This window comes from Trachinotus anak, unplaced genomic scaffold (genome assembly GCF_046630095.1).
Source record: "Trachinotus anak isolate AG129_WGS33_773 ecotype Australia unplaced genomic scaffold, CSIRO_AGI_Tana_v1 ptg000016l, whole genome shotgun sequence".
Lineage (NCBI taxonomy): Eukaryota > Metazoa > Chordata > Actinopteri > Carangiformes > Carangidae > Trachinotus > Trachinotus anak.
The window spans coordinates 18,683,912-18,799,462 of NW_027273867.1; the positions used below are offsets into that span (position 1 = coordinate 18,683,912).

At 43.4% G+C, this 115,551-nt stretch overlaps 1 protein-coding gene across 1 annotated transcript; it reads right to left on the reverse strand.

Annotated features, from left to right (window-relative positions):
• Positions 1-575: 575 nt before the first annotated feature.
• Positions 576-115,266, reverse strand: ext1b (exostosin glycosyltransferase 1b). Its single transcript, XM_071501242.1, has 11 exons — positions 113,351-115,266; positions 35,647-35,740; positions 31,590-31,697; positions 29,608-29,727; positions 23,717-23,849; positions 20,716-20,834; positions 17,265-17,360; positions 9,789-9,878; positions 7,578-7,738; positions 6,099-6,270; positions 576-4,846 (listed from the first exon to the last, which is right to left on the reverse strand). Exons 1-11 carry the CDS (start codon positions 114,292-114,294, stop codon positions 4,661-4,663), a joined length of 2,223 nt encoding a protein of 740 aa, XP_071357343.1. The 5' UTR covers positions 114,295-115,266; the 3' UTR covers positions 576-4,660.
• Between the last annotated feature and the right edge of the window lie 285 nt (positions 115,267-115,551).

The window sequence follows — 115,551 nt, forward strand, 5'->3', positions numbered from 1 at the left end:
AACCAGAGCCACAAATAATAATGACTGCTAGTCACAGATATATTGGTCTGTTTATGTTTTCAGTTATTTAGATCCCCATTAGCTGTCCTCAGTGCACCAGCTATTCTTTCTGAGCCCCATATGGTGCAGGATATATGTCAGCCAATAAGAAATTGCTGTGTGTTTGCGCACCAGAGAGCCTTAACAAGTTTATTTTTCAAGTGTAAAATGTTCCCTTTGGTCCATTTCTTGGTAACGGTGCTTTCATTATCTTGAATATCTGTTGACGCATTGTAAGACTATTTGAACTCTCAAATAATGATTTGTATGTGTCTTAAAAATCCAGGATTGGTTGGACTCTAAATAAAGCGTAATAAACCAAGATTGTGAATCTAACCAGACATTCGATGCCAGTTTTTGATTGCGGTTGATACAAAAAAAATGTGTTGAGGACTGATATCCAGCTCCAGCTTGTAAACTAATTCAGCATGATTTTATACCAGAAAACAAACCAAAAACTGTCGTACTCGATTCAAATTGTGAAGGATTTTTCAGAGTAAACACAGCCTGTTTAAAAAAGGAGACAGAGAGATGCATTTATCATCAAATATGAGTTTATTTTTTTTATAAATCATTCTTACAAAATTGGCAATTATCTATTTCATTTGTGACCTCTATAAAAGTCTTCTGTTAATTACAAGGTAGGAGGGAGGAGAAGGCATCAGGACAGCTGGGCTTGACCGAGTCCTTACAGATCAACAGATATTAATGCCGATTGGTAATGTGATACAGCCAATCGCTTATAAATAATCCCAAACAGGAAGTGGTCATGCGTGGTCGCTTTAGCAACAGTGTCCAAACACAGAGATGAAAACGGGGTGTTTATAAGAAGAGAATGGAATGCTGTGTCTCATCCAGTGTATGAAGGCAGGGCGGTTCGGGGCCCTGCACATGGTGCTATTGCTGCCCGTCTACTGGAAATAGTCTGGGACAGACTGTGCTGGGCATGTCAAGAACTCAAATGTTGATAAAAGGCACAAATCAAGAACAGACTAGTTTCCAGAACACATGCCACCGTTGCTATAAACACTAACTGCCTGGCATGTTTTGGGTAAACCTTCTTCCATCTGCGTTGAAGCGCACAATGATAACTTGCATAATGTTCCTCCTGATCAAATGACAGGCGTTTTAGCAGGATGCAGAGGTTTTTCCTTGGGCCCTAACCCACATCCATCACACCCTGATGATATACTGTACGGCACGCCAACTGAAAGATGGGACAGCTTCTGTTGCCAAGTTTATCTGACCTGAAACGCAAGCTGTGAAAGAGGCAATTTAAACACAACTGTGTCAGAGCCCCAGACCCATTATTGTAATGCATTGGGGGAAGATGTTACAGCAGAATCTGAAAATGTTTCCATCTGGTACAGGGGACCCAGCTGTTTATTATTTTCCATGTTTCAGTTGGCGTAGTCTTTATTGGGACTTTGCAATTTGACTCCCGTGGAGAGCCAAGATGGTGCGGCCCAATCCAATTCTAGATCACTGGTGTATGCAATCTTTTCAGGAGTTGAAACTCTGCTACGACAACTCTGCAAATGTCCCCCCCCCCCCCTCTCTCTCTCTCTCTCTCTCTCTTGGGGAATTTTGTATGAGAAAGTGAAGCGAGTGTGATGGATGTTTCCCTGGAAAACCAATGCATGAAACATAATATGAGCTGTATATCGGCATCTGTGGATAAATGTGCACAGTGTGTCGAAAATAAAATGAATAAATACCATTAACTCCCCTCAGCGATGCAGGATCAGTCTCATGTGCTCGCCACGTCATCTCAAATCGTACACAGTCTTTTTTTTTTTTCCCAAAAAAATAAATATATGTCTATGTACAATGCTGACAGTTGCAGGGATTTGAAATGGGTGGTGTTTTTTTTTTTTTGCAAAGCTGGGGGACGTGGTTCTCTTGAGATAATCAACAACAGTGATTCAAACAATCAGACAAAAAAGACTTGATATGGATTCAAACAATATGGTTGTGTGAAGATGAAATGGGGCCCAGATGAAGACCATTTGAGGAGTATGTTTTTCCCACGATCACGTTCTGTAGATGATTGAACACATTTTGTTCTGACTCACATTAAACGGATCATAAATCTCTCCTGGCAAAAAAAAAAAAAAAAAAAAAAATCACAATCCAGAATGTAAATGTAAATACGAACATTATATTTAAAACAATGTGAGAAAAAAAAAAAACAGATAGTCCTGCTGGGTTTGATATGATCTGCTTGAACAGAGTAGCTTCGCTGTAGCGGTATTTGGATATGACACCTGAAAGCATGAGCATCCCCCTTTTGTTGACACTGTAAAGGCTTTACAATACATCTTACATAAACTCTTTGTAGAACAAAACATAAATGAATGAAAAAGTAAAAACAGCTGTTGAATGTGTGACACTGATACTGATGGACGTCGATGACAGCTACCGATTAACACGCACACACACTGAAAAGCTTTGGCTGAGACATTAAGCTGAATGCCTGCCTGACAGAAAGGCCACTAAAAGCACGCTGCTTTCATTCAAGTGTCTGCAAACTAAATGCGTGTGAGTGGACCGTCTGTGCTCTCGGCCCCGCAGGCTGCGCGCAGACCTAATGACAGCGTGCAGCAGCTCCGCTACGAGCCAGAGCCATTTTCTCCGACAGCCTCTCTCTTTGAAGTGATCAATTAAAAAGGTTGAGAGAGCTTATTTAAGCATTTTTGATCTGGTTGTCTGATACAAATAAGGTAATTTAAGGTGCAAAATGTCAGGCGGTTTGATGTGGATACAACGATATGAGCAGCTATTTATGAGGAAAGGACAAGCACGACCACGGGGGAGGGGTGTGTCGGGGAGGGGGTGGGAAAGCTGTCCTCCCAAGGCTAGCATTAGCCGGCAGGTCATGTTTGTGGGTCGCCACTTTCACAATACAATGGTCCATAATGTTAGAGTGTTTCATCAACAGCTTGTCCCCCGGGAATAAAACAGCACTCCAAATGAAATAGGTTTACCTAATTGAAGCCCAAACGTATCTCTGCCTGACAAATGGAGGATAAAACCTTCTGTCAACATAATGGCTCTGAGGTTCTCTGATATGTCACGGGGGAGGAGGGGGAAAAAAAAGTAATGTTGGCAGGAGAGCCACATCGGACTGATGACTAGAATATTTCAACAGGAGAGCATCCAGGCATCTCAGACTGATGTAGGCAATGTGATGTGCAATAAACAATATGAAAGGCAGACCCTGATGTCAGAATGGCACTGATGCACTCAGCATTAAAAAAAAAAAATCTCTCTACTAGCACTCCTGTGAAATGACGCTGGTCACTAAAGACCTGCTATAGTCTGAAATTTTCCTCCCTGTAAGGATAGTGCTCTGAGTCCGTGCAGGAAGTTTAAAAAAAAAAAAAAAAAAAAAAAAAAAAAAAAAAATGGGCGAAACGAGTTTGGGTTAGAATGCAGCGTTCTGCTCCATTTCATCCAGAAATGTTCATTTCGCTCATTCCAACGGAGGGAAAATGTACTCCGCCTGAGCTTATGGTTGGATGAGCCAACTTTTCAAGGCTCTGTACACACAACACGCACACACACATACACACACAGAGAAGAGTGGAAGTACAGAGTTTGAAGGGGTAAAGAAAAGATGATGAAAGCGAGTGAAAAAAAAAAAAAAGATAAGAAAAAGTACAAATACCATGGTAAGTGTGAGAGGAAAATGGGATATGAAACGAGATGTTTTTCTAACTTATCGTGGTGATAACAGGGAAGCAAATAGACCATTATAAAAGCCATATCAGCACATCAAGGAATGAGCCAAGGATAGAACAGATGAAATGCTTTCAGACTTGAGGCTCAAGGATGTGTGTCGATAGAGAATATCAGAAGATAATGGCTTCGTTTCTATGAAAACCTTGTAATAACAGGGTGGACACTGCTTTTAACCTTTTCTGTCTTAAAAAACGAAAATATAGAAACTGATGACGCTTCGATTCAAGTCCTCTCAGGGAGGAAAAAGGGTCGACAGTGTTACTGAGAGCTTAATTGTACAATGAAATCAAACCAACTAAAGAACAGGGTTTCCCGGGCTATAAAGCAGGTGTTTGGTAGTGAGTCCAGTATTATGTCCTGATGCAGACCGGGTTTCCTAGGGTTGACCAGTAGGATTTGTGGTGAGTGGGGTTGCCAGGTTTGCGATCACGGACACCTCCCCTCTTCTACCGTCCTGTACATGTGCCGAATGAGCAGGAAAGTCAATGTCATCCTTGTTCATGTTGTACAAAAAATATTCTATTCAAGAGTTCTCGTCGTCAGTAGTGTGTTCTGTGTGTTTGCACATTTGCGAAACATACAGTACTGTTTGGCTTGTCCATCAGTTTGTGTACTCCTCTTTGTCTGTCTGTGTTTGCGTTTTTTGTTTGTGTTTTTCAAATCCGAACGCCATCTGCTTGTTTCCTATTCATCCCTTCCCGCGTCAAGTCCTGGCAGCAGCGGCGCTGTGGTCATTGGCAATGTGCTGAGTGGAAGACAGAGCTGTGTCGCTCCCTGTCCATCCTGCTGTAGTCCTACTACTCCTTCTACTCTCCACTGAGTCAGTCTCTCGCACCTCCCCCTGCGTGGGGTCTCCCCCGAGGGGGCGCCGGTCCTGTCAGAGCCTCTCGATGTCCCTGTATTTCTTGCGGAGGATGGAAACCTGGTCCTTGAACAGGACGGGGTCCAGTCTCATCTGGGAGTGGACCAGTGGCATGGCGCCAAACCAGCTGGCGAATTTGTTCATGCAGGTCTGTCTCTGGGCGAAGTGGTCCGGATCGGCCCAGCGAGAAGCCCTCGAAGACTGGTGGACAGGAAGAACACAAGGAAGAAAGACGAAAGGACAGGTTTAGAGTCATTCTGTGAATGGGCAATTGTATATAGGACATTACTTCTGCAGTTGCCGGGGGGAACGTGATGAGTATCTCAACTGGTCCGAAAAATGAAAAATCTTATTTTATTTATGTTTAGGATGGAAATGAACATCTACATAGGAGTACAAATTGGTGTTGTCCTGATCTTTAAAAGCATTGTAACAATAACCTGCATGCTTCAAGTTGCAACCCCTTAAAACCACGTGTTGCAGTTGAGACTGCATGAAACTAGTTAGCAAGTGAGCAGAGAAGTCTAAATAGTTAGCTAAAAGTGATGGACAAACAGTTGAAATAATAAACTAAAACATAATAGATGAACTGCCGAAAATAGCTAAAAGTAAACAGTTGCAATAGTTCACTAAAAGTAATTGTTAAATGGTTAAAAGATCCAGCTTTCTGCCAATCCAGGGGGTAGTAGTAGAAAATACAAACTTGACAAAACCAACCATTGACATTGACAATTTATCTACTTAAAATGCGTGACACGTGACTGTCGCTGAGCTCATCTCATACTGTAGGAATGTGGGGGTTCGCTAGAAAAAAACAAACACTGTTTTATGTCAGTGGCGGGAAGTGGACGTTAACATTACGTGAAAAAGACTGACAATGACAATGATCAGCATTATTTCATTCAGTCATAATGTAACATCATCCACAATGACAAGAGAAAACCATTAGTGACTGACGACTGACATTAACGTCTCTCAATAAATCATCAGCTGGATCATCTTCTATATTTGGGAGGCTGGAACCCGACTTGGAACTATGATGTAATGCTTCAGAACTGACACGACTCCTTTCAGTGTTTTTGGCTCCGCACTGTTAGTGACTTGTCCTATTTACCCATGGGTCGCACAAAAGACTTTTAAACGAATAATTCATGCTGTTCATAAAGCAGCAAGGGTTCACTCCAGCTGAAAGGCCATGACACACACGATGGGAAGAAAACAACTCCGGCTTCAGCATGAATCACGACTTACACAAGGCAGAACAAAATCAAAAAGGATTATATAATGTGCCTGTTTTGTATCCAAGGTTGTAAAATGGTTATTTGTTCTATCGTATCCTGTGATGAGGTTTGGTTCTTCAATGCACACCAATTCACTCAACTGATAGCTGTCCTGTATTGGATGAGTCATCCACATAAAAATACACATGAGAAGGGTTTCAATACACTCTTACCTGTCCCATCATGGTCTCCTTATACTGTTTCTTCTGTGTGACCTTGATGGGCGGCAGCTTGGTGACAGCCGAGACCAGAAAGTTCATCAGGATGTCCTCACAGTTTGCCAGCTGGTCCACCATGCTCTTCAGACTAGTGGGCAAGTAGTTGGTGTACAGAAAATGGTAATACCTGTAAGAGAAGCCAGAGAGGAGTCAGAATAAGAAGAGGTAAGTCCTTATGAGAGCTGAAACATGCAAAATTGATGACAGAGAAGACGACATGCATACATCCGAAATTTCAGATACATTCTGTTCTGTGTGTATATGTGGCACAGAACAAAAGCTAAAACCCAAGAGGTTAAAGTACGAAAAAAAAAAAAGATGCACCAATTATTTTTGCAAGGCTGTAATAAAGATTAAATTTGTTGGGGTCCAATTTTGGGTTTCATCTCAAAATTGCCTTTTCCCTTTTCACTCTTCCAAAGTGGTGACATTAAAGGGCATGTTCATTTACCAAAATGAAATCCATTTTACTCCCGACAGATAGCATGTTCAAGAGTAGAGCTGAAACTTTGCAATTTCTAAGCAAAAACATCAAATGTCTCTTATTTCCAGTTTCTAAAATGTGATGATTTGCTGTATTTTTTTTGGTGAATATTGATGGATTTTGGAATGTGGGTCAGACAGGACAAGAGACTGAAAGCATTTCCTGCCATTTTATAGACTACACGATTAAAAGATCAATCAAAAAAAAAAAAAAAAAAATCTGCTGATTAACTGACGAATAAAAAATAGTCACTTGCAGCTATATTCAAGATTAATACCTGAACGCATGACTGTGAAGGTGAATAATCCCACCGTTTCAGACGGTTAAACATGTCTGAAAAGCAGAATATGCCACAAAAAAATGTACTTTCCACGCTTCGCAAATTTTAGACACCTTTATGTTCCAGGTTGAAGCCCTCGGGTTAAACTCTGGATTCAGCAAGCGACTAATTCACCATGTCCCTGGATGGATTGAATGATGGACTTATTGAAAGTGATTAAGTGTTGCGCTGCGGTGATTGGTTGACTTCAGATTAATGGACTGCTCCCATCACAGCTGAGTGAACCCATATTAAAGCTGACAGGGCTGTAGTTTAACTAAACGCGGGAACGCTGTGTAGCAGACAAATTGACATTTTTTTGGATAAAACATACGCGCTGTTTCCTGAGGCTGTGCTACGCTGAACATCACACCTACTTTCATAATCTACAGATCACTGCTTCAAAGTGTTGTATCAAAAGAAAGACGACTGAACACTGGAGAGCAGAGTAGAGCGCAGCTGTGATCCCCGTATAACAGAGGGGGAACAGAGCAGAAGCAGGGTGCATGAAAGAAAAGAGCAGAGCATAGCAAAACAGTCAAAGTTGTTTCACATGGAGGTAAAAAAAAAAACAAAAACGGGTGTACGGTGCTGAAACTGAAGGTTTTACGTGCGTATAGCCTACATATACCTGTGGTAGATGGCGGCCCCAGTCAGCACCATCGAATAATCGTTGGTCCATTTGGATGTGTAGCCCCAGCGCTCTTTGTTACTGTCCCAGAAATGGCTGCGGGCAGGGTAACCAACGATGCGCTCTGGGAAACTCTGCCAGACAGTGAAGGCAAAGTCCACCTGGGCAGAGAAAGATACAAAGTTTACATGTTATGATGCAGGACATGGTATTTAAAACATTTATTGTATGCATAATGGGCTACACTTTCTAACCCTCCTCCAGCAGGATATTAAATTGATCTTTTTATGCAGTTGTTAGCAACGTGTATTGTCAGATGAGCTCAAGCACTGTGAGCTTTCTTTTTCAACCACCTTATCCTTTACTTTTATCCATTTCAACTGAACTTTACCATTAGCTGACTATTGTAAGCATTCATTTGAGACTTTACATGAAGTATCTGAACCACATATCACTTATGTTAAAGCTATTTTATCTAAACCCACAATCATTTATTCATGGATTGCCAACATCTACAACTAACAAATACAAAGGATGTACACCAGTCAGAGGGATTTTTCCCAACCTGGCAACCGCTGTTATAACTGAGCTACAAAGTATTCATAAATAAATGAATTAACTGTGAATCAAGCTCTTTAGAAAGTGATACTACATAATATTTGTTGCCTATACTCAAAAAAAAAAAAAAAATCTTAAAAAATGAAAAACAAAACATGGCAAGAGATTATTCCTGAAGATATTCTGGAAGAGAAATGTTTAGAAATTAAGTTAAGATGAATTTTGTTGAAATATGTAATTTTTGAGTTAACTGTGTCTATTTATAGTGTCTGTTGTCTAAGAAAAAACAAGAGAGAAATACAGAGCGACTATGGGGAGAACTAACAAAGGAACTATGCACTCAAACACACTTAAGTGAAAATACAACAGAGGCAAAACCTCATCAAACACAAAGCAGTCTTTCCTAAGCAGCTGCCTGCAGCAAACTTCTGTGGCGGCGATCAAAGCATTCAATCAAATAATTAGATGAAAACATCACAGAGGCCTCAGTGGCTCCACAAACAGCCCACTCTGCATTATGCCACAATTTACAGCATTATACTGCACGGAGAGGCTGCTTATATTAATGAATGCTGAAGTCAAAAACCACCATAAAACATAATAAACATGATTTTTAAATCCCAAAGGAAAAGAAGACAGTTCCATGATATTACAGTCACAAGAAAAGATTTTTTTTGCTGTTATGATTCTACCTACTTTCCCATTGAACCAGCATCTAGATGTTGTATTCAGTTGTACTCAAAGAAAGAACTGCTCAAAATGTGCTCAAACATCTTTCAGGAGAACTTTTACCGTGAAGGACTATTCTCTTCCTCACCATCTTCACTTTAAGATGAACAAAGCTGAGGGAAAAGAAGGACTAAACAAAGATTTAGCTCTTGGTGAGAGGCCAACATTGTCACTAAAGTCCCTTTTCAAACACTTTATGTGACGGGAAGTTTGTTCAAAGTTCTGTCATGGTATTTTATTCAAATGTTTTTCTTAACTTGCACTGGCACTGATGTTGCCTGGCTTCTAAAACTTCTAAAACCAAATGTCTTCATGGGAGAAGTACGGGTTGATTCAGTTTTTTTGGGGCTTGCTCTTCCCTTCACTGCCAGCTCTGCCTTGCCATCTTGATCCTCCGCACAAACAGCCTTTATGAGATCTAATTCTACACTGTTCAAAGCAGCATCTGGCTTCCCATGGTGCCGCGCCAAAAACGTGTCCCCAGAAAAAAAACCAAACAAAAAAAACTAAACAAAACAGCAACAGTCCCGACAGCATGTGGAACAAAAATGCCCATAACAGTTCGAGCAGAGGACTCGGGAGGTACAGTGTGATTACATGCGCCAAAAGTGTGAATTAGAAAATGGAAAGAACGGGGGAGAGAGAATGAAACGGAGGCAGAGAAAGGAAGGCAGATGAGGAGAGGGAAAAAATAAGGCCGTGGGAGTGAAAGTTAGAGTAGTTTTAAGAGATTTAAGAATTGAGCTGCAGAGCGATAACTTGAGAACACCAGGGAGAAAAAAAAAATTGCATTTGGTGCAAGAAGAAAGTTTGCAACTTTGTTTTGTCTCAAGAGGACCAGACTCTGGAGACAGAGAGGAGGGGGACTGACAGAGAGAAAGAATCGTTTTCTATTCAACTCTATTTTATTATGTTAAAAAATACCTCTGTGGTGGACAACACCGTGTCTTCATCCAGGCTGAGGACCGCGTCTGTCACTATGGTCTCGTAGGGCAAGAAGCGGCTGCTCATCACCTGCAGGGGGAGACGCAGAGAACAGAGGATTAAAAAAAAAGACACCAAGGGTCTCAACCACATAATTGGAAGGAAAACAGTTGGATTCTCCTCTTCAAACAGCATTGAGTCCTGATCATTTGGTTGGATGGAGCAAATTAAAATGGCTGAAGGAGCAAATGTAGAAGTGACAGGCTGTGGAAAAACAGGAGAAAAACAAAGTAAAGCCCTCTGTTATGGACTGAGGTCTTAGACATGTCCCTTTTTTCATTACACTGCATATTAGCCAAACTAACAGTGTGGAGGTGTTAATTCACACAGATGACAGCCTCTATTGGACTTGATTGAACACGATATTAACGTTTCCATGGAAACATGCCATGAGAGTTTCTTTTCAATGATTAGATATTGCATCTAACGTCAGTGGATGGTTGCATTTTTAACATTAAAATCAACTTTGTTATCCAGTTGACCCCAGTTGCTTATTTTTAAGTTTGTTTGATATATATATATATATATATTTATTTATTTATTTATTTATTTATTTATTTGCAAAATGGTCATAATACATTGACTTTCCAATGCTTCTCTTTAAACCTGTAATATGGCCACCTGCAGGGCAGCAGAAACAAGCTGCAGATACAACAATATCGCCTTCTGTGTTGATATGGTGAACTTGTTGCCTAGTAACACATGCATACTGGGAGTGACATTAGCATTCATTTGGTTTCATGTTTCTGGTCCAAAATTCACTCTCCATTTAGCACTGTTATTGGTGTCTACTAACTAGCCTTTAATAGGTTTTAATTAGCTTCTCTGCTGTTAAATGTTCCACTGTGTTCACAAGCTAGCTGCTAACTTTGGGTGTGTGTCGTTTGGAGCTCAGCAGGTAGCATACAGTTGGTTTTTTTCTGACAGTTGCTGCCCAATGTGGCTAAAAACGATGCTATGAGCGCAGTGAGAGTGAATCTTAACTGTAAAGCTGGGGGCTGGAAAACGATACGCTGAAAGACGCTAGAATGTGCAGTAAAACAGAGGTGGGCTGCACAGGGGGAGTGGCTGTGTCAGTACACGTGAACCCTGTCACATAAAGGTAGTCATATCTATCGTTAATAAAAAAAAATATTGATTATAGCTGCTTTAAGGTGGAGCCCTGCCACCCAAAGGCCATTGGAGAGTAGTTCTACTGCTAAAATCGAGAGCTTCACCTTAAGATAAATTGTGGAATAACAACTCCCTTTCCTTCCCTCCAGCATCTACTGTATGCATTTTTAATGGTTCCTCCCAAATTCATTGCGATTCAGGGGAGACAACAAGCCACGACATCAACAAACAGCAACACGCAGAGAAGAGGAGAAAAGCCAATATCCTACTCTTTACTGCATGCTGCTCCCCGTTGTTTTCAACAGTGATAGAATGCTGATGCAGGTTTCCATTACTGCTGCAGAGTTGTCTGTCTCTTTCAGATCAATACAAACACATAAAGGCAGACAGACACATACAGTGTGAGTCATGAGTCCTACATATGGCACAAATTTACTTTTTTTCTCTTTCACTGTTGAAAACAGACGAAGTATATTTAATGGTGGATGAAAACCAAACTGTAAAGCACATGACAGTCCTTGAATATTTACTGGAAGCAGAAAGAGCAATGGTGGCCAGGGCCCGGGTGGGTGGATGGAAAGATCAACGTCTTGAGGATATTTAGATGGGAAGTCTTTGGTGTGTTGCTGCGATGAAAGGCGCTCGGATGAGAAAACAGCAGCTTCTTGTTGACAAAGAATGTGTGTATTGTAAACTGAATGTGCGCTCGAACTCATACGGCCTCCCACACAAACAAGAAACATCTAATGAATACATAGCTTTAATGGATGTAGACACACAAAGCATCCAGAAACACAATACCATACATGTACACACACACACACACACAGACACACACATGCCTGGAAAGCCTGTTATTCAGCACAGCTCCGAAGGTCAGGCCTCTGTAAGAACAGTTGTTCTTTTAAAACACCACCTGCACTGAAACGCTGTTACATTTACATTTAAGAATAGTCAGTGTTGACCTCCCTTCTCTATGAACACCTGGCATTGTCTGCCTGCTGCTCTACAGCAGGGTGACCTCACTCTCAACAGGTCTTCACCACTCCTACGGCTGAGGGCAGTAACACACACACATACAGAGAAAGATGCAAGAATAGCCGACGTGGCTGCACTGACAAGCCGTGCAAAGCCTGTTATCCATTCTAGCAGCGCAACTAATGATTACTTTCATTACCAATAAACCGTTGACTGTGTAAAATGTCATAAAACGGTGAGAAACGTCTATCACACTTTCCCAAAGGCCAGGGTGATGTCTTCAAATTGGATGCTTTATATGACTGACAGCCAAAACCCGAAGATTATTAATTTACAACTGTGTTGAATTCAGTTTATTAGAAGTGCAGTATCTTCCTGCAGTGACCAAGGAAGGCAAATCACAAACATCTCAGGCAGTTACGATGTCAGTAATTGATTAAAACAAATCTTCAGATGTATTGATGTCGTAATGACCCTAGGTGTTTGTGATTTGATTCCCTTTTATCATCTGTCCATCCACTGCACATCTAACAAAAAAATTCTGCCTTTCTAATAAACTTTATTCTGACAGTGTGCAGAATTGCAATCAATGACTGATGGATGATTTATCCAAAAATGTTTATATACTTTTTTAATTTATTTGTTTGTGAATAGTTTCCACAAATGTGAAACCTTTTCATAATTTCTGCTGTTTTGAAATCCCTACGAAATTAAAATTATATTTCAGACCAGTTTAAGCAGTCATTTTAATAACTAAAACTATAGTAGCTTAATAAACAAAGCTGTTCAAAAGGCTTAAATAAAATAATATCTAATTATCTGTGATAAAAAGTCTACTAGTCTGTTATTTTTTCCACCCATGTTTTCTGCTGTAACATATGCAACATATGTCACCCTTTAAAATAAGAGATGCCAATAAGAGCCTACAGCTGCAAGTCATTCTGTGGGGAACATGAATGTCTGTAGGAAATTTCATGCAAATCTGTCCAATAGTTGCCAAGACATTTCGCTACAATCCACAAATGTGAACCTCATGGTGGCACAAGAAGGAACATCTGGGGTTATTAGGGTACATTGTCAGAAAACTGACTGTCTGTCTGTAAAATATTTTGTACCAGTCCTTCCAGTAGATGTTGAGAGGTTTCACTGGATAATAGAAAAAAAAACAAAACACTGTCTTAACAACTTAAATTGGGATATTGCTGCCACTTTATCACACACAGTGGAGCCCTGACAGTACTGTTGAGCTTGATGTCAGCTGTTGGTCCAGTCAAGTGCCGTCTACTTCTCCTCTCTCTGAAAACACTCCAGAGGCAACAACAGCGCCCAAATGTTTTGACTGTCGCTCATATTCTAACCGGGTGAAAGAGCCGATGTGCGTGAGTGACAGTTGTGTTTACGGACGAGGAAAAAGGAGTGAGAAAAAGAGAGAAGAGAGGAAAGAGGAGAGGCGGTACCCTCTCTCTCTCTCTCTCTCTCTCGTCATTACTGCTTTAATGTCCTGTGGGCATGAAAAGAGAAACAAAACAGTCCCATGTCTGCGCTCCATGTTTTCCTCTTGTTTTCTACCAGAACGCGTAAAAGAGAATACCAACAAACAACAGGAGGAGAGGGAACAAGATAGGACACAGGAGGGGTGAAAGTGACAGTGAGACAAACCGCAAAAAAGGGCGAAGGCACAGGGAGAAAGAGAGGATGAGAGGCTGGTGTTTGAAACCCTCAGATGGTTTGTAATGTTAGAAGCGCGACATATTAGCCTGGGGCTTCCTGGTGCTCTCCAGGAATGTGAGCTCTTACAGCAGGAATCTGCCTCCAGCATTTCACCTCCTCTCTAAAGGACAGCAGCAGAGGAGACATGAAGAGCAAGGAGGACAGAGGACCACCAGTGTGCATAAACCATATTAAGCGCTGCTGGGATTCTCACACGGCTTAAACCAACAGTCATAAACCAGTTTTTGGCCACTGTGCCAGAGAGACAGAGAGGATGACAGAGGGAGGGACAGAAGGGGGAAAATAGGGGTTTTGGTTTGAGGATGAGTTTGGTGTTATTCTGTTTTTTTTTTTGTATCGTCAACAAATCCCATGAAAAGACCAAAGCTAACAATGCTACCATGTCTGTGTTATGCACCCCGAAGATCATTTGTTCCTTCTGAAGATGTAAATCTTTACAAACATCTCACATATATGCAGTTTTTTTTTCCCAAATGGCTCAGTAATTTTCCTGAAACAGCTGGGCACTGTAGTTTTCAGTAAACATTGCTCAAACAGGAGTAAATCGTGTATTTGTTGGGGACTATTTTCAGTGGTGGACTAATACGCATTTGGTGCTCTACTGACTATTTACAGCAGCAGAATGGTGTGTGTATTACTGAGTGTAAATAAACTAAATTGCCCATGTTCAGGAAAATGTTGCCCAGTGCAAAACTGTGGCTCACTGATGTGCTTTGTATAGCTTTTGGAAAACAAATGGAGCTTTGTTACACAGAGGAATAATCTCTACAACCAAAGTAGCAAGTGCAAACTTTGCATGACATATGCAGTAGTTACACTGGGCACATTTATTAGAATAAAGCTATAAAATACTGAAAACTTCCTTTAAGACCAGTTTTTGTTTTTTTTTCATTTAAGTCCGTTTTGATTTTAATGATTGAAATAGATCTTTTACATTTTTTTTAAACGTCACCCAAATTTTATGTTGCCACACACTCAAAAATTACATTTCATTCTGCTAGAGCAAGGGAGACATATAAAGTCATAGAGAAATAAGTGAGGAAGTGAAGGGCAGTCAAGGCTGTAACTACAGTACCTTTGAGGACGCAGATGTTACATCTGTATTTTTAGAAACCTGTAGGGACCTTTACATTATACAGCTAAAACTTACACATGGTGGGTTTTTGGAGCCTGGGGCTGGTATTTTTAGGTCAACGATAAATAAAGAAATTCTCAAAGAGTTTTATTCCTGGCTTTGAATCAGACTTCAGGCTTTTGTGTTTGGGAATTATATTGACAGAAAATAAGATTGAACTGCTGTATGAGCAGATAAAATATGAGAAAACTAAATTATTTTAAAAATCAGGGGGAAGGGGGTTCATTGGGGGAACTTGAAGAGGATACAGTGATAAAGAGAAGGGAAAAAGATGATGAAAGAAAGATTTGATAAAGAGAGGTCCATGTGTGAGGAAGAGGATGAAAGAGAAGGAAGGCATAAGGAGTAAAGTGGCAGGAAAAAAGGCAGAGGGATGAAAATGTTCTTTCTCTCTCTCCCTCTGTGGGGTGGAGGAACACAGCTTGGCTCGCCACGGTAAACATAGAACCCGCCACAACCACAACAAACCACAGGCTGCCTGGCACACACACACACAGACACACAATGTCAGTACGCTAAGCCTTTTCTGCTCGCTTTTCACGGACACACAGTGACACACAGGGCCCCCCCGCTGTGATTGACAGCTTGGGAGAAACCACTCAGAGCCACGGGGAGAGGTAAACCATAAACCCAGCCTACCGCCGGGTGACTGACACTGATGTGAAAACCACTTCCTGTGATTGGCAGGTGAAGTTAAGTCCTCGTGAGCGAGAAGGAAGACGACAGTGGTGGTTGAGTCTGATGTCTCTGAATACAGATGAGCAACCAGATCCTGGTTTCCCTCTGCTTAAAAAAAAACAAACCCTTAAATGTGAGCTCGGAAATTGTCGGCGTTTAGAGGCAAGTATCACCCTGTGTGTTTTGACCTTTCATTTGTACAAGGAGAGGTCACAGGGAAGTCGACAAAAACACAGCAACCCCTCCACAGAGCGTAAAAGCCTAATAAAGCTGTCATAGTAAATGCCACTGAGGCGTGCTCATAGCTCAGGGCTCTGGTTTATGTCTGGCTGAAGGGTTAACTGACAAAAAGCAAAACACAAAAAAATATTTCTCCAATGACAGAGCCAGTCATAAGAGCAGAAGAACAAAAAAAATGACACGCTGAGAAAATTGATATATGCACATCAATGTTTTTCCAAAGCTCTGAGTCATGTATAGACCTTTGCTCACACAGTAGTTTCAGTTCTTTTTCCTACTTACATGAAAAATATTTTGACTAGATTTTAGAATTAAACCCAAATCTGTAAGTTTAAAGTATTTGCTGTTTTTCTGTCTCATATGACATTAAACTGAATATCTTTGGGTTTTAGACTGTTGCTCAAACAAAACAACCAATTTAAAGACATCACCTTGGATGAGCATTTCTTCTGTTTCACTACACACCAAACAGTTCATCTACACATCAAGAAACTAACCAGCACATAATACAAAATTTTAATTAGTGGCAGCCCTAGAAAACATACAATCAAATATATAGATATGGCAAATAATATGTTTTAAAATAGCTGCATGACTGATGTGCTAACATTAGCATTAACATCTATTTACTTGCCAGTCTTGCCAAGAGCCTCTGTAATTAATGTTTTCACGATACAAGAGTTTACAATACGTTGTCTGAGCCGTGCTGCTCCATCAGGGCAGCTTGGACGCTACAGTGACTCGGTATCGGAAAGTGATGAGACGGGCTGACCAGGCCAGAGCTAGCTGGTTAGCATGCTACTACTATTGCTGGTATTCAACAGAAGAAAAGTGATAAAAATAGAAGCAAAACATGGGGGTTGCTCTCCACCACTGGAAACAGCTCTTGGTGAATAAAGCACTGAAGTTTGATGCTGAATTTGCAATGTTTCTTCTAGACTGGTAAATAAACAGCTAACGTTGTAGAAACACAACTTACAAACAGCTCCTTTAAACACACCAAGAAAAATCAAACCTCAAACGTAATTAAATAAATGCTTTAAGTTGTCTGTGGGGCATATTTTTTCTGCATATTATTACTGTATATTACAACTCAAGTGTAATTTATTTCTCTAGAGAGATATTTTGTCACTTCTCTTCTCAGTTAATTAGATATTTAGTTATGACTAACATAAAGACTAAACAGCAGTAAATGTATTAAAATGAATAAATGCTACTATACATATGCACTCACCCATTATTGCATCCTTATCTTCCCTAACAATATGCATTAGCCTTTCAGCCATGATTTTTTTCCCAGTGTATATTATTCCCATTACTGAGCTTTAATTAAAACCACACAAACTATCCTTTAATGGAATCAGTGCTGCACAAATCGAAACTCATTAACTCCCAGAAACTCTCAGACTGAAGAAAATGTGCCAAGATACACTATATTTACAGTTGAAGAATATGCACAAGATGAGCTATGTAATTAGAAATGATAGTGATCGCACCTCTGAGGTAAGTGAGAGGAAGAGTGTGTGTCTGTTCCAGCTCACCTTATTCTCTCCCTCGATGACGATGACGGGTATTGAGGTGGCGGGCCAGCGGTGCTTTGCAGGGAGAGGCTTGTCACTGTTCCACAGGACTATGATCTGAAAGGAAGAACACAGACAGGTCTTCTTACTGCCACCAAATACCTGCGCTGCGTCTAATTTGATTTCCTCTAACCAAAAACAACTCACAGCACACTACCCAGCTTGTTGCTGAATCAACCCACTGAACATGTGACATTTACGCGCCCTGTGGCCAGCAAATGTCACCTTATTACAGGCTGATTGAACGTTAAAGAGCCAGAAGGGCAACTGAAATGATAGAATATTTCCAATTATGTTTTCCAGAATGGTTTGTACAGTTCAGTCCGTAACTAACCAGCTACATTGTCAGGTCATATTTCTAACTATTGTACAACACGTTGCTGAGCACATTCTCCAGCCCACATTATCTCCACGCTCCATCTCCAACCGGGTGACGTTTTACATTAAGAAGACACATTTTCTGGCCAGGGACATATCATGTTTTATATGACTCGCTCTGCTGTTCGGCGACCTGCAGGGTAGCCGACATGGAAATGTCACATGAGGTTAACCTTCCCCATTGACTGTGCTGCGACAGCAGACCTCATTAATGTTTGATGAGAAACACACACATATACACACACGACATGACTCCTGCCTGACCTTACACACATTTACACAGCCTGTTCTTCTCACGCATATTAAATTTTATGTAGTTTAGGTAGCACAATTACTGTTCGCCAATTCCTCCCTGGAACAGTCTGATCGTAGCTTAGCAGCTGTAACTCATGCGTTGAATCGATGCGCATGTTGCTGCAGACAGAGGAATATTCTGAATCTGAAGAGTGTTTTCTGAATGGATTAAACAGCAGACTGAGAGGGATGTATCAACATCCAGTCCCGCAGTGTTCAGTTGCTGTGTGTCAGCTAACCTCTGCCCTGCTGAAACGCCCTTGAATAATTCAGTAAATTAATCCATCCCAGTTCCACGGTGCTGAACTGCAGCAGACATCGTGCTCCGGACCACAAGAATTTCCCTGCTGGGATCAATAAAGTTTCAAATTATTCTAATATTAACTACGTCACACACAGCAGTTCTCCTTCGGGGACTCTGCACACTGACTGGACCTGCCAAATGATGAGCAGGGAGCCAACTGGATGTCTGTGTTAAGGTGTTCCCAGTGTGACTACAGCAGCTGTGGGTTTGTGGAGTGAACTAGACTGAGGATGGGAATATGTCACTTGTATAAGAAGAGAAAATAGACATAAATACACACAGGTGTTTGATGAATTGCAAATTTACGTCCTCACCATATGAACACAAAACAAGCATCATTCACGAGGCTGAATCTGAGTGTTTGTCACCGCAAGATAACAACAGGTATACAGCGTGGCTCTCCGCACACACCATCACAGCTGAGAAACACGTTAATCCACTATTACAGGCTTCTATTCCTGTTTGATTAGAAAGACAGATGGTGTCTCCGTCAGCTCACCAGCCCTCCTCCGGGGGCTGATGGTAGCATTGTGTGTGTGTGGACGAGAGTAGTGAGGAAACTGTGGATGTATATGCAGCACGAGTGGAAGAAACGCTTCCTTCAGAATGTGCGTGCACACATTCACAGGCGAGAGCACACAAACAGCAGGAGGTCCACCGTGTCAGAATGCGCCTCAAAAGCTTTCCTTCGTCCAATTTAGCCTCCTCCACCCTTCTGTGTTCTTTCAGTCTAACTTCCATTCATTTATTTATATCCCTTTCCTCATCCCATCCACTCTTACCCCCACCCCCCACCCCCACTTCACCTCTTTTCTGTATGCTGAGAGCAGAAGAAAACACCACGGCTGTGTACGTTCCTCTCTATTTTGCATGCACAGCCGGAAGACTGCAAACACAAAGGCACTTGTATAAGAAATAAGAAGGTGGCAGAGTTTACTCATCCAACCTGCTGCTATGAGATCATGTTTGCGACTTAAAGTGAGCTGACAGCAGGATGTGTGGTTGAGTTTAACCCCTCAGAGGCAGGGCTGGATATCGAACCTCTGTACTTTTTTTGGTTTCTACTGCAACGTGTTTGTACTGACAGCTGGAATTAACTGCTTGCTCATCTTCTTTACTTATTTTTGATCGGATGAGTGTGACCTGAAACAATGTCCGCTCAAGGTTGCTTACTTATTCTGGAGAGCTTTCGACAGTATCACATGGTCTTTATCAGGGGATGAAGTTTGCTCAGTTGTTGTGCAATCATAGGTGTTTATTTCCATGTTAGCTTCCACTCCAGGTCCACTTATCAACTTGTTCTGGAGCTTTTGACCACATCACCACATTGAGTAAGTGGGCCTTAAGTGGAAATTGTTTTGTTATGAGAAATACGACTCAACCTGTGAAAACTGTTATATAATATGATGGCTCTGGGGGAGTTTTTCCACTTCCAGTTGAAAGATGTGCACATTTATCCGACAGGAAAGGTCTAACAAAAAAATGCTACTGATTAGCATCATGGGAAGTGTTTGATCCAGTGCCTCGTTAATAATTAAGAAATGTGGCTTCTTTTGCTAAATGGAAAAAGTGTTTATATTCCTCAAAATAAGGTACTTAAAAAAACAAGGTATCTTTCATCAGAACCAGTACCATCATACTGACACTAGTAGCAAACATTTTTAAATACTACATAGCGATACACACAGGGATATACAAAGAGTCAACATGTTCACCGCTCACAAAGGCAGCATGCACACAAATACACACTTAGACAAAATACACACACATACAAGCACTCTGCCTACGTAAAAACACACACCTTCATACTGTATATTCCACTGCCAAAACAATTACACTCACACACATAACTCCTGCTCCAAATCACAATCACAGAATTGGACGTTCATACATGGCACTCACACGGAAATGCATCACTCCTACACAAAACACAAACTCACTTACTCATACACTCTGTTGGCCAAACAAACAAACAAAGACACACACATACACACCCACACACTCATGCACATGTACGCGCGCACACACACACACACACACACACACACACACACACACACACACTAAAAAAAAAAAACAACAAAAAAAACAGCCATCAGGGAGGAAATTCCATTTCATTTCCCGCACTGGTAAGGAGCAAGCAGGGGAATCAATACATGCCGTCTCCAGCTGTGCTTAAGGGGGTTTCGCTGCCATGGAGACAGATGTAGCACCGCTACAAACTGCCGCTCTAATTCAATCCACCGCAGTTAACACACCCGCACGCACACAGGATGGAGGATGAGCTCTGTTGTTGCTCTGGTTGGAAAATGTGCTTGCAAAACAACCGTATGAGCCACGTTATGTGGCGCAGTTCACAGGGAGTCACAAGGTGGAGATCATTGGAGGACTGCGGGGATGCTGCAGTGAAGACACACACACACATAAATCCTTTACCTGTGCGCAGTACTGAGACTTAGCCACAGCTGCCAGGAGCTTGAGTATGGGCTGGGACTGGGACACCAGAGGGGAGACGGCGTGGATGACCGCTGTGAACTTGGGGTATGGTTTAATGCCTGAAAGACAAGAGACAGACAACACTCATTAAAGCACTTTCACAAATCCAGAAAACAACGCCGGCTGGAGGACGGTGAGCCGACTGTCAGCCGTCAATGTAACATCAGGCTCTTTGAAGAGAATAAAGCCAGATGAGAACTGAAGGCACTCATTTCCAAACACTCCAGATCTATTTTCAGTGAAAGATGCTACTTGCAATGAGACTGTCAGCAGTTCAAAAATATAGATGATATACGTGTCAGGGACGTACGTTTGAAGCCAGTCTTAAACTATTCAACAACGTTAATGTGTTTAGAAAATGCCAGATCTCTTGATCACTGAGTTTTTCATTTTGGAAACTCTTCAGCTGTACCTCCTTCCCGATGAACAGATGACTAACTGCTGATGTGACTTTAAATTCAGTCTGACTTGATGTCGGAATAAAGTAATCGAGGCTGAAAATGAGCAGGAAATAAGATATTGAGCAAGACGGATCATAGAAGACATCCAACTTTCCCTAATTTAAATCTAATCTAACCCAAACCAACAAAGCATGGCGTGGAGGAGATAGCATTAGAGGAGTCTCCTTTCCGCCACCGAGCAACTTTTATGATGAGGAATATACGCAGTCTTAAAACTTGGTAAACTATCCTTGTGATTTGTAATGAAAAAGTAAAGAGTCTGCAGAGTTTTTAAACACCTGGGATGTAAATTTGTAACAAGCTCATAAACAGACTTTCATGAAACATTGAACAAAACCTGGAGCAGAATTACTGTCATGCAGCTCTAAATTTTGGATGTGCATGCTGTTTTCTGCCTTTTATCAAATCCCTTATCAGCACAGTACACATCTCACCAGCTGAACGGCTGTAGCAACACAACAGGCTGGTTTAGAATTGATTCAGATACTTGAGGCCATTTAATACCCACGGCCAAGGCCAACACTACAGGACTGTTTTTATGTTTAAGGCTTGTCCTTTTAGTTCCAGTTTAAAGAAATCTTAATGCTACAGCGTACAGTGATATTTTAGACCGGGTTGGGAACTGATTTAGACAACAGTGCAACTAATGTTATGGGAACAGTTCTGGGAAGTCCCTTTCTTGGTTTCTGACTCCCAGATGAAATTAACTGGCCTGCACAGATGTACCACCTCAACCCCACCCAGCGCCTTTGGGATGAGCGGGAACATCGACCGCGAGGCAGGTGTTATCACCTGACATCAGTGTCTGACCTCTCGAACGCTGAACTGTTACAGAAGCATATTAACGTTTATGGTTTTGGAATGAGATTATCCAAACATTACCTTCTGTTGTCTACATACTTTTGGCTATGTAGTATTTATGTGCATTGGCAGATACAGTATGCAGAGAGACACTGGAGCAATAAATGTTTTAATGGCATCTCTTAGAATTTTTATTTCAAGTTCAATGTAGATTTATGTTTTAATTTACAGTTATTTTTTTAAATAATTATAATCATAATGATTTTTACAGTTTAAAATGTGCTCTTATATTTACAGTCACTGTTATCTTTGATTGGTTTAGTTTATTGGGTGCACAAATACAATTTAATGAAATCCAATGCAACAGCTCTGCCACATCCTCCACCTTTATGAAGCTCATTATGTTCAGTTTTTGTTCAAACTTTTGAAGATGTATTAACTTAACTATATTGGTTATTGAGGTCGTAGTTAGAGGTGGTGTTGTGCATTGAACTGAGAGGTGTTTCTAATATTCTTCCACATTATATTGGTTCAGTTCAACCTCACTGCAAGCTACAACCTCAATAATAAACATAGTTGTAATATCAATCTGACATTGTCAGTCAAAAGTGAACATTATTATCTTTGTAGAGGTAGATCCTATTGCTAATCTAAACTGTTAGGGGATTGTTGTTATTCTCAGCACAGATATTGTTTGGCTTCTACATCAAACTTCCATTTTACTGAAGCGACAAAAACAAACCCTGCTCCTGCTGTGTGTGTGTCTGAGTGTTAATATGCATGATGACTATGTGTGTGTGTGTGTGTGTGTGTGTGTGTGTGTGTCTTGTTATTCGCTCTTAGAGAACAAGAAGAAGTGTCACTTGGAAACAAACTCTTCTTCTTTGATTTTACTCATTTACCCATCAGCGACAAGCCACCTTGTCTCCTGAAAACCCATCCGTGTTTAATTGCTTCCTCTTTGACAAACAAATAAACTCGCCGGCGTTGTAATGCATGCCTGTCACCGTGCCCATCCATTTTAATATCAGCTCTCCACCCCGGGTGCTCCATCAACTGAATTTGTGCGTTTGTACCATTGCCGTCTCTGCGTGTTTGTGTGTGTGGATGTTTGTGGTGGCCGGGCAGCGCTGGATGATGATGGAGTGAAGGAGTGAGGGATAGAGAGGCTCCCGGGTCACAGTTATGTGGCGGGGGAGAACTCGGCGCTGCTGAACCGTAGCGGGAGGAATTGGCCTCGCTGCGGCAGCAGCAGCAGCAGCAGCACTGCTGACTCAAAAACCAATGATGGACGGGCTGGTGTGTCAGCAGGACTAATACAAACATCCGTCAAAGGCCCAATCCTCCGCTGCACTTGCTGCTAGATACAGTCATTGGAAGAGGGGAGTAGATCAGAGGTGGACGCCATATTTCTGCTGCTCAGACAAGGTCCAGATCCACAGTTGCAGCTGGACGCAGATCTGCAGAGACTGTTTCTCTTCTACAAAAGCTGTGACAGAGAATTTGGCAGCAGTGTGTGATGGATGACGAGGAAACCTTTGGAGAAACTTTTCTGATCAACCTTTATGGATCAGTTCATTGCTACACAGGTGTGCAGAGGCGTGATTGCTGTTACATAACAGCACTTTGTGCAGGTTATGTTGTGGCTCTGTTTCCGTGCATTTCTGTGTGTTACTGACCCAGTGTGGCGTAGTAGAAGGGGAAGTCTCCCAGGTATCCAGAGTACTGCGGCAGGGCGAACAGTCCCCCAGGGTGGCTGTTCCACATCAGGCTGCTCCTGGAGCCGTGCTCCAGCACACGGTCCTGGATGATCTGAAACACAGGCAACAAAAGGAATAACAACAAATGAATTGCGAAAAAATCATCAGCGCTTGATTTAAATGTTAATTTAGACACAATGTCAAGGACATGTCATGTTAATGTGTTGCAGATTTTAGGCCATTTTTCAATTTTAATGGTCCCCTGTGGAGTTTCTGACCTCTGGTAAGGCTTTGTCTCGTGCATACGCATGAGCACGGGCAACACGACACGCAGCCGTGCCCATGATTTGACGTTATTCAGCTGATCTACAGAGGGCAGTAAAATGCCAAGAGAAGGAGCAATGCACCAACAAAAGCTGGAAAGAAGTGAACATGGATCTAAACAACGCAGATTTAACATGTAAAAAAAAAAAAAAAGAGGAAGACCTAGATACACACAATTTGTTTTGGTGAGTAACACTAAATGTGACAAAGGGGACCTTTGAAATACATTTTTTCACTGAAATTGACTCCTTGCTTATTAATAGGATGTTAAGAGAATATGGTACACTAATTGTGTAAAAATATGAAAGTCAACTCAGTCAAACCACTACTGTCTTAAGTACAGTGACTCTGTCTCTCTGTATTGTATTTCTACGACTGTCTATATGTTATACTTCTGTCTCAGCAGTACAGATGGGATCTATTCTTGTATGTCTGTCCTCAAAGACAGATCTGTTACTCTTCCTTAAGTTTGCCCCCTTTTTAATAATTGTCTTCTGTATTCTTTTATAAATAAATAAACCTGACTTGATCTGACTAACTCAGTCCACGAATAATACTTCCCTCATTTTAAAAGGGTATCCCAGTGATTTAGTGTTATAATTCCATAAAGTTGGAGGCCTTGACGAATAGAGAGAAGAAACAGAAACAGATAAAAAAAAATTGTCAGAATCAAAGCAGCAGAGGCAGAGACGTGCTGACTTTTTGTTCCTGGTATGGGTCAAGCTCCACTGGATTCTGCACTTCATGCAGCCAATAGCATCTCTTTGTTAGATCCTCCCTGACAGGTGAAACCCCATCTTACACTTGTATGGACAATCATTAGTCAAATCCACAGAGCTTCATTTCAAATCCATTTGGTTTAATTTAGAAGCTCTATTAAACAAAACAAAAATCTCCAAATGGTGTATATGGTGAATCTGAATCACAGAGTAATGCACAAAAGAAGATGCACAACGCGTCTTAAATAATCATTAATCATCAAATTCAGTCAGTGGTGGGAACAGATTATACTGATGCTGACAAATTATAAGGAGGGAAAGTTTGATCTAATTTATGAAGCTTTTCAAAGGGGCCCTTTAGGGAATTTACAAAGATCTGTGTTGCTTTGACAACCATGAAGTTACAGCTGGACAAACAGGACCAAACTTTTAATTACAGAACAGTCTCTGTAGTCTCTGGGCCACCCTGTCATTTGTAAGGCTTTCCCTTCCAGAGCTGTTACAACTTTAAGCAAACACAAAAACTACCTTCAGAAAACATTGAACACTTCACTCAGATCACCGAGGACTCGTAAAAATCAGAATTATTTGTGTTGATAAAAGAACAAACGTTTGCCTTTGAGATTATCCTGGCTGAAATATTAAGGATTTGATCAATGAGCCTCGTAATCACACCTATAAAACATTTCACACTGCGAAATGAGTTTTCACACGAAAACGGCAAGAAGCAGATAGTCATAAACGTGAGTGAATACCAACACCGCTAATGTTCCAACTTGCAATAACCCCATTTCAGTATAATATTCAGCGTGCTATTCAAAACTCAGCCAGTGAATTAGAGCAGGTGGAAGACTGTTATAAGAGCGAGTCTGCAGGCGCTGGATGAAAGTTGGACGCTAGCTGAGCCTTCCAAATGTTTGCTTTGTTACCACCTCAATAGCGGCTATTGATCGTGTCAGGAGTGAATCGCTGCGGCACAAAAGCAGAGCAGAAAGAAATCTAAGTTATTGTGTAATATTTCCTACGCACAACAAACCAAACTCAGGCCTTCTTTTTAAAAGAAGAAGAAGAAAAAAAAAAAGAAAAACAGATCAGCAAGTCAAACTGCATCTGCGCCCATCAGTTACACAGAAAAAAAAGAAGAGCCAAATATAGTCATCAGCTGTATCTTAATACCCTTCACTCAGACCTGCCCTGATCCTTCCTGTGCCTGAATAGAGAAGTCAGTCAAACGGTCAGCACTGAGTATTGTGGCACTATTTTTTTCCCCAGCTGCAGCTCGCCGCCGGCCTCTGCTGAACAGGCAGGGGAAGGAAAGAGATACTGTCGCCGTGCCCTTGAGCCATGCGAAATTGCTTCAGCAAAACAGACACAGGTTTGTGGTTGTGTTTTATGGCTGCGGTTTCTGTTGGCTTGGCAACTCAAAGGACGGATACATACAAAGAAGCCGAGAGAGTCAGGTGGGTGATGGGTGGGCAGCTAATAGCTGTTTGCACTGTAAAATGTTAATAATATAACCAGAGGGGGGTTACTGTAATAATACTGACAAAACATATACATTTGTCATTTGGAGGCAGGGACGTAAAGAAAGAGAGAGAGAGAGAGAGAGAGAGAGAGAGAGAGAGAGAGAAAGAAAGTACAGTGTGGGTTTTTTTTCACTTTTCCAAGCTTTGTCCCTGAGGGTAGTTGATAACCATTTGCCTCAGCCAAGCAGATTAACAGGAAATCCGTTAGCTTCTCTATAAAACCACTGCCTGCCACCTTAAAAACCCCAAGCCCTTTACACCTTATGAGGGGCAATTTTGCTCGCTTGGCTGCAGCTCCTCCCCCGTCGGCAGCCCTCAGTCGGGACATGATGGACGACTCAATCTCACTTCAGAACAGCCACAATCAACCAATTAGAGCATGATAGATAAATCCTGCTTCACTGGGAGCACACTGTGAACTTGGCTTTAATAGGTGAGTTTAATAGGTGTACTGGCACCAGCAGATCCGGCTATATTGACCTTGTGATTGGTCGAAACGCGTCCGATTCTTGACAGGAAACGCCGCATGATAGGTTGAACTCGTGTTTCCCAGCTTGCTTGCCATGTCACCACACACACACACACACACACACACACACACACACACACACACACACACACACACACACACACACACACTCACACTCACACTCACACTCACATACACACATACAGTTCAGAGTGGATGTGGGAAGTCATTAAAAGCAAGTGTGTTTGTGAATTTGTGCGAGGAGATTCAATCTGTCAAGATATCGGAGTGTGTGTGTGTATGTGTGTGTGTACGTGTGTATCATTACAGATCTGCAGTTAGGAGGGTGGGGGTGGGGGGTGGGGGGAGGTGGAGTGGGGGTGGGGGGGGGGTACAGGCTCGACAGGATGAATAAACCATGTCGCTCGTTATCTCGGGGGCTGCCACGGCAACGCCATTTACATATGTCACCCCTTCTCCTCTTCACCCTTTCTCCCACCACTCTTCCTCTCCCCTCGCTCTTTTTACAGGACAGTCAGTCAGGATTAAGCGTTTAGCCCTTGCTGTATTCAATGTGAACGCACGTGCGCACACGCACACACACACGCACACAAACACACTCACAAACACACACTGAGTCACAGGCTTTCACTGTGTCACCTTGCTCTTTAGTGCGGAGTGACAACATGTCAGCAAGGTTATGTCTGGGTGGTGCCGTGTGTATCTGGGCTGACACACCTTGACATATGGAGATGTGTCTCTGACTCTGTGTGTGTGTGTGTGTGTGTGTGTGTGTGTGTGTGTGTGAGACAGGGCTAGATAACAAACAGACCAGAGAAGTAGAGCCAGCTAAAATCAGACAGACTCTGGACACTAAAGCCATGACCCATTACGTGCGCTGTGTGTTTGAGAGTGTGTAGGGGCTTGTGTGTGTGTGTGTGTGTGTGTGTGTGTGTGAAAGGAATATTCAGATGTAAGGTTTGGGAGGTTGTACCGTAACTAAGACTGTAGCATTGAGGGGGATCTTGCTCCCAGGCTTAGCGGTGCAGTAAGAAAGGAAATTAAAAGCGTGATGGGATACTTGGATGAGAGGGGAGGCAGGAAGAAGAAGACATTTGTAACCACAGCGTGAAGCCTGCGGTTCACCCAGGTGTTATCCCTGCATCTATAAACTACTTGTTTAAACAGAATAATGAGGGATGGGGATTGGATAGGTGAATAGTTTTTTTCCCCCACAAATTCCTTAAACTGGGTTATTGTAAATAAAGTGGATTCACATGACAGTAAGAGGTCGGAGGAGGGAGGGTGATACTCCACCTAAATCTGTCTTTTGATTATGAAACGTTCAGCCCCAGTAGGACTGAATGGTGCCTGTAAAAAGTTTGTGGTTTTGTCCTTCAACAAGTGCGACTGGATGGATTCCAACAGTGACCATCCACTTCTCCAAACACTATTACTTTTGCCAAACTTTGGCTAAATTACTGTTTCCATCTCCATCCTCATGCACGGCCATGCCAAGCTTGCAGGCAGGCATGTGCATTGTTTTGCTCTAAAGCTTTATTTTTTTCCTTCTTAACAAACTACTTCTGGCAACTTTTAACTGCACAAATGAGCGTGGCAGGATAATGAGAAAATCTGCCCCTCCTATATAGGATTCCCAGACTGAGAGACACACAAAATGACTCCAGTGTAGTCTTTTTGTGTCTCTTTGTGGTTGTTTTGCATCTGTTTGCTGTTGTTCCGCGTCTCCTTCTCGTTTCACATCCCTTTCTGGCCGTTTTGCCTCTCTTTGGGATCGTTTTTCATCTCTTTGAAGCCATTTTGTGTCATTTAACTGAAGGCTCTGACTTTCAAAGAAGAACTATTAACAGTCACTTCATACAGAGGCTCTGGCCGAGGGGGCCTTTTGACCTCCTGACCTTGCAGGCTTGTCCATGCAAACAAACGCAACATGTTGCAACTGCCTGAAAGTGTTTTCTGTTCTCCTCATTTCGACTTGCTTCCCTTTGTAGGCCTTCTGCCTCGCCTTCGAACTGCAAATACTTTTTCCTTTAGACATTGTTGGACGACAAAGTGTATGAACTAGTTCGCTTCAAGCATACCTCAGCCTTCGGCCACGTTTCTAAAAGACATTGTTTTGAGTACACAAAGCAAAGAGATGGACTATGACAATGTGAAAATATGCCACTCTGGCTGTTTGACAAGGTCACTACTGGAATCCATTGTAACTGACAACAGTCTGATTGCAGTCTGTTCTCTGTGAAGGACGACAAGTTTTCACAGGCATCTTTCAAGCCTAGTGAGGGTGATTGCTTGCTCCCACTGAAAGGTCACCGGTTTGGAAGCAACAGTTTATTATCTCTTCAACTACAACCACTACTACATCTCCACGATAAATCCCACTGCTACTACTAGAACCATCACTATCACTGATGATGGTTTTTGCTTCAGAGACCGTGCGAACATATTGTGAAACGTGGAGATTCCAGGTTCACAGCCTAAGTGCGAAACCCTTTGTTGTGCACTTTGAATAAAACAAAAAGCAGCCTGTGAGAAATATTCTGCGTCCATGTGCTGAAACTTCAGTTTTGCTCTGTGTAAACAACACTCTCCACCCTTCTGTTCTGCTTTTAGCCTCATACCAAAGAGACCACAGTGACACCTGAGAGTAAAGCGAAGATTGCAGAGTCTGCTGTGACACCGCAGCCCTCAGAGAGAAAGATTGATGATGGAGGAGTAGGAGAGGGGAAGGCAGAGAGGCCAAAAGAGCAGGTGGTGTGTGTGTGTGTTTGTGTGTGTGTACGTCTCTGCATGTGTGTCTTGAATCCTCACCTCCAACGTGGTCAGCACTATCTTTTCCACTGAGGAGAAGTAGGCCTCCCAGAGGAACTGAGTCTGCTGTCGGAGGGACAGGATCTTATCCTGGTGGATGGAGCGCACCGTGGTTGGAATCTGCAAAGGACAAACAGCAGTCAGTCAGCAGTAAATACGGGAGCTGGATGCTAATGATTGATCTGGGACCTTAAACATGGTGACAGGAAGATTGAAATTGGTCCCAAGGATACACTCGGGAAACTCCCATCAACAGATAAAGCACATTACAGTGGGGAGGCCTTGTGAAGTGAAGGCTGAAGCAGATACTGCAAGTAGTAGGCACAACTGTTTTAGGTCATTTGGATCAAATCCAAATCTCAAATGCTCTCAAAGCAATTCTCAAGACAAGCTCCAAGTCCTCGAGCGAAAGTCAAGCCTTTTTGTTCATAAATAAAATGAAAAATTAGCATTTTTTTCTGATTTTTGGAGGCCGACCATCACAATGATTGCTTACAGGAGTGTTACAGTCATGTAATATTGAAGGTGAGTTTCCATGTTAGATCTGCCTATTTATTGTTTTGTTCCAGGATTTTACCAAACCAAAACCTAAGATTTTCAGCACAAACTTTCACCTTAAGTCCGCTTGTCACCACATCTGGTGGCTGTCATACGACCACCTGTTATCATGTTGTGGAAACATGTATGAGGGCCCTTTTGTTGAGAGAGTGTTTGTCAATCTGCTGTTTTTGAGGTCAAGAAATGACTCTTCAAGCAAAACTGGAGATGTTTTTTGCTTTCAAAACTCAAGTCTTGCATGTTCACTCTCACACCATTCAATCCAGGTCAATAGTCAAGTCCTCATCTGTATGACTCAAGGAATAGTTTGACATTTTTGAAAATGCACTAATTCACTCTCTTGCTGTGAGTTAGATGAGAGGATCAATGGCACTTTCATGTCTGAACGGTGGATTCGAAGCTACAGTAGGCAGCGGTTAGCCCGTATAACAGTTCCCAGCACAAAGACTGGGAACTGTTATACGGGCAGTTATGTGATGATCTGGACCAAGAAATAGTCCAGCACATAACCACCACTTTGGGTTTTTTTTTTCACTCTGTGGTGGTGGTGTAATGATGTGGGAAATGTTTTCTTGACACACTTTGGGTCTCATAATACCAATCAATCATAGTTTGAATGCCACAGCTGATCTGAGTGGAGTTGTTGCTGACCATGTGAGTCCCTTTACGGCCACAATGTACATCTAATGGTTACTTCCAGCATGATAATGCACCATGTCACAAAGCAAACAGCATCTCACGTTGCAGAAATGATGTAATGCAGTTGTGTCAACATGGAGCAGAATCTCAAAGGAAGGTTTCCAACCTCTTCGGGAATCAGTTTCATGAAGGCCTGAGGCTGTTTTGAGAGCAAAGGGAGGCCCTACCCAGTATTAGTGTGGTGTTCCTAATAAAGTGCTTGGTGTACATGCATGTTGGCCCAGCATGTTGTTGTAAACTACATAATTCCAGTGATAGATCCAGAACGCCTCAGGCACATTTGGTGCCTAAGAAATCCTGGCCTGAGATGGAGCTCCTAAGTTATAAAACTCAATGTCAAACAATATTATTACACACTTCACTCAAATTAAGATTTAATGGGCATATAATTACTTTTTCCCCCATGAAGTTCAAGCAATTTCAGCCAAATCCACTTACTCATTCTACTTATTTGCCCTCTAATATAACAATATGAGGATTTGAGTGACATTTTCAAGCAGTCAAGGACTTGGTATGCTGCTTGGATTTTGTTTGGTTAACAGCCACGCCACTGGAAAACAAAACAAAATGAAACAGGACTTTTGGACGATAGAAAAGCGAAGACAGAAGAGAGAAAAAGGCTTCATTTCAGCTGCGGGATTACTGCTGTTTCTCTGTCGGGTTTCAGTTTCCAGATGATATACAGAGCGTGTGGTTTTTGTGTGAGCGTGTCTTCAGGCTGTTACCTGCAGCAGCAGCCTCTCGTCGCCGATGACTGCGGCTGTGTTCCAGTCGATGATCTCGGAGAAAGGCAGCTCCCAGCCGTTACTCAGCATCACCGGCACACATGCAGCCTGAGACACACAGAGAAATCATGACTGCTTTGCTGCATATTGATGCTGATTAATAAAGCTTTTTTTTTTCCCATATAAAATTACAATGACTGCACTGCAATATGATCGATCAGTATTTCATTGACCCTTTGATTTCAAGCTTCTTTGGTCTAATGTGAAAAAAAAAAAAAAATCAGTCAGCAGCACAAAGTTTATTACTGCTTTTTTTTTTTTTTTTTTTAAACCTGACTCTTTATAGATGCCAACTTTAGAAGCTACAAACTAGATGACATTTCAGAGTAAACATCTTGTCAAAGGGCTGGATTTTAATAGGTCAGAGGTGAAATGATCACAGTTAGCAGTAGAGTATATAACAATGATAATAGTTAGATGTGAAACATTTGTTGCTGAACTTTCTGAATTTTATCCTGACAACTCTAAATGGCAAAATTGCACTTAAAGCTATAATAACTGAACTTTTTTGCCATTAAAGGGTACAAGTTGCAAACACAACATAGGCATATTGTCACATTATAAAGTTAATATTTTGAATGTTTTAGTGAACACTATACATCCACCAGTTACAGAGCAGCATTAGCTTTCATTTAGAGCCTTGTTTCTATCCAACCCGATGAATGCAAGTCCAATATTCACTCTCTTTTCAGATTTGTTTTTGCCAACTAACTCAAGGGCTCTTTAGCTGCGAAGTGCTGACCAGCTAGTTGCTAACTGTGTGTGTCTGTGGTGTGGTGCTGCGGAGGTAGTGTTCTGTCAGCTTTAAGAGCTTTTCAGTTGAAAACAGCTGCCCGCTGCTGCTGGGAACAAGGCTAACGAGAGCAGTGAGAGTCAGCCAAAACAGTAAAGTTTCGGGCCTTAATACCAAAACAATGAGCAAAAAGGAGGATGCTGCGTAGAGCTGAGGGGAACTCAGCCGGGTTATTAGTTCTCTGCAGGTTCTGCACTCAAGCAACTCTGTTCACTTTACAAATAGTGATTTCATGCATTGTTAATACAAAAAACATCAAATAGTGCAGCTTTAATGCAACAGATGTACAAACATACATGTGTTATGTAGGTATGTTATGCATGCAGCCTAACAACAGAATACTCAAATATGACCTAAACATGCTTGCATGACGCTTGGACCTTAGTTACAACATTTAAGATCAAACATGAGCCTCGGACACAGCAGCTCAGCCATTACATAACCAGAGATAGGTTTGAACATATAATCTAGATGAGCAGGCTGCATAGAGTCACAGATAGGGAGGAATTATAGCATACTGATGACAGACAGGGATAGGAAGAAAGAATTAGCAGCCATTTGTTGGAGAGCAGATCACAATGAGTCAAACATTCTGGATTAAAAATAACAGCAAAAGTCTGGGAGTCTGAGCCACAGACGTCTGGATTTATACAAACCAGAAAACATTTATTCACTCGGCTGCAGCACTTGTGAATGAGAACTCAAACATTCACAGAAAGAATCCCTTATTTACACGATTAATGGTTCTATTTCAGATTCTGTTTGTGTTTATTTGATTTCTAAAAATACTTGAATCATTTACAAGCCTGAAAATCTAAGAAAACAACCACATTCAGTCTACGTGGATTGTTTTGACCTGATGTTTAGTGAGCACACTCAGTGGTTGGAGCCTCTTTTTTTTTTTTTTTTTTTTTTTTTTTTTTAAAGCTGCACCTGTTGACACATCAATATTAAAATGGTAACTTCAGGTGCAGGAGAGTTAATTACTCAGAGCAGGCAGGCAGCTAGGGGGAATGATGAAGAGAGGAGAAAGTGGAATTAAAAGAGATAAAAAAAAAAAACAGAAGAAAGTGAATAAATAGATATCAAAAAAAAAAAGGAAAGAGGGGAGGTAGTGAAGCTGAATGTGACCTTTGGCAAAGAAGTGGCAGAGGGATGGAGGGATGAGAAAAGAGGTAGAGGTAACAGCTGGTGTGTGTGTGTACATAGTGGGAGTTTGATGTAATGACGGCCCTGTCACTCCCAGGTCATAAAGGTGTCAGCTAAACCAGAACTGGCCCCTGGAGCTTTGCTGCTGTCTCCTTCACACACACACACACACACACACACACACACACACACACACACACACACACCACACACACACACACGCACGCACACACACACAATCCAATGCATACAGATATATACAGACACAAAAACAACCCCAGGCGCACACACATACACACAGAGCTGACCTCTATCAGGAATTGCTTTCTCATGCGAGGACCAAAGCCTGTAAATACTCTCCCTCCGTCTTCCTCTAGATGTTGCGAGTCGATGGATGGGGTGAGTCAGACGAATGGAGAAAGGAGAGGAGAGGACATATTTCCCTCCTGAGTGAAGTGCGCCGTTATGTGTGTGTGTGTGTGTGTGGCAGCTGATAGTGAGATAAGCGCACTTATGTGGGTGCACTCTGCAGACGGCGGAGTTCGGTAAGGAGAGGTAAAGGACAGTGCAGTAGTAATGCAGAAGAGTGTGGTGCAGTGATGGAAATGGATGAACAGAGGGGGGGAAAAAGTGTGTAGATCTGAAGGGGTGTGCGTAAAGTGGCGGTAAATGCAGACCCAGTATTAGAAAATTACTCTAGATAGACGGAATTTACTTCACAGGTTATTAAGGTCGTATTGTGAGGTGTTACATTACCTGCAGCTTTCACCTTCAATATAGTTGAATACTCAACTATCCATTGTTTGAAAGCACAAAGCCTCACTTTCCTATCTGTGTAAACCCTTTTAAGATTCCTGCGTCACTGAGACAGCAAGTTCTTATTTTGTAACTGGAGTGCACATAAAAATACCAGTAAGGACAATTTTACAATCTTTAGCGCTGTAAATTTGGTCCACTATAACTTAGACTAATAGCATAGAGAGTGTCACAGCACAAATCATCTGCACATGTTTGTGATATATTTAAACTGCTAGCAAGCTGCAAACTGCTAACAAGGCTAGCCAGCCAAGAACATGCCAGGGCTAGTCAGTCACAATAGCTCCTCAAGCTGGTGTCTTTTTTTCTCTGTAGGCTACCATCCTGTTTGTGTACACTGAGACTTTGTTGTTAGAACTGTACATAATTTCATTACAACACAGCTAATAAGCTACGAGTCTTCTCTATTTTGGACTCTTCAGCTCTCAGTTGTCATGATGGTCAACAGTGGAAAGGGACAGAGCCGAGTTCAGCTTTGGTGGCACCAAAAAAAAAAATAAATAAATAAAATGTATTGCAAGGGTTGACATCACCTCCATGAACAAACCTGCTGATCATGGCATTAAAGCGAACTGATTTCAGTGTGAAATTTCACCATTTTAAATGTGCTGGTGTGAACTTATTCTCTCTCTTTGATGGTAAATTCCAAAGTGTTACCTTTCAAAAGAAACCAGGATCATGACTGCGATCAGGAGGCTCCAAGAACTGTAACCATTTTATATCTGGTGTGCCATTATTTGAGCTTGTGCCCAACAAAGGGAGCATGTTAATATCCACAGCATGTACTTTTGCTAAAGTTGTGGGGATAACTACAAAGAGATGAGGCAACAATAAGCAAAACGATTGTTAAACCACAGACAAAATTAAGAGTTTTCTAATGTATTTTTTTTCCCTGAAGCTCTCTGATCACCTCATTGTTGGAAATTTTCACAAAGTCAAGCGACAGTGTAACACCTTCTCTACAAATTTCATTCCAGTGTAGCAATATAAAAGATGCAGGAAGAAGCAGCTAATCCTCCCGATGAAGGTCTTGTTTGTTTTTTAATTACACCATTAAGGTGGCAATGATTTGGTGATCCTTAAATGCCTGAGGTAACACTATTCAAACAAATGCAAAGTGGGAGGCTGAGTGTGGGAAGTGCTTCTTTTTCTTCCCAGTAATTTAGCTGGGAAGCACAAATTTACAGCATGTGTAGTGTTCTCTCATGCTGGGAGAGTGTTTGTGTGTTTCTTGTTTACCTGCAGCGCCTCAAGGAAGCGAAAGGAGCCCAGTCGTCTGCCGCGGGGCACCAAACAGAAGGTGGAGTTGTGGAGCATCTCCTTGTAGTCGTACCTGCAGAGACACAACACACAGACACACACATCCGATGAGTTCACTGACATAAACCAGAGCAGCACGATTAGAAAAATGTGTGCAATCAGAGGGATACATACAGTACATGCACCACTGCTACTCGTTGTAATGAGCTCTAATAGCATTAATAGTTGATGGTGTTTCATAGCTGAGCAAATACTAAACTGTCACAATATTTTACACACATTTACATCAACATTCACTCACTTTTAATGACATAAACCCAAACAGGGACACGAAGCACCAAAAACAAAACCCAAAAAAAGAAAAGAAACACAAAAAAACCCCAGCAAAAAATAGAAATCATGATGAAATATTTTTCTGAAGAATTTCAAGAGGAACACCCTACAGCATTGCTTCTTGTGAAATCTCAGCTGTCTCGGTTTATGACAAGAAAATGTAGGTCTTACAACAAACACTTCATCCAGATGATCTAAACCACTTTACTCGGGAGGAAAAAAAAATATACAACCTGTCACTAATAAGCCCTCTTTGCACAGTACAACTGTTTAGTGTGCAACCACAGCTAATATGATAGGTCAAATTTAGACTTTGGTCTGCAAATAGTGACAAATGTTTACAAGGACAGTTTGGGTAACAGTTTAACCATCTGCCTTTGTTTTCTTTCCAAATATGTTTGGCTAACCTGAGGTTATAAAAGAAAAAAAAACAGATCGTGTGACTGCTCGTGTCTTTGTCTACTGTTATTCTTAGAAAATAGCATCTTTTTTTCTTTAAATGATTATTTCTAAATCTTCTGTCTCTTAGTCACATTTTTCCTTCCTCTTTCTCCCTCTTCCATGTCATTTCTTCTTTCCTCTCTCTGCTCCTCCTTCATCTCTCCTATCTCCCGTCTTTCTCTCCTCTTTCCTCCCTCTCTACTATCTCACAAACCACACGCCCCTTTGCGCACCCCCTCTCCCCTACTCGCTGCCTCTCTCGACCCCTCTATCTCCTAAAGCAGAGAGACGACGCCCCCCCCCCCCTCTCCCTGCTCCTCTTACTCCTCCTCCTGCCCCCTCATCCCTCTATCTCTCCAGTGAGGTGTGTCTTATTGCTCTCCAAACAGAGTGATCAACCCTGCCAGGGGTAATGAGCTGAGAGTGACACCTGCTTCCACCACACAGCTGGCTCTGTGTGTGTGTGTGTGTGTGTGTGTGTGTACACAGCAATAGAGGAACAGTGTGTGTCTGTGCATCAGTGTGTGTGTTCATGTTTGGATGCATGCAGCTTTTCTATGTTTTGACAGTTTGTGTGCACTAGCAGTAGCACAGCAATGGTGGCCTGTATGTGCGCGCATGTGTGTGTGTGTGTGTGTGTGTGTGCACTGTTTGATGCTCCCGTCCTCCTCCTTCTTTGTTTCTTCTTCTTCTGCTTTCTCTAAATGTGGACACAGCATCATTCCTGTGCTGATTATTTCCCTCTGTCTCTCTCATATATACACAGAGCTAATAAATATCACAAACAGAAAACACTAACATGCCACTCAACAGTGTAGAACCAGGCATGATGGGGTTTGTTGTCTAATTAAAATTTAAATGTATTTTCACTAATAGATAGTCTTTTTTTAATGTTTGATTTTTCGTGCTCAAAGTTGTTTCCTGCTACAAGAAGACACTGATCACAACATTTCAGTGACAGCAGTGTGTTTTAATACAGAAGAAAAGAGGAAAAAAGGGGAACTGGGAGAAAGCATAAATCAAATGATGATTATGCACCAGAGTCCCTTTAAGAAAATGTAAAAAAAAATAAAAACATTTGTGTGGAGGTGTCTGTGCTGCAAATGCTTTTTTTTAACAATCAGTATACATACAGGTTTTCCTATTATTAATTTCTTAAATTAGATTTTCAATAATAATAATCATAATGACACCAATGACTTTCTGTTTTTTTTTTTTTTTTTTTTGTGAAACATAAAAAATGGCAAAAATGAGCCCTGAGGGTTGTCCAGGTTGAGGGTTAAGAGACTGGTGAGGCAGAAAATCATTTCTCATTTAGCCGTAGTCTATACAAGGTGAAGGTTACAGGAGACACACACACACACAGCTCCACTGATGATGCTGTGAACATACTGTGGCTTGTACAGAAGTGTGACAGTGATTTGCTGATGCTGCCTTCTGTATGTGCCTGTGCCTGTGAATATAGACTGAGCTGACAGGGTGAAGCTGGAAGCCAAGCACTACGCCCACGCCCACACACACACACACACACACACGCACGCACACACACACACACACACACACACACACACACACACACACACACACACACACACACACACACACACATGCACGCGCAAACGATGGTGATTGCTGATGTTGCCAGCGAGATGCTGCCTTGTCTCTCCTTTAGCCAAGCTCTAATGAAGTGCAGGGACATGACAGCCTGTGATAAAAATCCCACCCTCATTCACACCTACATGCATAATGCTCTGCTGTGTGCAGCACATAACACAGTTATCATGGGCACAGACACAAAACACTCAGACACACACCGACAGACTCGCAGACACACACGCAGCGTGAACAAGCAACAGCTGCACGCCCTCACATTGACGTTCTGTCACCTGTCGATGGAGACGAAGAAGCTATCTTAGCCCATATTTCCACACCAGCTGTCTGCCTGGACGTTGTCTGTTTGTGCATATATATATATGTGTGTGTGTGTGTGTGTCTGTCTGTGTGTGTGTGTGTGTGTGTGTGTAACAGCATGCAAAACACACCAGCATCTGATGGCAGTGAATATCAATGTGTGGATTTAACATGCAGCAGGCCTGTAGCGTGTTTTATCTAACCACTACAATCTTCTCTCCTATGTTTAATACGAAGCAAATGTTTGTTTCTGTTTGACCTAACCTAAACTTCTTTACTTCCCCTCTAACTTTTTTTTTTTAATGTTTCATAACCAATATGGGAAATTTCAAACAGTTCTCCCGAGCAAATTGCAGGTTTACAGGATGCAAATTTGCTTCCTTCTCCTGAAAAAGCACCAGTTGCAGCCCTCCCATGTGATCCACCTGCTGTGCACCTTAACCTGATTATGACTGGGATTGTGCCTGGCACAGGTACTTTTCCATTTACGAGGGAGTGTAGGTGTTGAAGAGGTTTGAATGAGGTGAGGAGGTCACAGGAGGGGGCCTCGACAAGGACGCCCCCTGCTGTGAAAGCCCCTTTTCACTTCCCGTCTTCTCTCCTCTCTGTTCCTCTCCTCACTCCTCCTCCATCCTTCTAAACTCGTGCTAGTTTGAACCTTACGTGGAGTTCAGAGGCCACAGCCTGCTTTTGCTGTCTTCCTCTTCTCTTCCACCGCTCTCTTCTCATCTGTCTAACAAGAGCTCTCTCACCGTTTTGTCCTCCTGACCTTAAGCTGGCAGAAGGAAAGCCACTGTCGCGCTCTGGGCCTGCTGGGTGTGATTGTGTCTGCGTATTTATATTTTTCCGACACTTGCACTTATGTGTGACCCTCCATTGTGTATATGCAAGTGTATGTGTGTTTGTGTGCGACAGACAGCACAATGAAAGCAGCTGGAGGAAAAACAGAGTGAGTGTGTGACGAAGGTGAAGTGGTAGCCTGCTGGAAGGACATGCAAAACCGCAGAAAACGAGGTCAGCATGCAGAAAATATAAAGCAGACAGAAAACATGACATCACCCAATAAAGTAAATGACCTTTGCTGGAGCACCCCGGTGTTAAGTGTGCATACATGTAAGTGTGAGAGTGCATTAGAGTGCACGTGTCAGCATATCCAACAACTGTGAAGCAGTTAAGAAACACATCTCTGCCAGCCCCAGTGGCAACATCCTACACTGTTACCTTGATAACCTGGCATTAAGTGCCTTCATTTGCAGCAACTTAATTACATGGGATTGGCACTTCATCCACACCAACAGGGGGGAAGGGGGTGAAAGAGGAGAGGGACTGAAAGTGTGTTTTTTAATAAACACAGTCTTGCTAATGTTGCTAGTTGCTCAGAGAAACTTTCGCTGAATCAGACGCCGTCTCCATCAACCATCCTAGCTGCTCCCTTAACACCAGTGGTGAACTGTTCAGGTCCTTCATCCTTCATAACCAGTAGTAATATTATGAAAAACTATGGTAGTCAATTGACCCTTTGCTTCCCCCTTTGTTACAATTGCTATGCGAAGCTGGAAAGTGTTGGCATAGCACATTCTATATGAAGTTTATGGTGACGTTTATGGTTATGGTCATTTCATGCTAAGTTCAACAAAAAAGTGGTGTATGACTTTACAAAGAAGGAAACAGAGGCAGGCCTAGTAGCTGATGATCCATGTGGAAGAAATATGCGTGATATAATATGATTTATTTGTAGACTAAAGACATAAAAAAAGTGAAAACACATATTTCCAACATACTAGTAGGTACTGGTATGAAAGAGCTAGCAGTATGCTTAAGTACTAAAAATAAAAATGCAATTAAAATGTTATTTTGTTTTAACATGACCCTGTTTGGGTGCTTTCTTGTTGTCTGTAAAATCAAACAATATGCTTCATTTGGGTGTAACCGACGGGTTTGGGAAATGTAATGCAATCTCAGGTAACTAATTTAACGGAGCGCAAACCTTCCCATAAAAAGCAGGACAGAGATGCTAATGCTGCCTTAAATGTTGATATAGCTAACACAACAAACACAGTGAGTTAGTTGGTCCTTTGCAGTGCTTTTATTAATGTAACCTGTGTCTCTGCATAATAATGTAGTTTGCTAATAATATCATCCTTGTTTATGGATGTTAGTAAGCTAATTAGCTGGGGATGCTAACATTTGCAGTTGACAGAGCAGATAAACACACTGTTTTGACTTAAAAGTACGATTTTTCCCTGTGAAACGTAGTAAAATACAAGTATAAAAAACTTGAGTATCCTAAAATTGTATTCAGTACAGTATTTGACTAAGCCCCAGATCCCCGAAGGTGTGCACTTGGCGGACTGCCCCCTGGTCTTTTTGTTGCCACGTAGGCACCCAGCAGACGCCTTGTGCCTGCCCATCCCCTGGACATGGAGCTCCAGGGTGATGAAAACACAAAACCACAACCAGCTTGAGTGTCTTCCAGGGAGCGGAGAGAAAGAGATCCAATTTACTGCTTATTGAGACTGTTGTTATATTAGCCTCCCAGACCTCTCTCCTGTCTCCCTGTGCCACTCTCTCGCTAATTTCTTTGTCTTCCAAAGTGTGTGAATCCGTGAGAGTGTGTGAAAGAATGGGTGTCTGGAGGTCTGGTGATGGCTGGAACAAAATCCAGGGAAGTGTATTGTTGTGGGGTTTGTGTGTGTGTGTGTGTGTGTGTGTGTGTGTGTGTGTGTGTGTGTGTGTGTGTTAATGTGGTTTTAAACCAGAAAAAAACCCATTAAATGATTATTTCAGGATAAAAGGAAAGCTCTGATTTCTTTTCTCTGTGTCCTTCTCGCACATGAGAAAGAAAGTGAACCCCAAGATGAAGTGGTAGTACATCAAAGAATAAAAAAGTTATTTCCAATTACGGATGTCATGCCACAGATGTGCTCATTTGTCTAGTAAATAACTCCCAAACAGAGTAAGGACAGATTCCAGCAGTAATTAAACAGGAGCCTCGTACTCCCCATAAACACAAGTGTCTTAGTTGAAGCATATTGTTGTGTGTGTTCCCATGAGACTACGGCAGATGTGCAGGCTAAGTGAGCTTGTGGGTAAAAAGAGGCCATCTTTGGCTCCTGACTAACTGAGATAGAGCGTGTTTGGCAAGGGGGGAGTGCATGTGGGTTGGTGGGGGGGGGGGGCTTTCACATATGTTTCTGTGTGTGTGTGTCTGAGGATGATAATGTGTCTGCACATGCGTATAGCAACAAACACGAGCTCGAGCAGGGAATCAGTAGTGCGTGACTGGAATGTATGTCTGTGTGTGCCCCCGTACTTTCACCCTCTCCACTTATTTACCCCGCAGCTGAGTGGGAAAAGCACATGTCAGCATCTGTATGTGTGCGTCCAGATGTGTGCCTGTCCGTTCTGTCCCATCTTCCTCCTCCTCCTCCTCCTCCTCCTCTGCCATAACGCCTGCTGTACACTCTGCAGCTAATTCATTAGCCTAATTAGTGCTCATTAGCCAGCTTATGCTAGCTCCAATTAGCATTCTAGGATGGAACGACCCAGAGGTCTGCCCAGCCAAACAAACAGGCTCTCTGTGGTCGAACCCGTGACGACCCTGAGGTCTGTCCACACACGGGGGACAATCTGATTACAGCCATTTACAGGACTGTGAAGACTTCCCCCTGCTCAGAAGAAGGACTGGCATGGTCCCATATAGCTCGACATATATAAAAACAGCAGAGTGCATGTGAGGAAAATTATGTCATGGTGGCTGGTTTGACTGGCGGAGCTGGCAACAGTTAAGAATATGTGGCAGCAAAAAAAAACCCCAAAAAAAACAGCACAGCGGTTACAAGCCCACTGATGCCAAATATATGAAAAGAGACAGTTCTCCTGGTGCTAAAATCTGCATGGGATCCAAGTGTCCACACATGGCACAGTATATTTTAACACAACTGTACAGCTGAGTTACTGTTGCAGATGACAGCACTTCTAGTGAAAACACATAAAAAGGTGGCTTTCTTCTTCCAAAGGCTTTCAAACCGGGCCTTTGGTTACCTACTGTAAGTTATCAGACCTTCATTTGACAGAGAAAAGCTTAGGTTAGGTTAAAAATCTAGTTTTCAAGAATGTCCCTGGCTGGTTAAAACCAAGCTGTAACAATGAGTAACACAAAAACACATATATGTATAATAGCAGTCAAAAGAAAATTGCAAAATTACCAGTAAAATCACCCATTAGAATCATATACTTCATATATAAAAAGATGCCAAGTCATGATGTAAGCCTGAGAGCAGGCCAAAACCATCAAACGATAAATTAATAAAGCAAACACATCCAGGCTGTAATATACCTCGTAACATTATTAGCCAGATGAGACTGCATTACAAGTGGCCAGCTGTTAACACAGGTGTGGCAGCAGCGAGCAAAACAAACTGAGGAGAGCACATCTGAACGCTGGTCCGCGGCATCAGCACGAGGACGGGACGGAGAGGTCCCTGCTCGTGCCAGTTTCGTTGATGAGAAGTGCGAAACCATTAGCGACTCTCTGAGCGTCACAGATGACAACACTGATCCCTGTGGATGGAGCCGGATTGACAGATGGCAGGTCTGCGATGTTGAGGCTCTGATCCTGAGCTGTGGTCTACACACAAACAGAGGTGGTACTCGTGGTTATTTCCACAATGAGGGGAAATAACAAGTGAAAGCGAACTTCAAGTGTTCACCACAGACTCGTTCTGACGCCAGGCTCGGAAGTCCATCTTGACTGGATCTCAACATATATATCTGGGTATAAGATCAGAAGAAGGACTTAATATGACAGCTCTTTCTGCCCCGTCAAGAACAATTTCTTAAGGGGAATCTCTGATTGATAGGTCCATGGTAATATCTCTGTTATTTCTCTCTTTCACTCTCATTCTGTGCAAATACAGAACTCCTACAGTCAACTCTCAAAAACCTTTTTAGAAACATTAAATTCAAAACTAAGAATCAAAGCCCTGTTACGCTGAGAAAATGTTTGTACAACTTGATATAGGCCCTCTCTGTGCTGTGGAGCTGTGCCCCTCACAGCTAATGTATATCAAGCCTCTTCCCGCTGCCAATAAATGAACCGCGCTTGTCGGATTTTTGCCTGGACAGTCCAAGTAACTCAGTGTTGCAGCTTGAATTCTTAAGTAAACCGAGTGTCAGGAATTTCTAAGATGTCACGGTAGTTTCCATAGTGGTGGTGGATCTATTCCACTATTCAAATGAGAGCTGGGCAGTAAGTACAGCTGCAGGTGGTGGGTGTGAACCACATAAGACTAAAAAAAAAAAAAAAAAAACCTGTCGTAAAAGATGGGGCTCATATACATGCAGACTCACACTCGGCACACTCGCGCAAACTTCTGACTCAGTTCAAGTCAGCAGCCTGTTTCCTCCCTCTAGCTACAGGCCCTGCTACCTCCCCCCACCCCCTCACACACACACATGTAAGCCTGAATATTTTACAAATACCCCGATAACAAGAAGTCTTCCTGCCGCGATACTAATTCACTATGACGGCTTTATCCTTGCAATCTTTTCAATTTGTCCTCTCGGATTTTTTCCACTGCCAACAGATGGAGGCAATTTTTCAGTTACATTTAGTGTCTGTGCAGTAGTCAGAGTTCCCAACTGCACACAATTACACACACACACACACACACACACACTCAACTCTCCAGAGGATGGAAGGGAGGTTGATTTCAAACTAGGCGACACCTATTCCACACACGTATCCAGGAATATTTGGGGAATTTGTTTTCCATGGGCAGCTAGATGACTGCACCTCTACACTGACAATCACACTTCACACTTGCACATGCACACACACACGCGCACACACACACACACACACACAGAAGTCAGTGGTTGGCGCCTCACTGTGTGATCTTGCAGATGAGGGGTCCGGAGTCCGTGAATGTTCACTGGAGACCAGCTGTGCTTTGCTCTGCACTTCCAGATGGCCCTCGGGAAGCCTCACTGTGCATATTAGTTTGTGTGTCCGTGTGTCCGTGTGAGTGTGTGAGTGTGTGTGTGTGTTGATCCATATGTGTGAGACAGTCTCAGATTTAGACATGTCACCACATGCTCTGCGGCGGCCTCTTTTTAAACACTGACACATTTTGCCATCAGAGCCACTGAAACGAGGAGTTCAGAGGAGGCCGGAGTTACCCCTCACCGAGACGCCCTTTCGTCTGACACACACACACACACACACACACACACAAAGAGAGGAATGCTTCAATTGGTTCCGTCCACATTACGGTCGCTGCAGGCTCTCCTTTATGACAAATCATTCTCCAAAATCTCAAATCATCTAAATACAGCACACGCAAACACGCACTCAGTCACATCACTACAAACCAGCACGCTAACATTTTTGTAAACACACACACACACATTCAGACACTCTCAATCCCAAATCCACGTTAATATGCATACACTGCACACACACTAACCGCCTTGTTTTCAAAGCACCACGGACCATTATCTGGGTCCCATCTGCCGCCAAACACCGGTCCGTCTCTCCTCCAATAGGTGAGTAGCAACTAAATTGCGTCTAATTTCTCGTCTCCAAACACATTCTAATGTATTCCCTCTTAAGACTCCTATAAATCAAAATATAAACCCTCGTCCTGGAGCCACCTGAGTCCCTCAGCACAGCACCTCCAAGCAGTTGATGCTAAGAACCCACCCACAGCGGAGACACAGCCATCACAGTAAACGGATGGCTGGGCACACGGAGTCAGATGAAGAGATGCACTGTCATCAGTCAAGATTGCCGGTTTGAAATGTTGGCTTAGCAGGAATTTGAAGAAGCAGGTTTCTTTTCAAACACATGCTCATGCATTTGCAGGGTTTTGACTGAGTTTTTCAGAGAAAAAAGAAAAAAAGAAAGAAACAAAGGCTTCAGGGTCGCTGGGGTCAAGAGACTTTAGCTCTTCCCAGAGGAGATGATGTAAACTTAGACTCACTTTAAAGGGCCATGGCGGTGAGAGAGGAGTTATGAGGTTTCCCTGTGACTCTGGAGGACACAGTCAGATACAAGCGGCTCTGTGGCTCTTGATGTAACAATAACCTTTTTCGAGGCAGGCAATATTCACGCCTACGTGAACATTTCATTGTGATTTTTACGGATGGGCTGAAATTAAAAACACATATTCCTGTATCCCTGAGTCATCTCATGTTAAATGCATGTCAATGAAATCTGCTTTTCGGGAGTATTTTTAGTTCAGAATACGATATGCAAAAACAAAAAGGCATACTGCAATTATTTTGGCAGACCCTGCAATTGCAATATGAGTCACAATTGCAGCTGGAGTGGTCATTTTTGGATTTCATTGTTACTGAAAAAAATCCCATCATCATCCAACCGTTCACATCTGGAGAATCTAATTTTGGGGTGAGGCGTCTCTGTAGCACAACAATGCTTCATTTATGGTGTGTCATGACATTTTACCTGCGATTTGGATATTGCACTTGGCCATATTGCGATTTCGATAATATTTCGATCAACTGTTCAGCCCTTAATCAAAATTCTCCTCTTTTCCTGTGACATGTTAAAAATATTCCTCGATTCAGAAGCATATACACAATTTTGTCCAATCCAAAGTAATATGAAATAACCTTGGCCAACTGTGTGTGTGTAAATCCATAATATACTTCCATTAAACAAAATGAACTCAAGGTCTACTTTCTAGCTTTTTTCAGAGCTTTCAACCTCATCTCATGGTCTTCATCAGTGACCAAAGTACATACAGGTGGTTACATCTACATATTCAACAACCTGTTATCACGTGACCGGAATTTCATCACGTAATAACAACCGAACCATCTCCATGACAACTGAGCTATCTCCATTTGCTGATGAAGACAGTAAGATGCGGTTGAAAGCTCTAGTAAAAGCTATGAAGTTTTGTTGATCTTTCTGCATTTGGCTAGTATGTAAAGATTTTTTTTTTTCTTTTTTTTTTTTTTTTTTTAACCTTTTCTTGATTAATCACTTCTTTATTTTTTCTTTTGGCTTCAATGATTAACAGCTCCAGACCTGAGTATCAAAGCCATTTGACGGGGGGTAAAAGTTCAGTTATGTCTGTCTTTATTTCCAAAACATAGCCTTTACCACCCAGGTGTACGTGATCTCAGTGAGGGAGAATGCAACAGCCCAAAAAAGAAGCAAAAAAGGAGCGCACCTCTTCCCTGAATCCTCTTAGGGAACATTTACATGTTGGTGCAACCAGCTTCCAAATTTATGACTGCATGATGGTTCTCTATTGTCCTCTTTTTCCAACAGTGTAATAAAAAATCCAAACAGTACAGTTTGGTTCGCTTTTATAAAATCGATATATACTGTGTAGTTGCTGTATTTCAGTTATCATCCCCCGTTCATTCAAAAAGGTCCCTCCACTTCTTTTTCCCCCTCTCACACACAGACGAGCACATTCACAATAATGTGAGAGCGAGTTTGACATCAGCATCAAACGCAGAGCATGTCAGCACCGCACGACACTGGAGAGCAGCATGATGTCTGAGACAGTCAGTGCCCTGGGTGTGTGTGTGTGTGTGTGTGTGTGTGTGTGTGTGTGTGTGTGTGTGTGTGTGTGAGAGAGAGAGAGAGAAGGGGAGGACGAGAGGAGGTACAGCTGTCAATCACGGGCAGAGAGGCAAGCAAAGCGATACGCTACCCAGTGGGTTCATCAGTACCATGTGTCAGTCACACCCTGAGATCACATTGATTGTCTGTCGGCACCCATCTGAGTGCGTGTGCATGTGTGTAATGCGTGTGTGTGACAAAATGATAGTGAAAAGGGGGGATATTTGGTCCTGAGAGAAATATCATGGGGAGTGGGATACAAAGGACAAGAAAAATAATGAGGGAGAGAAAGAGGACGAAACATCCACAATGATGCAATTATGATTCAATTTAGATTCCTGCATCAATTATGCAAACACATTCAAGAGACATGTCAAATATTGATAGGCTTTTCAACTTCTCAAACTGTATTCATTAAGGAGCCAAAACTTCACCCCGACTCTCTTATTAATCATGGATAGATGTCAGCTGGAGGTCTACATTCAGATTCAGTCAGCACTCCCAACCAGCGAAGGCTACGCTCCGTATCTGTGTGTGTCTGTGTGTGCGTCCACATTTGTCTGCCTATCTGTGTGTGAGTTGCCCTGTAGCTGTTGTCAGTGTTGACCCCTGACCTGTCACGTAATTGTCTGCATGATGGTAGAGTCAGTGTAGGTGGAGCTGCTGTGTTGTCCTGTAGCTTTATTGAAAAAAAAAATGGTGGGAAACAAGTTACTGGATGCAATTATTGGCAATTGAGTCCTAATATTATACCCAGGGCTGGGTATTGTTTGATTTTTGTTCTTCCAATACTGAATCATCTGAATTTCTTTACCAAAAGCAAAAATCTCACATTCAGGGATATAAACCTGTTCTTATACGCATTCATCTTTTTCATATTTCACCAAATAAGATCAACTGAAAATACAACAGCCATAAAATATGGTTTGAAATTACCAAAATTATAATTTACATGAATAGTTTTTGATATCTGAACATAAATAATCTGACGAAGCATTCAGTGTCACCTTTCAATACTTGACAGTCCTCCATACCTCCGTCAGTGTTTGATGATGCTTTGTGTCTTTAGCCGTGCTTGCGGTATGGCTGCTGTGGTCCAGACTGAAATATCTCAACTACTATTACATTTTCAGCTGACGGTCACGATCATCAGAGGACGAACCCTACGTATTACGGTGATCCCCTGAGTTTTCATCTAGCAAGTTAGACATTTGTGGAATTGAGTGACGAGTCTCAAAACTACATGGATTACAATGAAATTTGGTACAAAACATTCAGGTCACCCTGAGGATGAATTGCAATAACTTAAGCGTTTCCTTCTCTTCTTCTTTAGCATCATCATCAGGTCAACATTTTCATTTATCCAGCACTTTGGTTTACGAGTAAATTCCTGCAAAACTAATAAGATCCTCTCAAAAAAAGGAAGTGTGCATTTCAACCTGGCAGTCCACCTCGAAAAACAGATCAGTTCACAAGCGGAAATGTCTGTAGTACTTCCTGTTTGCATGAAAAGTGTTAACAATAAGATACTTATATACAATGACCTGGTACAACACAGGTGTGCAGCAGACCCCTCCCAAAAGGGGTGTGCACTTTCAAATAGCCACAGGGGGGCAAGTAAAGTTTAGTGCCTCTTATACGTTAGCATGCTAACATGGTAAACCCATTTTTCATATTTCACTAAATAAGTAAAACAGAGTTGTTTTCCATATGCAGTGCTGTGAACATCGAGGTTCAGGCCTGACTAAACCCTGCATATGTTTTTATAATTTATTTATTCCCTTATTTGTCCTCTCTTGTTTGCTCGTTATTTTAAAAATGTAAAATAAATACAACATTAATTTTAAAAAAATCTACAAAATATAAATAATTAAAATAAAATTTGCACTGTCAACACAAAAACACTATATAATTATCATGACAGGTTAGGCTCTGGGTGTGAGTATTATGTTGTGTCTGTGTTGTCTGTCTAGATTCCTTTGCATGTCTGTTCTGTCACCACAACAAAAGGCCCCTTCGCTTACAACCGCTGCATCTTAGTCATATGACACACATCTGAAGGGCTAACCTGGTCTCATATGACTGAACTTAGGCTCTAAAGCTGGGTGGGGTCATCGCACACGGGTCAAAGGTCAGGCTGGTCCCCACCCTGAGGAACAAAGGGGAGGACTAAGCCTTTCAGGGAGGGTCTTGGTGGCTCAGATTTAGGCTGAGGGGGAGTCGTGCTGTCTGCGTGGGTGTGCGTCTGGAGAAGCTGTGTATGCAAAACATGGGCTATGTCAGTGCAAGTGGGCGTGCAGTGGGTGCATATTTATAACTTTACTTTACAATAAACATGTAAGACAGCTTAGGTCTCCCTGCCTCAGTGCAAAGCGGAGAGAGTTCATGTTCATGTCAGACCACATATGTCTGTGTGTGTGTTTGTGTGTTCGCAAACTGTGATGATCAACCCAAAGTGCAAACCTACTGCCCCTACTGCAGGCCTCCCCCGGAGCGTTGCACTTGGCTGGTTGGTGTGTGTCTGTGTGTTTGTGTGTGTGTGTGTGTGTGTGTGTGCACAGGCAACAGCTGTTCTCCAGTGCTACATGGGGAGGTCAGGGGGAGACACAGACGAGCTACAGCTGTGGCCCTGGGGCTTGTGGGAACTATGGCTTGAACAACGTGGGAGAGGAGAGAGGAGAGGAGACGAGGGGAAAGTACAGGGAGAGATTTAACAGGAAAGCTGAATTTACAAGCCGAGATGCGACGGCCAAATAAAGCTGCGAAGAAGAAATAAGAGGGGAAGACACGGCGAGAGCAAGTAGAAGAGAAAAGACACGGGAAAAGGAGACGTCCCTCTGTGGTCAAATCATCTGGAGCGGCGAATGTCCCAAAGACCAGCAGGCGACGTGGACCGGGGCATGTTTTGGCCACAAGGTCATTGCACAGAGACATGCAGTGAGAAGCACGTACACTCAGGGCGCTTTTCCAACACGCCGATCCAGAGCACATCAACCACAGCCACTTAGCATTCTGAGCAAAGCCCTATATTTAAGAAAATTAATCACGGCTATAAGCTCATAAACAACTTGACTTTCTTGGTGGAGAAGCGGCACTGCAAGCCAAGATTGCAGAGTAACTCGAATAAAGACCCACTGTTGGAGATAATGCTTATTTCAGGACAGCACATAATGTGATAAGTCTGAGAAAGCACTTTATAGTTTTGCAGAGACAATCATGAGCTGCGGTTGAGAGCAGAGGCCCTGCTCCAACAGAGAGAAACTAGCAGCAGAGAAAAAGGGGCCTGACAGTGAAAACTAATAAGCCTTGTGCATCAGGAGAGAAATGGGCTCATCTCTCCGAGGCATGAAGAAAAACTATTGGAGCTGTTGTACACCATTTCCAAGAACAAAAAAAAAAAAAAAAAAAAAGGCCTCATCTATGCTGAAACCTAACGCTAAATCCCCTCTGTCTGACAGATTTGGCAAAAGAATAATATCTGCAGCAAGAATAATATTTGCAGCCTACATTATAGAAGCATACGAGGGAATAGAGGAAGAGATGGAACTAGGCCAAAAGCCAATTTATGGCTTTTGTGGAAACCCCTTTGAGAAACTTGTTCAAGGTGCTACTTAAAATCCTCTCTGAAAACTCTCTCATCCACTCACTTGCAAGCCTCAATTAAACACTGACGATTGCCATCTGTGAGACGACCGGACCTGAAACCATTAAAAGTCTGCAAAGATTAAAAGCCGGCGTAGGCGTTAAGAATAAAAAGAAATGAGGAAAAGACGAAGAGACACGAAAAGGAAAAGAGAGGAGGTGAGTTATTAGAGATGAATGTTAGAGATGACCTTTGTGGTGAGTGCTTTGACTCTGAGTGCAGCTGTAACAGATAATGAAAATAAGCTGTCTGTGTTCTGTGTGTGTGTGTATGAGAGAGTGTCTGCGTCCTTCTGTCAAATAATATGTATATGACATATGTGAGTATATGTGTGTGTGTGTGTGTCTGTGTGGGTTTCGGTAGCAGTGGTGGTGCTAAAGTGTGTGCTTGGGGGGGTTAGATTGAATAAATAGTATCCTAGCAACATGCTCTGCCGTATCAGATTGTAGATTTCCTGTAACTGATAAACTGATAAACTGGTGCTCAGTATGCAAGCATGCAGTGTGTGCTACAAGCTTGTGGAGGGTGGCACAACACACCCGGAAGTGTCACTTCTCTGCCCAGAGAGGCTTTACTCAGATATTTATACAAGGACACTACAGAGAGCAATGCACATGAGGCGGCTGTTATCCTTGAGCTATCTCGTATCTGTATGCGCCGCCAAAGCCGTGACATGTCTGTTGTCTGCAGTCACGGCTCTGCACAGGAACCACAGGGAATTTCTCTGCGCTTTCTGTTTCAGGGTGTCAACAAGTTCAAGAAAGACAACTAATTTTTTTTTTTTTTTTTTTTTTTTTAATGCAACCAAAAGTCATATTTATTTAGTCACATAAGCAGAATTACCGGTGCATGAGCAAAACTGATAATAGGAAATTAACTGTTAAGGACAGGCAGTGGAAGTGAGTTTTAATTAAGCAGATACAGTGACACAAAAAAAAAAAAAAAATCACTGTATATTCAGGGTTTTCCCTGCTATTATAAGACTTGGGCGCAGTGTCTCAGCTGAATGGACATAAAAACTATGCTGACAGTTCTCTATCGCTCTGGTGAGAAAGGATACCATGCTGGGGTCATCCTACATTTGAGGACAAGACCATTAAGTGTTCATTACATCAGATATTCAGTAACATGGTCTTCTACAGAGAGTGTTGCATTATGGGTTGTTTGTAGTCTTAATGTGGCCAGGCTTGTGAGTGCTTTCAAGTCCGTCCATAGTCTTTCAGAGTCACTCAGCCCTACAAATGTTTGGTTAGCCCGGCTTAAGCGGAAATAAATTCACGAGGAGAGAAAGCGAGTTCACAGTGTCAGAAACTGGAAGGAAAATCTGTCAAAAGTTGCGTCTGTCACACATGATGAGGTGAAAAAAGACAAAGGTCTGAAAAATGCTAACTGTCAGAGAAAATGATTGGGAGGAGGAACGAGCGTGAGAGAGGAATCAAAGAGCTACAGTGACTCAGTCAGCAGGCTGGTGGCTACTGAGAAAACGACCTGCCCACAGACGTCTGACCAAACAGAACATTTGGTGAGCAGCCAAACACTGATACAGAGTCAAATGGCTATGAGAGGAGGAGAAAACTGCAGTTCTAACCCATTCACTACTTTTTTTTTTGTTTTGGTATGGCACACAGATAATGCTTCCTTCATCTGGGAGCATTTTTGTTTGCTTCATCTCTAGATCAGTTTACCCTCCTGCAGAACAAGAGACTGGGCGGACTGACATCTTTTCCAACAACTTGCTCCATTTTAGACTCTTTTTTTTTTTTTTTTTTTTGGTTCTTTTGGTTCTGCCTCTCCAAGGTCAGTACTCAGTGGTGCAGATTTGCATGTTCAAGTTCACCAAAGTTGGACTCACTGCAGATGTATTTTGAGTAAATCCACTGATCACGGTGATAACACGGGTTATGCAGTGCAAACCTGTCGCTGCATGGTGGGAAAAGAAACACATCCAGTAACTTTAAGATATTCGATTACTACCACAAGCAACAGCTTTTCAAATGCACATCGAAGTCCCCGTCCTGTCAATGAAAGCAGCATTCTTGTTTCTAATATAACAAGAATGAGGCCTGAATGGACATAAAGAGGCAGTTTGATATATTCAATAAATGCCAGATTACACTGGAGCTGTGGGACACTCCTTCACATTCTCCAAATGCTGTCTCTCTATCTGCTTCTCCTACATGCCTCCATCTCTGAGGATCTTTCTCTATATCTGTCTTTCTCAGTGTGAGTATTCTCCTCTGTGGCTGCCTTTACATATGCCTGTCTGTCTACGTGTCTCTCTGGGATGTGATGAGGACAACAGAGGTGAAAAGCAACAAAAAAAAAAAAAAAAAAAAAAACCATGAGAAACTTTTTGACAGCCATGAGTAGGTATGCCGTGTCCAAAAAAAACCCCTCAAAGATCTACGAAAGAAAAAAAATCCCGTTGCCTCCTGTCTCAGATTCACAAGTGTCTTGCAAGGGAAAGAGTAACCCTCTCTCAATGTGGACAGTGCATCTTTAATGCCAGGAACAAACGGAATACCAGATTAATCGTATCTGGATACAATCTGGGAACCAGACAAGTTTTAATGTGAGGTGTAAAGGGGGCCTCTTTCTCTTTTCCCCTCATTCTCTTTCCCAGAGAGAAGCGCCGCTCCCAGGCATTTCTGCAGCGCAGCGGAGCAGAGAGAGCCAGCCTTCTCTTCTTGTACCTGTAACAGAGGGATATTGTTGCCACAGAACCGTGACTTCAGTTACGGAGCATTCCTGCCTCTTCATTTCAAAGACAGAAACGTTGAAAAGGTAAGGTGAGGCGAGAGCGAGAGCGAGGGAGAGGACAAATGGGTACAAAATACCAAGGTGCAGAGACGAGGGAGAAGAGCAAGAAAGGGGAAATATTAGCGCCAATTACAGTGTGACTTTCTCAACTTGTATGTTGATAATAAAAGAGTAGTGTGGCAAGCAAGGACACTTTTTTTGTACAACCACAAAGCAGGAACATCTTATTTTGCAGGCGAACACATACTCAGAGGCATCCTTTTAACAATGGCCCTCTTTTCCTTCGGCCAAAGTGAGTGGAGGAGAATAATCTGACTGCTTTGATCTGACTCAGTGAGAGAATGTCATCTCCAATCCGAGCATGTAATTCTCTCCAATGGGACGCCGGGATAGCAGCTTTGTGTTGTTAGTCACCCGCTCTGGCAATGGCACACTATCTACTTCCTGAAAGTCATAACAATCCCACAACTGCTGCTGCATTAACCATCCGCGACAAATGGACCTCCGTCTGGCAAACGAGTTAGAAACACACACATATACACACACATACACACACACATATGCACACAAACACAGAGCCAGGCTACGGTTTGATACATGTTGTACTCACTGAGCTCAGGCAACAATTTTGTTAATGTGCTCAAACACATATGGGACATATGGGATTGTTTGTATTAGTTTAAAACATTGTAGGCTACGTTCATTCAGTAAATAAGTTCATAAACACACATTCTATCTGTTACACACACACACATTAATTTCCCTGTCCCATACACACAAAGAAAAAAAACAATTTTAGGAGCTGGGATACCATTTAATCCCTCAGTAATGGATTTACCTCCAACAGAGAGTCCAATTGCAAGAGCTATAAATGCTAATGGTAGTGCTAATCATGACAATAGCATCATGGTTGAATACCGCTAGCTAGGACACAGTGCTTAGTTTACCCCAGCAACAGCGCTGCGCAATTACAGCTAAACACAATCCAGGCAGCTCCAGCTGATTTAATCTGTTATCACAACAACTCCTGCCTCTCGTCTCATTATTTTCTCCCCATAACATGCTTGACAATCTCTCACTTTCTTATTTTTTCCTCTTACTCCCTCTCTACTCCTTTAAAAGTCTATTTAAACATGAATTACTTTTTTTTTTGGCTACTGGAGGGCAGCAAAATAACCTATAAATTGCCGGTAACCTTATTTGGCAAATGAGTTAGCAAACAACTTAAACACAAACAACATTAGCATACAATTGGAGTCATTTTTCTTGCTTTGTTTTGGTCTCCACCAGTTCCTGACAATAAATGTCTTGATCTTTAGCTGCTACAAGTGGCAGCTTTTACATTATACACAACTGTGTTGATCCATTGTTAATGTAAAAATATTAATTAGTGCAGCTTTAAAGTCATAATTTGGCCACTTTATGTGGCAGCCATTTTTAAGCAATAGCCAGGCCCTGCATTTGCACTCTATAAACTGCCTCTCTATATAGTGGTTTTAATGGTTTTCACTTTAACTGGCCTTTCCTGTGCTAGATTAATATTGCTTAAACATACACAAGAGATAAGATATAGGAAATGATGCATACTTGTACTTGAACTGATGCAGACAACAAATAGAGGCACATGTCCACATATTCATACAATATAGAACAAAACATACAATCATGAGTTCAGTATTACTCTGTTGGACAACTTTGCTGACTAGGAGACAACTCCTTTTTTACAGATGCTATTTTATCACGATGCAATGAATCCCATCAGTACCCACGGGTGCCACCAAACCAACTAGGACTGAGATTTAAAGGATTACAACATAATCAAAATAATAATAATAATAATCAAAAATATCTGTGTTGAAACAATTAGTTTATTAATCAATTTGCCAAATAATCGCACCTACTTTGATAATCGACTAATCATTCAAATCATCTTCCTTGCAAAAATACCAAGCATTCCCTTGCTTTGTAATGGTGAGGATTTTCTGCTTTTCTTTGTCTTATGTGACACAAAAAAACCCCAAATTGAAATCATCACCTTGGGCTATAAGACATTGTGGAAGACATTTTCCCATTATTTTATATAGACCAAAAGATTAGTCTATTAATGGAGTGAAAATAACTGGCAGATTAACTGATCAGGATGAAACATAGAAATACGCACATATGGATTAATTAAGGTCAAACTCAAACATTATTAGCTTTACTTTTCACATCCTAAATAAGAATCAAACTGTATGCGGGGGGAAGTAGAAGCAGGGGCGAATGCTGATTAATTCAGCCTTCGTAATACTCTGAAAAAAAAAAGACTTTTGGCTAGTTGGAAGAAAAAAATGTGGCTCTTTGGACTGGAAAAAACCCAACAGTGCAATCCAAGGAAGTATCTGTCTGGTCATCTATCCAACGCAGATATCTCTGGCTCACCTCCCATCCTCAATGTTAACTGGGTCATCTGTGGGAGAGGCATGGTGTTCTCCTGAGACTTACACATACACACACGTGCCTTCAGTTGGAGTAGTTCAAAGGAGCCCAATAAAACATTTACAACATGCTTAAGCCTTTTTCTTCGCCCCCCCGTTCACTCTCAATCTGCTTCTTTGGCTTGTTTTGTATCTTTCCTTCTCCCTCAGTCTCTCTCTCTCTCTCTCTCCCATGATGCTCTGTGCTGTTACGAGTCTGGACTTCTCTCCGAGTCTCGTCCGTTTCTTTCACTCGGCTCTGTGAATGACCTTGGGTTAAACACATTTAATTAGCACTCACAGGATCTACACACCCCCTTCTACTGGCAGCTAAGAGACGAGCCCCCTGGACCAGCCAGCTTGTGCAGCCTGTGTGTATATTGTGTAGGAATGTATATATGTGTGTGTGTGTGTGTGTGTGTGTGTGTGTTTGGAGGGGGGGCATGGTCTCGCCCACACTTTCCTCAAGCTTGATAATTACACTGGCCAGGGCCATGGTCTTGTAGCACTAAAAACAAAACAAATGCACACACACACACACACACACACACACAACGCAGACCAGAGTGTGTCTGCTTGTGTGAGAAAAGCAGTGATCTCCTCTCTCCAACCTTTAGGCCTTCATCATTCTTCATATAACACTGAGCCACAATGGAGCCACTTGTTTTGAAGCATGCTGCCTCTGTCAAGTTTCTGTTGCGCAAGACACAGCAACATATTTTACACAGCGTGGGTCAGGAGTGTCAATATATACACAAGCAAATGGTGGTCTTTCATGTTTTTGACAGTGATTGTGAGCAGTTATCTGGAGAGGCACAGGCAATATGCTCACAGAGAATATTCAAAGATACGCAGGCCTGAGGTGCCCGGCTGCTCGCTAATGAACAGCATGTATGGTGCTAAAGACTACACAGGTCCTTGTAGGTAAAGGAGAGTACAATACAGCAGGTTAGAGCCTTTTATGAAAATGAGCAGTGATTGTGCAGACTCAAAACAGGTGGGCGTACTGGGTAAAACAGAAGACAGAAATCCACATTAGAAAGGAATATGATATCTGGCATCAAAAAGCGTAAAAGAAAGAATAAAATTGACTTTGCATTGAAAGGTTATGTGGCATATCATGGTGGTCCTTCGGATGGACAGTTTGGGGAATGAGCAACACTTTATGATTCGAGTTTTGTAATTACTTCTTAAATCCCAAGACATTTCCTTGAAAGAACTATGGCAGTCTGTGAGGCTGCAATGCTTTGAGCTAAATGCTAATGCTAGCATGGTAACAGGCTCACAACGATGCTAGCATGTTTAGTAGGTGTAACATTTAATGTTTCCTCTATCTTAGTTTAGCGTGTTAGCATGCTAATGTTTGCTAATTAGCACTCAATTCAAAATCCGGCTGATGCTAATCCAAATTCCCATAGTCAGTGCAGGTCAGCAAACTAAAAGAAAGTGTAATTTGCCTACAGGACAACATACAATTGAACACATATGGAGAGTAAAGTTTCCTATAATAGACTAATGATTAATTAATGCTTAATTGGATTTAAATGGGGCAGTTATATCAAGAAAATTCCTATTTTCCTTGCAGTTAGTAATAAACTACATAGTTCTTACTGGGAAACTTGTGTGGAAATTATTAGGAAATTATAGACTGTGAGAATAAAATGTTATCAAGTGTTGCATGGAACAAGCCTCCTGAGCAGACAGAAAAAAAACAGGTCTTGTGGGGGCAAGAAATGCACCAATAAACTGCATATTACAGATAATGAGAAGTTCTTGGTAGAGGAGTACAACAGATTTTCTCCTGAGGGTAATCAAGACAACAACAAGAGGAAATTTGGTTGAACAAAAACTAGTGTTCTTCAGAAATTACAACAGCAGCATTTCGTGCCTTCAAAATCAGAATGAAAATTTAAAAAAACTAAAATAAAACAGAAAATTCATGTTTTTGCCTTTGCTAGAAAAACCAGCACAGTGGAACAAATCAGCCTCACTTGGTTCTGAAATGAGAAAAGAGCAATTTACCAGACAAGATGAGAGAAAATAAAGCTGTGGCGCTCTGTTTGAAAGCTGATGCAATCTACTTTGCAGCGGAACATCTGGGGAAATAAAAAGGTCACACTGTTTTATATTTAGATGCCGCAGGGAGGAATATGCCTCTCCGCTCTGCTCTGCACCCATAAGCTAACAATGGCCTGCTATGAAGAACCAAATTAATGTAGCGTTAATGGCAGCCCACTGTACGGCTAATGGCTGCTAGTTTTGTTTCTGTAAGCAGTCTGACATATGCATTCACACACACTCTGGTGATCTTAACACATGGTGCTTGGAAGATGAAAGCTCTGTATCCTAACTTTGAAGTAACCTGCGATATGAGGGAAGCGCTGAGGTCTCACTCTGTCTTTACTTTCAGGACAGCTTTTTTTGAAAAGCAACTTTATCTTTTATGTGACCCAGGCATTAGCAGAAAAAAAAAAAAAATCTGGAGAACAACAAAGTAAAGAGTGTGAGTGGAGAGTGTTATGACACATACTTAGACATTTTGAGAAATATGCTTATTCACTTTCTTGTCAAAGTTTTGATGATAAGATTGATATCACTCACATGTCTGCCAGCAGCAGACATGTGAGTGAGCCAAGCTAGCTGTTTCCCCCATTCTCTGCGCTAACCTCAGCTAACTGGCTACTGCTGGTAGCTTCATATTTAGCATGTGAGAGGAGACATCAATCTTCTCATCTAACTCTCAGCAAAAGGGCAAATAAAAATGTGTTCCCAAGCGTTTCAGGGTGGATTTACCCTTCTGTGAAAAAAGCTGTTAAGTGTGTTCCTTTGCTGCGGTTTTCTTTTATTAGTCACATGTAAGGTTTGTTCGTTAACACTTGCTCAGATTTAAAGCTTCGCTGGTTCTTTTTTACAACCGAGTGCTTTATTTTTTTCACAATGGCCCATCTTTGTTGCAGACATTACCCTTTCCTGTGTGCTCAGGGTAATGTTTGCATAGAGGCAGACAAGTGACATTAAAGCCTTGTTTAGCTGTAGGTGCACTAACATTAGCTATTTGCTGATGGCATCGCCTGGTGTCAATGTCTTTCCTCTTACTATAGAAGCTGACATCTTATCAGTCTTATTTATGACTATTTGTGTTGGAAATCTACCTCCCGTGGGGACACTCTGATACATGGGAGAGATATATAGTAAATATGCAGAAGGAGATTGCGACGAGCGGCGCGGGGACTAGGTTGAGAGGAAAGCCAAGGAACATTTCAGGCAAATACAAGACTAATTAGGGTGCATGAAAACACCCAAGGGTGCCCACAAGGCCTCGCATTCCTGCTCTGCAGCCTTCGAGAGGCTTAGAGGTCTTCTCCGCTATCTCTCCAGTAAAAGGCCTTGAAGACAGACTGTGATTAATGCTTAAGACTTGCTAGTGGGCCTCTTCTCTGCTTAAGATCCGAAGGGGAAAACTTTTAACCTGTGATTGAGCTGCGCTGATTCACCTCTAATAAGTCAAGCTCCTCGGGCAAGGCAACGCATCAGTTGATGTCGGTCACGGGATGCTGGTGGAGCAATAACTCTGTCATAAGCTTCATTTGTCGGCTGTCTTTTACAGGATGGAGGGTTGTCTCCTGACAGGCAGGGAGGCATCGTCTTACTGGCACCATGGGGTGGAGTGTGCGTATGGCGGAGGAAATTAATCCGTGTTTCAATATTTGTGCGCTGCTGTGTGTGCTGTTGTATATGGATACCTGAGGAGCTGTACAGAATATTGCCGATGCTGATTGGGTGTAGTTCAGCCTCAAGTTTATTGCAGAGCGCCACGGCGTAAAAAATGTGAAATGAGATGCTTTTTTACAGACAGCCCAGAGTCCTCGCTGAATATAATGAATAACAGAGTTTTAAAAATGCAGCAATAGTAAAAAAAGTAGTCTTAATATTTTTTTTAATAAAGTGCATCTGCTATTCTTTAACGCAGGGCTTGAGCAGTTACTACGTGGTTCATGCGGGGTAACAAGGCAGCAAGGGACGTGATTATCGCAAATTCCAGTGCATAAAATAGATTACGTGGTAATTCCATTACATGGTAATTCTATATGGAAATTAATTAATTCCCTAATCGACTTAAATACAGCTTAAATGTAATGAGAAGATATTGGGCAACATCAGTGACACTTGAGGGGTTAAAAACCAGTGGTAAGACCATAAGTAGAAGATAATATCTATGTTAAGAAACCCCTACAGGTTAAGCAGAGGAGTCTGCCAGTCTTTATATTTGCTTAGCTGAGAACATGCAGTGTAAGAATATGACTATAGAGCTCATTTATCAGTGTGTCCCTTTATGTAAAAGGTTTATAGCTACCTAATTCATCAATGCTTTCCTTAGTTTAACAATTAGCTCATTTGTTATAATTTGTTTAATTTGTCAGACTAAGGTCAGTCTAAAAGTCAAATACATCAAATAAGAAAGACCCAAGCTTGTGTGCACAGAGAGTATCCATGTCCACATGCCCTGCTTCCACATGTGCGCCGTCACTGCCGTCAGCTTTTCCAGACGTGCTTTCAACATGACTCAGTGGGTGCCGCCTGATTCATGATTCACCGTGTTATGACAATAACACAGACTTTCGGGGATGAACAATGACTTTGTATGGACTTGGCAGATATCTGTAAAATCCCAGGTTCTCCTAAAACAGTACACAGAATGAGCTCATCTTTGAAGGAGGGTTTTAAAGTGAGTAATGCCAGCCTCCTCAGCCATGCTCATTACAGCTGAATTAGGCCGTATCGTCTCGGTAAGCTCCAGTAATCAGACTACCTCGGCAGCTAGGCTTAATTGGCTCATCACTCAGCCGACACTCATGCGATGCACATTAAAATTGAAGGGGTGCCTGTCACTTCTTCAGCGCTCAAAACAGCAAAAAACAAAACAGAAAGAAAAGTTGTTTTCTAGAGGTGTCTTTCATGATTTTTAACAAGGCAACAGTGAATCTGGGTCAAAGCAAAATCAGACCACAATGAGAATATTGTAGTCATCATGAGCATTGTTGTATGACTAACAGTTTAACTGAAGATACAGTGTGCTAAGACATGCCCAGTGGAAAATGTTCTTATCTGTTGTAAGAAAGAAAAACCAAAGACACTTGCAAGTTCACATAACTTTCAACTCCAGCAGAGCAGCGTTGCTGACCACAATTCCAATAAGAAACCCATTATGAACAAAGCACTTTAATTCATCCTTGTCATCCTGCTCAACCTTGTAAACCCAGAACAACCTTCTGCAGCACCTTCAAAATTGAAAAGTTAAAGGAGTGAAGTATGAGTGCCTGTGCATTAAAGTAAATATGCCAGATAACTTGGCACTCAGTGCAGGAATGACACATCACGGGAACGACAAAACAGGAAACAGATGAGTGAGAGAGATGGAATCAGACAGGGCTGTGAGCGGAAATGAAGGAACAAGAGTGGGAGAAAGCGATAGAGGCCAGCAGTTTTTGTTGGCCGGCCTGGGCCTCCCTGTGCCAGCCTCTCTGAGAAGCTCAGATATCCATCAGGTCTGCCTCTCTCTGTGCTTGACAGCAGGTCTACAGAGGGTCCTTTTTAAATCAGGCCTCTCCTACCGCTGGCGCAGCTCCAGATAAAGGCCCACTCTGAAGGGGATTCCTCAGCCCACGGGCCTCCGCTGGGAAACGGCTGAGTGGGACGAATGAACGCTTTTGTGGCAGGAAGAAGAAGGGCACGGCGGTCAAGGAGACAGACACAGAGTGAGGAAATAAACGGGGGGGGGGGGGGGGCCTTAAAGCAAACACATACATGCACACAAACCCAGGCAGCCAGACACAGGCTCGACAGGGGGTCCCGTGGGGACCTATTCGACATTTGTTCAATGCATCCTATAGACATTTGTGCCACGTATCTCAATCCATTCCCTTTCCTCCACAGGGACTCACACTGGAAGCTGAGATGTGATTAAGAGCTGCAGCTATGCATTTGGTATTTAGGTAAAAAAAAAAAACACACCTCAAGATCTGTGACCTGATTATCAATGAAGACGAGAGGACAATCACTTGATGGTGAGGTCACTTTCACACCTGTGGTGCAGTTTAATTGGTTTGAACCAAGGAAACAAAATGATTCATTGCTGCCTTTTAGTTCTAGTTGGTTTGTGCTCACACTGGCTTAGTATGCATGAACCGAGGGCTGAAGTCATTAGGACTGATAACTCATTCATTGGACAGTTTGGTGACTGTTATCCTGCATCATCAGCACCACATGGACCCGCGGAGGAATATTAAAACAGTTTATTCTACTGATTGAAAGCAAGTCATGCTGCACAAGAGATCATGTTGGATCTGTGCATCCCTGCTAATAGCGCTATTAGTCAAGACTGCAGCTGGACCTCAATTATGAAAAATAATTATGGATGGAAGGTAGAGACAAAATTGAAAATGAGGCATCTTGTACCATAATAATACGGTGAAGGGATAGTTGTTGTGTGGCTTGCATTTTCTTTTTTTATTAAGGAATGGACATATATGACATTAACATGTAACATCCCCGTTTCAACCCTTTCTCACTCTCTGACCATAGTTAACAATTATAATGATATTCAGTAGATTGCCTCTACATTGCTTATAAGATAAGTTTAAATGTCCCGACGGATCGGCACATGCATCATATGAATCGGATTTTTGAATTCAGCTCTTTGCAGTTGCACCATCATTTGCTTGGAGGTGGAGTTGCACTCCTTTAAGTGGTCTCTGTGTGTCATTGTTTGGTCTGCACTCGAGTCTGAATAGCACCGGTCTAAAGAAGCCAGATCAAACAGGCAGATTCAACAAGAGTTTGCTTGAACAGATGAGGCGTAAAAGCATCCAGAGATGCAGGTCCAAACTCCAAAAGGCCAAGGCCTGGAAAAGTGAAAGTCAATCTCCTTTCTTGTTTTGTGTAGAGCTGAAAACAGTTTGGAGACATTACTGCACTTGAAATTCAGAAAAAGGCCCCCCGCTCAGAAGCATAGTTATCTAGCGAGCAAAGCAATGCCGGATTAGGGCTATGACACTGATCTGGGGAGTCAAACTAGCCCTGGCTCGAATGAATGACACCTGTAACGCTGCTGTTAACAGCCGCTCTATCCCTCTGCTTTACTTATCAAGCTTTTTGGAGCAGCAGTGAAAAAGTGATCTGGAATCACTCACCACCCTTCTTCCACTATCTCACTCAATGTGACTTGTCAGGAAGTCCTGATTCTTCGATGAGCCCTCCTGAGGGATGACAAACCGTGCTTGTGTTGACTGAAGCAAAACAAGCCTTCAGCCGCGCCACGGTTGCTAAACAGGACACCCTAATATCCGCTCGCCACACTCGGCTATTTAACAGTCAACGTGACTCCGGGATTGGTGCGGTTATCTGTTTGCGTCCACCAGCTGACAGCCGGTTATGCTGGAGTTAGCTCCACCACACATTGTCGGGAATATTCAGCAGTGTTTTCTCCATAAGCCCCTCGAGAGTGTTTACTTATCAGTGGGCACACACCCCTATCAACAGCCTTGCTCCAACGCACTGCGAACTGAGGAGTGTCAGAGGGAGAGGAAAGGCAAGGAGAGAGAAAGAGGACAAGGCAGGAAAAGAGGCTCTCTGGGAGGCTTTGATACGTACTCAAGAACATACATGGCTACTCCACCGGCTAATGCTGCACTCCTTGAACACATCTGTGTGTAGGTCGGGAGGGGGCTGGCTTTAGGAGCGTCGGGGAGTAAATCCCTCTCTCTTGCCTGTCCCTTGAGACCCATTCTGCTGCCTGTAGATAAGTGTGGAATTCAGGCTTGGTGGCAGGCGTGCCGAGGTGAAACGGATGCCGTGGCTTCGGCTCAGGCGGACCCGAAGCGATAACCGACCGCCGGCCAAGACTGAGGCCTGCCAGCACGGGGCCGGCCGTGTAAGCTTATAAAACAATATTAACATTCTTATGACAGAACGGGCAGAATACCAGCCACCTATTGTGAACCGCACGGGCCAAAAAGAAATATATGGGCTCTAACAATGTCAGCCTGATCCAGTGAGCTGTGTGGGCTTCATTACTTGTGTTGGCCGAGCCGGCGCGAGTGAGATATCCCCCAGCTACTGAACACAATACAGCGAGCACTGCTGACTGCTGTCTCCTCTCTATACATCTCAAACCAAAGCACACTCGCTTCTAATTAAATTTATAGGGACGAGACAGGGTGGCTCGACAGTACATTGTAAGAGTGTGTGTGCGTGTGGTACAGTGGGAAGGAAGTGAGAGCCACACACAACTGAAAGGACCTGACAGCCCTCGTCCCTCAGCGATGGAGTCCACTGAGGGAGTTCAGACAAACTTTTTGGGGGGGGGGGGGGGGGGGGGGGGGGCACCTTCCTTCCTATACAATAACAAGCCATAAAAAGCAGAGCTGCTTCTTTAGCGGTCGCTGCCGCAGGAACTCTACATCACACTTCTGTGAGCGTTATTCCAGTGGCAGCAACAATTTAAGCATCATTTTTACACAGAGCTACGCAACAGAGGGATGACGGGCAGAGCTGTGAAAAGTAAGCAAGAGAACCAACACAAACATTAAAGGTGTTTTACATAAAACTGCACAAAGAAAAGGAAACAAGGTGATAGAAAGAACAGGAAAATAAAGGGAGGTAAGTGCAACAGCACAGGCCCTGTCATATTCTCTAATTCATTCATATTCCACCACACTAAAAAAAAAGGAATAAACTCACGCCTGTCTGACAGCCTCGACAAAAATTGAACAATCTAAGCCTCACAAAGGTATTTTTTTATCGCACGTTTTTTTTTTTTTTCCATTGGATTGAATTAAATTGCGCAGGTGTTCCTGTCATTGTGTCTCTACATAGTTCTCCATGTGTGGTCTTGCACATTCATTATTCAGTAGAGTGTGGCACTGCGAGACTCATTTCCAGTCAGGCAGTTTGTGCTAAAAATCAAACCCCACATACACTTTGTCTGCCGATTGTTTTCACAATTAACTGATCAATCATTTGGTCAAATAAACGACAGAAAATGGTTAAACAAAAAAAAAAAAAGTTGACATCTTTAAATGTCTTGTTTTGTCTAACAAACACACCAAAAAACATCCAGTTCACAATTGTATTAAACAGAGAAAAGCAGCTGCAACCAGGTAATATTTGTTTTCCTTCTATTATTAATCAATTTCCAGATTTTTCGTATTAATTTTCTGCCCATCAACTAGTTGATTAAATAACTGATTGTTTCAGATTTAATCTGTATACATCAAATATTATGAAGTTACTGGAGAAGCATAAAAAGAAATCACTAAAACACCTTATATCCTGCTGGACTCTTGCACAACGTGCCAAAACAAACTATGTCACCACATAAAACGCCACAATATCTCAACATGAAGGTCAGCAAAACTAAATGCTGCACATTTGTTACACTGTACACTCTGTGTGTGACTAAAGCGACTCTGATTTGTGGAGTAAACATCTGAATCTCTGCAGGGCAGCCAATGCTTCACATCCAGCCTCCAGTCAAATTGGGGGGAAAAAAAAGAAAAAAAAGAAGTGGCGCTGTGAGAACAGTGCTGCTGCCTAATGCTGATGAAAAACAAGGCAGTGTGGGAGCCCGAGCAGCCACTGAAGCAGGGTTAACATGGGCGAGAGCAAGGGAGGCGTGTAGGAGGGAGTGTGTCGTGGTAAAGGCCCACGAATGTCGCCGCTCCCACCTCGACCACTTTGTCTGACTGATGAGTTCAAACAGGACATGGTAATAGCCTGTCTCCAACATTCCCCTAACCATAAATCTCTCTGCAAGAAAAATGGGAAAGCAATCAGGTGGGAAGAAGGTTTTCTGTGTGTGTGTGTGTGTGTGTGTGTGTGTGTGTGTGTGTGTGTGTGTGTGTGTGTGTGTGTGTGTGTGTGTGTGTAGGACTGAAAAAGAGGGCGATACGAAGTGAAACAAGACAATAAGAGAAGCATGTACAACATACTCGTGCAATGCAGGAGAAGGAGAGAAATTACAAGCACATGAACAGCATCTCCGATATAAGAGGACACGCGCTGATGAGTGGGCACTTGAGCACTTGAGATATGAAGCTTGTTTTAGTGTGCATCAAAAAATGAAGCTGTCGTTCTTGCCCAGCACTTAATATGATTAAAGAGTGACTGACAATAGAAAGCCTTGCCCTTTTCTTTAAAGTAGTTAAACCATTAAACGGGGCAAGAAGAGTTATTCTGTTGAGACTTGGCAGGCAGGGCGGGTGGAGAGCGGCCAAAGATTTAAGGCTTTACAGTGCGAGATGGAGAGTGAGAGGGAAAGACGGAGAGTAACGGGCATATTTCAGCACTAGGCCTGAGTATCGATCACATCCTGTACCTTCCTGTTTATCATTCACCATGTTATCATGACGGGCATTAATGAATATCTCCACACCCCTGCGTCAGCCGCTGGGAGGCAAATGGAACGGCTAAGGTGCTGAAGCGAGCACAACACGGTGTGTTTGCTTCTGTGTGTGTGTGTGTGTGTGTGTGTGTGTGTGTGTGTGTGTGTGTGTGTGTGTTAAAGTTTGCGATGTGGTCACACAGGCGTGCCCTCGCCACCAGCTACGCATACACACAGTCGCAACACGCAGGCTCTGGAGTGACTAAGATGTAGGGCCTCATCAAAGGCACAATGCAGGCAGTGTGCTGGGTGCGCTGCATTCAGCCATCAGCGCTGCGCGACAGGGCCGCGAGGTCTGCCAAACAGCCTGCTGCAACGCTGTGGCAAATGAAGTTGGAGTTTATTGAACGGGGAAGGAGGGACTGGTGGGGGTGGGGGGTGGGGGGTGGGGGTAAAGAATGAGGGAAAAGTTCATTATTCAATGCCATGAAAGAAAAAGAAGAAAGGGAAGGAAGGAAAGAAGTCAGGGAGCAGGTGAAGAAAGGGAGTCAGTGTTATTTATCTGACCACGCCAGCTGAGGGTTGGACAATATTTATGAGACATTATCAAAGTATAATAAAATGGACAAATTTCAATAGGAACTGAGAAAAAAAGCTGAACTGTGGCTTTTGATGGTTGAACAGAAATTTGAAAGCATTTCATATTAAAGGGATTTTCAAATCTGGTATTTATGTTTGCATGAACATGGTCTTTGGTTGTTTCTACATTTAAAATGTTTGAATTGCTCAAATCACAATTAGTCAAAACTAATTACACATAAAACAATAAAAGAAGTGCAGAAGGTTGATTCATTAAGGAGTTTTCTTTTTTTTTTTTTTTTAAACTGTTGTTATGTTCTTCACTGTTTACCCTCCTCTACAGGACAAGTAAAGAAGCTAGCGAGTCTACTGACGCCTACTGTCACCGTCTGTCATGTGGCCGTTGCCCTGCAGGTCGTAGCAGACCGCCAGAGTCTCCTGTGGAAGAACCATCTGTGGAAGACGGCGGACATGTAACAAAATAACAATAACTTTGAAAATTTGCCTTTATCAACAGCAAACCACCACAGAAATACACACACACACGCACACAAAAACACACACACCTCTCTCTCTTCGGGGCTCAAGTTGCCCTTCTCCAGTCAAAACAGTGGAGTCCGTGAACGCATCTTTTCCAGCAAACGACGTGGGAGAGTGGGGCGGCCTTCGGCGCTTTGTTTGTCTGCAAACAGTCCGCAGAGAGCAGACCAAACACCCTCCCACCGGCTGCTATAAACACCGACAGACCCCACGCAGGAGAGAGGAAAGGGAAGGGGAGGGAACGGGCGCAGGCAGGTAGTGTTCTGGAGGACGGACAGCATGGCGGGATGAAGGGAAGGATGGAGGGAGTGTTCTGATCTTTTGAACCTTTACGGTGACACGTCTGAAATATCAACTCCAGGCAGGGAGGCTGTTGCCCTTTGCAGTCAGTTTATATGTAAATGTACTGTATGTCTGAGCTGCTGCGCCCAGACAAGTGGGAGTCAGTTAAGCATGCATGAGTATAATATGCAGTAATCCAGTATATATTATTACCATTGTGTGGGCATGTAAGCAAATCTGTATGTTAATTGAAGACCCTGTCATTTCCTCTGCGAGCTGTGAAGGTTGTTAATTTGCAAACCGCACAACAGCACAGCACATGCATACAAATACACTTGAATGCACACACTACTTCCTCACTGCTACCAACGACAGATACAGACACACAGTTTTGCACACAGGTTTGGGATTTCCCAGCAAGTCTCAGGAGCACCACTGCAGACTGGCATGTTTTCAGAAGCAATCAATTTGAAGTTCACAGCAAAGAACCCCCCCCCCCCCCAAAAAAAAAAACCCACACACACAAACACCACCACCTCCAGAATAAGCTCTAAAGCTTTAATATTGCCTTGAATTTTTAATTCCCCACAGCACAAAAAAAAAAAAAAAAAATGACCCAGTGCACCAGCAGCCGGCTCAGACAGTCGACTGTCAGCTCGCACACAGCTCAAAGGAAGACAGACAGCCTCAGCTCACAGGAGAGAAAAGTAGAGAGGCATTATATGAGGCAGTGTGATGACATTTGTGTTTCGGCAGGTTATATACATATCTTTCACATTTTTTCATTAGGCTGTGATGATGATGATGATGGAAGCCTTTTTGCCATCTTGTATCAACCTCTGTGGGCTACGCAGAGCTGCGACGCTCTCCAGTCAGTAACAAACCACAACAGTTGGTTGAACACCTCTCCTGGAAAAAAAACCTGCCCAATATACCCAAACCCCCTTTTCTGTAAAAGTGAAAAATATGCACAATAACCGCAGGTGGAAGCAAACTTCCTCTCCACTTTAAAAACAGACACAAATCTGCCCTTTGAGTTTTTCTTTTCTTCCCTCTCCCTGTCTGTTTCAGTCTCCTTTATGTTTGAGCAGATAATCTCTCTTTTTGGCCGACAACGCAGGACGAAAGTGTCTCCTTATTCAGTCAGCTGAAAGAGGGCCATGAGAGGCGCAGCGCTGGCCCTCTGACAGGAGCCGTGCCTCTTATTCACACATGTGTGCTATATGTTAGAGAACCTGTTTGTCTGTGCATTTGGGCACTGTTAATATGCCGGGCACGTTCACCCCCCCCCCACGCCACCCTGCCAGTTCTCACGCCCCACCCAACCTCCCACACAATCACACACACACACACACACACACACACACAAGCTCACAGGAAGAAGAGGAAAAAGTTTTCTTACCTAGATGGTGTTGATGTGTGGTGTTGGACGACGGGCGGCGCAGGGAGGCAGAGAGAGGGAGAAAACACAGGGAGAAAGCTTGATTAGTGTGTGAGCTCAGCACTTGTAACCTCTCCTACAGCTGCTCCCTCTTGTTCGGCTCAAACAGGTTGATGCCGGGAGTTTGCCTTAACAAATCTACCGTGCACTCCTCTGGGTAAAAACACCCTCTCCTCTGCTTTTTTTCTCCTCTCTTTCACATATCCCCCTTCTTGACAGAGAAGACGCCATATTCAGCCCTTCTCTTTTGATTCCGTCAATCTTGCACTTTGTTATTCTCTCCTCATCTCTTCTTTAAACTTCTACTCCCCCTGCGGCCATTTCATCCTCTCATTTTGTCCTCTAATCCCTCACTGGACTTCTCCACTTTTAGCTCCTCTTCTCTTCGTGCTCTCCAGCCTCCTATTCTCTGCTCCCTTACCACTTGTACCAAACAGACAGAAATACACCCAGAGGGTCACCGGGGAAGTGGTGAAAACCCCAATTAGAAACAGTGAAAGCAGCAGGTGGGCCTTCTTACTACTGCTCCACATGGCAGATGTGACCCTTCACTGCACCTTGCATCGCTTTATTTCTGCCTTTTCCTGTCTACGGCCTTCGAAAGGTGCACATTTACTCCTCCTCTCACTACCCCTGAGGGAATGTACATCAAAAACCAAGAGGCACAGGTCAAATATGAGGGTGGATTGGGAGTGGGCTGGATGGGAAGCACAGCATGGGCTGAACAGATAAGCTGGAACTCAGACTCAGATGGTAACCACAGAATAATAAATGGTAAATAATAAAAATAAAATGTGGTAAGGTTTGGATTTTCTAGAATTAAATCCACATTTCGTCCTACAGCCTGCTCCTTACTGTCGCATAGTGGACACTGCTATGTGCCCCGAGCATCACTGAGTGTAGTTATGTGCACTATAGCAATCTCATTATTCCCAGCTTTCAGCAGTAACCTGATGTCAGAGTCAGAAGCTGGTTTCCATTTACAGGTTAAGGGATTAAGAAAAACCTACTCAACACAAATAGATTTATATTTAGACATGGAAATATAGCACTGCGGATGCATGCTTGGGGAAATTCATATTCCACCTGTGGTTTCGATTCGATCCACAGTCAATCAGATCTATTGTTCACCCGCTGTGAACTAGGCTATTGTTGTTTTCATCATTAAGGCAAAATGAAAGCAACCACAGACCTGAGCTAAACAAATAACCACAGAGTTTAGCCGCCTGAGGCGTAATATGTGGGAACATGTTGGACTGGAAGAATCTTGGATAAAGGTGAGTCAGTTTGCTGCCTTTTCCAAAATGCAACTGACTGCAGTAACATTACTATGACAATGGGGCTGTGTCACCTGTGTCACAGGACGCAGCAGAGGCATCACACAGTAAATGAATGGAAAAAATCTCTGCAAGGTGTTTTGCAATTAGGTTGATTTGGGTGGTGTTCACATTCATTTGAACACATGACATATTAGTTCTCATTTGAACCTGGCTACAGTGACAGTGCTAACATGCTGATATTTAGCTGGTATAATAATTGCTCTTGGTTTGTTACCAAGCTAACCTTTGCACTAAACACAAAGTGCAGCTGAGGACAGGCTTTTCATAAGGTTTGGTAAGACTACAGGAAACGCTGCAGTCAAAATCATTTGAATGTGTCCTATAGGGGCCTTCAACAACAGTATAAAAATTCACGGCAATCCATCAAATGTTTCCCTGTGGTGATGCTAGAGGAAAACTCAGGGGATAATCAAAGTCAGTATGGTTCCCTCTCTGGGGGCCGTTTATGTCCGTATCAAATTTCATGGCCATCCATCCAATAGCTGTTGAGGTATTTCCGTCTGGATCCAAGTGGTGGGCCGCCTAACTGACAGTCAACCACAGGGCCTCGGTGCTAGCTTCCCTAATAACTCAAGAATAAGTCAAGAATCCTACTGCGACTAAACAAAACTAAGCTATAAACTAAACTGTTGAGCAATTTGAAAAACCTCAGACATGTCTGTGGTTTCATTAGGAGCTGTCAAAACAAGTGCTGTCTCCTGAACTGTCAAGGTCATCAAATTTCTCATTTAATCTCAGTGAGCTTCAAAATAAAATAATAAATGGGTTGTGAAAATAACTGCATAGACGATGGAGGAAACAATCTGATAACAAACTAGCTTAATGTAAACTGTGGTTTTAGAGCGATCACAGTAAATAAGCACATGTCGATTAGCCTATAAGATAAGAGATTATGACAGCTTTTGATAACAGTGAACACAGGTTACACTCCAACAGTAAACGTGTGGGTGCAGCAGGCGAGTATTACTGGAGCATTTCATACATCTGAAGCAGCAAAAGTGCAGCCTCTTTTTTGTCATGAAGCTGATTTCCTGTGGAAACTGGACCCAGTGATGATGTGAAACTCATTTATGCAGCCTTTGTTTGCACTGGGAGTCTGATTTGTTTGCAGCAATTTTGATAATAATTATGGTAATATATCATAGAGTTTAAAATTTCACATACAGCATCTTTAACATTGAAACCTCTCCAGGGGCATATTAGGGCTTCTACTCTAATTTTCTCTCGCACACTCTCCCAAAATCCTAAAAGTCATTCCAGGGACCAATCACTCCTTACTGTAAATATTCCTAAATGTCTTTTTGGGAGACGGTGTTGGCAATGACAACCTTTTTATGAAGAGCCCTGAGCCTACCAATTACTGTAAGTTGAGGACACTTAGCAGCAGCCTAAGGTCTGAAAGTCCCTTTTAAGTCAGCCAGGCAGTCGTTCAGTGAGACATTCAGTCAGCCGCTCAGAGAGCCTGCGGCGACGGGAAAATTTCCTGCGGTTTAAACAGGAAGAAAGAGAGAGAGTCAGCTCGCTGAGGAGGCTAACGTGGCCTCATGTGGTTACAGCAAACCCATCAGATGACAGACAGCAGGCATGGAGACAAGATGCAGCATTTTTGGTTTCTGCTGCATGGCGGAAGTGCGTGCGTTTAACCTGTTTGTTCGTTGGCTTGGGGAGGGGGTTACTGCATGCAAGAGCTGTGTGTGATGAAGTGAGCAAGCAAATGGTACATCAAATGCTGGCGGTGCATTTTTAGTGTCAGAGCGAACGAAACAGGGATTTGCCTGAGAGCTTGCAGAGAAACTGGGGAGGGACCGTGGAAGATGCTGTAATGATTTATGGATTGACATCCTTAATGATGAATCGTTTAGCTCATTCATCAAGCAAAAATGCCAGACATTTGGTGATTCCAGCCTCTAATATGTGAGGATTTCCTCCAGACTGCAAAGTAAATAAATGTCGGTTTTGAATACTGATCTGATGAAGCAAGAAATCTAAAGATGTCACCTTGGGCTCCAGGAAATTATGAAAAGCATTTATTTTCGCCATTTTTTAAAAAATTTCTTTACATTTTATAGAGAAAATGATAAATTCAACCACTATTAAGGACCGCAACAAACATTTGTTTATTTGTTTTTCCAATGAATCCATTAAATTGTAATGTAACTGTAACTAAAAATCTTGTTTTTATTATCCTCCAGTGGTTTAACTTCTCCCCTCGCTGCAATGACGCAGAAGTGTACTTCTGGGTGTGCCAGTACACTGTGACATCACTGCTGGATGTTTACAGGCCCAGTGTGGCTGCAACTAACAATTATTCTGATCATTGATTGAAGATGCAGATTGTTTTTTCAATGACCCCATTAATCTTTATGTGTATAAAGTGTGAGCAATTGGTCATAAATTGACAGTTGTTGGCTTTATCTGACTGGTAGTCAGATATTCAGTTTAATATCATATAAGGAAAAGTGCCTGCACATACCAGACGGATGAATGAATGGACAAAGAACAGCAGCACCAGCCAGTGTCTAACAATCATACAACTCCAGGCATCTCCCAACTACAACAAAGCGCCAAACCTTGGAACAAATCACACATTATTTCCACTGTGACAGAATTACACAGAATGGGAGCAGTCTCCTGGATTAGGCCTCCTATAAATCTTTGCAGTGTTGGGAGCAGCTGCACCGAACGTTGAGCGATGAGCAGCACTGTCTCCTCCTCCTTTAAGGCTTTGTTAAATGCCACGCCACCGAGCACATTGCAGGAAATTCATGGCCACTAAATATCAAGCTAGGTTCTGTCAATTAACATGCAGGGAATATATTAGACAGAACAAAGCCTGAAGGAGCTGTAATGGGACCCTTAATAGTCCTGCTCTTTTGAAATATGCACGTGCCGTGTTTATTAGGCTCTTTGGTGGTGAGTACAGTGCCGGATGGAGGCAAAGAAGTGCACTAGTCGCACTATTCACTGGCAAACCACCTAAAGAGTCCCAGGGGGAAATATGCACTGCCTAAATTCATGTTGGTGTAAAGTAAAAACAGAAAAGAATATGATTTGAAAACAAATAAAGGGCAAAGTGCTTACTGAAAAGGTTACACAGTTATCACTAAGGTTTCCAACCAGTTTTTGTCAGAGTGTGTGAGGCAGAGAAAGGTTGATAGTTGTCAGGTCCAGGCACAGCCCTCACCCCCCTCAGGTGTTTTGACATTTTAAGTGAATTTAAGCGCGGCGGTCTTCTGCTGCAACCCTACACCACAGCAGTCTCCATGCCGACAGCAGCACCAGCAGTTGTCTCCCAGAACCAGCCCTGACATTTTGTCTTCTTCTCAGCATGAAGTGAGTGTGTGTGTGTGTGTGTGTGTGTGTGTGTGTGTGAATTGCCTGTTCAAGAGCTGCACTGCTTCCTTCCACCCACCACTTTCTTTAGATAATGTAACACATGGAACCTGCACACACTCAGGTGTCAAACCGCAGAGGAAAGTCTGCGTGGGCAACAGAATGAGAACGAGAGAGGAAAGATAGAGGAAATCATCCTCAACATACCTGCTATGTTTTCCAGTAAAGTTTAGACCAGAGCAATGCACTGATTCTCGGCCTGCTGTGGGGCAGTTACCAATGAGAATAAATGCCCTTGTAGAAAAATACAGTATTATCAGATCTTACTAATATTTTGTCACTGAGATACTATAAAATTAGATTTGATTCATATTAGCTGGATTATTTCCAACTGAAGTTGCACAGCAGCATGAAATGATCACAACCAAAAAATGTTAATGAGCTGAAACATGTACACTGACAAAACAGTTACATTTTAAATCACCTTTGATTTGCCACTTCAAACTTTTAGAGCAGTTCTGGGTATGGTTTGACATTTTTTACAACCAAAATGAGAAAAAAAAAAACAAAAAAGTATCATATGTACCAATGTATAAATGTACCAATATAGTAAGAGAGAGCTTTAATATTGGATTTAATGTGTGATGTCCTACATCAAAGCATCACAATACCTGTTTTTTAGCAGGTGAGAAACACAACTAAAACGCTAATTCTTTTATCTAAGTCAGCCATTTATTTAACAAGAGAAAACTCAATTATAAACCATTGTATTAATACAAGGACATATTTAAGGATGTAACCTAGTTAGTCTTAAAGTTGGCCCTGATAACTGATGCAGCCTTTACAATTGACCATGGGACATGGGATTTGATGTCATTCACATAGAGAAACATCAAACAGTTATATGTATAGCGGTCAGAGTCAGTGCTGCTGACGCCTCAAGTTTCCTGCTTGAAGCGCATCAAAGAAATGTCAAATTATGTACGTCCATTATTGCTCCCATTGCATTTTAGCCTAAAGGTTTCCATGAGCCAATGAGGCACCAAAGCAGCTCCCTGACAGTCTATGATAATAGTGTGCTGCAGGGGGCATATCAACATTTAGGACTTTTACATTTAATGTTGGAAAGCTGAGGTTACTCTCTCGGGCTCTTGTTCTAAAACTACGCTGCTATAATTTCTGTTGAAGCTTCTCAACTTTAATGGTTTGCTAATGAAACACAGCCTTGTGTTTTGAGCTTCGTTCATTGTGTTGTTTGCTTTTACAAAGACTTACACTACAGAGATCTGCGCCGGCGTGGATAACGAGGCTGCTAATTAACTCGTCTTCCACTTCACCCCCTCTGTTAGCGCTAAAGATTCTGGGGGCAGATTTACCTCCCATTACATCTAAACGGTTAGGTTATGGTGAAATTAAAGCATCAGAGGCTCTGCTGCTTTCTTCTTGTACCCTTATCTTGTAAAGCAGACCGGAACATCACAACACTTAATTGATTCCAGAAATGCTGAAGCACACATCAAGCTTTTAGTCCCTCTTGACCTGTGGCCTTTCACTACATTTCTTCTGCACAGTGGCAGTTGCTGTGCTGTAGATCAAGCCTGGTGTCACTTGATCTTTGAAAACCACAGTTTCCTCCCCTGCGAGACACTGTAACACTTGTGGGGAGGTCATAACACACCGCAAGTCTGCTAGTTCTTTATCTTTATCTAGACAATAAATAATAAATAAAAAATGATTCTCCACATACTACAGGTTACAGCCAAAAATACATTAGTGTGTCTCTGTGGTGTCAACCCTGAAGGCAATAGTTATCACATCACCCTCTGTGTTTGCAAGTGAGTGAGTGAGAGACAAACACATAGAGAGTGAGTGCGCGGTCACGGGCAGGATTAAATAAATCACATGCTCTCACTGATGGACAGGTTGCCAAACAGGAGCAACAGTACCTCAACGCGTACTCCTGAAGGTGCCAGGAGATAACACAGCTCAAGCACTTTGAAAAAAACCGAGTCAGCCATAGCATTGAATACACACGCCACATGTACAGAGTACTGAAAACTATCCAGCAAGTGAGAAAGTTGAAACAGTCACCAAAAGTAACAAATAACTGGTTGAAATAGTCAGCAAAAAGTAATGACTATGGTTGAAATAGCTTAAAGTAATGGATGAACAGTTGAAAGAGCTAAAAATACTGATGAAATAGTAGCTGAAAGTAATTGAGTTGAAATAGCTAAAAGTAGTTAGCTAAAAGTAATGAATGAACATTTGACATAGCTAAAAAGAAAAGATAAAGTCAGAAATAGTCAGCTAAAATGACGTGCAAATGGTTGAACCAGTTAGTTAATATAACAAAACAGTGGTGGAAATAGCTAAGTAGCAGGAAATGGTAACAGTTAGCTAAAATAATGACCGAATTAGCCTGAAATTGCAAAAAAAAAAATTGAATAAAATGTTGAAATAGTAAGCTCACAATATTTGGTATGGTTAAATGCCTAAAAATAGGTCGGTTGAAACGTCCATCACCACGCCAGTAGTCCTCAAGTAGTACAAATGCAAACTGACCCACACATTGTTCAGCTGTATGAAAAACAATATTTAGTCTGACGTCATAAATAATGAAATATTATCCAGCAGATCTGTGGTCTTTTAGATAGCGGTACAGGCCTCACTACTCATTGGCCCTTTTACTGTTGACTAGCGTGCTGTGCTTGTGTATGCTATCTATATGTGCCGCGATGCCTTCAAGGATCAACAACCACAAGCCTGTGAAAACCCTGACAAACTGAACAGAAACTTCTCCAAAAGCAATTCTGTCCACGCAACAAAGAAATGCTCGCATGGCCAATTACCATTAGAAAAGAACACTGGCATTGGCTTGAAGGAAAAAAGAGCCGGCATCTAAGTCTGCTTAAAATTGCAAATTGGGCCGAGGCCTTTTGAATGCAGTATCAAGTCTGACACTTAATTATTGTGTACTTTACATCTATTTATTTGTGAGTAGAAGCCTGGCAGTGAGAGGCTGATCTAGGTCGAGTGTGTGTCTGTGTCCTCACATGTATACATGCTCACCAGGCCTCGCTTGCAACTTTGGAATACAATAGTCCATGCAAACAGGAAGTAAAGCTTAGCACTTCCTGTGGTTTTTTCCCAATCACGGACTTCCTTTTCACTTCATTAAGTGCGAGTCCCCACCTCTGTGTATGTGTGTGTTTGTGTATTTTTGTGTGTTGCCAGCATCCTGCGGGGGTCAGTTAGTGAGTTCCATGGGGAGAGTTGCTATAAAAACATCAAACAGCAGCGGCAAACAAACAGTCGACGTCATGGGAGAGAAGAACGCTTCCACCCCGATGAGACAAGAATAAGAGGGAATCAAAGCTTCGCCACGTTACACTTCCTCAACAGCCGCAACGTACTGTACCACCATGAGCACCTGACTCTGTGTGTGTGTGTGTGTGTGTTCTGTTTATCTGTCAGTCCTCAGATACGAAGAGAGGGAGAGGTTGGCTGTTGTTTTCAGAGAGGAGCCATGAGTGCTTTAAGCTGCTGGAGATGACCTGACCTGGATAGAGGCGGTGGTGGAATAAATAAATAAGTCAATAGACACTCACAGCCCTCACACCTTTGTATGTGCTTGTGTGTGTGTGTGTGTGTGTGTGTAAGATGATTATTGATGCAGACATTTTCTATGCATGAATGAGTGGGAGTGTGCTCACCGGGTCAAGATCAATGCGCATATGAGGTAAAGACACAGCAGTATGGAGCATATGTGTGTGTGTGTGTGTATGTGTGTGTTCCCTTTCAATGTACAACATCTCTCTGCCCACACATACATGTGCTGTATGCCTGTACAATTTATGTTGCTTAGTTTGTGTGTGTGTGTGTGTGTGTGTGTGTGTGTGTGTGTGTGTGTGTGTGTGTGTGTGTGCACCCCAGCTACCTAAGGGGTTTGAGGGCTGATATTAATAAAGCATTTCTCTCTGTGGACCTCCGTCAGTACAACAAGCCCCTGACGTGATTAATAACTGCCTTGCTTCCCTCGTGTGTGTGTGTGTGTGTGTGTGTGTACTTACATATGTGACTTGCCCAGTGTATTTCTGAGTGTATGTGTTGCACATGATGTAAGTGTGTGTATATTTGGCCACTTTGAAATTAAAGGCCAATTTTAGCTTCTTGTGATCATGTGAGGTAGACAGATTTATTTTATTATCCCAAGTGGGAAACTTGAATCGCAGTCAGGGGTGCAGATAAAACAGATAAGAAACAACACACATGCATAATTTACCCATGCAACACTACTTAGTTTAACAATAACATAGCGCAGTGTGGTTTATTCAGATTTTTGAAACAGTTTTATGGCATTTTCAAATATTTGACACTTATTTTCTGTAAGGATGCACCGATCTAACTTCTTCTCTTCTTATAGCTCAAAATCAGGATATCTGCTGATTCCCACCCCTGATCCCAAACCTGTGATTTCTATTTCCACTTAATTCTCTACACCACACTGCATGCAACTTTCTGAGACCATTTTAAAATGAGGCCAGAGATTATAGTGACACTAAAACACTGACAGTCTCAATAAAACTATCTAATAGTGGAAAAACTGAATTTTATAATGACACTGATGAACAACATTTCTGTTGTGTTTTCATGTTTATAGTCATTATTAAATTGATTTAATTGATTTATCCTGTTCAAATAAGCTGTTACATTTAGAAGCTCCTTCTAAAAATATGTTGAGCAATTAATCTAAAAACAAATACTGATCAATATACAATTATCAGATTTTTAATCCAAATACCAATACTGGTCTCTAATACAGCATTGGCTCTTGCCTTGTGTGTATGTGTGTGTGCTCACAAATACCAATGCAAAAGCCTAAGTCAACGTTAATGAGAGGAGTACATTAGCTCTTCCTGTTTATGGCTCAGTACTCTGCCAGCCACTCTGCTGCTGCTGCCTGCCTAATAAGATTTTTATATCGGTGTTGTCTTCCTCTACAGGACGCCACAACACTTAAAGCTTCCGGCTGTAATGAGCCAAATGGTTTAATGCAACCACGAAAAACAATGATACAAAGCTGAACACGTATATTTTACATGACAGGGGAGATAAGGCAGCGTGCGGGTTGTAAAACATGTTTGTGCCTCACATAATCTGTGTAAACCAAGTAGGTGGCTGTAATAGCTGTCATTGGTGTATGTGTGCACCGACATTATCTCCTTAGCTTCTTGCAGCCCTGCTTAGCAAGGTGCTCATCATCCATCTTCATTTCCCTTGGCGCCAGTGCTTGTGTGTGTGCATGTGTGTGTGTGTGTGTGTGTGTGTGTGTGTGTGTTTCCATGTGTGTGTTAAGAGGGAAACTGAGTGAAAGATGGAGGACACGAGAGTCAGAAAATAGTTAGACTGTCCGAGTCTGACTGTTAAAGACTTCTATTACAGTCCCACCTGATAGGACGACCTTCCGTCTTTCTCACTACTTCTGTTTCCTCACACTTCCACCTCCCTTCCTCCCACGATGAAATTAGAGCTTCTACACGCCTGGTTTGCAAGAGGCCGTCTGCTGCACTTAATTCATTCCCCACATATGCCTGTGCATTAACTCCCTCCGACGTGAAACGCCTCACCGAGCCATCAGCTATCGCTCTGGACCATATCAACCACACACACCACGATGAACGCTATCATATCAAGCATTAGGCAAAACTCTGTGCTGCCAACAGATACACAAATCCACATAAAATAAAAAAATAAAGAAAGAAATGCAATCAAAAGCCTGCCAGCTGAAAATCAAATGGACAGGAACCAAGGCACACATCACTAGCTTCTCTTTTGACTCTCCATCTCGCAACCTCTGATGTCTGGCTAGAAACTCTCTGCTTCTCTTCCAATTTTTTACCCTCTCATCAAACAGCATCAGTCTCGGCCCTTGCCTAAGTCTGTGAAATGAATTGTGTCTAATCATGACCAGTTTCCACAATTACTAATTGTGGAACACTAATGTATCAGTAAGAGTATTCAGAGTGTTCCCCGCTGTAGGTCAAAACAATCATGCTCGTATGTGATGCAGAGGTGCAGTTGTTCTTTTCGAATGAAGACGAATTATTAGGATTCTTGATATTAATAATCACAGTAACGCCATAAAAATGATGTTGATCATTTGTTCTAATGTGACGAAACACTTCTGTATTGAGAAAGGACAAAAGTGAGCAGAAATGGGGGGGGGGGTGAGTGCTGTGTCATGCTGTTTTAAATCACAGGCCAACTCATCCAAAAGAACATTGTTAACAGAGCGAAGGGCAGGACTGCAGGACTGACATATGGCCCAGCTTGGTTGGCTGGGTTTATCTTCTCCGTCACGTTTCTATACTGGAGTCTGGGCAATACTGGAGTTTTGTTGCTGATGATGAATATTTTCTCAATTAATCAAGTGTTTTGTCAATAAAATGTCAAAAGTACCACCATTGTGACCAAAAGCACCACAAAAAGTTGTCAGTACTCAGTTCTGGAGAAACATTTTGGTGCCAAAAAAAACAAACCATTAGGGTTTGATAACCACTCGTGTTTGACTGAAGTGAAAACAGAGAAGTTGTAGCGTTCAGTCTCATGATATCCCCTGGATGGACAGCCAGTATCGTCCTCGTGTATACACTTCATTTTGATCCACATTTGTGAGCTGATCCTAAAACCATGGGCTCTGCATGGTCATCCAAGACCAAGTGACATTCTCCTCCTCTGGTGTACTGCTGCTATAGCTGGGCACAGCAAGCCATCAATCTTTATAAATCATTCAGTTCGCCTGCTTTGCCCTCCCCCCACACACACACACACACACACACACACACACACACACACACACACACACACAGGACACACTATGAATGCACACAAATACCCACACCTGGGCTCTTGGTCTCGTTCCTCCCTCTCTCCTGCAGTGCTTCAGGATCACTTCAGTTTACGTAACCATGCGTACGAGAAGAGAGATTCAGGTGAAACGGGAGCTAAATCTTTAAAATGTTCCTCTTTTAGATAGGGGACCTGAAATAGCCCGCCCCTGGAGGGACAATATTAAGATTTAAAGGAATAATTCATAATAGTTTTATATTTATTCAATAAATAAATATCAGATTTTTTTACACTTTTCTGATTGATTCAACCTAGATCAAACTAGTTTGTGACAGTTTTAACTCTTTTAACCTCTGGATCTCATGAGGGGAAGTGTATTAAAGTATCAGCAACAGCAGCGGTTTGAACTGGATAGTTTCTGTCAGCAGCGATAACTGCCGCGGTTGAACAAATTATAGGAAACAGGAAACAGAACAGATCAAAGGCGCAGACAGAGACAAAAATTTCCACAGATTCAAATTAAATGATGGGAAGTGCGAAAACACCACAGCAATGACCACAAATGAGGAACTGAAATGAGGAAATTAGCACTACTTCGTATGTGACACCTTGTAAGCAGCACCTGACAGCAGTGCTGAATGTATCGCTTACTGTGTCATTTACAAGCTTTTAAAGTTCCCCGTTTTCTGCTGTCCTGGTTTGCTCTCTTCTGCTTCTCTCCTGCGCAGTGCTGTCCTGAAGGGCTGCTCACTTTAACCCCTGCAGGTGCCTTTTTTGTTTTTTTCTCCCTTGCAATGGCACCTGTGTCTGGTTTCTCACATAAAAACCTGCCATCCTCAATTTCATGAAGCCATGGAGGTGTTAGAAAAATAAAATACACGGTGTGGGAGGGGTTAAAGGTCACCTCTGCAGTTAGTCTTGACAGAAGATACAAGAGGAAGAATTTAGCAGTCATTTTCTTATGGGGACTGAATCACAGCGAATAATTCATTGGCTCCTTTTAAAACACAGCTGGGACTGAAAATATTCTGTGTGTTGAAGGGGGGTGGGGGGTTAAATCTCAGTATTTCGTGAGGATGTAAATGATTTAATAACTTGTCAAGTCAGAGCCATGAGTTGAGAAAGACTCCGTGATGTAGGATGTCATCTGGGGCAAGATGAAAAGGAGGCTTTAGATTTTTTTTTTTTTTTTTTACTGCAGAGGGGGTGTCTTCTGTCAGCAGTGCGGCTGTTGTGACCCCCCTCCCTATCCCCTCCTCCCCTGTGGTCACCTTGTATTTAAATAACATTGTGGCCCATTGATCTCCTGGGAGAGGCCATGTTGGCTCTGATTTAGCCTGCGCAGGAATGCAGGAATGTCTCTGGCTCTGAGCCAGCAGCCTTTTCCTGGCCCGACCTTTGACCCCAGCCACTGCAAAAGGGGGGAGGCCTTTGCTGTATGCAGGAGGGCAGAGAGGGGTACGGGGTGACCGAGGCTAAAGTAGGCGGCGACCACCTGCTCTCCCTGTGATCTAATGACCTCGCCTCCCAGCGCACTAACAGCAACACACACACACACACACACACACACACACACACAGACAGACACACACACCTAAGCTCACAAGCTCAGTCCCTGCTGTGCGCCCGTGTTCAGCTCTGGCCACAAACACACACACTGCAGCCTCCTATGGACGGAGTCATGCTCTGTAGTCGTGGGTAAACACACAAGCTACGGGCTGACTGCACATGTCAACACACACTGATCTGCCTGTTCCAGCAGGGACATAAACACACACACACACACACACACACTGCACAGCATCTGACTGACTCTCAGTGTATTCAAGGATAAAAGCATCGTAAACCAAGCTTCATATCGTATGTACGTGTGTTACTCATGCAGCAGACGTTTACAGCTGTCATCTGGTAGCTATACATAACATCATTACCCCATCAGCGCGTGTTAATGTGGAACTTGGATGTGTGTCGGTGGCCTCTGCGTTTGTGCATTTTCTTCATCCTTTAACCTCGTTTCTGTGCGACTGACTCCTGAGGTAGGAACCCTGGAAAAATCAACGGCATTACATCATCTGGCCCGTGCTAACCTCAGCCGCTTGGCATGGCCGGGAGCGCCAATGTAAAGGGAACTTGGAAGCATTTTTAAAAATAAACGTGTAGCAGTAAAACACTGAATGACTAATAGGTTTGGAGGGCTAAGCCGGGCAGCGTGACCGGGGGGGGGGGGATAACAAACTCTGGACCACGGCCGAAGTAATCAGACTGAAAAGGGCCTTTATGCCTGGCATGCCAAGTCTGTGGAGATATATGCACAGAGGGACAAATAAAGAGAGGAATGTAACAACATACGGGGAAAAGAGAAGTGGAAAGGTGGAGAAAAAGAATATATGCGTGTGACAAGAAACAGAGCAAAAAAAAAAAAAAAAATGTTGTGGTAAACAATCAGAAACACAATATGCACGTGCGTGAGTAGGAGTATGAGAGGGAGAAAAAACAGAGAAAGAAATGAGTTGGGACAAATATATGGAGGTAGAAATATATACATATGCAAGCGGGAGTGACAGCAAAGGAGGGAGAGACGGAGTGAGAGGCAAGATGAGAGATGGGGAGATGAAATTAAAGAGGAATGCAGATGAAAATAGAGAAAGCGTGTAAGGGTGCCGAGTATAGAGGGAGTCGAGGGGTAATTTGAGATGATGACAGTGCTTCCTTTCTAGTTCCACTTCTCTGGTTCTGGCATTTCCATCAGAGGCACATGGAGAGTGAAAGACCCTGGCTGTAATGTTATACTCAGTAAATATAGGCAACAGCCTGAGCTGAGTGTACGGTTGTGTACGTCTGTGTGTGTGTGTGTGTGTGGAAGTTAATCGAGAAGCCTTCACTTGCGCAGATCTGTTGTGAAAAGTGTGTCCTGTATGGAGAAAAAGCCTGCGGTCTGGCTGATTATGAAAGGAAAAAAAAAAGAAAAAGGAGAGAGTGGATTCAGCTGTCAGAGAATCACACACAAGTGCACGCACGAATCGGTAAATACGGCAGCACCGTCTTTGTGAAAACAGGGGATAAACACAGGGTATTCCCTCATCGCCCCTGGCTCCCGTTTCTGTCGACGGAATGGAAACAGAGAGGAAGTCTCAAAAAAGAGCGTGAGAGGGAGAAAATTATAGATCTCTCTGTCACTGTCTGCTTATGTCATGAAAACCGGCCGACCACATAGCATTAGCTGAGACAGTTCAGCGCACTCAGACATTGAGACATGGTATTAGCAGCATGTGAAGGTTTTGTGCAGCTACATCACTGTACGAAAAAAAAAAAAATAGAAAAAGAAAAAGAAAAGACAGAAAACGGAAACCAAACAAACCAAAACAAAATGAGCGAGGAGAGACAGACAGGCTGGTTTTCACGAACCGGTGCATTAAAGCGTGCGAGCGTTGTCGGAAAGAGAGAAGACTGAGCGAGGGAGGGAGACTTCCCGAAGACGACGGTGTGGTCTTTGAGCATCTTAACTGTGCAGTCGCTCCCACCGCGGATCAAAGGCAGAGAAGTGGCTTGGCTCTCAGTGGCATTAAGTCACGTTAAGCCTAGATGGAGGCCATACACATGCTCCCACAAATAAAGCTGGCTGGGATTAGACTGACAATGGCCTACAGTGAGTCGCAGGCTTTCAAACAAGGTCAGACCACAGTTGCGCAGGGGGAAAAAAAGATGGGCTTGAAAATGGGCTGAGCTGTGTGCTTGATTTAATTAACTAGCATAATTGAAACTTTAATGTTTTTGTGGTTTGTTTCATTGCTTCGTTTGAAATGAGCTGTTAAACATCCAGGGGCCACGTTCAGTGCAGATGCAGGAAGCTTTGTGCTCCTCTGTGTAGGAAGGTGCAGAGTAAAGGTGTCGAGGTGAGGGCGGTGGATGTGCGTGCAGCAGATCTTACTAATTACTAATAAGTGTTTTTGTTGCGTAACCCTTGACTGCACCTTTAAAGTCCTTTTTGAGTCAGTGACACCCACGGTCACTGTGGTAACAGTGAGTGGGGTTTAATAACAGAAGAGCAACGTGTGTGTCTGTTTATGGTGGAGCCAAACACACTCGCCGTTTAAATAAAGTCATTCAAAAATAACTGCAACTTGTCTGTGATCTCATTTGACCACGTGTTGTTTTGCTGAAGGTTTTTTTTTTTTTTTTGACCAACGACTGCAGCCGAGCCTCAACCTTCGTGACAGAGAACTTGTGTTTCCTGGGACCGCTTCAAAATAAAAGCCAGTCCTGTTTTGCACAGAATGCCTGTATTAGTGAAGCAGCAGCAGTAACTTCATACGGCTCTGATAGAGGGTGAGGAAAGAAAACAGTGAGGATCAATTATCAATTATTAATTATTATAATTACCAATGAGACAAAGATCACATGTCATTACCATGAATCCCTTGTACCTGAGAAGGAAATCTGAATCCACTGTGGGAGTGGAGTCATTGCAGCAATTAACAGTGAAAACTATTACATGGACAGGTAATTCACTGAATGTAAATATATTGAATTGCTAAAAAAATAGTCAATAGAATCAAAAACTTGGTTTGATTTCATGAAAACCACAACTATTGTCTTTTCCTTTAAAATACCATACTGTGGATGCAGATTTTGAATCTGATGCCCTGATTTGCCCTGATGCATAGAGTTGGGTTTATAGCACACTGTTACCCCAACACTCACAGCATGGCTGGGTATGCGTGGTCTGAAATCTGATATTGTGCACTGAGTTTAGACTGGGGCTTTTAAAAGGGTCTTCAGGGACTTGGCGTGGAGAAATAAAAGAGCAACAATTCACTTTAAGACCCCTTTCTGAATGTCTGTGAAGGTAGCTCGAGAGTCACACAGAACAAGAGAGGGAGCAAAGACACATAAAAAACCACAAAGGTCAAATTGAGTTTAAGTTAATAAAAGAATCTTATAAAATTCACACACACACACACACACACACACACACAAAGGTACCTCCAGTGTCACAGGGCTGTCAGCCTCTGCATTAGATGCCCGAGCATGGCAACACATTTGGACTTGCCAACACTACCTGTCAGCACCAATATAGGCCTTAGCTCACACACAGAGACACACATGCACAGACAACAGCAACGCATGCACACGCGACCACACGCACACAAACTTATAAAAACAAAGAGCGACAGCCAGCGAAGGGGGGCACGGACGATGGCTTTAAATATCGATGTGATGAAAGGGCGAGGCCTTGCGGATTCAAGGATAGAGAGGATGGAGGGAGGCAGGGAGAGGGAGAGAGAGTTCAGAGGGGGAACATGAGGAGATCAAAGGGGTGTTTCAGAGTCAATCCCTTGTTGGACTGTTTGAGAGCTGGTGGCTGTCAGCAGGCATGAGAATAAACACTGACAAATGTGACACACAGACTGGTTTACATGCAGAGCTTTGCCGCTGTACACACACACACACACACTCCTTAGTGTATACACAAACAGGCAGACGCGCAAACACATATCCTTATCAGAGATGAGAATACAAAAATAAACGTAAATCAACATGCTGGCTTTCGAGGAAATCTCCCCTTGTTTTCTCCACTCATCTCCTGTATCTTTTTAAGCTTTACTCCACACGCCTCAGGTCCCAAATACCAAATTTAGGGTGCTTTCATCCAAAGTGCCCGACAGTACAGTCTCCTTTTTTTTAAGCCTGTGTGGCCCCAGTGGGAATCACATCCCTGTCTGCGGCAGCATTAGCACCTTTTCTAAGCTACACAAGGTTTTAATGCGGCATGAAGTTGTTGGGTCACCTGCTTTTTTCCCCTAAACCGTGGTGTCCTATTTTACAGTAGAACTCTTTTAAATCTCATTTTGTGTGGTCTCCTTGTTGCTAGAAGACAGGTGATGTGAACACATAATAAAATTAGTGGTCGCAATCGCAGCAGAGAAATCGCACAGCAGATTATGACTGCCAGCCGTTGTCTTAGATTTCCCACTGACGCTGAGGCATCGCTATTATTTTATCCACATTACAGATGTAAAACTGCCTCTCTGTCTCCCAAAAGTATATGTTCTTAATTTGCATTAACATATTCTGTATGTTTCTGTTTACCTACAACTGTACAACTGTAAACCCAATATTCAATCTAGCTTTAGCTCTGGTTTTGGTTTCTATTAACTTGAGGGGAAATACCTGGATCTATGGCTGCTAAATGCTCCACTTTGTTCACAAGCTACCAGCTAACTTTATCTTTAGTAGTGGGTAGCTCGTACTGGTCGTACTAAATCCTTATGCTGAAAACAGCTGGAGCTGAAAACAAAGCTGATGGGAGCAGTGGCAGTGAACCAAAACAGTTTGAGCTTTAAGGCAGAACAACGAGCTGAAAGACACTAAACTGCTCCACGTAGCTGAAAGAAACTGTGTAATTGGGTGATAACTCTCTGTGGGTTTGTCACTACAACCGATCCTTTTCACAATAGATACAGTTTCTTGATGTATTGTTAATATAAAAAAAATGACTAGTGCACCTTTAAGTCAACTCAAAATACTCAGTGAAGATTCAGTTTAAGGTCAGAACACAAAGGCCATCACACATCTGATAAAACAAATGTGTATTATGTTATTATTGTACTGCGTACAAGGTTTTAAACTGTAGCCTGCATGTGTTTTTTAGTGTACTGGTGGGTTTTTGACAGAGGTCAATAACTCGGTCCTGGATGAATTCTTTTTTTTATTCTTTCATTGTTGAAGTGAAAAAAATAAAAATAAATATCACTCCAACTCAAAACAAAAATTATGTCTTTTCAAGAAAACACAAAAATGCTTGTTATGTGCTGCATCCGCTCCCTCACTTTTAACACCCAAACAAATAATCAATCTAAAACCTGACATTTTCAGCCTCCTCTATAGGACAGCAGTTGCAGATTGAACCAAGGAATTCAACAAAGCACTTTGCTGGGGCCACAAAAGCAGCTATCACCTGTTTTTATATTTCGTGTGGGATGCTTTCCTTTTTGTGCTGAGGTTTTTTGTCTTCCTCCTGGCAAAAACATCACCTATTGTTTCACTGTGATTGCCCGTCTCACACCTTCCATTCACATCTGTGTGAGACAGTCTATTCAGCTGTGCAGAGGGAGGCTGATTCTATTCTAGCTATGTGCCCGTTTCCCATTGACTGGACAAATAAGTGATCGCCCAGGTCGTTTATCTTACGTACTCCTCACTTATACACTGCACGCAGGAAGGAAAAAAAATGTGTGAACAGCTGAACTGAGTGAACCGTGGCATTTTTCCTGTGACAAATGTCCGCCACGGGAAGCATGAGTGTGCCTTTGCCTTGTCTCAAGCCTGCTAAGAGAGAGAGAGGGGGGAACCATACAGGGGGAGACGGAGGAAGCAGAGAGCAGGATGTTTCCCCTCAGGATACTGACCACACGTTTCCCCCCCACTGCGCCTGGCTGGCCACTTTTCCTCTGGAGGATTAGTGTGTGTGTGTGTGTGTGTGTGTGTGTGTGTGTGTGTGTGTGTGTGTGTGTGTGTGTGTGTGTGAGAGAGGGGTTGGAATTGGTTGACGGAAGCAAAGAGCTTTGCCCCGCTTTGTAGAAATGTGGATGGTATCTCGCTCTCGCTCTCTCACACACACACATACACAACCTTTTTCACTCCACCAGGCCTTCTAAAGCAGGCAGCTACACAATCAAGTGCAGAGAAACACACACACACACACACACACACACACACACACACACACACACACACACACACACACTTTTCTCAGTCCACCCCACTCTAAAGCAGAGATGCAAACCTCGTGCTGTTCAAGTCTGGGAGGAATGGCTAACAGCAGCAGCAGCGGTGGCAGAGCAGCGAGTCTCATAACATTAAAAGTGAAGGCTTCCTCACACACACTCCTCTGTTAAGTCCTTCTATATACACACTAAATAATAAATGCATTTGCTGAGGATTCTGTGGGTCCAGTCGGAGAGGAATTAACGACGACGACATAACCCTTTCCATCGAAAAGATCGACAACAGATTAGAGGCACTGCAACAATGACGGCACAGCCTTGGCCCCTCAATAGTGTGTAATTTATTAATAAGTATCTGAAAGCTCAGTTTACTGCTCACTATAGAATAAACTACTTTCTGTTATGTGGGTAGTAGCAAGTGGGCGGACGAGGGAGTGATTTCAGATACAGTCTTGGATTACTTTCCTCACAAAGATTCATTTCAACTTTGCCTGGCAGACAACGGGTTTAAAATGCATATCAGGGTGTCATATTGCCATGGATGCAGATATCAGTTAATAAGACCAAAGAGGAAGTCATTGGCTCATTACAGCTCCCCATGGAGAAGCTTCCTGTTTTGTTTGTTATGTAACTAGGCAATTTATTGAATTACAATCACAATGTGCAGCTTGTGTTGTGTTTTTTTTTTTTTTCTTTCTTGATTTAGTGAACGTCCCCTCATCCAGAGTCTGTGGGCGAAATCAAGTTTCACTTGCTGCTTGGTGGAAATTTGAATCCAAGCTGCCTTAAAGGACCAGACGTGTGTATATTTACAATATGGGTGGAACCAGCGGGAGCCTCATTTATCTCTCAATGTCTCCACGAGCTCAGGGAAATGTGAAGAAATTTTATCACAACCATTAAAAACAGAGACACAGTTAAGTGTTGTCGCACTGTAATGACTCACAGTGGGGATCAGAGGGCCAAGGGAAACCTGTGATTACTCAAAAAGGAACACTACACTTTATCTCGACCCCTGTGAGCTTCAGGAGCGCGAGGTTTGGTTGCACCAAATTAGCAGAAGGTTCCCCGCTCTAACCCAGTCGTACCACAAAACCTGAGAACGCGATATCATCACAAACCTCTGCATGATTTCTGTGCCAATAGACACCCAACCACGTGTGTCAACGAACAGCGGGGACCGACGATGCGTCACCATCTTCCTAACTACTTATCATTACCACCTCACCTCTGTATATTTTTTCGCACCTCCCTCACTCTCTGCTGTGGAGCGGCCATGTTCGGAGGCTTTGCGTTTGATCTCCTCTCCCCCTTCTGAGGAGCGTCGTCCTGCCGCTTGTAAGATGCTCGGAGATCTAGCGGTGAGCAAAAAGCATCAGGGAATATCCCACCGTGCTGAACAAGCCATCAAATTACATGTCTTCAAAACAAGGCGGGGAAGAGGGCAGCAGGAACGGGAGGAAGGGAAGGTGTGAGGAGAGAAGAAGATGGATGAAGCTGGTGAGTGGTGGGAATATCTCATAAAACCGGGAAAGGGGGTAAAATAAATGGGGCAGGAATGGAGAGATCCGGTTAAAAATGTAAGAAACGTAAGAAGGGGGTAAGGGGCCCAGAGGTGTGCTTTTACCACGTGTTACCCTCTCCCCTCCTCAGCTAACAAAACCCCAACGCTTTCCAATGCAGCAGAAAGAAGCAGCGGATGCTCATCATTTGATTATCCCCAGAGACCCATTTCCCTCCGTCACTGCTCTCTCACTGCCAGATACCTATACATTCTGTTCTAACCCTCCTCCTCCACCGCCGCCACCTGCCTTCGTCGCCTCTTCCTCGCAGCTCCTCCTCCTCCTCCCCCTCCTCCTCATCCTCCTCCTCACCGGCAGACTCCCTAATGAGCCTCGGTGGGAATGCTCTGTGGCTGCCTCCCTGAAGATAGACCTGTTCGCTTTCTGTTGTTTCTGAGAAGCTGCTGGAACGGATTGTCTGCTGCGTGTACCATATGGCCCTGCCGCCCCGGTGTTCGTGCAACAAACACACGCTCGCACACACACACACACACACACACACACACATACAAAACAAAACTGCACAAAGGCCAGCCAAGCGATCACGCACTTTCATTTATGTGTTCATGTGTTCTTCAAGCTTGTATGCACACTGGCACACACTTAATTTAGGAGGGATGAACAGGGTGCGCAATGATGTACACACACTTCTACACACATGCAAGCGCATTTAAGTAAAGGTTACCAGAATGGACAAATACATTAGGGATCCCTGAGGGGCTCAATCCATCACTGGCTAAAAATCCCATGTTAACTTTCCTGCTGTTTGGGTTGCCTTCATCATTTGCCTTTTCATGTGTGGCTTAGTGAAACAGAACCAACCTGGGAAAACAAAAACGCTTAGGTGATTTATTTAGGGCCTAAACACCCTGAGCATTTTCTGGGGCGGCGCTCCAGGTGTCGAGAGCTACAGCGTCCTGTTTGGAAGGCACCGGTGCCATACTGATTCATAGACAGGAGACAGATTTGGCCGTCAAAGTTGTTTGGCATTCAAAGTTATCATCAAATACGCAAAGTGATGTCATCCAGCAAGACAAATCAAAAGTCTGCAGGAGCGCATTCCTGTTACTTTGTCGGGCTAATGCCGCATTTCCTTTTTAATTCGCAATCATCGCAACAAAAGATAAAACCTGCGGTAACTTTTCACAGCTTGTGGGATTATAAACTGCTGCTGTCTTTTGGCATCTCATAAGCCTCGAAAACTCACGGGTCTATTACTCAAACTCGACTTAATGGATCAGATTTCATGTCTCCTCTGTACCTGAGGTAACACGCCTCACCAACGCATTGTTTAAACGCGGGGCTTTTCTCTGTCTGAACACCCGGTAGCTCAGCACTAAATCACCACATGAATTAAGATTTACAGAGGGACAAATATAGAACATACCGGGATCAGGAAAATACATGTTGACAACCAGCTGAGAGCAAGATGTAGAGTGTCATCCAGCTACACACAAGGTGGACCAAATTCTAGATCCAAATCGCTCCATTCATAACATAACTGGCAGAGAAGCAACCACCGAATGACTCGCTGTTGGCGAAGAGCGTAATGAGAAAATATTGGCTCGGCTGTTTCTGAATTGAATGGCGAAGATGTTTAGCCGCTCTCTCTCTAACAATCTGTCGGTAATTGGATAATAAACTCTACCTTGATGGCGAGCTGAAGATGTTGTGGTTTTTCCTTTTTTCGTGCAGTAAAGGTCTGACTGTGTTGGGCTTAACAAGCCGTTATTGAGAATATTGAGTGCATTGTGATGGGTGAGACTTGTTCTCATCTGCTTGTCCTCTCACGTTCTCCTGCTGCCTCTCTCTCTCTCTCTCTCTCTCTCTCTCTCTCCCCATCTCCCTCCCTCCATCCTTCCTCCTCTCTATCCCTCTTCAGTCTTGCTTTCCCTTCTCCCTCTGTCTCTGAGTCATGCAGTTAGCAAGCACACTGTTTTGTCCAGGTCTATTTCTGGATGTCATGCTGTGGAAGAGAAAAATAAGATTAAAAACACAGAGAGAGAGAGAAGGATATTTCCCCGCGGCTTAAGGATCTAGGAAACTTAAACCGTTTTATTCAAAAAAATGATACTCAGCAAAAAGGACAATCTGTCACCAAGGCGGCGCAAACAAGCAGCGCCTGCACAAACACACACACACGCATTAAAAACAACTAAAATACCACAACCATTGCTCATCTCCCACACTCGGCGTCAGGAAGACACTGGCTGCATTATAGTGAGCCCACAGCCTCTCGCAGTCCGATCGATAACTGAACCTGATAACCATTTAACAAATAGATTTTTGAAATGGAGCTTTAAATGGATAAAGGCCGCGCACACACTCGCAGATATGTGTACGAAAAACAAAACCCAGCGACTTTCATACTCAGTGCAATTTAACCGAGCTCACTTTGTAATCACTCTCCTTCTTCCCGTCTCTAATAATCCAAAACTTCTTGGGTAGCGATCCAATTATTACCGCTTTGTGATGCATGAAGTTTCAAAGTTTTTGCACTTTCTGTGAGGAGATAAAATGAGAAATATGCCTCTTTTTCTGATGGAGCTTTGTTCTGTATTCAGGAAGACAGTTTATCCTTTTCAACCAAGCTGATGGAAGCACACCTGATTTTAATTTCTTTTCTTTTTTTTTGTGACATTTAAAAGTTTTCTTGAAACTCACTTGACAGTTTGATGGAAATGTGGTGAGTCATTTGGGGGGGGGGGCACTAAGAAAATTGCAGAATGAAATGTAGGCAATTTCGAAAGAGTTGTCAGAAACACAAATCCACGATTTCTATTTTTCTCTCTCATTTTTTTTTTTTTTTTGGTCCCCGTTTCTTGTTTTTAACCCTGGAAACCCAACTCCAGCTGTCCTCCCTTTTATATATGTCATCTGCTTTGGACTCAGCAGAGGCTGTGGAACAAGAAAAGAGGAGTCATCTCCTCCCTCATGGATCATAACAAACGCTTTCCCCCCATTAGATCACTCCTGACCGAGATACTCCACTGCCTTTGTTTCTGGTTCTCTCTTTTTACAGGCCACTAAGTTCCCCTCCCTCTCTTGCCAAAGAGGTCGAGGTAAGTTCAGTTCATCCCTACCTTTCACGTGTTTGATCCTATAGGGAGTAATCCCTCGCTGGACTGACACACTGACACACAAACACACACACACACACACACACACACACCAGGCTTTGTATTCATGTGAAAACACCAAGGTGTGTTGGTGTGCATGACTCCTGATTTACATGGAAACCTGAGGTGCGGGCAGGGGGGGGGGGGGGCGCGAAGTCTAAGACATGCCTTCTACTGGACAAACAGCAGCAACTGGGCAACTGTTTTTTAATTTTTTTGTTGTTTTTTTTTTTTTTCCTGCTGGTGGGCGGCAAAGAAGGTCCCCGCGGCTCAGCTGAAAGCCTGAGAATGTGACTTCTCATACGGTAGCCGGGCTGAGCTTTGAGCTTTGATCCCTGGCTGAAGAGAAAGTCGGATTTTTCGGCACAGTGAGTGACGGGCCGGCGAAATGGGTTGGAACTGGGTAAAGCTGGGCGGTTACTAAGCCAAACAGGATTGTGTGTGCGCGGGAGAAAGAAGAAGAAGATGAACAGGGGGGGTAGTGGCAGCACACATTCTCATTTTTCAACTCCTTTCTTTCACCCCCACTGTCCCTAAGTCATTTCTTTCTTGGCAACTGCTGGCTAAAAAGCTTTTCCTCAATGAGAGACAGAGGGGGATGCGGAGGGCTAAGACTTGTCTGTAGTCTCTGGGGATTTTGGCAGGAAGCACTGTACCAGAGATTCCCGGACAAGCAGGGAACAATAGCGGTGACATGGCATAACTAATCGATATGAGAAAGCTCTAACTTGGGGATGGGGGTCAGGGCTCTTGATATAGCAGGCACTATCTCTACCAGCCTGTTCCACTCCTGCTCTCCGGTCCTGCCAAACCTCCACACCCTTCATTTCCTTTCTCAGCGGACATCCTTTGAAATGCTAAACAATCAGGGCAAAGTCCACACCTCAGTTTTCCCCCTGCGAGACACCAAGCTAATTCTTCCCTGGCACTGCTCAGTTCACCCAGGCCATTCGCTCTTCCCTCCCAGGAAGCTGAGGTTAATGGACAGATAAGAGGCTGGAAAGCAGCAGCTTGGGGCAGTTTAAATAAATAAATAGTGATTTTGCTTTCCGTCAATATTAATAGCAAAAGACTAAAGTCTTAGCACAACTAAAACACTTGCTTTCATGTACCAAGGGCTCATTTATCCCCACTGCAATTAGAAGATGCAATTAAAAATCAGTAGTTTTCACTGACAGGTTCATCCTTTATTATCAAATTACTTTTCTTTTCTGCTCCACGTGAAGTCGACCCACACGTTGCACCTTTCTCTACACTTTCTATGCTGCATTATATTTGGGTTTGTGTATTTCTGTGTGGCTCCTGTGTGTTTCACCTAAAGACCCTGTGTGAAATCAATTTTCCATTATAGGACAATTACGACTGAATTGAGCAGGCTTGGAAATATAGTCATTATGTTAGTTAAATGAACATTCCCCTCCAGCCGCTGAAATCATCTCATCTAGTCATTATGATTATGATAGGTATAAAAAAAAAAAAAAAAATAGTCAGGATTTTCATTTAGGCTGCACTTTTTCAGTCTTTAGTTACAGCCCTAAAAATGATCAGGTATGATGCTGTAAAACAGTTCATCTTTCACCCATTAATTGTTGCCATTTTTTGTCGTTTTTTTGACTGCATGGTAGGTTGTGTGGGGTTGTATTCTTGAGGTGAATCTCACTTTTTCTACTGCTCAGGTTTGAGGGATTGTAAAGCAATCTGCTTGGCAATTTCAGGATGTGCCTTGAAGTATATATATTAAAAAAAGGCGGAGCAGTTCCACAGCCCCTTCCACATTTCCAAGGGGAATGTCTGTCCCCAAGTCACCGATTTATGGCACCTTTTATACCACAGAAACTTTGTTCAGGATCCCGGGAATCATCTTAGGAGCTCAGATGAAGTATTTTCCCCTGCAGCTCGCGACGGTGTCAAATTTGTGCAGCATTCAATCCAGACTGCGAGCGAGCTCTGGTTGCCTGTGGTATCACTAGGATTACAGATGGAAATTTTTGTTGTAGCTCTATTATCATGTTCAACATTATTGATATTTACATGACAGTGATGTAGCCGAGTTCCTTGACTGGTGTGAAAACTAGTCAGATAAAGGGAAAGAGTGGGTGAGTTGAGTGACAACTTAATGTTATTTGCTAAGTGCCTCAGTGTGGTGAAAGAAAAACACAACCACACAAAACGCTCCGAAGATCATCACCACAGAGGCAGGCGTCTCATCTCTTATCTCCTCTGCACGTCTACTTTTGAACATCAGTTCAATTAAGCAGCTTGTTGTGTCTTCACATACTAAAATTACATGTAAAACCATGCTTTTTGAGCATTTATCAGCCAGAATGGTCTAATCTTTGCACTGGAAATTCAAACACAGAAGTGCCTGGGACTGTCTGCTCAAAAAAGGGCCATTAATTTTTTTTACTGAACTGAACTCCCCTTGGAAAAGTCACATCCTGGCTTCAGGCTGTGATGCATGGGTGACATTTTAAAGGTCCCATGTTGAATATAGAGAGATTTTCATGTATTTGATTATAAAGCAGGTCTGGGTTCTATATTAATACTGTGAAAGTATCGAGGCACTCAGTCCAGAGAGAAATGCACACAGCCTGTATTCAGAAACTGCCATCAGGACAGGATGTAACATTGTGATGTCATAAAGAGAAGTCACCACTCTCAGCCATGACCCAAGCCCAGCCCACCTGGGCCCACCATCCAATCTTGCAGAATTTGGTTTCTGTGAGTGTTTACTTGAAATCTGCTATAATTTTATTTTATCACCCAGAAAACAGTCAGCCAATCAGAAGAGAGGCTCTCTTCTGATTGGCCCCCTGACCTATTGTTGCTAGAGCTTCATAGAGAAGCCTGAGAAAGGAGAACTACAATACAATACAACTACATTGAGATGGTTCACTTATGAATATCAACACTTTAAATAAAACACTGGAAAAGTGTGAATACGGGACCTTTAAGATAATGCAGGTAGATTTTTATACCAACAATTACAGCCAACAGTGTTTCATCTTAGTCCTTTTGTTCTGTATGGCCTCCACCCACATTTTGTCCTATCCTTGCCTCTACTCTAGCTGGAGGCAGCAGCACTGTTCTTCATTACCTCATGGCCCCGCTCATATATCACGGCCTTTACATCAACAGTACTCTTCTGAGAAATCCTTAATTAATATGGGCAGAGCAGAGGTGTCTGGTCCAAGTCAGAAAAACACCCCAGAGACTGAAAATATGATGTTAAATGAGGTCTGGGCGCAGCAGAGGTTGGCGCTGACCACACTGGCTAAAACAGCTGTTTGCCTGTGCTATGTTGTGGTTTTAAACAAACACTGTAACACACGCGTACATATACATACATATTTACACACACACACAGAGCGTGCCTGTTTCTGTGTTTTGGTCAGGAGCAGACCGAGCCTCTGCGGTCTGGTTGGGCTCAGTAACACACATGCTCTGTGTTTATGCTGCACTCAGAGGCCTCCTGTGGTCTGCCTCGCTCCGTCCTGACACAATCAGCCATCCCAGCACACCGTTTCTTTCTCTCCAGCTTTTTTTTTCCCCCTCTCCTTTTCCCATCACATCACTCTCACTTCATTCTCTCCAAGCTTCAATATATTGATTCTACTCCAAAACTATGCTCTGTTTATATATGTGCTGCAGATGCAGAGATAATCATGCTTTCGGTCATGTCCAGGGCACTGGATCACGGTGTGTAGCTTTGTGTGAGTGCAGTCCGTCTCTCTTGCCACAATTTATTCCTCTCTTTTGCTTCGACTCGCTTTCTCACCCTGTTAATCTCTCCTTTCTACAATCTCCTCTCTCTCTCTCTCTCTCTGCCTTCCAACTCTGTCTGGTGAGTTTCATTTTGCGGTCTATTGTTGGAGGCCAGTGAGTTTACAGGGGAGCCGGTCGGCCTGAAAACACAAGCGGGGATCGGCGTGGTCGCAGCGGAGCGTGACGGATACAATAACCCCTGGAGCGGAAGCACCCATGTGCTAAATTACTGCCACAAATGTTCTTCCATCAGGCCACGGCAGGACCATCACAGCCATTCAGCTATCTCGAGCCCTGACGCACTTTCCTTTTCCGTTACATAATTGCGCTCTGACCAAGTGCGTCCAACAAGTCAAGCTCCAGTTAAAGGTGGAATGAGGTTGATAGGGAGAGGATAGGGGAGTGGAAGAGTTAGGCTGGCATTATGCCCAAAAAGAAAACAAATTTGGTGTGTTTTCAGTGTTAGCAAATGGAGGGATAAACACAATACCACCAGGTCATTTCCTTCGGGAGATATGGATACTAAAACTAGTACGACTCTTTGGAAGTGCACCCGAAATGAGCAGGCAGTAACACTAATGCCCTCTGCAATAAAGGGCTGACAGTCATCAGCTATCTTTAGCACATATATATACACACATACAAAGCTTGATATAATTCTATGTTTCGGTGTATATGGCCTGTGGTGTGGTTAAGGCATCTTTATTTTCCTACGCTTAACCACAGGATTTGCGTGAGAAAGTGCAACAAGAGCATTTCACCTTGACATCCTGTGGTTTGAACTTGTTCACCTTCCTGCCAGCAGCCACAACACCTATTGTTTGCAAGGACCGGCCACTTCACACCTTCCATTCACATTTCTGCAAACCTATCCGTTCAGCCATGTGGAGGAACTTGAGCCGCACCCACATCACAACAGCCGGAAAAAGGCACACGACTGCCAGTGTCTCACATCTTGTGGACTCCACAAAAAAAACAAAACTCCAGTGATATGGGTTTCTGAAGCTGGGAGCTATTTTTAGTTGGGATATTTGTGGCTATTGTTATAAGTCCACAGAGAAAAATCTGTTATACAGTATTAAGAGCATCATGGGACACTTATAATGCCTTAACACATGAAGCTTTAACAAGCAAGGAAAGAACTGACCCCCTGTGCTGCCAGTTTCCTGTGGGAAACCTTACATCTGCTCATCAAGGAGGAAATGTTAAGTGTTGAAATGAAGAGTTTATCAAATTGCCTGTATTTGTCGTCATTGAGGAACTTTCATCATATTAAAAGACGGCCACCACCACAGGCTGATAAATGATATTTTATAACAGGTGGTTATTTTCAAATCCACCCATGAAGCAACAGACAAAAGAGATAAGGCTGCAACCAACTGCTCACCTTCTTTCTCAATTAATCAATCAATCATTTTGTCTATAAATGTCAGAAAATACTGACAATTTCTCAGCGTCTTCCTTGAAAGATTATTTACTTTTAATTTGGTGTCAAAGAAGTTGCAGATTAATTTTCTGCACATGACTCAGCTGATGGCTTCAGCTCTCTCTTACCACCACAACAGATGAGCAGCATTAACACACATTTGTGCTCTCAGTGACCACTGATACATTAACTTACTCATTGCCATATTGATTTATATATGGTTGATGCGCCTTCAATTGGCTATTAGCTGAGCCATTAACATAATGTATTCACATCCCATTTTACTCTGAGGCAGTAGCTTGTTTGCCATGATGAAACTTTCCGGACAAAGAACACACAGGCTTAAAAGGGAAGAGCTGATTGCATGGGAAGTGCTTCATAACAACGGGGGACTAAACGTGATTTGATCTCTATTCTAAACAGACAGAGGGTCTCACATACAGTTAAAAGGATCATTCACATTCACACGGTTCAGCGAGCGAACACACACACACACACACACACACACAAGCACAGCAAACACCGCGCGGAGACAAGTGATTTGGCATGCAGGCTCATAGATCCCCGCTGCATTTTGTCACTAAAGATCTGCACATCATCACGGCAGTAAATAAGAGCATGAATTACCCTGGAGTAATGAGAGACGCTACTATGACTGAGAAGAGAAGAGAAGCGAAAAGAGCCATCCAATGAGGAGCTGTTAACACAACACACCTCCAAACCATCGTGTGTGGCCGCCTATATTTCCGTCTCCAGCTGTTCTTGGCACAGCACACAGGCTTATTCGTTTTCATATTCATATTCATTTGCGGCCCAAAGTCCTACACCCTTTCCATCCCTGTTTATTTTATTTGTATTCACATGTGCGTTCATCCGTGTAGTAACACACTGATAAGGAGCGACAGCCTGACACATATGGCCTTGATAAGGTTATGTTGGGTAATGTTATCTGACAATCATTAACTAGACAGCGCAGTAACTACACAAGTCTGACCTGAGGAGGAGGACGTGGCTCAGGCTCTGATCAGCAAAAAGTACTTAGGTTTCAAAATGAAAGTCGAACTTCTCTCAGGGAAGAAGCTTTCAAATTAAAGCGCTTTAGCTACAAGACACAAGCATATCATAAGTGCATATAGCCTATATATCTAAAAGAAGTCAATATATGTGAATGTGCAGCGTATAAAATATGTATAACAATAAAAGCAATGCATAGTTTCTTGAGTGCACCTTGAGTTGGCAACATGTGAACTGATAAAAGTGTATAATGCACTGAAGAAGGTAGGTGATGTGGCCAGCTTTGCACTCTGACTAGCTCGGAAAGTGAAGCTAATGCTAACTTGGCTCTGCTAGTGCTCCAGGAATTACTCAATGAGGGGACACACTGGGCTTTTATTGAAACAGCTACCTGTTTTATCTGTATCGGCAGCACAGGACAACAGATCAATATTGTCTCTACTCATAAGGACACATTTTATCAATAGATAGCTAATGTTTGACGTGGCTTTTTGTGCTATATTCATTCGCTTCAATGAGCTAGCCTTCATTTTTTGCTACACAGCAATTCAATGTGTATATTATGAAGAATGAGGTTGGCTAATGCTACGTGGCTAACATTACATTGCTAACCTAACATGATTTCTTTTTTTTTTTGTCAGGAAGTTTGTTTAAAACATCTGAAAACTAATTAAACCTCAAACCAAGCAGCATAAGGGAGAGCATAAGAAAACAGCGAGGACAGAAGTTACATCTTTGAAAAAAAAAAAAAAAAAAAAGACATTTAGAGTAAAAACAAACACCACAGAGGAGCTATGTTTTAGCTTGTGAGTCAGAAGAAGAAAAAGATGGAGTCACTCACTGGTTAAGTGGTTAAATGAGAAAGTGCAGAAGCTTTTTACAGTGTGGCTACGCCTCGAACTTCCAGTGTGTAATAAAGATGATTGCGGCCCTTTCTCTGCAGTAAGCGTTCTGTGGACACTCAGAGGGCAGCGTGCCCAGAGCGTGGACTCGTCGCAGCAGCTCAGACATGTTTGCAAGACGTCTGTACACAACACCCATAATCCTACAAGAGGGACTGCGCATATTACATGAAATTAAACAAGTCAGATGTGAGGGTGTGTCTGCTCCCAGGTCAAATTCAGTACAAATTTAGCTTAACATTGCCAGTGTCTGCTCCACAGTGAAATGAAATACATTAAAATGGCTAAAAAATGTGCAGCAGAAACTCTGTGACAGAAGAGCTGATGCAGAGGAACATTTTTTTTTCACTAATATCAAAAAGGGAAAGGGAATGATTAAACTATGGAAAGATATGTTGAAGATCAAGTTCATACGATATACTATATATAATGAGAAAAGGAGATTCTGAAGAATTTTTTTCTGAAGCTGGAGATTTTCCTGATTTATTTAGGGAGGTTTAAAATGGAAAACGCACAGCAAATCTGGCAGTGATGATGAAGCTACAGCGAACTTAGCGATGACAGAGCTCTTAGATCTACTTGCCTCAGCCGTCCCAAAAGATACGGCAGCTGGAAAATGCAATGCAACGCATCTATTTTTTGAGAGATGTAGTCCGTCTGTTCCTGTTCCCAAAAAACATCCCCTGTGTCGTCCTCTAAAAAGCTTATCAGCATCCAGAGATGCCGCCGGCTTTGAGGCTCATTTGGTCTCGCCTCATACTCCACATTAAATGCAATTTATTGAATAATGAATCTCTCCTGCTCCTCAGACTGTGTGAACTCAGTAAATTCACTCAGTGTTCACCCCCCCCCCCCAAAAAAAAACAGGCCTTTAAGGTCACTCTCTCATCCTGGATGAAATTCAAATTAAATTTCCTGCACGTCAAAGAGAGAATACGAGAGGTTCGATGCCTTGGTGCTGCTTAGTAAAAATATTGGTGAAATCCAAGGGGCTGCCTGTACCCTTACAAGGAGGATGAGGGAGCAGTGCTACACTGTGCGGCTGCATGGATATGTGTGGACACGCTACTAATTTGAAGAGCAGGGAAAAAAAATACATGAATAAAAAACTCCTCTTGCTGATACATTATTCATGTTTTGTAGCTTCTGGGGGTTCCACATGAGTGGCCACAGTTAGAGTTAGCACCGGGTTTCGGCCAAACAAGATGCTGCTGAGTATGCGGGAGGGAACGGAGGCGCGGATGTGCACGTGCGTGTGTGTGTGTGTGTGTGTGTGTGTGTGTGTGTGTGGACAGGGAGGAAGAGGCTGGGCGGGAAGGTTGCCTGGAGGCTGAAAAAGAAGAACATTCACTGAGGAAAGCAGAAAAAAAGTTGGAATGGAAGGACACACTACTGAATCAGCACTACTTTGCTAAAGGGCACACACACAGGCCTGGCAGCATGCATAGCCATGCACATATGCATATGCAGACGCACAATTTAACACACGCAAGCACACACACACACACACACACACACTCACACAGCTCAGACTGCAGTGTAAACGTAACACATACTTGTCTGGATTTCTGTCTGTCCCCTCGTCGGCTTCAGTGCAAACACTTTGCAGACTGAAGAGCAATCCTCCACAGTCCAGGCAAAAGATAAAACACACACACACTCCACTACCAGAACAGACAGATGAAGATTGCCAACCAACAACAAAGAGCAGGTATATTCAGACATTATTAGCTCATGCTTTCCTTGAGCGCCTGTAAGTCAACGTCCCTGCAGAATATAAGTGAGTGTTTATAGATAGTAAGCTATGTAGCTGTGAGCAAATAGTCCTAAGTCACCAGATACTCCACAAACTCCAGACTGGGCCCACTAGCAAATAGAAGTGCTGCCTTTTACACAGACACACATCTGCGCCTGGGGAACCTGAGGAGAATTTGACCTTTCACCTCAATATAGAAGCAATGATGTCACATGTGTGAGAGGGGAAAAAATGAACCATTCAAACACGCACACTCACACAAACATACACGCTCATAATGAGGAAAACAGCTACAACTTTTGGACTCTGAGTTGATTTAAAATAAATGAGCCTGGTTTAAATAATAAGCATTTACAGCCAATAGACTGTGATGAAAGGCGAGGGGTTCAGTCCAAAGTGTGAGAACCTGCCAAAGTACCATCAACCCGGTTTCATCTGGAGCTCAGGAAGCTCTCTAATTAAGTTTCTTTCCCAAACTTGCAGGTCATGCATGCATGCATACATACATACATACACAGAAACAGTTTGGGCATCCAGGTGGTGCAGAGGCAGAGCACTCATCCACCTCTGCAGACTTCTGGGCTCCAACAAACACAATTAGTGGTGTTTTTGTAGGTGGGAAGCCAGTGAAAGATTGTGTCTTGGTGTTTTTAGCATTTATAATGATCTTCTTAATGCAGGGAAAGCTGGCTGAAACTCACAATTATACTTCCTGCGAGATGAATTTTGTCATGCGCCTGTGTCCATAAGGAACTGAAAGCATCAACTCCTCCTAATCAGCCACCCAATATACAGTAATATGAGGAGAACTGCTAGTGATCTGCTGGCTGCATATGTCTTGGAGCACAGCCCACCTTTAATTGCTTTCCTTCCCATTCGCACATTTGTAAATGTGTGTTTGATACAGGAAGTCTTTACCTGATGGCCACTCAACAACTCTAGCAGAGGAGTAGGAATTGAAGTCAAGTGCATCTCAGCCGTGGCGGATAATGGATATTCTTAATCAAGTCAGAGCCGCGACTGAACTGAACCCACTTACCTAAAAATTTGTGCCGTCGCCACAAACTCCCGAGTCTCTGTCATCAGTCCATGTTTAGCAGGGGACGTGACGACACATATCTTTAAGAAGATACCTGCTACAATGCGTCTTACCACAGGGATTCCACACGTTACATAAGCGGAGGCGTCTGAACCTTCTCGCACTTCTCACCTGTCTCGCTTCAGACAGCCAGCGAACATTGTGTCTAGCGAGCGAGCTGCAAAGGCAAACAGGCTGCAGACACTTTGAAAACAAAGTGGTGCCGTGTCACAACTTTCTGGGGAAATAAACACTTCAATTCACCCCAGCAAAGAAAATACACGCCGCCGAGCTGCTAAACAAAGCAGAATGCTCCGCTGCTCTTTCTGGTACACGTCTTCTTTTTTCCACCACCTTGTCTTTCTACTTTCCCTTTTCTTTTCTCACTGCTTCAGATTCTCAGTGGGATCACTGGCTTTTCCCCACTCGAGCTCTTTTCTCCCTCATGTTCTCTTGGTTTGCTTTGAGGGCAGGGATGCAAATGGATAGACACCACCAGTCAGGATAGAGCAGGGTAAAAAGTAAGCCACCGAAACAGGGATGCCTCGGCGATAGAGCTGCAGAAAGAAACAAACGGGGGGGAGAAAAAAGTGGTGGAACACAGCTGACAAGAATATGGATCTGCCTTGAGACCAAGCAGTGGAAAGTGCCCCCAAATCTTCAATTGAATCTCTGTGGAAATGACTCAAACGGCTAGAAATGTCGTTATTCCTCAAATGTTTCCATCTGTGATGTAATGAAATCGTACAGATGCTCGACAGAAGTGAGAAGTAACGCCGGCAAAGTTTCTTCTTTTTTTTTTTCCACGTGCATGAAGAAATAGTTGTGTAATCAGGTTTCTCAGTCTGTGGGAGTGTGAGACTGAAAGAGTGGCTGCACAGGAGAGGAGAGGAGTTGGGAAGAAGGAGGAGAAGAAACTGAGGAGAAGGAAAGAGTGTGGGTGTTCATTTAAAATATCCAGCATTACCACCAGCAGCTGCACTTTGTCCTACATCGCCTCCCCAAAACAAGCGTGCACTCCTTCTACTTTATTTGAAAAGGAGGCCCCTGTCAAGCTCATGAATAAACACCACGCAGCCGCCCCGCCAAACTGGCAGCGAAACTGGGAAAAAACTGCGACAGACCAAAAATGATTCTTTCCTTCCTCTCTCTGGTCAATCATACACCCACGCTCCCGGGCATACTGAGACTCTTCTTGGTGAGACCAGATGCCTTCTTCCCGTGTAACCCTCTCCCCCACTGCCGCCTCCTCCTTCTCCTCCTCCATTAGTTTTGGCTTTGCTGCTGATCCGTGAAGTGTTGTGGAATCTGCCAAACCAGGGCCTGGTTGTCGAAGGCTGGAGCTGCGCGAGCAGCCATTGGTGCCAGTTGTCGCCCAGGCTTCGAAACCGAACGGGAAAGAGACACACGAGGAAGAGAGGCGGCAGCGGCGGGAGAGCCAGGGTTGATGCAGAGGGGGTGAAACACGAGGGGAGTAAGAGGGGACCATATGGGGAGGCTGCGATGTCAACAAGGCACAAGAGTTCCCTCTGGAAGGAGAGCAAACTTTTGCACAATAGGACCCCTCTGGAGGGCCTGAGGGCAGCCACAACTTTTACACCCCAAGAGTGGAAGTCAAACCGAGCCATAAAGCATGAGGAAACAGACGGGGAAAAGAGCCCTCCCATCGGCCCTGCCAGGCAGCCAGATCAGCGCCAACAAAACCCCCTTTCTCTCCTCGAAGCCGTGGCCCCTTAAACATTGAGCCATGCACACATTCTTCAGTGACATAATGCTTTTTTAAGCTATTGCCCTCTTCAACTCCCCCCCGACTCCACCACCACCTCCTCCTCTTTTCCCTTACTCACACACATACCCCCCCCCCTTTTTTTGCCAATTACTATTTGAATATGAATACCAGCAGAGGGGTTAAGTGTTTGTTTTCGCTCTCGCGGTGGTGAGAAGAGAAGGAGGGAGGTCAGCGTGCAAGCTGACGTCAACGATCTGCTGTCCCATTGATGTGCCGTCGGTAGGTGTTTGCTGAACGGCCTCTTGGGGCCATAAAAGCTGTCATTCTGCGGGGCCGTAATAACTAGCTGCTCCCCAGCCTTCCCCCTCCCCCACCGGAGCTGCTGCAGTGCCCTGAGGGAGTCACAAGCTGACAGAAGTCGAGATCTGTGACAACTGCTGACACTGCCGATGGACTGCGTTCTAATCAGTTTGTGTTTGTTTTCTTACTCGGAGGAAAATGTTCATCTTTTCACTACAATTGTTGTGCGACTGCGTCAGTGTTTGCAGTGGATATGGGGCAGAGTTTCTGCCCGCTGCCCCTCGCTGATGAGATAACTGTGGTCAGGTGCTCCACAGCCCGGGGGCGGCGGAGTCATTCAGGAAGAGGGACAAATCCCTGGGAGCACTGGTACCAGCGGCAATCTCCGCTCCCTCTCTCCACACACACACACACACACACACACACACACATCCTGACCTCTCACGCACTAACACACTCAATGCTCCACAGTTCAGCAGTGAGGAGATAACAGCCATATAAGTGCAGCCTCATTCACTCACAGTGAAACCTGTGTCCACTTGACCAGTCAAACGAGCAAATGGGGGGATGAGGGATGAGCAGGGAGGTCAAATGCATTGGTAAATCAAAAATGACGGCCGTGCAAAGAGCTGGACGGCTGAGTCATTTCATTCATGATCAGTTTCTTCTCTTCAAGTTAAAACTTGACATTTCTCCAGCTGAGATGGAAAAAAAAACAAGACAGCATCTTTTTAATGGAATTTGTTCAGGCAGGAATGATGTTTGGTACAAACTAATCTTGTTTAATATTATGTAGAATACAGTGTGTGTGGAGTTTATCTTAATAAGTGATTTGGAATAAGTTTTTCTCGCCACTTTAGGGCAACAAAACTGCTCAGATTAGAACAGCGAAGGTGTTTCAAAAGAGCAAAGCTGAAGGCTGTAAAATCGGAACACTGTGTTAAAAGATGCTTCAATGCTCTTTGGAGCTAACCGTGGAAATAATTCTCTGTGGGGCTGTCACTACAAATATACTCAGTTGATCCAAATATGCACTAGAGCAGCTTTAATGTGAATAATCCCAATTTAAATCCCAATATCTATAGATATTTTCCTAAAATCACAGTGCATCGAACATCATTTATGAAAGTAGCGAGCACATTTTTGCTGTGAGAAACTGTTAGTTGTGAGTAAAGAAAGAGCGAGTCCCACGCCTCCTCAGTAGGTTAAAAAAAAACAAAACACACACACACACACACACAGACACACAGACACACACACACACACACACACAGCAAAAACCATGGGGCCGATGGCTGAAAACTGCAGCAGCTGAACATGGGAATGCTGGAATGATGGAGACGGGAATGTGCGCTCAGAGCAGCGTTGCCCCGTCCCAGCATGCCTCACGCCACATGGAGAAAGCCGAAACATGAGAGATTTTTTTTAATAGTTCGTCTCTGCTCACAAAAAAAAAAAAAAAAAAAAAGACAGATGTCAGAACTCAGAACTCATTGTGCTCACCAAACCTGCAGACAGCAGCCGTATCTTCCTTTCATCCCTCCTCAGCAGAGAATTTAATGAGAAGCCAATCACGTGTCTGTCCTGATCATCACTTTTTCCCTCAGCCAGTCACGTACCCGTCTGGTTTAATTACGTTCACAAGGACCCAATCAGCTTCTCTCTCTGGCTCGCGCTCACTCTCGTTCTGTTGTGCGCTGTCAGAGCCATCCAAAAAACTGTGCAGATACTCACCTGCCTGTCTGCCTGCAAACTTTTTACATCACTGTATCAGCACTAGTTAGGGATGAGAGAGCCTCAAGAGTGACAGAGGGAGAAAGAGAGAGGAACTTGACAACTTTTGCTACTGTGCCTGTGTCTCTTATTAATTCATTCCCCTTAAACATTTCCAGACAGTCCTGGAAAATGGAAGGTGTTCTGATGCCTTGTTATTCCTCATGCTTTCAATTACCGTTACCGTGAGCACAATAAGCCTTCGGACCAGTTTTTTTTTTCCTGAGTGGAAATGAGCAGCTTTTAATGGAGGAAATGATTCCAGGGGCTCGCCCACTGCTGTGCTAATACTATCATCGATTTTCATTTTGGGGGAGCCCTCCCAGCTGATCAATCTCTCTCCACCAACTCGCCGGCAGCTGGCGCAGGATGCTTCACTTGGGCTTCACTGTCTGATGTGTGTGTGTGTGTGTGTATGTGTGTGTGTGAGAGCTGAGTTCATGTCCATCCACCCCCCCCCCCCCACCCCCCCCCCACCCCAGTTCTTTCCCTCTCTTTCTTCCCACCCCTCCAACGCCACCGCCACCTCTGAGGCCAGGGGCGGCTTGGCTGCGCTGGTAATCCCTCAATGAATGTGGGTCAGTGAGCGGGGCTTTGCCTTCGTCACTCACCAAGAGGACAGACAGCGGGGTCGTGACCCCAGTCATCCTGCATGCACTCCCGTGCACACACACACGCACACACACACACACACGCACACACACGCTAGCATTCACACACCCGTGTACAAACACAAAGACCCAAACACAGGGATGCGCACACACACCCACAGACACACTGGCATGGATGGATGAGCAGTCACAACTCACACAGACAAAAACAAGTAGCAACACAAACTTGGAACACAGATCTGAGATTAGTAGAGCTGCAATGATTAGAGGGGCAAAAAAAATCACTGGTTTCAGCTTCTTAAATGTAAATGCTGGACCAAACAATACATTTGAAAGTGCCACCTGCAGCTCTGGGAACTTGTGGCTACGTATTTTGTCATCACTGGTAATTGAGGCAGATGAGACCCAATCAGGGAGCGACTGTGGATGTCTACATCATCATTTCCAAAGGTCTCCATTTTTACCCGTGCACACTACAATGCAACCCTGGAGTTTTCAAACTAAAAGCAGCTTTTCCAAAACTCAAAAACTCTGGAGAAGAATGGACGGCAGGAGGAAAAGTAAGACAAAAAATGTGTTTTAAAACCAAAATGTAGTTGTGTAGATGCAGCCTGTGATGTTTTTCACTATTTGCACACAGATATGGACCAAGCTATTAGTCAATGAAAACAATCATTGGTTGCAGCCCAGGAGATTAGTATATTCAAAAACATGGTCGACCAACAAACGGCTAAGACAGGCCTGGGCCCTTAGATGTAGGACGCCTCACCAAATGACTAACAGCGTCTCTTGGAATAATTTTAATTATCAAGTATTCAGTCATTTCTTTAGCATAATATGGAAACCAGTGGTAGTTCAAGAAATTATTAACAACCAATAGTCGGTACGTTTAAATAATATAACGCAAGCTAGTGTGATAACTGACTGATGAAGCACAGCTAACTAACCAGAGTCAGAGTAATGATAGCAGCAGACAGAAACACTCTGATGAGTTCTGTCACGTAACAATGACTCGGTGACTCGTCGCACATCAAACCAAACGAGGCTGAATCGACTCAGACACGCAAACGAGTCGATTCAAATGAGAAGACGGAGGGTGAAAGTCAGAGGAGATGAGCGGCGGATAGACAACCTGATAAGATAAAATAACAAACAGAGGTTTTATGTCGCTATAGGCTTAAATCTGCAAATCTTACACAGACGCACACACCAAAAATATCAAAGAGTCCTAATTAAGCTGCACCGCATTCAAACTAATTATCCTCCACATCATTAACATTCTCCATCACGGGCTTGGTACTTTATCTAAGAGAGAGCAGGCAATCATGAAATATTCATGATTTATTAATCTGACTACAGAAAAACAAACAATGGCAACCCGGGGAGTGTGACACCCTCTCTTGCCAAACAGAGAAGGCAGCAACAGGACTGTTTGCTACTCGGCAACTCCACATCTCAGACACAAGTCCACTGACATTCAGGTGAATGCTGCCATTCCCACTCATAATAGTGTTTTACTGAGATAAGGCGGAGAGGAAGTGTTGCTGGTTTTCTTCACTTGGCCCGGATCGGCTCCTGCCTCTCATTCTGTGGCATCGAATCAACAAAATGTCAACTGGTGCGTCGTCATAAAAGGAAAAAAAAAAAAAAAAAGAAGAAGAACGAGGGAGATGGAAATGTGGCGGAGAGCCATCTCGAGCCAAATCACATCAGTGTTTCCATCTTGTTTTGATAGCGAGAGAGAGAGGGATAGGGAGAGGGAGAGGGAGAAGGGGGGAGTGAGAGGAGGGGAAAGAGAAAAGTAGAAGGAACCAAAACAAAGGGAGGAAAGGTAAAGGGAGGTAAAACAGAAAGAGAGGAAAAGATGCAAACGGGGAGGAGGGTGTTAGAAACTGGCCTCTTTCCTCTTTCCTCCCTCTCAGCTGCTCACGCTTTTGAGAGGATTTTCTCAAGTGGGGAAATTTGTGCTGATGACACAGTTGTGAAAATGAAAATGCTGCAGCGCTTGGTTGATGTTACTGTCATTGACTCCTAATGGGGAAAAAAATCCCACTACACGCACAATTTTCTGGACTCTCCATTTCTTTCATCCCACCTCACGCCGCACACTCCCAACAAACACCTCGCGCTATTATCACTCAATCTCACACCCACTTGCTCGTCTTCATCTTCCTTCCACACACACACACACACACATACACATACACACTCACTTTCAGGCACACTAAAATGCAGACACATTTTTTCTATCTCCCCTTGACTTTCTCATTCTCTAACTCTCTCCCTCTACTTCTCTTCATTACCCTCCCTCTCTCTTTCAGTTTTCGAGTCCCCCGGGTGACCTTGAGCGGCAGCTGCCAGTGAAGTAGCTAAAGTACAAAGTCAATACGAGCCAACAAAGCTGGTTAAGTATTAAATGGGGGGGATGATGATGCTGTTAGCCAGAGAAAAACTCAACAAAGAGCAAATAAAAGAAGCGCGTGCGGTCGGACTTTAATGATACACTCAATAGTTATAACGACGTGCTGAAGCAGTTGACTTGTGATATTAGATGTGACTGTACTTATGGCATCTGCAGGCTAATCTTCTTGCAAGTGGAATACAAAGCACTTAGACTCCTCAAAGAGTGGGTTTAATGTTGGATTAAACAGTGTAAGTCACCGTGCCACTGTATAGATAAATGTGTAAGTGTAGGGCACATCAGAACTACTGATGACTAATCCTTTTTAGGTGGAATAATACAGGGAAAAACCCCGTGCCTGTGGTGAGTCATTGCTGAAACAGGAAGTAGCAGACAACAAAAATGACTTCCCATTTAAAAAGAATGAGAACTCCAGTTCCCACAACTGGAATCACAGTTAGAAACAAAAAAAAAAAACAAACAAAAAAAAAAAATCACATTTCAGTGAAGTGAATGACAGTGAAGGTGTTTCAAACGCCACACGCCACAGCATTACAGCAAAATCCCACGTTATGTGAAATTTTTCAATTGGCGAGCCCATAATAGCCTTTCACTGTCCTCTCCCAGGATCATTGTCAGCAGCCCTGAAAACTGAGTGGATAATGTAGCAGTGAATGGGCCCTTTCATCAGCGTTTGGCCATGGAAGTGGACCAGAGTGACTCCAATTGAAAGCTATTGCAGCTAAGAAAATCAATTGAATAAATGTGTGGAGTGTGGTGCATTTGTGTCTGTGTGTGGTGTGTAATTCATGTGTGTGTGTGTATGTTGGAGCCGGTTCAGGTGCCCATATACTGGCTTCCAGTCTGGCCTCCTGCTGCTGCATTCCTCAGTAGAGCAGAATTCCTGTGGAAGCCAACGGGGTCAGAGGTCAGGAGGCAAGGATGAGCCTGAAAGCAGCACCAGCCATGGCAGTGTGTGTGTGTATATATATGTATGTGTGGGTGTGTGTTTGTGGTTGGCAGGTACATGCATATTCATTGCAAACAACAAGTACAGGCTGTGTTTCACTGCATATCTCTCTCTCTCTCTCTCTCTCTCTCTCTCTCTCTCTCTCTCTCTCTCTCTCTCTCTCTCTCTCTCTCTCTCTCTACATTCAAAGAGCATCCAGGTATGTACATATACTGTGCAGCCAGTCAGCCTGCCTTGGCTGTGCTCCCTCCTCAACCACTAACAGCTGCTCTGACACGTGTATGCATTCCTGAGTCTGCACCACAGCGTCCCCGTAAGGCACCGCCAGCCCGCCCCCAGCCTCTGGAAAAGGAGCGCTAACGTCGACCGGCTGCCTGCAGAAAGATCCCTTTACCTGAGAGAGCCAAGTCAGGGTTTTTACAAAGCATGGGCTGCCACCCAAAGGGGGTTAAATTAGATTAAAATGAAAGGCATCAGTTTGATTAAATTTAAACAGGTTGCTGAATCATAACAGCAAAGAGAAATGCTTTAAAATTTATTGGTTCCGCTGTATTGATAAATGCCAAAGGGGGCTAGCATGCTAAACAGTGCAATAACCAGTACAGTCAATTCTGAAGTCCTAGGAAAAAGTCAAATCTGGGTCTGAAAGAAAGTGTGAAAATCACTGAGATGTTCAGTGCAACAACCAGAAGCTCCACGCTGAACACTGGGAAAGCGTTGTGTAAAAATAAAACAGGATTCATTGAGTTTTTGTGGGAGCAGAAATCAAACGCAGTTATCGATGTTGGGTATGAAATGACTAACAGGCGGCGGTATTGATCAGAATAAATCAACCGTGAAACTGTGGGCAGAGAGCGCTCCCGATTTCCCCGAACTCGGCTGCGATCAGCTGTGTCAATCAGCTGATTATGGTGACCGAGATGTTCCAGAGGCAGAGGGTGCTTCTGGGAAAACAAGGCCCAGGATCCGCTGGGAAATGGAGCCGTGAGCGGAGCAGAGGTGGGCTGTCCAGGGATGACTGGAATGTCAGATAATGGATGACATATCTCCCCAGGTGACACCGAGCCCAAGGCATCCAGGGAGGCAGAGACGGAGAGAATGAGTGTGTTAGAGAGAGAGAGAGGGAAGAAAGGATGACGAATGGACAGACAAGTGCGTGCTTGTGAAGTTTTGTTAGAGCTCCCTTTTTCTGGCATCGCCGTTTGTCTGTGAGAAGTTGGAGGTTTTTTGAGTTCATCTCAAGTTCAAGGAGAATCGCTTCCTCCCTCAACCCAACATGTGTTTGGTTAAAAAGTTCCTCTTATCTCCCCCACGCAGCTCCTGCACCTTGCTCTCTTGTCTTTCTGACGGATTGAATGGAAATATGTGTAGGTTAACTTTCCATATGTTCCCCACCCGTCCTTTCCCCTTCACCTTGACATGCAGTGTGTGTACACAGGCACACACACCCTCTAGGAACAATGTAGACAAGTGCTGTTATCACTTGCCTGAGATTCTCCAGGCTTCACAAAGGCATGGGATCCACAGGTTGATAAATGCAGATCAAACCGATGTCACTCACAGACGAGTGAACCTGACAGCAGAGTTCACCGTGTTATCCAGCTATGTAAACATCAGACTGCAACGCCTCCCATATTAAAAGCATACCAAACATTCAAGTACAGCTGCTGATCCCAAGGGGAATCATTAATTACCACCTTGACAAAACTGAGACCTCCAAAATTAGAGGTAATCAACTATCCCTGGGGGCTAAGTGGAAACGATGGCACCAGCACTTGGAAATTAAGGCGATAATTAACCCATTATGGCTGATTTAGCTGCACTAAATCGTTTCATAATTCGACCAAACTTGTTACACACCGCAGCCGCCTCCAACTGCACCTTTAAGCGTGGGAAGCAGCGTTTTGCCACGACAAGGTCACCGTATCGCTGGTGCTAATTTCAGAGCAAGAGAACTCCCACAGTCGACTTTCACTTAATTTGCACTAAACACAGGGTGCAAATCAAACATGCCCATGCACATCCTGGTGAGAGGCTGCAGCAGTGCTCCCATGAAGGGGAGCTGGAAGGAGAAGGTGGTGGTGGTGGTGGTGGGGAGGGTGAATTCCTTCATAGGAAAGGAGGGGATGGGAGGGGGGTGTCCAGGGAGCTAATAGACTGGCAGGAGATCTTTTATGTCATGCTTGAGAGGGAGAGGAGGTGGAGTGGAGAGTAAAAACCAGTCATGTAGTGGCACATAAAAGGGCTGGTCAACTATGACCTGCAGCCGGGGATCATTATAAGGCCCAGAATCATTCACACTTAATCAGTTATGTTTCCAGATTTTATCATCACTTCAGTCTAGATGTTAATTCCAAGCCTGAACAGGTGAACAACTCTAATCCACAAGCAAAAAGAGGGAAGTAAATTTATATTCTTAGTTGCTTAGTTGGTTAATGCCTGTTTTCAGTTAGGAAGCACAGAGTGCAAGTTAAATTGACTGACACACACACACACACACACACACACACACACACACACACTGTGCGCCACGGTGTGAGACCTCCACAGGACGCGCATCTGGTGCGCTGTCTATGTGGATGACCGGTTTTTGCGCACGGATTTTGTGCGTAAAAGTCGAAGTGCAACATTAAAGAGCAACTTTTACTTCACTTACTTGTCATACTCCGCGTTGTCCTTGTCACAGCGCGCGTCCTTGTGCTTCTGCCAGTCCTTGCCGTGCTTGCAGGTGGTGAGCAGCACCACATCCTCGGCGTTGTGGACGTGGTATAAGGCATTCCTGGTGTCCGAGCCGATACCGGTCAGGTAGCGCTTCCCCTTGAACACCAGCATGTACTTTCTAAAAGGCGGGATGGAGTTGTACTTCAGGTACCCCCTCTCTCCGCCGGTCCTCGGATGCTCCTTGGAGAAGAGGGGGATGGACACGTCGAAGTTGGGCCTGAAGTTCTCGGTGCTGATGCTGGCTTTGGCCAACATGGCTTGACCGATGTCGAAGCCCAAGTCTTCCGTATAGTCCGGCCACGTCCCCGAGTACAAGTTAAATATGAGGTGGTTCCTGCCGTCGTTCCACAGGGGCAGGTTCTGGACCTTGGTCTTCAAGTTGTGGACGTATTGCGGGGACAGCTGGTCCCGGTCCAGAGTGTCCAGACTCAGGACGAACAGGCACGCCTGTCCGGGGTCTGAGGTGTAAAACCTCGAGCCCTCAATGGTGGATAAAATATTCTGATAACTCTCGGAGATCTTCTCCCCCTTCTGCTGCGGATAAACATAAACTTTGAATCCGTTCTTCTGACACTGGGAGAAATCAAAGCATGAATCCATGCGGCACCGTTTGCCTTTGTAAACACTCGTGTTGACGTCCCTCTTCTGCCGCGGAGATATGTGCAGGTTGTACTCCTCGGTGTCCGTCTGATCCCAGGGCAGGAAAGGTTGTAAAGGGTCCGAGAAGTGAGGCCAGGGCTGGTCAGGCCGGTACCCATTTCGGCTGCGGTCATGCCGGCTCCTGCTCGCCGCTGGAAGTTGAACCCCTCCGAGGTAGAAGAGAAGCACTAGACATGCACCGGCTGAGAGCAGGATCAGGTAGCGTTTTTTGGCCTGCATGTGTCCTGGGAACAGGGGCGAGTTGTTTAGGAATAAGAAATGTAAAGTGGCCCGAAGTTAGGCTCTCACCAACCCCGGCTACACCGCTCCATCCTCCGGCAGCCTCCACGGATCCCCAACCCCCCTTCTGCGTATTCGGTTCCCAAATCCAGCAATTGATCCAGTGCATGTGGGCGATTTTAAAAGTAGTGTCCCTTTCTCCCTCTTCTGTAGAGTTTCACCATGTCGCACAGCGCCTGCAGCGGGGCTTGGGCGCACCTAAAGAGATCAGTGCCGCCCGGACCCTCTCGGACACAATCACATGCAGCGACTCTCTTCCCCTGCGCTTCTTCTCACCCTCATTCAGGCTGGCTGCGTGTGCGGCTATTCAAATGGAAAACTGTCCGAGGACCGTGTGGGAACTCTCTCTCTCTCTCTCTCCCCCCTGAAGATGAACAGCGGCAGGGGTCCCCGAGGCTCTCCCAGACGTAAAGGTACACCCCGGTTTGGATGTTAAACTCGGTAACACATTGACCGGGGGGAGTGTGAAGGAACCCGGTCGGTTGTGGCCGCCGCGCTCGGATCCAAATGCCTCGGGGTGAATCCGTCCTATCTCCCCCTCTTTTATCACTCCATGGTCCCGTGTGAAGAGAGGCAGGAAAAAAAATAAAAACGGAGGGGAAGCGTCGTAGCGCAGGGGCAGCTCAGCGGTACAACAGTAACCTGACGAATCCCTGCATTCTTCTTATTTATTACAACCTCCACACAGACGCTCGCCGATATAAAATAAAAAACCTCATCGGCGGGGGAGCCACGCAAGCAGCAGGCGAAGTTACCCGGCCGACGCGGAGCGAGCAGACGCGGACCTCACACCGGGTGGATAGCGGAGAAAAACGTTCAAAAAAGACGGGATTCCTTGATCCTAGTGTCCAATTACCGAGTGCTCAGTTGTTCCGATTGTTAGTCGGTAACATTCCAATCCCGACACGACGGCAGCTGACGTGCGTCCCATCGATGCGCACCGCCGCCGCTGATTGGCCCGTCTGTGAGAACGGAAGAGGCGGGACTTGAGGGGGGGGGGGGGGGGGATGCACCCATTCATAACCGGAGTCCTCCACATGTGCAAATAATCTAATTGTGTTAAGCCTGGAGAAGTTGTTTGTAGATGCGCCAGAGAGCGAAGCACCTTCTACATAAACAAAAACAACAACAACAACAACAGATCGACACTGTGAAGTTGTGTTGTGTGTTCAGGCTGAGCGCTTTTCTCAGACACAC

Coding starts and splice junctions, on each gene's coding strand:
- ext1b (XM_071501242.1), bottom strand. CDS start 114,294: ATGCAGGCCAAAAAACGCTACCTGATCCTGCTCTCAGCCGGTGCATGT. Junction 20,835..23,716: donor CTTCTACTACGCCACACTGG/GTCAGTAACACA, acceptor CTTGTCTTTCAG/GCATTAAACCATACCCCAAG. Junction 4,847..6,098: donor AGGAGACCATGATGGGACAG/GTAAGAGTGTAT, acceptor CCTGTCCACCAG/TCTTCGAGGGCTTCTCGCTG.